This window comes from Crotalus tigris, unplaced genomic scaffold, assembly GCF_016545835.1.
Source record: "Crotalus tigris isolate CLP2741 ecotype Arizona unplaced genomic scaffold, ASM1654583v1 scf7180000019692.1526454, whole genome shotgun sequence".
In the NCBI taxonomy this organism is placed as follows: Eukaryota; Metazoa; Chordata; class Lepidosauria; order Squamata; family Viperidae; genus Crotalus; species Crotalus tigris.
In genome coordinates, this window is record NW_024097664.1 from 1,186,765 (window position 1) to 1,330,943 (window position 144,179).

The 144,179-nt window shown below is 45.4% G+C and overlaps 1 protein-coding gene across 2 annotated transcripts; it reads right to left on the bottom strand.

The window, feature by feature from the left end:
* Positions 1-57,180: 57,180 nt before the first annotated feature.
* Positions 57,181-117,572, bottom strand: OLFM1 (olfactomedin 1). Of its 2 annotated transcripts, none has more exons than XM_039364239.1 (6): positions 117,098-117,572; positions 83,779-83,928; positions 68,206-68,361; positions 64,169-64,388; positions 60,065-60,171; positions 57,181-58,789 (listed from the first exon to the last, which is right to left on the bottom strand). In XM_039364239.1, the coding sequence occupies exons 1-6, from the start codon at positions 117,161-117,163 to the stop codon at positions 58,115-58,117; spliced, it is 1,374 nt and encodes a 457-aa protein (XP_039220173.1). In that variant the 5' UTR covers positions 117,164-117,572; the 3' UTR covers positions 57,181-58,114. The 2 variants fall into 2 exon arrangements, with proteins under 2 accessions (XP_039220173.1, XP_039220172.1); XM_039364238.1 differs by lacking the exon at positions 117,098-117,572 and adding an exon at positions 91,252-91,895.
* Between the last annotated feature and the right edge of the window lie 26,607 nt (positions 117,573-144,179).

Here is a 144,179-nt window from a genome sequence, read left to right on the forward strand (position 1 = left end):
AGCATTTCTCTCCAATCTACTATATTCTTGACATCTGAACTAATCTTGGTTCACCTTGACACAGACTCTTGTTTTGTGGAGATATGAACACCTCTGCAAACAAAAGAATAATGTTTATATCTGCTTTAAACACTGCTTTTATGTTTTTATTTTTTTTGTCATTTTATTGTTGTGAACTGCCCAGAGTTGTGCCCTATCCTTTGAATGAATGACTGTCTGCTCCATCCAGAGTCATATTGAATTGCACAGCCGTACCAATTTAATACATTAAATAAAAATTAAAATAAGCAAGAAAATGGTAAGAGAACACCTGTCTGATCTTGATGAATATAAATCACCGGGACCTGATGGATTACATCCCAGAGTTCTGAAGGAGCTGGCAGATGTTAGAACCATTGTACTATATCTTTAAAAAATCCTGGTGCACTGGGAAACTACCAGAGGATTGGAAAAGAACTGATGTGGTTCCCATCTTAAAAAAAAAAAAGGGGGGGGGGAACAGACCCAGGAAACTACAGACCAGGAAACTGGGAAGATACTGGAAAAGATAATCAAAAAACAACTGTGAACATCTAGAAAGGAGTAAAGTAATAAGTAAAAGCATGGGTTTGTTAAAAACAGATCATGCCAAACCAATTTTATTTCATTCTTTGACAAAGTGACTAAATTAGTAGACCAGCGAAATGCTATGGATATAGTATACTTAGATTTCAGTAAGGCATTTGATAAATTAGATCACAACCTACTTCTTGGTGAGCTAAAAAAATGTGAGATAGACAACATCATCACCAGATGGATTGTAACTGGCTCACAAACCATACTCAATGAGGCATCCGTAATGGTACTACACCAGATGGAAGGAAATAAGCACGTACCCCACGTACCACAAGGCTCTGTCTTAAGCCCATTACTCTTCAATATCTTCATAAGTGACTCAGAGGAGGGAATAGAAAGGGAACTCATCAAATTTTCAGATGACATTAAGGTGGCAGGAATAGCCAACATCCCAGAAGACAAGTTCAGGATACAAAAAGATGTTAACAGAATTAAACAATGGGTCCTATCCAATAGCACAGTGTTTCCCAAACTTGACAATTTTAAGGCATGTGGACTTCAACTCCCAGAATTCCACAGCCAGCAACGCTGGCTGTGGAATTCTGGGAGTTGAAATCCACATGCCTTAAAATTGTCAAGTTTGGGAAACACTGCAATAGCATAATATTTAAAGTGGAGAAAAGCAAGGTTTTACACCTAGGCAGGAAAAACCAAAGTTACATATACAGATTAGGTGACACCTGGCTCAAAAAGAGTAACTGTGAGAGGGACCTTGGAGTCTTAGTGGACAATCACTTAAACACGAGCCAGCAGTGTGCAGCAGCAGCCAAAAAAGCTAATACAATCCTTGTTTGTGTAAACAGAGGCATAGAATCTCCAAAGCACCAGAAGGTAGGACAAGAAAAAAACGGATGGAAAGTAACCAAGGAGAGAAGCAACCTGGAATTAAGGAGAAACTTCCTAACAGCGAGGACAATTAACCAGGGGAACAGCTGGCCACCAGACGTTGTGGGTGCTTCATCCCTGGACGTTTTTAAAAAGAGACTGGACAGCCACTTGTCTGGAATGTATAAGGTCTCCTGCTTGAGCAGGGGGTTGGACTAGATCTCCAAGGTCGCATCTAGCTCTGTTCTGATTGATTGAAATTAATTACTTGTTATTTCTTTGGGCCATTCCTTGCAGCTATCTGTGAATTGGCATAGATTGTGCTGCTGCTTTGGGCGGGAGAGTGGACTAGAAGACCTCCAGGTCTTTACAGCCCTGTGATTGCTTACTGCTTGCTGCTCTGCCACAACAATGAGGAGGCAGGACTGTCTTTACTTATTGCAGGCCAAAGTAGAGAGAACAATTGGTTCAGTGTCCCCTCACTAAACAAGAGTTCCTTGCAGGAAAGCAGCCCCTTACTCACTGGTCAGTGAAGCATGCCCGAGCAGGACAAAGCAAGTTGAAATAGCTGAAGATGACTTGGAGCAGCTTCCTGTGTAGGACCATCACGAAGGTGTGACAGGCTGTTCCTCCAATGTTGGAGGGAAGAGAGGAAGCGCATGGCTCCATAGGCTGCCTTCCCCGTGGGTGCGGCTAGGAAGAGGACATGGGAAGGGGATTCCTGCAGGGACAGAGGAAGGCTATATTTTACCCTTTTGTTTATATGTGGTTCTCGATCCTGCTTTTCCACTCACAGACGGAAGGTGGAAGGATGGCTGGTGCAAGCTTCCCATTTCATCCTGAGAACAGGATGCTGCGTGTTCCATCTGTTGTGGAGCTTGTGAAGTGGGTATAACAGAACAACAGAACAACAGACTTGGAGGTCTTCTAGTCCAACCCCCTGCTCAGGCAGGAAACCCTATACCATTTCAGACAAATGGTTGTCCAGTCTCTTCTTAAAAACCTCCAGAATTGGAACACCCATGACTTCTGGAGGAAAGTTGTTCCGCTGATTAATTGTCCTCACTATCAGGAAGTTTCTCCTTAATTCCAGGTTGCTTCGCTCCTTGATGAGTTTCCATCCGTTGCTTCTTGTCCTGCCTTCAGGCGCTTTGGAGAATAGCTTGACTCTTCTTTGTAGCAACCCCTGAGATATCAGAACACTGCTAATATGTCACCCCTCGTCCTTCTCTTCGTTAAACCAGAGCCTCCTGGATAGATGAAGAGGAACTGGCTTCCTTCATAAATTAAGCAAATGAAGGCTTTAAGGTGGCCACGAGGGGGAGGGCAAGGGGGGGAGCCAACAGCCTGACTGAGCTGTGAAAAGTTCTCACTAGGCTGTGAGCTCTCATCACCACCAATTGGCACCTGCAGCCAAAGTGATTTTTACACTTGGATACATGCAAACTCTGCGTCAGGAGGGAAGAGAGGTAAGCAGCAGAGATGCCCGACCCTTGGGCCATCCAGGGCTTGGGCTCCCCACATAGGCATGGCCAGTAACCTGCCAGGCTAGACTCTGGCAGGGCCGCAAGGGTGGCCTCTGCTCACCCAGACGAGAAACAGAGAGCGGGGATCCCAGGGGGCAGGAGCACAAGGGCAAAAGCTGCAGAAAGGGCAGATTGCTGGGAAGACAACGAACTGTTGGTTCTTAATGCAAACTGATGATATAGAAAGGGCTGCCCATTCTCCGTTTGGCTCTATGAGTTCATGGTGACCTAACCCTAACCCTAAATGGAATTTTCCGCCAATGCGATTTCCCCATGTTTCCTGGTAAAATACATGGGAAAATCCCATTGGAGGAAAATTCCATTTAGGGTTAGAGTTAGGTCACAATGAATTCCTAGAGCAAAATGGACATCGCCAACAAATTGGGAGTGCTTGAGTATGGTTAGGAGGGCACTGACCAGGAAACATAGACAGGGCAGCCTAGAAAAGTCAGTGCCCTCCTAACCATACCCAAGCACTCCGAGTTTGTTGGCGATGTCCATTTTGCTCTAGGAGTTCATGGTGACGTAACCCTAACTCTAAGTGGAATTTTCCTCCAATGGGATTTTCCTATGTATTTTACCAGGAAACATGGATAGGGCAGCCTAGAAAAGTCAGTGCCCTCCTAACCATACCCAAGCACTCCGAGTTTGTTGGCGATGTCCATTTTGCTCTACGAGTTCATGGTGACCTAACTCTAACCCTAAATGGAATTTTCCTCCAATGGGATTTTCCCATGTATTTTACCAGGAAACATAAACAGGGCAGCCTAGAAAAGTCAGTGCCCTCCTAACCATACTTGAGCACTCCGAGTTTGTTGGCGATGTCCAACGAACTGCTGCTTCTTAATGCAAACTGATGATATAGAAAGGGCTGCCCAGGATTATGCAAAATGGAGGCTACCGCCACATTGGGAGGTGCTCTCTTGGGGAAGACAAGGGCAAAATCTTGTTGGCTGCTTACCCAAGTGATCAAATCATTCTCAGTGAGACAAGCAACTTCTCTCCCTTGAGGTACTCACCAAATAGAATAGAATAGAGCTGGAAGGGACCATGGAGGTCCTAGTCCAGCCACCTGCCCAAGCAGGAGAACTTATACCGTTTCGGACAGGTGACTGTCCAATCTCTTCTTAAAAACCTCCAGTGATGGAGCGCCCATGATTTCTGGAGGCAAGCTGTTCCACCGGTTAATTGTCCTCACTGTCAGGAAATCTAATTAGACAACTTAAAACAGATTGTAAGAGGTTCCCCTCTATTGCAATATATCTAACCAGCCTTCCTTGATGCTCCCACTTCTAATCCTGCCATTGGGACTGGGGAGATTTTCTGACATCCAGATTCTACCTCGACTAAAGTTCAACCTTGACTTACCACCATAATTGAGTCCAAAATTTCTGTTGCTAAGCGAGACCTTTGTTAAGGGAGTTTTGCCCCATTTTAGACCTTTCTTGCCACAGTTTAGTGAATTACTGCAGTTGTTAAATGAGTAACACGGTTGTTAAGTGAATTTGGTTTCTTCCCCATTGACTTTGCTTGTCAGAAGTTCACAAAAGGGGATCACGTGATTCCAGGACCCTGCAATCTGAATTATGATCACGTGACCACGGGGATGCTGCAATGGTTGTGTGAAAAACAATCATAAGTCACTTTTTTCAGGACCTGGGTCATGGAGCGAAACATGAAACTTAAATGCGTGTATTACAGTCATAAGACAAGACATGAGTTATAAAGCGGAACATGAGTTTTAAATACGTGTATTAGTTAGAAAAAGAACAAAAGGAAGTGAAAGATGTCAAAACCACAGGTTCATTTGTCGGTCGCACAGAAGGGCTAAAGTTTGAAGCTCTGCTACAGCTAACCGTATATGTCACTATGTCTCATCTGTAGCTAACCACAAGTACGTTACAGGAAATTTAGACAGAAGTTTAAGCAAGATATGTTAGCTACGGAAAGGTAACTTCAAACGGTCACTAAATGAATGATTGTAAGTTGAGGATTACCTGCTCTGACCTCTGCAGAAAGATTACACAATCCATTAGCTGTAGTCAGTGCCAATCTTAAGACAGGCTTATTTATTTATTTATGAGACGTATATACCGCTTTAAGTGCAAGCACTCTCTAAGCGGTGTACACCAGTAAGCAATGTATATATATATATTTACATTGCCCCCAACAATCTGGGTCCTCATTTACCTACCTCGGAAGGATGGAAGGCTGAGTCAACCTTGAGCCGGTGAGATTTGAACCGCTGACCTGCTGAACACAGTCAGCTAAAGTGGCCTGCAGTACTACACTCTAACTGCTGCGCCACCTCGGCTTAAGATACAGGAGGACCTGGACAGACTTGAACACTGGGCGTTATCTAACAAAATGAAATTCAATGGTGAAAAAAGTAAGATTCTACATTTAGGCAAGAAAAACCAAATGTGCAGGTTTAGTATAGGGGGTACCTTGCTCAATAGTAGTAACTGTGAGAGGGACCTCTGAGTCCTAGTGGACAATCACTTAAACATGAGCCACCCCTGTGCTGCAGCTGCCAAAAAGGCCAACACAGTGCTGGGCTGCATTAACAGAGGGATAGAATCAAGATCACGTGAAGTATTAATGTCCTTTTGGTAAGGCCACACTTGGAATACTGCATCCAGTTTTGGTCACCATGATGTAAAAAAGATGTTGAGACTCTGGAAAGAGTACAGAGAAGAGCAACAAAGATGATTAGGGGACTGGAGGCTAAAACCATTGTCCAACTAGCGAAGAGAATGGTTCACTTCTCTGTCATGACCGTGGCTCTCGTGGTCCGTGGACGCCATCTTAGAATCCCACTTCCCATGCCTTCTACCCCTCCCCCCTGTTTCTATGGCAAGTTGAGTAGCAATAGAAGTTAGCAGGCAGCTTAACTTTTCAACCTTGATACAAATGCATTTTCAGAAGTTTGCATAATATATGAAATTTGAAATAAACTCACTAGGCTGGTTTCAAACAACATGCAGAGTTACATGAAAACGAACCGAGATTAACCCTATCCAAGATAAGCATATTGGGTGAATTTGATTCCTAAGATTATAAGTGAGCTGGATAAGCTACGCTTTTTCCATCCCCCGTGCTACGGAGGGGGGCTGCCAACCTCTCTTAGAGGCCTGGGGCTGCCGTCCCAGGACAGGGACAGGATTGGCTTTGTGCTTTGGTTTTAAGGCAGTCGACCCTTCCCCTTCAAAAACCCTCGTCATTGCCATATCAACAAATCAATGTTAAAGAAACTATCTTAATGTTGAATTTAATAACAGCAGCAAGATTACTGGTGGGTCAATATTGGAAGAAGGATACTCTGCCTTCTTTAGAAGAATGGGTATTTAAGGTTTCTAATTTAGCAGAAATGGCTAAAATTTCTGCTTATTTAAGGACCATTCACAACAGAGATATTTTAATGTATGGAGAAGATGGATAGAATATGTTCAGAAGAAATATGGAACTACAAAGTTTCACTTATTCTATTGAGTAATGATTTTGTTTATAAACTTATGATGTCAAAGTTTGAAGAGAGTTAAGGGTTTTTATGATTTTGTTCATTGTATAATTAGTAAACTTAAATAGATTATGTTTAATATGTTTGCATAATCCTGTATTTTGCTCTGGGAAGTCAGGGGGGAGGAGGGTGGGGGTAGATGGGTTGAAGTTTAAGTAGTTCAGATAAAGTAGAAATAGTCTTATTGTATATAATATTAATGTTTTAATTTTGAGAGAGGAACTGCTCGGGCATTTCCCCTGGACCGCATCAAGAGGGAGGAGAAGAAGGTGAGAAGTAAGTAGGAAGGTTGAATTGAAGGAGGAGACGGGGTGAGTGAAGAAAAAGAAGGAAAGAAGTAAGTTGGTTTGAGGTGGGATGCGGTTTGGGGGGAAATGAGCGGGCAAGACCGAATGTGGCGTGTATCAATTTGTTTTATTTTTTATCTGAAGTATTTGTAAGATCGTTATGTATTGTAAAGTTGAAAATAAAATTTTTTACAAAAAAACAACAACAAACAAATCGATTGGGGGAAAGAAAATCTTGAGAACTGAGAACAGAAACTCCTTTCTTGGAACGAGAAGTGGCAAGGCAGATTTTGGCCCTGCTGAATCCTCCTTTTTTTTCCTTTTTGCTCCCGTTTCTTCCAGATATATATATATATCACACAGGAGAAATAAAATGGAATAATAAAATAGCAATTCTAAATTTGTACTATTCAAACCAGTGCTCAAAATACGGCAAGTGAGGAGCATCACAGATGCAATTTAAGCATCAATTAGTGATGAGGACTTCTTTTTCTAGTGTCAGCATTGCTGTTTCAGCTCTGCTGAAAGCCTGCTGAGGTAGCCTCTGCCCTCTTTTTCTCTGCCACTCCTTCCACGGCAACGTTAGCGTCGCTTTGGTCTCTATTTGTGGGTTGGGGTTTGTTTTTTTTTAGCAGTGCTCAGATGTGGTTGGCATAGCAACAGTCTCACTTCCTGAAGTAGATGTTTGGGAAGGATTTGATTTCCAGCATAAGAAGTCAGCTGGGCTCTTTTCCATGGGGCAGAACAAGCATGGCCGAGATGCTTCATCCATCGCTGGGGACTCATTTTGTGATCAGCAGATTCACCTTCTGTCCCAACAGCCACAGTGGTGGCCCACAGTCCTGTGAGTGCTCTGTCGCTGTGGACGCTCCATTACTGGAGGTTTGCAAGAAGAGGTGGACAGCCATTTATTTATTTATTTATTTATGAGACTTATATACCGCTTTAAGTGCAAGCACTCTCTAAGCGGTGTACACCAGTAAGCAATGTGTATATATATTTACATTGCCCCCAACAATCTGGGTCCTCATTTTACCTACCTCGGAAGGATGGAAGGCTGAGTCAACCTTGAGCCGGTGAGATTTGAACCGCTGACCTGCTGAACACAGTCAGCTAAAGTGGCCTGCAGTATTGCACTCTAACTGCTGCGCCACCTCGGCTCTTTTTGTCTGAAATGATGCAGGGTTTACTGCTGGAACAGGAAGTTAGACTAGAAGACCTCCAAGGTCCCTTCCAACTACATGTGTCAGGGTTCCGGCTAATGAAACACTTCAAAGAACTTCCAGGCATTGATTTTCCTAAAAGTCTTTTATTATGTTACAAAATGTCAGCACGGCATAACGAAGGGATGCTAAGATCTAAAATCCCCACCCACTGAGCAGTTATTTTGCTAGCATTTCCACTCCCTATTTTGCTGTCATGATTTATGTTCTCCAATTAGTGTGAAGGGCAAAGATTGCCTTCCTTTCTCTTTCGCAGGCTTCTCCCTCCTCCCTCCTTCTCCTCTGCATTAACTCTAAAAATACCAGACAGTTCTGCATATTTTGTCAAAGCAAGAATATACAATATCAGCAGCGTTGACAACATGTGACGTTACTAGCTTTCCTGGAGTTAATCATACAGGCAGATGGGCTATGAGTAGAGTACCCAGGGGTCTCACTTGGTTCAGCACAACATATTTCAACATGCAAAAGAAAATTATTTTGTTTTTTCCACACGTAACTGCTATTCAGCAAGACCTAAAGTTTTGCATACTGACAACATCTTCCTTTAGTGAGATAGAATATGAAATGGATATTTTCACAGGACAAAAGAATAGGTGAAATTTCTTTTCACGAGTTCTCTGTCACCTGTGACCGACAAAGTGGCCACTTAAAGCAAAAGGAACCAAAGACAAATCAGTGTTTGGTGGCATAGCTGCTATTTTGCCAGGCTGCTGGTGAACACGGGCCCAGTGGGACATCCTCTATAATCCAGTTGTTTTCAAGCTCCCTTTCTCAGCTTTTGGGCATTGCCCAGACCAAGCCTCTGAACTGCAGAAGAGAGGCAGATGAAGGGATGTAGTTATAGCTGGCACAAAGCTGCAGCAGGTGTGTGCCCAAAAGGAAGACTTATTGGAAGAATGACAGTAAATTGGAGCTGTTGCTGCTGTTGCTGCTACACTTTTGTGGATAAACCATTTGCTGGCAACTGGCAATGGAGTGGTTTTTAAGAGGGCTTGGCAGCAACTTCATAATAGCAAGATTTAGAAGCCTTTGTCTATGAAATAATAATGACTTGATGCAGAATGCTCAAAGTATGTTAACTCTTCTGTAACAGCTGGAACTATGTGGAGAATCAGAAGCAAATTACCTTGACTTTTGAGGTATTTGCACAGCTCTCATGTACAATACTCCTTTTTTGGTAGCTTGTTTTGATGGTCTGTAATTAGTCAGTCAGATAGCTGATAGGAAAGGAGTGTCTCTTTGCTTGTATTCTCTATGGATTTTGCTGATTGGTACAAGTAAAAAGGAGTCTATTTTACTCAAATATTCTCAGTTAATTCTCTTGTGTAATGTTGATGTTAAATATTTCCCTTAATTTTAGAATAATTGACTTCCAGGTGGAGAAATGGCAGACTAACATAGAACATAGAATCATAGGCTGGAAGAGTCTCTTTCTGTGTGTGTGTGGGTCTTCTAGTCCAACCTTCTGCCCATGGCAGGACACTTTATACCATGCTGGTCAAATGGTTGTCCAGTCTATTCTTGAAAATCTCCAGTGATGGAGCACCCACAACTGCAGCTGTTCCACTGGTTAATTGTTCTCATGGCCAGCAAATTTCTTTGGAGAATAAGTCAATACCTTCTTCTCTGGCTCAGCCCCTCAAACACTGGAAGACAGCTATCATGCCCCCCCCCAATCCTGTTCTTTGACAGACTAGGTATACCTGGTTCCTTCAACCATTCATCATAGAACCCTTTATCATCTTTGTTTCTCTTCTCTGCGTACTTTCTAGGTTCTTGACATCTTTTCTGTATCGTAGTGACCGGAACTGGGCAAAGTATTTCAAGTGTGCCCTTACTAGTGTGGTATAAAGTGGTATTATTATTTCTTGTTGTCTTGATGTTGATGCAACCTAAGAACTGCATTGGCTTTTTTGGCTTATACTTAAGTGAGGTCTAGTAGGACACCTAGATCTCTCTCACAGTTACTACTTTTGAGCTAGGTACTGCCTATTCTATATCTATGCATTTGCTCATGTCATGAAACTTTTATTTTATTTTCTTCTGTCTGAAACTTGGCTGAACAGTTGGAGTTCTAATGGACAATCATTTAAATATAAGCCAGCTATATGCTGCAACTGCCAAAAAAGTCAACACAATCAGAGGCTGCATTAACAGAGAGATAGAATCAAGATCACAAGAAGTGATTGTGGGAAGTCAGCCCCCCCCCCAGAGAAGGAAATATTAAAAGGGCAGAATATTATATTTCCTCAAAGGATCTTAAAGAGGCAGAAAAGCATGCCCAGTTTTTTTTCTTAATAGCCCCAAGTCTCCCTCCCTCAAGCAGAAACCAGCTCTGTAGAAATCCAGATGTAAATAATCCATTCAGGAAGGTTGGAGGCCTCCAGCTAGAAACTTAGGAAGACAAAGACACCTAAAATCTACATACCCCACCCAAACTCTAGGACAGGACATAATAGGATTAACCCACAGATGCCAAAGGGGCACAGTCAGATTCAGGTCAAAGTACATGACACAGGAAATGCAAAGCCTCAGACAGGAACAGGAAACAACCTCAAGAGCCCCAGAGAGTATAAAAACCCACTCCCTACATGTGCTCTCTCTCTCTCTCTTCTTCCAGAGCCATCTTTCTGTCTGGCTCTCCTCTTCAATAAACTGCAACCTTCTTTATAAAGCAGTTGCCATATTATTTATTCCCGGCTTGGATGGAGACTTTTCCTTCAACATGATACTACCACTTTATAATGCCTTGGTAAGGCCACACTTGGAATACTGCATCCAATTTTATAATTCTGAGAATCCTCTGGGGCAAAGCAGCTTCCAGACCATGGCAGTTCCCAATTTCTTTTACTATAATCATTTCCAGGAGGAAGGGAAAAATCCTATGTACGATTAAGTGTAAAAAATTACTTAAGAGCATCTGCCTGACTGGGTGTAATTCTAACATGATGACATGAGCTGGTACTTTGGGGATAATGAAATAAAAGAACGAAGAAGGAAGCAAGAAACAAGAAATAAGGGGAAAATAATTGAAAGTGGTAATTCAATTTAAAAGAATTATTTTCCTAATGATTCATGGGTACATTAATGATTTCAATTGAACAAAAGTGCCTTCGGACTCCCCTTTCTGTTTAAAGAGCTCATTGGGTGTTGGCAGGAAGAACCAAACACACAGGTGGAGAACAGGCGGCACCTGGCTCTAAGTAGCGCATAGGAGAGGGATCTGGGACTCCTTTTTGGAGGGTGGTCAGCAGCCCCCAAAGGTGGAGGGAGCACCCAAATGACAGAGCAGAGGAGGCACTGGGGACTCCTCCTTGGGCTCCACTATTTGCAGAAGCTGCAGTTCCTCATGTCCTTTATCGCACACAGCGGCTGGTTCACATAGACCAAGCCATTGTTTATGTAACCATGGAATATTGCGTATATCGCAAATGGTTGAGACAGCCTAACCTAGCCATAAACTGAGAGTTATGGAGCACAATGACTGGGTTCAGACAACATGCAACTACAAGCCAATAAACCACATAGTGATTTACCAGGATGGTTTTCCTTTCTTTCGGCAGCTCCTTGACTCTTGACTGGGCTATTTATCATGTCACCTGAGATTCCTTACTTAGGTTAGAGTTATGCAGAGGTATAGCTGTGGTAGCAAGGCCAACAAATAGATAGTAGACAAGTCATGTTCTCAGGGAGGAATTTATCCAGGGATCATATTGTGCTGCTGAATGGGGCAGCGAAGACATTCTGAAGACAAATGCCATTAAAGGAAAGAGAGTAGCCATTTACAAAACAGTCATTGAAAAGTGACACGGACGTTCTTGGCTTGATTAATTATTTAAACTAATAACATAATTAAAAAAATTAAATATTAATTTTTGCCAATATGATCGCCAACGTCCGATAACGGATATGGCACAAGAAGAAGAAGAAACATTAATTGATTGGTTGATTGATTATTGATTGATATGCAAGAAAAACCAAATGCACACATATAGAATAGGTGGTACTTGCTCCTCATTTTACCCACCTGGGAAAGATGGAAGGCTGAGTCAATCTTGAGCCGGTCAGAATTGAACTGTCAGCAGAAGTAGCCTGCACCTCTCTAACCACTGCACCACCAGTCCTAGGTTGCATCAACAGAGGAATAGTATCAAGATCATGTGAAATGTTAATACCCCTTTATGCTGCACTAGTGAGGCCACGCTTGGAATACTGTGTCTAATTCTAGTCACCAGGATTCAGAAAAGTTGCTGGGACCCTAGAAAAAGTGCAGAGAAGAGCAACAAAGATGATTAGGGGAGGCTAAACATGTAATGGATGGTTGAGGGAATTAGATATATCTAGTAGTCTAACAAATGACATGATAGCAGTATTCCAATATTTGAAGGGCTGCCACAAAGAAGAGGGAGTCAACCTATTCTCCAAAGCACCAGAGGGAAGGACAAGAAGCAACAGTAACAGTAATAATATGGTTCATTACACAATCAGTCAGATGTTCGACTGGATTTGGCATTTTTGTGTACCTATTGAGTCCTTACCAAGGACCTGGGATTGGAAGATGTGGATGTTTGATGGTATTACAGATATCGTCGCAGGATGGAAGCTGTTCCGAGTAAAGCTGCCTTTTGCAATTGATTGATGGTGAATTTGTCAGTGCCGATGGTGTTCAAGTGGTGCTCCAGTTGTTTTGGATTGCACCCAAGGCGCCTATTACTGTTGGGATTACCTTTGCTTGCTTCTGCCACAGTTGTTCTATTTCTATTTGCAGGTCTTTGTATTATGTGATCTTCTCCAGTTCTTTCTTTTCTATTCTGCTGTCTCCAGGTGCTGCCACATCCACTATCCAGACATTTTTGTCTTTCTTAACAGCAGTTGTTAAATCTGGGCTGTTCTGTGACATTTGAATTTTAAATAGCTTCTTTATTTTCTATTACTTTCTTGGTCCTTTGGTCCTATAAGTTCTAACTTGCAGGCAAGTGATATTTCTTGCAAAATAGTTGTTGTTACTTTGTCATGGTATTGTTTGTAGTCATTCTTGCAAGAGCTTACCAGATGGTCCACTGTTTCTTCAGCTTCTTTGCAGAGGTGGCATTTGTTGTCTGTTGCCATCTTCTCAATTTTGGCTTTGCCAAAAAAGGACTCTGCATTTTTATTCACCTATCAAGTCTTTCCAAAGGACCTGGAATAGGCAGATCTTCTTTCTTGATAAAGGTATTTACGCAGGATGTAAGCTGTTCCGACTAAAGCTGCCAAAAATAAAAATGCCAAATCAAGTCTAAACATGTGACCAACTAGGCAACCACCCCTAATAGTCATCCCCCAGTGAGGCATTACCTTGGTGTGGTTGTGGGGCTTATATACTGCCTGATTCTCTACAATTCTGAATAGTAGATATGCCCTTTCAAGGCATATCTTGGACTAGAAAGAAGGCCCATTAAAGTGAATGTTGAAATCCCTTTAAGCCAGCAAGTCTCCCACTGCAGAAAAGCATCAAATTGGAAAAAGAGACAAATAATCTTTCACCTGGCCTGGGGAAGGCAGTAAACCATGTATTTCCAGGATCAACTCCTTGTCTGTGGAATTAGTCCAAGGCATGGCTTGGACTTGAAACCAGGTCCATTAGTGTGAATGCCAAACTCCCTTTCAAGCACCCAGTGTCCCTGTAAGGCCTGCCTCAGCTAGTCCTCCCAAGAAAGCAGAACTCTTGAAACAGGCATTGTTTCAAAAAGAACTTTTATTGAGAGTCAGTGATAGCAGAAGAGCAAAGCAAAATCTAACGTTTCCCCACACGAAAGATTACATTAAGGCATCCCTTTCAAAACCCCACACCAATGGCCAAATGTCAATTTGATTTCATCCAGTCCTCAAGTGCGAAGTTGTTATGGGAACCGAGGTAATACACACAGATCCCAGGCACTGTTCTCAGGGTTTCATTTCCTCCCATCAGACAGATGACCCAGAGCCCATTCCTCTCCCGTTCACACACCAAGGTATCAAAGGGGTGAGGAACAAAGCAGAGGAAACACTGACCAACCTCCTCCCTCCCAACAGCATGGCCAAACAGTCTCCCCCCCTCCCAGCAAAATGGGAAAAAAAGAGAATAGAAAAGTTGAGGGTCTGACCATCCCACTCTCTAGACAGGCATTCAATTGGAAACAGGAGTCACATATTCACCTTTGCCCTGGCCTGGGGAAGCTGGAAAATCATGTGTTTTCAGGATCTGCTCCTGGTCTGTGGAGTTAATCAAAAGGATAGATTATATTTTAAAGTAGGTCCACTAAAGCAGAGGTCCCCAACCCCCGGTCCGTCAACTAGTACTGGGCCGTGGCATGCCAGCAACTGGTCCGCACAAACAAGCAAAGCCCCATTTGCGGGATGCAGGCAGCACACAAAACTACACCCCCTCCAGTCCGCAGAAAAACTCTCTCCACAGAACCAGCCCCTGGTGTCCAAAAGGTTGGTGACCTCTGCACTAAGTGAATGCCTGAATCCCTTTTTAGCTAGCAAGTGTCCTGCTCCAATCAGGGGTCAGATTGGAAAAGGAGTCATATACTTATCTTTTCCCTGGCCCAGGGAAGGCAGAAAACCACGTGTTTTCAGGATCCACTCCTTGTCTGCAGAGTCAGTCCAAGGCATAGCCTTGACTTGTCAGGAAGGTCCTTTTAGTGAATGCCAAAATGCCTTTCAGCCAGCAAGTGTCCCGTTCTAGACAAGCATCGAATTGGAAAAGAACTCACATGTGAATCTTTGTCCTGGCCTGGAGAAGCCAGAAAACCAGGATCCGTTCCTAGTCTGAAGAGTGACCAACTGCTTGGTTGGCAGGAGCTGGGGAGAGACCAGGAGTCACCCCGTTTTGTGGCCCTTGGCTCTCAAAACGTGGCCTCCAGGTTTCCAGATGACAAACCCAGCATCTTAATCACTGTGTTAGATTCCTGTCTTTGCTTTCTTTGATGCTCACTAGTAACTGCCATAACTGAGGGGGAGGGGGCATTTGGAAGGTATGAAAGAATGCTGTGGGAATTTGGGGAGCATGGACACTAATAGGAACCAGAGGTGTCAAACGAACCATTTTCCCGCCTTCAAGGATGCCATGGGAAAAGAATACACAGTGGCCTGAGGCACCAAGTTCCCAAAACATCGGAATAGAGCCTGATTGGACTACTGTCCCTGGGGGGAGGGTTTTGGACATTGGGGATTCCTTTAAATATACCGTATTTTCTGGCGTATAAGACAACTTTCTAAACCCTGAAAATCTTCTCAAAAGTCGGGGGTCGTCTTATACGCAGGAATATACGGGTAGCTGTTCTCTGAATTTAAAACCAATCTGCCCCCTAGTGGCCAGCCCTATTTTTTTTACAGAAATAAGCACTAACAGGACAAAGCTTTCTAGCAGCAAAGGAATGGAGCTCCTATTGTGCTCATCTATAAACAGAAATTCAACATTGTACTGTATTTTCTGGCGTATAAGATGACTTTCTAAACCCTGAAAATCTTCTCAAAAGTTGGGGGTCTTCTTATATGCCCAGTCGCCTTATACACCGGAATATACGGTATGCCTTTTGCGCTGTTTTCCTTCAAAACTTGCCTAGCTCACTCTGCACTCACCATCTCTAGTAAAAGTACCTTTTTCTCTAGCACCTATGGAGTCAAGGGTTGTTCTTTCCTAGGAAGTAAGTTGGGGCCAGTCTGACACACTAGCCACGGTTTTAATACTTGTGCGCTGCCCAGCACAAGTATTAAAATACGCCAATAATGTAATATCAAAGGCAAACAAGAAACAAGCCAACCGATGCAAAAGAAAACCAGTAAAGCATGCCATGCAGTGTAGCAGAAATCAGAATGCTGAACTTCCCCTAAAGGAGGTCCATTCTTCTAGGGCAGGGGTCTGCAACCTTGACAATGTTAAGACTTGTGGACTTGGCTAAGGAATTCTGGGAGCTGAAGTCCACAAGTCTTAAAGTTGTCAAGGTTGCAGACCCGTGTTCTAGGGCTTTGTGATCCACCCGCTCTGTCTTTTAAGTCCCTGATGGCAGACAAAAGGTAAATTCTTTTGTTTCTTTTTCCTGTATACCTGAATATTTTTTGATTGTTGTCTCATATTACATTATGCCACTTTCTTATGCTACTTTATAATAAAGACAAGTCCTCATGTGATCGTTGCTTCCAAATCCAAAAAACCCTGTGACCAGCCCTTCTGGGCTGGAGGTGTTAGCACATCTGCTTGAGATCAGCCACAGGTCATTCAGATACTGCCATGATATAACATGACACCATTTCTTTCATGGGTTGGGTTTACAAGAGTATCTAAGTTAGTTAGTGACTAAGTTAGTGACTGAGCAGCTGCAACATTGTTTGCTTTTTCTTCTTGTACTTTTCATTAGTTTATAATTTGCTGAACCACATGAACCAAGGATATGAATTATTAATTCAGCAAGGAGATGAAAGAAATCCATTTAAGCATTCTGGAGCCGGTGGGCTGTGGCTATGGAAAGAAGGCTTCATATGCGGATCAACCGGTGCAGTCTTGTGATCATGCTCATGTGATGCCGACTGCATGATCTTCCACGAAAGTAATCAACAAAAGTAAAGACACATAAATCAAGCTGCTCTCCTGAGAGCCAAAGAGAAGCTGGAAGATCCATCAAAGAGTTCAAAACTGCAAATATTACTATTCATGAAAAGTAGAAAGCCGTCTTCACTGACTCTTAATATGCTCCTTTGTAAATTGCTTTGAGATTTATGGCTGAGGAGGTAAAAGGCTAGGAGCTGTTATTACCCCTGGGTAAGATATAATTCAACACCAGCGGAACTGGCAGATGTAAGCACAGAGAAACTAAAATTAGTGGAGAATAAACAATGGCTTGTTTTAAATATGTGCCAATTAATATGCAAACTTTAAGCAGTGAGGTTTCAAGCAGCCTGAGGAGCTTTCATACAGAGACACCACTAGGAAGCAACCGACGACACAGCCTGAAATGGAGGGCAACCTGGGAAGAGACCACAAGAAACCTCCAGCCCAACCTCTGTGAGGTGCAGGAAAACTAATTACAATATCCATCTGAGAATCTACCACCTTTATGTTAGTATAAAGGTTTCCCCCAATATTTAAACTAAATCTAGATATGTATCTTTTCTAGTCCTATTTTCTGTAGTCATGGAAAAGAGTTCTTTCCTATAGCTTATGAAACAACAAACAATGGATGGAAACTGAACAAACAGAGAAGCAATCTAGAACTAAGGAGAAATTTCCTGACAGTTAGAACAATTAATCAGTGGAACGACTTGCCTCCAGAAGTTGTGGCTGTTCCAACACTGGAGGCTTTTAAGAAGAGATTGGACAACCACTTGTTTCAAATTGTATAGGGTAATGATGGTGAACCTTTTAGAGACCGTCCAATCCCCCCCCCGTCCCCCCTCCGTCGTGCTCACTGGGCCAACTTCACAGCCCACCACAGATCACCCAGGTAGCCCAGCAGTGCCATGGCGGCCATGCCCTCTGCCCGTGCCCCGCAGTATCATCTGCGCGCGACATGGCACAAGGGCGGACTCTTGTCCCCACTGCTCGGCTACTATGTCCTTGGCTGCGCTGCTTTGCGTGGGCCATGCCCGGGGGTGACTCTTCTCCACGGGGCTGCTGGTGAGGAGGGGGCCGTGGGAGGAGGTAGGGCTGGGGCGACGGTGTGTGTGCCCACAGAGAGGGCTCCAAGTGCCGCCTCTGGCATGTGTGCCATAGGTTTGCCACCACTGGCATAGGGTCTCCTGCTTGAGCAGGGGGGTGGACTAGATCACTAGAAGAGTCCCTTTCAACTCTTATTCTGTGTATACACTTTGGACCCAGCACAGAAAACTCTGATTTAAAACAAAGTGGTTGGAAACAGAAATAGGGGAAATTGTGATAACCCCACATAACTTACCTCAAGTGCTTGACACTGGAGAAAACAACAGCAAAACCTTCTTTTCAAAGCTGTAACTGATTGCATTTATTTTTAACTGTGTATTTTGGGACACTGAGCAGACGGATGAGGTAATAACATTAATTGGTGATTAAAATCACAAGTAAACAAGAAAGGCATGAAATATCAAAGCCACGTGTGAACTTGTCAAAGCACTGAGAAAATGAACTTCCAAAGAAATTTTGGACTTCTCACTGCAGGAGATCATTCTTTGTATCTGCTGCAAATGGAACTGGGACACCTGGGCCGGCAGCAGCCACTCCATGCTGACAGGCAGCTAAGAGACTCAGGCAGACACCACTTAGACAGCAAAGGGTGTAAACAGGGCCACCCAAAGACAAGCTGGAAGAGAGGCAACCAGACAAACGTAGAAGACAAAGTCCCCCATAAAAAGAAATATGGACGGAGTATAAATGTGATACAATAGCTGAGCCACATAATGAAAAGCAGTCACTCTTTCTTTCCATCTCCATTTTTACCTTATGTTCAAGGTGCTTAAACATTTCTATTTTCCTTGTCGGTATCATTGAACGAGCTTTATTGTTGGAGGTGGCAAAGTGGGGTCTACTGGTGTGTTTTCTGTTGCACACACTCCAATCGTTCTGAAAATTCCCTGGTCCTCCCACTTCCTGGTGGGATGCAAACATCACCCATGGAAATTTCACCAAAATTATTTTAAGCTTGGAAAGAAATGTCAGCAGCAAAATATTTTCCTGATAATTAGAGAAACAGGCAAAACCCCATAATTTTTTCACATAATTTATTAGCAATGTCTTATGACTCAGATATTACAACTCAGATATGGTATTTTGTGGGGTGTATATGCTATCCAGAGTCAAGTAGATTTGGATAATTATCCTAATCAAATGAATTTAATTTCAGGTATATAGTTCCATGAGTGCAAAAACATCCATCACAGTCTGAATCAGTAGATTCCAGTGCATCCGTTTTCTCTAGAAAAGCGTCCCCAACCACATGGCCCAACAATCACTAGTGGGCCATGAGGATACTGGGCCGCAGAAATAGCTACTGAGCACTTGTGTATGCGCATCATCACTTGCACAAGCAGCGGGTGAGCACATGCTCATGCAGTCCATTTATGTGAGCCGCAGGTGCGCGTGCACGCCGGTCACGCAAATGGAACTGCATGTGCGCACTTGCCAGCCACTCATGTGAAACCATCCCTTCCCCCCCCCACTGGTCCACGAAGCCCGAAACGTTGGGGAACTCTGCTCTAGAGGCTCCCCCCCATTGAGCTGCAGTGTTCTCCAACCATCCTTGACTAGCCTGAAAACGGTTTCAACAACCACCTTTTCTGCCTTCACTGCTAATGTGCTTCTTCAGTCCCTGGCATTGCTCCAAGGTAAAGAATGACTGCAGCAGGGAATGCTTGTATTGTGATTGTTGAGTGAATTGGTCACGTGGGCATCTGTGATGACTCCCCCCAAATATAAGGACCTACACCAGCTGATCCCTTAGGAAAGCAAAACTCTTGACTCCATTGAGGTTAATCAAAAGAACTTTTACTGAGAGAAAGTGGATGCAGAGAAGTCAGGTGGAATCTGAAGGTCCCACACAAAGCGCAAAGCAGTTGTTTTGTTTTCCCCACACCCAACCAGTCCATCAACAGCCAATGTGATGCCACAGGATTGTTTTGAGAATACTGAGGTGCTGGGTTGATAACAGGTCATTCTCAGGGCATGATGGCCTTGGAACCAGGCTGGAACTGGGAAGGAGTTTGCTTCATCTCTAAAGACAACCCCCTTCCTTAATTCCCAAGTGGTTACAGGAAAAGCAAAAGTATGCAAATAATGCCTGAAACCTTCCTTCCCCCCACAACCAAATGGCAGTACACCAGCATAGTGGACCTGACATGCTGCCCACCCCAAAAATGGCATTATTTCTGCAGAAGAAAACATAATAAACAGGGACAGAAAGAAAACATGAAATTAACAGAAACCTTATTTAGATTTTTCTGGGTATTGGTTATGAAAATGTTTTACAAGTCTGGGAGCCCTAACATGATGGTGATTGACCCACTCATTTTGAGCTTTGGGGAAATCCTTCCATGCTACCAAATATTGGAGTTCTCCCCTATGTCTGTGGGAATCTAAAATTTCACGAATTTCAAAATGCTGCTTCCCCTCTTCCATCATTGGCTCAGGAGATGATGGAAGGCTTGGTCTAAGGAGAGAAACAACTTCATGTTTTAACAGATTACAATGGACTACAGGGTGGACCTATGAAAGGATTTTGGCAATTCTAACTCCACAGTCACAGGGTTTATAATATGTTTGATGGGAAAGGGCCCTAGCTTTTTTGACTTTTCGACTTTTGCAGAGACTGTAGGTAACTCATGGACAGGTAGACAAGATTACCAATGTTGAATGGTTTGGGTTTTGTAGGCTTGAGCTTTATAAACCTCCCAGGCATCTCACAACAGTCCATGCATTTTGTAATTGGGAAACCCATTCTTTTAACAATGCCACCAGAGGGTCATTCAGGGGCAGTTCAGACATAGGAGTAACGTTCTGACCCACAGCCACCCTGAAAGGGGTGAATCCCATGCTACAGTGTACAGAATTGTTATAAGCCACTTCTGCAAAAGGTAACAGGTCAGTCCAATTATCCTGTTGATAACTATTTAAGCATCTGAGAAATTGTTCCAATACTGAGTTCACTCATTCACACACCCCCTTCATTTGAGGGTGGTGATTGGAACTGAGTCCCTGAAAGTCTTGCAAGTTAAGGAAGGCTCGCCAAAATGTGGAAGTGAATTGCACCCCTTTGTCCGAAAAGATGCATTGAAGTGACCCATGTAGTCGGTAAATATAATGTAAAAATAATTTGGCTAGCCTCTGTGCCAATGGGATTTTTGGACACGGGACAAAGCATACTTGCTTAGAAAACAAAAGTCATGACCTATATAACAGTGTTTCCTGAGCTTTCAGGGAGTTCCACAACAAACTCAATGGATATCTCTCTCCAGGGCGTTGACAATTCGGCCACGATTTGAAGGAGTCCTGGGGTTTTCCATTGTCTGTGTTTGGCTGAGGCACAGATAGCTTGCCACATAGCTCTCAATGTCCTTTTTGAGGGACAGTCACCAAAATTGTCTTTTTATCAGCTGTAAAGTCTTTACAAAACCAAAGTGTCCCACCACTTTGGAGTCATGGCTTTTTTCCAGAAGCTCATTTAATAACTGCAATGACATGACCAAAATCCTAACCTCAATTGTTGTAAATCAGTGACCAATTGTCATGGGCTGGAAACATATAAAAAGCATTGTGCCATGGTGGGTGTAAATGGGGAAAAGGCTTCATCTATTCCACTATCTTGCCCCAACTTCCAGGTCACTTCTATTCTGACAGAGTAGGACCATCGTGGATTGTCAACACTCCCCTTACCTGAATCAGACTGAGTGTCAGAATCCAATTATATTTCATCTCTAGTTATGAACTGTAGAAAACCCCATTTCTGCCTTCTATGGATTCTGTCATATGGTGAAGGGAAGGGGGTGAACAAAGGGCTTTATGGCCCTCACTTCCTTCTGTACACTTCAAAGAAACTGGATGTGTGTATCACCAAACGGACTAACCATAAGAATGGGGCTATTACCTTTCCTGTAGTTTTCTCTGAAGTCTCCATCCAGCTGGCAGTAAGGAAAAGGGGGTGGGAGTGTAATGCCTGAGACTGTCGCTGGAAGAAGGGGGTGATTGGGTGGGGCTACTGGGGAACCCCTTAAAACCTTGAATGGGAGAGCTTGGACCCCAAGTCCTGTCTAGAACACCTGCAACCATTTTCTCTTAATAAAGGATGCCTGTTGGAAGAACTATTCCAAGAGTTCTGTCTTCTTAAGATGCAAAGTGGGGGGGGGTCCTTACACTGAGCATCTTTCTGTCCCATCACTTTCTCTCTTTTTCTCTTGTCTTCCACAATGGCATTGCTATAGATTGCTGCTTTGGGCAATATTGCCCCAGTATCCTTTTCATTTTGCTTTGCAGTAAAATTATTTGTTAGTTCAATTTATTTGCTGTCCATGTCACAATGGGACTACTCTGAACAACTTACAACAGCAAAATGGAAAAAAATGTTTAAAAATGTAAGTACAACAATAGCAAAACATCGAAAGAATAGAAATAAACAATAAAAGTACAATAATACGAATTAAAAGATGGGGTGGAGAGGGAACAGGAAGCACAGGGGGGAGATTGGGTCAGTTAATTAGTCCAGTAGCCATGATCAGAGCACGGTGGCCCAGTGGTTCGAATGCAGCATTGCAGGCTAATTCTGCTGACTGCCGAATGCCAGCAGTTCACCAGTTCGATTCTCATGGGCTCAAAGTTGACTCAGCCTTCCATCATTCCGAGGTTGGTAAAACGAGGACCCAGATTGTTGGGGGCAATAGGCTGACTCTGTAAACCCCTTAGAGAAGGCTGTAATGCACTGTGAAGCAATATATAAGTCTATTGTTATTGCTATTCCCCTAATGGGTTCCCTAGTCAAGTGGCAGAGCCAGGTCTTCAGGTCCTTGTGGAAAGCTAGAAGGGTTGGGGCAAACCTCACTCTGGGTGGGGGGCAGGATGTTCCGGAGGGTCAGCGCTACAGCAGAGAATCTCTTCTGGATCCCACCAGCCAGAATTCCTTGACCGACAGGATTTGCAAGCAGGCTTTCTCTACTGACCCAAGTAGGGTGGGCTTGTCTTAGCTGGATGAGACTGTTCATCAAACAACCTGGACCCATGCCATGGAGGGCTTTAAAGGTCATAACCAATAACCTAACTGCTCCCACCAGCAAATCAGTGCAGCTCGCGAAGCAGTGGTGTAGAATGTATTCTGTATTCTATGTATTCTATGACTGCTTGTGCTGTAGCATTTAGTAATAGTTGAAGCTTCCAAATGCATTTCAAGGGTAATCTCATTACAATAATCCACACGAGGGATGACTAGAGCTTGAGTGACTGAGCGCAGAGAGTCCTGATCCAGGAAAGTCTGCAGCTGGTACTCAGACTGAAGATGTGCAAAGGCTCCCTTAGTCACAACTGCCAACTGCTCTTTGAGTAGGTGTCATGAGTCCAGGAGAACCCCTGGGTTGTGAACTGGGCCTGAATGGAGTATTACAGCCTCATCCAGAACTGAAGATGTCAAAGACCTGGATTTGGAAGCTCTAAAGCCACTTGGTTTAGCCAGGGCTCAATCATAGGCTGTTGTCCCCCATGCAGGACCTTACAGCCTAATCCTAACCCTAGCGACAGCATCACTCAGGTCACCAGATGTGGAGATGTAAAATTGTCTATCATCAGCTTATTATTGACATCTCAAGCCCTGGTGATGGATGATCTCACCCAGTGCTCCATATAGATGTTAAACAGGAATGGAGAGAATATCCCATAAGAAAGCAGCCAGGGGCTGGAGTTCTCCCTCCCTATCAACACTGATTGGGATAGGCCTTGGAGAAAGGAGCTAGCAATTAGTCACCACAGCAGGAGGGGGGCATATTACCTTGATAATATTTATTCAGCATAGGGCAGTGATGGCGAACGTTTTAGAGCCCAAGTGCCCCAAAACTGCCCACTGCTCCATCCTTGCTCGGCCCTGCCCACTGGGCCAACCACCACCTACAAGGCCTGCCACAGATCACCCAAGCTGCCCAGCAGAACCATGGTGGCCATGCCCTCCGCCCGTGCCCCGCAGCATCATCTGCGCATGACAGGGCGCAAGGACAGAGTCTTGTCCCCACTGCCCAGCTACCATGTCCTTGGCTGTGCTGCTTTGTGTGGGCCGCACCAGGGGGTGGCTCTCCTCTGGGGGGGGGCTGCTGGTGAGAAGGGGACCATGGAGGAGGTGGGGTTGGGGCAACAGCGCATGTGCCCACAGAGAGGGCTCTGAGTGCCACCTCTGGCGTGCGTGCCATAGGTTCGCCACTACTGGCATAGGGCTTTAGGGCAGGACAAAAGCCAATGGGTGGAAGTGTGGAAGAGGGAGATTCAACCCGCAAATGAGGAGGAATGCTCTGGCCATCAGAGCTATGAAGCAGTGGAGTCTCCTGGCATGGTGGGGGCTCCCTTATAGGAGGTTCTTGAGCAAAGGTTGGGCAGCTATTTGTGTGGGTTAGTCTGGGGACTTCTGTGCTGGGTGAGGGGGGTTGATTAGAAGAACGTACGAAATTCCTTCCAATCCTCTGATGGCGTCAAGTGCCGGAAATCAAGAGTCAAGACGGTTCAAATGAATACAGGTTTATTGCATGCTAACTCTTTCTAAAAGAATCTGAACTACTAATGGTCAAAGCAAATTAGCGGTAGATAAGAGTCAGTAGAATTCAAGGTGGGCTGGAGTTAGATCTCTTGCGGGCATGAAGGGACTGATGATGTGCTTGACCCCTCTCTCGGGCTCAGCCTGATCCTCTCCTACACATTGTCTGATCCAGTGATTCAGAAGGCAGCAGCTATCTCGGCAGACCCAACTCTCTGGATTTCAGGGCTTCCACAAACGACTGGTTTCTGGAAGAGATTCCAGACACCAGTGGAATGATAAAAATCCTTGAGAAAAGACAACTGCTGACACGGTCTTTTCTATGCTGACTACAATTATCAGCACTTTCTATAAATATTTTGGGTCAATGCTGGCTGGGTGTGCTGGGATTAAACTCTAGCCGGAAATGCCAAATATTTTATAACGGTCAGAACAACCACAAGCTGGAGTCTGTCGGTTCATGATGCAAGCTCCAGCCCTTTGTGTAAGCATGCACATCTATGAAGCATGTGCAACAGGGGTGGAGATTGCACTGGGATGGAGCGTTTGTCCTTTACTCCCCTGCTGCCTGCTATAGACCCCTGTATGGGCCACCTGAAATTCCTGAACCTCTTTCTCATGGTTCCTGACCAAGATATCGCTCACCATTGCTGCTTACAATTGGCAGTTTAGCATAATGAGTATAAACGATGGTCTGGTTAGAATGGTTAGAATGCAGCATTGCTGGCAAACTCTGCCCACAGCCTCAAGTTTGATCCTGATGGGGCTCAAGGTTGACTCAGCCTTCCCTCTTTCTCAGATTGTTGGGGGCAGCAAGCAGCCCCCACCCCACAGTCCTTCGGGGTGACGATCACTCATCCTCTCTTTTCCCAGATCCCAGGCATTCCATTGTTCCCCCCCTTTTCCCTCACTGCCGGCAAAAGGGAGACTTCAGAGAGAGAGAGAGTAGATGAAAGGCGATGGCCATATTGTTATGGTCAGTCCTCTTGATGAGAATCAACATCCAGTCACTTTGTAGTTTAAATGAAGTGACAGTCATAAAACCCCCTTGCTTCCTCATCCCCTTTCGTAGTATGACAGAATCCAGGGAGAGTAAGAAATGGTTTTTTTTCAGAGTAGATAGCTAGAAATGAAATATAATTGGATTCTGACAGCTCTGTTTGTGTGAGCAGCGTGCATGCGCACCCATTGCAAATGGAGCACACTGCATGCAGCCACCACATGCATGGAACCATCCCCTCTGCCAGTCCGCTAAGTCAGAAAAGTTGGGGACCACTACTGTAAAGCATTGTGGGGTGCTAGCCTACCCTTTGAGATGAGAAACACACCCATATCACACACACAAAAAAATCCCTATAAGGAGGACAATCATCTTCTCTTAGCTCAAAATACCTTGCAAGGTTGTTGTTCCAGGGATAAAATCAGGAGCGAGCTTTAAAACAATCATGCCCAGCTTAGGGATTAAGGATGTTCCTTGGAATTCTGTGCATGGAGACATAGTGTTGGCCCTGTGAGGTAGTCCAGAGAAGAAGCACAACCAGGAAAGTTGACTTTCTTTTAGCTGTAAAGTTACATTAACAGAATATTTGCAAAACTGAAAGTATTACTCTCCTGAAAATCAAGGAGGGTCCATTCTGAAGTGTTTCCCACATGCTCCCTCCTTGGGCCACTTGTCCAGTCTGCAGCTTCCCTTCCAAGGTCACTCCCAAGGTCACTCCCGCTGTCGAACATTCAGCTGTAGCTTTGTGGAGCATGAAGGTTCTATTTCGGATAATATTCATACATGGATTTGTTTTATAATCCTAGTGGCACCAATATGTAAGTAAGAAGGGGGGAAACTTTGCACATGCTAATTAAGGTAAATTAGATGCAGATTCCAAATAGCATTTTGCATGTCACAGGGAATATGCAAAGCAATATAATTTTGACCCTGAAAATGCAAACGCTAAATATAAGGTAGAATAAACAAGGCTATTGCTTAAGTATCCTGGGATACAAAGACTTCCTTGCTTTCTGTCTCCTCCTTGCCCCTGTCTTTGCATTAATTTCTGTTCCTTTTGTCATTAACACTTAATTTCCCCAAATTCATTGCTCCCTATTTCTCCTTGTCTAATTTACAGGACCTCTGTATTAGAATGTGGCTGTGCTCACGGGTATGCACAATGTATACAGATATTAATTCACTAATTACTTAGTATACAGGAATATATAAATAACACACCAAATATTAAGTGAATAAAGAAAGGAAAGTTATGAGGGGAGAGTTTTATGTCAACCAAGAGCTCATATTCCTGCCAGAGCAGTTTTCTGCTCTGCACAGAGTCATAAAAATATCCCAGCATCCACTCAAATTTATTCTTCTTTAGTGATTTTGAATCATCTCTTTTTTCTGCTCTGCCATGCTCAATACACCTTGAGGTCAGGTGTGCCTGTTGGGGACTGCTGGTTCCCCAACTCCGGGGAACCTCCATTCAACTGTGGGATGGTCAACCCACCCACCACTCAGAATGGCCACTCTCCAGAAGTCTCCAAGCCATCTTCCAAAATCTGGCCAAGACTTCATCACCCTTGAGGAAGGGGGAGGGGGGCTCTCTATTTTTTTTTATGGTGAAATATTCCCTATTTGCTAATTATTCCCCAATGTAAGGACCCACCCCACTTTGCATCTTAAGAAGACAAAACTCTTGGAATAGTTCTTCCAACAGGAATCCTTTATTAAGAGAAAATGGTTGCAGGCGTTCTAGACAGGACTTGGGGTCCAAGCTCTCCCATTCGAGGTTTTAAGGGGTTCCCCAGTAGCCCCACCCAATCACCCCCTTCTTCCAGCGACAGTCTCAGGCATTACCACTCCCACCCCCTTTTCCTTACTGCCGGCTGGATGGAGACTTCAGAGAGAACTACATGAAGGTAATAGCCCCATTCTTATGGTTAGTCCTTTTGGTGATATACACATCCAGTTCCTTTGAAGTGTACTGAAGGAGGTGAGGGCCATAAAGCCCCTTTGTTCACCCCCTTCCCTTCATCATATGACAGAATCCATAGAAGGCAGAAATGGGGTTTTCTATAGTTGATAACTAGAGATGAAATATAATTGGATTCTGACACCCTTGCTCACCTTTTTCCCCTTCACAAATAACTCTGGGGCAGCTGTTTTAAATCTCCCAGGCTTTTGGTGGGAGAGCAGAGGGGTTCTCCCCTACCTTTCCTGGCCAGCGTGCACAGAAATAGATTTGTGTCCACTTGCCCGGTATAAAACATCTGGCGGCCTAAAAAGTAGCCTGAGGTTTATTTGAAACAGCTGGACCGATTTCAAGGCTGCTTCCATTGAGGAGGATTCAGTTCCTTTTCTAATTCTGAATACCTCTTAAGCCTCAATGCTCTATAGCTGAGGAGAAATAAAGATCACAAAGAGAGGCTGCTTCAGGCAAGTCTGCACCAGCTATTCTGGCCAAAACAGCTCTAAAATACACGATAGGACCCTTGCCCATCCTTGCAGACCAGATCTGGCAAGGATCCTATGTTTAAAAAGGAGTGTGCTAAAAGCCTCAAGGTGATTTGATTGAATTGCTGAGTGAAACTGATGTTCCACGATAAACCGTTGATTCAATAACAGAGAAAGAGAGGGAAGGAATGTCCTGTTTTGAGGTTGATGAACGAGTGACTCTCTCTTCCTAGCCTGCTCTCTAATCTTATCAGCAAAGTGATAGGTTTGAATGTTCAAAAACATCCTCCACTTAATCCTTCATGAAGCTGCCTCCTCCTCCTCCTTCTCAGCCTAAAAACATATATTATGCTGGTAGTCATTAACATCTCTCTACCATTAATGGTATGGTATTATAGGAAGACAGCACCCCCCCCCCAGAGAAAGAAATATTTTGGGGAATATTAAAAAGGCAGAATATTATATTTCCCCAAAGGAATAATGGAGAAGATCTTAAAATGCAGAAACACCCCCCCAAGTCTCCCTGCCCCAGGCAGAAACCAGGTCTGTAGAAATGCGGATCTGATCATCCTTTCCAGTGCTTTTTTTGTTAAAAAAAAAAAAAGTGCCGGAACTCACACACATCATACAACCCGCCTTGCCTACCCTACAAGGTTCCATCCAAAAAAGATGCCAGAACTCCATTCTGGGTGTTCTATAACAAAAAAAGCCCTGATCATTTCAGAAAGATTAGAACCAGGAAGCTTAGAGCAGATGGGATTAGAAAGACAAAGATCCCTAGAACCAACACCTCACCCCAAAAATCCAACACAGGACTTAGCCATCAGCCACAGCCCCAGGGAAGCAGGACATGACCTTTAGGACATAATAGGATTAACCCACCACCATTAGAATACCAGAAAGGCACACTGAACCTCAGGTCAAAGTTCATGCCAGAGGAACAACTCCAAACACAAAAGCCCAAGAAGGTATAAAAACCCACCACTCCCTGCTCCATGTGGTCAGCTGCTCCAGAGCCACATGTCTTCTGGCTCTGCTATTCAATAAACGACAACCTTCTTTCTATAGCAGTCTCCATTTTGTTTATTCCTGGCTTGGACTGGATCCTGATAAAGATTTTTCTTTCAACAGTATGTTACCCCACTCAGAAATAGGGTAGGGGCATTTAATTTGCTTCTTCAGTGCCTTGGTGTGGAGGTTTTCTTCCTTTGCTGTCTAATGTTATCTGGGTCTTCAGGTATTTCCTGAGACAAGGTGGAGGTGGATCCTGTGACCAATCAGAAAGCCAGCACAAAGAGAAGCCATGCAAGGCCTCTGCCACCCAATATACTACCAAGGTCCAAGTGGGTGCTGCAGAGCATCTTGGGGGTTAGTTGGTGCTCTAGTCAAGGGGGACTGTCCATGCCACTAATTGAGTGAATATGCCTGCCATCCTCCCCAGATTGCCACCTTTGCCTTAGATCAGCATTCCTCAACTTTCCCGCTTTGTGAACTGGCTAAGCAGGAGAGGGGATGGTTCCACATGAGCGGTGGGCAAGTGCATACACATGCAGCTCTATTTGTGCAAGTAGCGGGCACGCACACATGCAGGTCACACAAATAGAGCTTTGTGCAGGCTTTCCTAACTGCTCAAGCAAGTGTAGCTGCACACACACACACACACACACAAACACTCACAGTTCCAAACAGGCCACAGCCCGGGGGTTCAGGACCCCTGCCTTATATCATAAGTGGAGCTTCCAAGGAAGCATGGAATGCACAAAACTGATATGGAAACACTGAATAGGATCTGTGGAGAGTGTAATTCCAAGCCCAATAAAAACTACCAGGGAGAATTGAAGCTGCAGCAGAAAAGCTTGCTGGATGCATTCTGTGTGAGAACAATCAAACCAAGGGCTAAGACCAAAATCTCTGCTACATGGGAGTGCTCGGCTTTTTCTCACAGGCATGTATAAAGTTGCTAACATTTATAAAGATCTGGAATGGGCCAGGAAGTCCAGATTATTTCTGACTGCACACCAAGCACCTTGATGGTCTCCAGCTCTTGGGAAACATCCTTGCCAAAATGCAGGAGCTGGATTGTTGAGAGGAAGGATAGTGTGTCCCTGATGGAGGGATATTGCAGCTCCCTTCTCAAGGCTGCCCTGAGAACTGGTGGGGAGCTGTGGTCTAGAAGACCTTGCGGGGGGCTTTGGGGGCAAGACGGTCAATTGGGTCCAACAGGGCTAGGCAAAGAGATGAACTGGGTTTGACCAACAGACAGATAAGAGAAAGGGCATAGACTTCATTTTGCTTGTTAGTTTTATTTTACTCAGCGCAAACAATAGCCAATTTTTAGGTTACACTTAATGAGTCCTTCCTTACCTTTTACTCCACGTGTAAGCATTCAGGTCTCATTTATTTGCATCAAAACTTTGATTAACCCTGTTTAGTGGTGCCAGTCAATTTAATTATTTCACAACCTGTAACTCCCTTTTAATTTCATTGCCACCCTGGGGGTGATTTTTCCTAAAATAGCCTTTGAGTTTTTTCCCAAGGCTGCCTTTGGTCCCTTTGTTATTTTTGCAGAATAAATAGCACATGAAACATCTTCTGCTAGTACTTAAGAGTTCCCCAGAGAAAGAGAACCTTGACTAAGATGTCAGAAGGGCAATTACAGGAAGTTTTATAAGGAGCTCCCTCCCATGTCTTCCATCCTATGTGGGAATCTCCCGTCCCCAGAATAAAAATATTCTACAGGATATTTAAAAAGGCAGGATAGAAAGGAGAAAAGGAGAAAAATCTTAGCAAAGGCAGAGAGAGGCAGAAACTCAGAGAGAACCTAGGAAAAATCCCATGGATGAAAATCCTAAAGAAGTGTGGGAAACTCTGAAAAATGCGATCATGAAAGCCCAGACCAGCACAATACCACTGAAAAAGGAAAACAAGAAATTCAAGAAGAAATCAGCATGGCTGCATAAAGATCTCGCTGCCAAACTGAAAAACAAAAAGGACAAATACAAAAAATGGAAAGAGGGGCACATAACTAAGGCTGATTATCAGCAGACAGCCTGAACATGCAAAGATGAAGTCAGGAAAGCAAAGGCTCAGAACGAACAAAGACTTGCAACAGCAATCAAGGATAATAAAAAAAAAGTTTATTCCAACATATTAACAACAAGAAAAAAGTCAAGAAACTGTAGGCCCACTAAAGAGAGAAGATGGCAAGGAAATAACAGGCAATAGAGAGAAAGCAACTCATACGTTGCATCAATCTTCATACAAAAAGAAACTATAGCCCAACACACACAAAAAAACCACTGCAAAGACATACTAGAAACAAAAATTAAAATAAGCAAGAAAATGGTAAGAGAACACCTATCTGACCTTGACGAATATAAATCACCGGGACCCGACAGATTACATCCCAGAGTTCTGAAAGAGCTGGCAGATGTTATCTCAGAACCTTTGCACCACATCTTTCATAAATCCTGAGCACCGGGGAAGTACCTGAGGATTGGAAAAGGACTGATGTTGTTCCCATCTTCAAGAATGGGGAAAAAAATGGACCCAGGAAACTACAGACCAATCAGTTTAATATCAATATCTAGGAAGATCCTAGAAAAGATCTGCGAACAACTAGAAGCAAACAAAATCATAACTAGTAGCCAGCACAGGTTTGTTAAAAACAGATCATGCCAAACCAATCTTATTTCATTCTTCGATAAAGTGACTAAGCTAGTAGACCAGTGAAATGCTTTGGATGTAGTATACTTAGATTTCAGTAAGGCATTCGACAAAGTAGACCACAACCTACTCCTTTGTAAGCTAGAAAAAGGTGGAATAGACAACATCACCACCAGATGGATCTGTAGCTGGCTGACAAACCGTACTCAATGAGTAGTCCTCAATAGCATTACATCCACATGGAGAGAGGTAAGCAGTGGGATACCACAAGGTTCTGTCTTAGGCCCAGTACTCTTCAATATCTTCATCAATGACTTAGATGAAGGAATTGAAGGGGAACTCATCAAATTTGCAGATGACACTAAACTGGCAGGAGTATCCAACACCCCAGAAGACAAACTCAGGATTGAAAAAGATCTTGTCAAACTTGAACAATGGGCCCTATCCAACAAAATAAGTTTCAATGTGGAGAAAAGCAAAGTTTTACATTTAGGCAGGAAAAATCAAAGGTACAAGTACAGATTGGGTGAGACCTGGCTTAAAAATAGTAACTGTGAGAGGGACCTTGGAGTCCTAATAGACAATCACTTAATCATCAGCCAGCAGTGTGAGGCAGCCAAAAAAGCTAATACAATCCTGGGTTGTATAAACAGAGGCATAGAATCAAAATCACGCGAATTACTAGTACCACTTTATAAAGTCCTAGTAAGACCACATCTGGAATACTGGAACCATATCAGAAAAAAGATGTTGAGAGTTTGGAAAAAATTCAGAGAAGAGCAATCAAGATGATCAAAGGCCTGGAGACTAAACATACGAAGAATGGCTGTGAAACTTGGGTTTAGCTAGTCTAAAGAAAAGAAGAAATAGGGGAGACATGAAAGCAGTATTCCAGTATCTGAGGGGCTGCCACAAAGGCTGAAGGGGTCATGTTGTTCACCACAGCATCAGAGGGAAAGACGAGAAACAATGATTGGAAACTGATCAAAGAGAGAAGCAACCTGGAATTAAGGAGAAACTTCCAAACAGTGAGGACAATTAACCAGTGGAACAGAAGTTGCCTTCAGAAATCGTGGACGCTCCATTACTGGAGATTTTAAAGAAGAGGCTAGATAATCACCTGTCTGAAATAGTATAGGTTCTCCTGCTTGAGCAGGGGGCTGGACTAGAAGACCTCTAAGGTCCCTTCCAACTCTATTCTATTCTTGAAAGCAGCCCCAAACTTCCTGCTATAGGAAAAGAACCTCAAGCAGAATCTTGAAGAGGCTAGTCTTTAGGTATGGATATTTTACATCCATTAAGAAAGCCGGGCCACACTATTCATGAACAAAGAACAGCCAGAAACCCTAAATAAGCAACATAGTACGCAAGGAGCCCAAACTGACAAGATTAGCTCAGACAAACAAAGACCTAAGATTTGTATTTCTCCTCTTGCCTGAAGAGCCAGCCACGACCCCTACATGACCTCCTGGGAATCTGTCAACAGCCATTAAAATATTAAAGGACATATTCTTATATCTCAATCACAAAGCCCCAAAGAATGCATAAAAACCCACCCACTCTCAGCCCCATTTTGTCAGCCTTCTCAGAAACATGCTGCTGTCACTGATGTTTCTGGCTACCAAATAAACAAGAGACCTTCTTTCCTGCAGCCTGCCTCTGTTTTATTTCAGCCTCTTTCACCTGGCTTGCAACCGGACCTGATTTTTCTTCCAACACCTAATATCATAGTCTCGTGGCTCATAAAAGGAAGAGCATAGCCAGACTGACTTCGTGTTATAGAGTTGTACAGTACAGTTCTAAAGACTTGGTGGACCACGTGCTTTGCTCAAAAATGTTTGTCTCAGTCCTTGCCTTGGTGTCAGACTGGCCATAGCCTGCTCCCTAGGAAAGGATGATCCTTGACTCCAAAAGTGTTAGAGAAAATGTAGTTTTGCTAGAGATGCTGAGTGCAGCATGAGCAAGGCAAGCCCTGAAGGAAAACTGCATGAAAATCATATATTGAAAGCCATCTCCAACGTCTAAAACCCTCCTCCCCTGTGAGAATAGTCCAATCGGCTTCTGCTCCAATGTTTTGGGTATCTCAGGCACTACTGTAGATTCCTTTCACAGGGCTGATGTCCTTGAAGGCAGGAAGATGGCTCGGTTTAGTACCTCTGGTTCCTGTCAGTGTCCATACTCCCCCAAATCCACACAGCATTGTTTCACATCTCCAGCACTCTTCCCCTCCCAAATGCCCCCTCCCCCTTGGTTATGGCAGTTGCTAGTGAGTTTCAAAGAAAGTAAAGACAGGCATCTGAGGTGCTCTTTGGGGACAGAATTGAAGAAAGAGGCATAGACCATCCTAATGTGGAATAATGAACAATCACTAGAATAATGATGTGTCTGCATAATTACTGGAATAGTGCTGTGTTAGTAGTATGTGACTAACCTAATGCGCATTACACTTGGATACAATGTATGTAGCAAACTCTCCATTGTATACCCATGAGAAACAAACCTAATGTATTACAATGTGTATTTCAATGTGTATTCCTTTGTTCCTGAGGAAAAAAAAGTATAAAACTGAAGTCTGAACCCGCCCTCGGGGTTCAGAATTGCTTTGTTGTTATTGCTTCTGAACCTGCGCAATAAATCTCTCTGCTAAAACCCTCTGGAATTTGTAAGAATCCTTTCGTTTTCCACAAGAATCCAGGTCAGCTTTGCCATCTTTGCTACGCTGTGCTAAGCTTTGCTAAGCTTGCTGGCATCCTGCCATAAACCAGGACTCTTTTTTTTTCTTTTTCCATTTCAAATCAAATTATCTCTTCTCAAAGTAAAAGAAAGTTAACAGGGAAAATGGCTGGAGAGTAGGAAAATAAATCCTTACAACCGAATAATTATCCTCCCATGGGAAGAGGCCACGAAGCCCGATTCCCAGCAAGAATCCTGTTTGGAAATTTTTCTTCATGATCATTTGAAATCTATCTTCCTTTAACTTACTCCCCTTATGAAAGAGAAGGTGTCATTCTTGTGTGTGGCTCCTTTTGGCTATTTGAAGAAGGATGGGAAGCTTGAGGCTTTGCAAAGACACTAGTTTGGCTTTGTGCAATATGCCAGACTGAGCTGTAACAGGGCTGGGAATAGGATCAGCTCTTGTCTTAGCATGTTTGGGTGGGTCTAATTTATATAAATCCAGGTTTAGTTTCAGCACTGCATCATTATGTTGTTATCTTATCATATGGGCTCTTGTGTTTTGTCCACTCATAATACCTTTAAGCAGTTATCAGGTGTGACTGGGTAGAAATGAGCAGATGGAGTCCTGATGTCTCTCGGTAAGCTAAAAGCGTTTATTCAGCTGAACAAATTTCTCCCTTAAATTGGAAGAACCCCAACAGAGTGTAAGACAGTAATATATAGATCCCTTACTTTTATCTAGTTGCATAAAAGGAAGCTAGCACACAACAGATGACGTTATATAAAAAATACTCATGTATGCGTTTTGTGGTATTGTTCACATGCTTAACCCACAGGCTTTGCTTAACCCAAAGCTCTTGTGGAACTCTCAACAGCCTTGAAGGCCTGCTGAGGCATGAACATTAGTTTGGCCCTCTCAACCTATGTACCTTTTAATCAATCATCAACAATACAGAAGCGGCAACAGGAATAGCGACTGAAATCCTCAGTTTTCCTCTGTCCAGGAATAGAGGTTCCTGCAGAAAGATTTGATTTACGCTGAGACTGTCGTCCAAGGCCCAGGGCGGTGGTGGCAGTGGAGGTGCACAAGGAAGCCAAACCTACTGCTGCTGGCTGTTCTAGAAGCAGAATCATCCTGTCAGGCAATTAAATCAGCTTTTATGGCTGCAGTCCCATAAAGCGGAAATCTAATGCCAGCCATATTTCTTCTTCAGCCTGCTCCCCCCCCCCCAACGTGACACAATTGCGCACACACAACAGAGGAAGCGGGGGACTGAGCTACAGAATGTCCTGCTGGAGACAGTGTTGAGGGCCAGGGAGGGTGGCTGCTGACAGAGAAGCTGGGGCTGGATTAGGGTGTAAAAGGAGATAGCCTATCAATATACGAAGAACGGCTAAAACATATGAAGAAATGAGGGCTGGCTTAGAAGACCTCCAAGGTTCTATTCTATTCTATTCTATTCTATTCTGTTCTATTCTGTTCTGTTCTGTTCCGTTCCGTTCCGTTCCGTTCCATTCCATTCCATTCTATTCCATTCCATTCCATTCCATTCCATTCCATTCCATTCCATTCCATAGATTCTATTCTATTCTATTCTATTCTATTCTATTCTATTCTATTCTATTCCATTCCATTCCATTCCATTCTAAACTCTATTCTATTCTATTCTATTCTATTCTATTCTATTCTATTCTATTCTATTCTATTCCATTCCATAGATTCTATTCTATTCTATTCTATTCTATTCTATTCTATTCTATTCTATTCTATTCTACTCTACTCTACTCTACTCTACTCTACTCTATTCTATTCTATTCTTTCTTATTCTATTCTATTCCATTCCATTCCATTCTAAACTCTATTCTATTCTATTCTATTCTATTCTATTCTATTCTATTCTATTCTATTCTGTTCTGTTCTGTTCTGTTCTGTTCTGTTCTGTTCTGTTCTGTTCCGTTCCGTTCCGTTCCGTTCCATTCCATTCTATTCCATTCCATTCCATTCCATTCCATAGATTCTATTCTATTCTATTCTATTCTATTCTATTCTATTCTATTCTATTCTATTCTATTCTATTCTATTCTATTCTATTCTATTCTATTCTATTCTATTCTATTCTATTCTATTCTATTCTATTCCATTCCTATAGATTCTATTCTATTCTATTCTATTCTATTCTATTCTATTCTATTCTATTCTATTCTATTCCATTCCATAGATTCTATTCTATTCTATTCTATTCTATTCTATTCTATTCTCTATTCTATTCTATTCTATTCTATTCTATTCTATTCTATTCTATTCTATTCTATTCTATTCTATTCTATTCTATTCCATTCCATTCCATTCTAAACTCTATTCTATTCTAAACTCTATTCTATTCTATTCTATTCTATTCTATTCTATTCTATTCTATTCTATTCTATTCTATTCTATTCTATTCTATTCTATTCTATTCTATTCTTGTGCCCATTTCAGTTGAGTGGGGCAAGTAAGGGGCCCTTCTTTGCATTTGGGAGGACTTGGAGGAGAGGAAGACAAATTGAATACCTTAATTTTCATCATTACTTAAGGCATTGAGGTGATTCCCTGAGCCCCTCCCCAAATAAGCCCTTTCCTGCGCCTCTTTTGGAGACTGTGAAAATGCCCACCCATGAACTGACTGGCTTCTCTAAGAACATCTGGCTTCCAGATTTACCGGTCAATAAAAATGGACCAGCAGGGAAAATGATGAATAATTAGTTCCAGGACCCTTTCAGCACTCCGCAGTGATCAATGGCCTGCCTGAAAAGTCTGTCCCATCATTAATAATGTAATTGTGTAATAAAATAGTTCAAAGGAAGAAAATGTCTCCCAATTCTAAATCAAGCCTGAATAGATTCCCTCAAGCACAAAAGACATCCGCATCTTTAAAGGCTTGGAAGACATCAATCAATAAGAATAGAGCTGGAAGGGATCTTGGAGGTCTTCTAGTCCAGCTTCCTGCTCTAGCAGGAGAACCTATACCATGTCACTCTCCAGAGTCTTCTTAAAACCCTCCAGTGATGGAGCCCCCACGATTTCTGGAGGCAAGCTGTTCTTCTGGTTAATTGTCCTCACTGTCAGGAAGTTTCTCCTTAATTCCAGGTTGCTTCTCTCTTTGATCAGTTTCTAACCATTGTTTCTCTTCCTTCCCTCTGGTGCTTTGGAGAATAACATGACCTCCCCCCTCTTTTTTGTGGCCGTCCCTCAAATACTGGAATACTGCTATCCTGTCTCCCCTATTTCTTCTTTTCTTTAGACTGGCCAAACCCAAGTCTTGCAGCCGTTCTCTGTATGTTTTAGTGTCCAGGCCTTGGATCATCTTAGTTGCTCCTCTTTGTACTTTTTCCAAACTCTCAACATCTTTTTTGTAATGTGGTGACCAAAACTGGATGCAGGTGTTTTGGGTGAGATGGTAGTCCAGTACAACTGGAGGGCCTTCTCCTGGAGAAAGGGAATCTATGCAGCATAACCAGCATTGGAAATGCCAAACCCAAAGTAGACTCCAAAATTTGAGCACCTGTCTTCTGGCTGCCCCAGGACTTGGATTTGAAATATCTTTTTTGGAAAGTTTAGCCTTGGCTGGGAAGTCTGGAGGGGAAAAAACATGGATACAAATGGCTCTGTTGAAGAGGAAGAAGTCAAAATGACTGCCAAATTGAAGGGGGAAAAAAATCAAACTTCTCTTTAAGATTCTTTTCAAGTATTTGGGAGTTTCAGGCAGAAACTACCAGTTACTTAATCTTGCTGCCTGCATAATTAAAATGGGGAGGGGGGGATTAGTTAATGTGGAGCTTCAGCTTAAAGGTTAGCAAATTAATTACTATATAGTGCTTAAGCCTTTTCTAATGTCCCATATGCTTCTTGTTTAGTTCAGGAAAAGATTTGTTAAATGATGTTCTAATTTTGCAAGCAGAAGACAGCAATGGGGAACATACTTACACTGCTCACCACATACTTGAAATTCTCAATGGCTGCCTTATTAATTAACTTTTCCCTGTAAACCTCTAACCAGATTGAAAACACCTTTTCAATCACTTTAAGAAGCACTTATCTGTTTCTTCTTCTTCTTCTTCTTCTTCTTCTTCTTCTTCTTCTTCTTCTTCTTCTTCTTCTTCTTCTTCTTCTTCTTCTTCTTCTTCTTCTTCTTCTCCTTCTCCTTCTTCTTCTTCATCATCATCATCATCATCATCATCATCATCATCATCATCATCATCAAGTTGGAAGGGAATTTGGGGATCATCTAGTCCAACCCCCTGCTCAGGCAGGAAACTCTATACCATTTCAGACAGGCTCAACTTTCCTTGCTACAAAGCTCTCTCAGGTTCACCATCAGGGTCCTTTTGGCACGCTTCCAAGACTCATCAATTCCCATTAAGAAATGTGAAGTCTGGCTCTGAGAACCAGGTCTTGGAGTGACACCCCTTTAAAAATACAGGATGGATAATGGATGTTTCCCTGGTGAGTTCCCACTTAATGGCAAACATTACCAGCTTTGTGATATGTGAAATAGATCAACAGCTTCTCTTGGGATCCTTGAATGAAGAGCAGAATAAAAATATAATAGACAAGGATATATTGAAGAATCCTGCAGGAGTGTGAAAGGTAGCTGAGCCATTTCTTTGCACAATTCTTGCCAGTAGGAAACAATGGAAATTCGGGATGAAGCAGCAAATAATTCTAGAGATACCACAAAGGAATAACCATAATTACATGTAAATCAATCAATTAATCAGAATAGAGCTGGAAGGAACCTTGGAGGTCTTCTAGTCCAGCCATCTGCTCAACCAGGAGGACCTATACCGTTTCAGACAAGTGGCTACCCAGTCTTTTCTTAAAAGCCTCCAATGATGAAGCACCCACAACTTCTGAAAGCAAGCTGTTCCCCTGGTTGATTGTCCTCACTGTTAGGACATTTGTCCTCAATTCCAGATTGTTTCTCTCCTTGATTAGTTTCCATCCATTGTTTCTTGTCTTGCCTTCTGGTGCTTTGGTGAATAAGTTGGCCCCCTCTTCTTGGTGGCAGCCCCTCAGATATTGGAACACTGCTATCGTGTCTCTCCTATTTCTTCTTTTCTTTAGACTAGTCAAACCCAAGTCCTGCAGCCGTTCTTCATATGTTTTAGTCTCCAGGCCTTGGATCATCCAAGTCAGTGTTTCTCAACCTTGACCATTTTAAGGCATGTGGACTTCAACTCCCAGAATTCCACAGCCAGCATTGCTGGCTGTGGAATTCTGGGAGTTGAAGTCCACATGCCTTAAAATGGTCAAGGTTGAGAAACACTGATCTTCTTAGTTGTTCTTCTTGGTACTTTTTCCAAAATCTCAACAACTTTTTTTTTAATGTGGTGACCAAAACTGTATGCAGTACTAAGGCTTTATAGAGGGAAACTAATACTTCACGTGATTTTGATTCTATTCTATCCCTTAATGAAGATCTATCATTGAGCACCGTAAAACATTTTTTGACATTCTGAGCTACCCAGATTCGTGTCACTGATCATCCATTTGAGGAACTGTCAAAAATCTTAGGTGAGCTGAAAAAGGAAAGCAAATAAATGAGGCTAACAAAAAAAGTATGAGGCAACAAGTATGATTTGTACTGCATGCCCACTTAAATTCCACATTCAATGGAAAGGGTATCCATGTTTTGTGGTGAGTGCAGCTTTGCTGGCTGAGGAATTCTGGGAGTTGAAGTCCACAAGTCTTAAAGTTGCCAAGGTTGAGAACCCCTGATGTTGGTTGATCTACTTCATGTCTGGCTTCATTGGCCCTTTCTTCACACACCTTGTTGGACTTTCTGCTTTGCTACCTAGAAGGTTTTTTCAATCCCTCACATCTCAGCTAATTTAATCTCTTCACCGTGAAATTTTGCTGAACCAAATAACAACTTTGCTGCAAATATTTTCACATTTTATCAATTATCCAGCTGGAATGCTAAAAACTATTCTGTGTCATCACTGAATCTTCTATGCTGAAACTATTTCAATATTCATTAGGTTGCTAATAATGGTTGGCCTGGATGGAAAGTTCAGTGAAAACATGTTAACCTTTTATAATAGAACACTGGAATAAAAGAGTTGTAAGGGACCTTGGAGGTGTTCTAGTCCAACCCCCATCTCAAGCAGGAGACCCTACCATTTCATCAGCGATCCAACCTATAATAAAGCCCACCCTCTTCCCATTTGCCTTGTGACTCCTAGTGGACTGGTAGTGCAGTTTTTGCCTTATGTTTTTATTGTATTGGTGAGCTGCCAAGAATTGAATAGGAAATGGAGTTGCTATGATGTATCTATTGTAAAGCCCTTCCTTCTCCTTATGGCAAAGGGTCCCACTTCAGCTGAAAAACAAAGCTTTTCACACACCTGTATCCACTAAACATTGAGTCTACTTTCACCGGACAGGGCCTTCTGAATAATAAGCTCACTCTTCTCATCACACATGTATCTTCCCACCTTTGTTACCTGGCTGTGAACATGGGTCCTGAGATCACCTGCAGAGGGAGTAAGTACAAAGCAGAGAGAAATCTGTCTGTTTGCGCATTTGATTATTGTCCTTTTCTGTCTTTTAGACACACACAGTAAGGCAAACAGAAAAGCCTTACTTTGCTTGGCTCATCAAGGAAAACTAAACGCATATGAAAATGGGTGTCAAATGGCAACTCTTCTTTCCCAGAAACACCCACTTTCATCTTCCATTTCCAGCGTGTTTACAGCTGCTCCTGCAGCTGATCTGGAGAACGGGATTTCTGAAAGTGGCTGGATCCCATGAATTTCTCATTTCCCATCTGTGCATGAATTCCAAAAGCAGAAATCCTTTTCAATATTTTATTAACTTCGCCACCCACTGAAATGCCCAAAGCGCCTGACGCTCTGCCTTTCTGCTCTAGAAAATGAACAGAGGCAGCCAACAGCTGGGCTCTGCTGCTTCTCTGAAGAGGCAGCCCCGGCAGACATTTAGGGCGCCAGCAGTGACTTGGGTGGCATGAAGTCAGTTCTGCCCCCCCCTCGCCCTGCCATCATTTCCAGGACAAAGTGACCAGAGACATCCGGTGCTTCATTCGTAGAAGTGTGCAGTGCCCCTAATAAAGCATATTCTGGTTTACTAAGGCAAAAAACGGAATCTTCAGAAGAAGCTGCACAGTAAATCTCATAGGGCAGTCTGTGTAGCTATTGTGTGATTCAGCCATTGGGTGCTCCAAGACTTCACAACAGTACTGTCTGGGCAGTGCTTGGAGATGGGGCTTCAACAAACAGCTCTTCTTCTGAAGAGGCAGAGCTGCAAAAGACCTCCAAAGGCATCTTCAGAATTCTAGAGCCAGAGGAAAAATAGCACTAGCGCTTAGACTTATATACCACTTCACAGTGCTTTACAGCCCTCTCTAAGCAATTTACAGAGTCAACATGTTTGCCCCCAACAATCTGGGTCCTCATTTTACCAACCTCGGAAGGATGGAAGGCTGAGTCAACCTTGAAATGGTCAGGATCGAACTCCTGACTGTGGGCAGAATTAGCCTGCAATACTGCATTCTAACCACTGTGCCATCAGGGTTCTTGACTGGCTATTATATATTAGGATGTTAGATAGCAATAGACTTATATACCGCTTCACAGTGCTTGACAGCCCTCTCTAAGTGGTTTACAGAGCCAGCCTATTGCCCTCGAACAATTTGGCTCCTCATTTTACTGACCTCGGAATGATGGAAGGCTGAGTCAACCTTGAGCCGGTGAGGATCGAACTGCTGGCAGTCGGCAGAATTAGTCTGCAATACTGCCTTCTAACCACTGTGCCACCGGGGCTCTTACCTTTCTCTAGTAGTCACAGCCAAGTTTGGAGGGCCTCTGGCTTCTCTCTTCTTCCTTCCTGGCTTTTGTTGAATCAAGTCTCGGCACCCAAAAAAACAGGGTTGCAAGCAACTGTTGAGGCCTTGCTACCATTCTCCTTTTCTCACAATACATTTGCAACCCTGGCAGAATGTTATTATAGCATTATAGAGTTGGAAAGGGCTTAAGAGACAGTCAAGTCCAACTCCCTGCCGGCACACATCCCTGCTAGATTACTCGTCTAAAGCCTGCGCTTGAAAACTTCTAGGGCAGAGGTGGGAACTATGGCCCCTTTATGACTTGTGGACTTCAACTCCCAGAATTCCTGAGCCAGTGACAGAATCCAATTATATTTCATCTCTAGTTATCTACTATGGAAAACCCCATTTCTGCTCTCTCTGGATTCTGTCATACTATGAAGGGGAAGGGGGATGAGCAGGGGGGTTTTATGGCCTGCACTTCCTTCATTAAAACTTCAAAGGGACTGAATGTGGATTCTCACCAAGAGGACTGACCATAACAATATGGCCATAACCTTCATCTATTCCTCTCTGAAGTCTCCTTTTTGCCAGCAGAAAGGGAAAAGGGGAGGGAACAATGCAGCACCTAGAGCAGTGGTTCTCAACCTTTCTAATGCCGTGACCCCATAATACAGTTCCCCATGTTGTGGTGACCCCCAACCACTTATACATCACCGGGTGCCAGGGGCATGGCCAAAGAAAAGGGAAAAAAAATGGCGGACAGCCATGTTTGGCAACCCCCGTGAAATGGTCGTTCGACCCCAAATGGGGTCCCGACCCACAGGTTGAGAACCACTGGCCTAGAGTCTGGGAAAAGAGAGGAGGAGGATCGTGGCCCAAAAGAACTGTAGGGTGGGGGGGCTGCTTGGGAACACTTAAAACATTGAAGGGTGGGAGAGAATTCCTCAGATCCTGTCTAGCACGTCTACAATCATTTTCTCTTAATAAAGATGCCTGTTGGAAAAGATATTCAAAGAGTTCTGTATTCTTAAGATGTAAAGTGAGGTGGGTCCTTGCAGCCAGCATGAATTCTGCTTGGGAATTCTGGGAGTTGAAGTCCAAAAGTCATAAAAAGGCCATAATTCCCCACCCCTGTTGGGAACTGTAGGGAAAGGGAAGAAACCACTCCATGATAACCCAGGACACCAATTCCACTGACTGACAGCTTGTCCTGTCCTGACTGACAGTCTTCCTGCTGTTTCAACGTTATTTTCAGCCTTGAAGTTTCATCCCATGAGGTCTAGTCTTACCCTCTGCAGCAAGTGACAGTAAGCCCGAAAGATCTGCAGTGTGATAGTCCTTCAGGTACCGTGTCTCCTTTCAATGTTCACTTCAGCAAACTAAACAGGAATTTTAACCATGTCTTGTAGGACTTGGTTTCACCAGCTTGGTAGTCCTGCTTTGGTCTTGCTAGGATAGGATAGGATAGGATAGGATAGGATAGGATAGGATAGGATAGGATAGGATAGGATAGGATAGAATAGAATAGAATAGAATAGAATAAAGAGATGGAATGGAATGGAATGGAATGAAGAGATGGAATGGAATGGAATGGAATAGAATATAGAATAGAATATAGAATAGAATAGAATAGAATGGAATGGAATGGAATGGAATGGAATGGAATGGAATGGAATAGAATGGAATGGAATGGAATGAAGAGATGGAATGGAATGGAATGGACTAGAATATAGAATAGAATAGAATAGAATAGAATAGAATAGAATAGAATAGAATAGAATAGAATAGAATAGAATGAAGAGATGGAATGGAATGGAATAGAATAGAATATAGAATAGAATAGAATAGAATAGAATAGAATAGAATAGAATAGAATAGAATAGAATAAAATAGAATAATGGAATGGAATGGAATAATGAAAGAATAGAATGGAATAGAATAGAATAGAATAGAATAGAATAGAATAGAATAGAATAGAATAGAATAGAATAGAATAGAATAGCCAGTCTTTTTTAATGTTTCCCCTCTCCTTCAAACTATTAGCCACCCCACCTAACACTTTATAGCCTGCAACCTTGATTAGCATTCCCTTGACACCTTTATCCATATCATTTATAAAAACATTTTATATGCTTATATTTCATTCGGTTCGTTTCCGCCCACAGTTCAAGCCGAATAATTTTGGAATCCCTCCCTGCCCCCTCCAGGTATTAGCCAAAGGTTGTCTGCAGATTTAGCAAGCGTTCCATGAACTCCTGGGAACACTGAACAGCACCAGGCCCCTGTGACCACCTCTCGAAGCAGACATGACACCAATTGTATCTACCCCAGAGAGTTTGATCATTCAGCCAACTGTGGATCCACCTTTTTGTTAACAAGGAGGCTGTGAGGATTCATTAGACGCCTTGCTGATGATGACATAGGCTATCCCCATGGCATTTCCTCCATCTTGTAACTCTCTCATAAGAGGAGATCAATTGAGTTCAGTACGATTTGCTCATCATAAACCCATGTGGTCTCAATTAATGTATTCTTATTTATTTATTTTGTAAATGTATAGACCACCTAGCTCAAGTACTGCTTTATAAAGCCTTAATGAGGCCACAACTGGAATACTGCATCCAGTTTTGGCCTCCACATTACAAAAAAGATGTTGAGACTTTGGGGGGGGGGAAAGTTCAGAGAAGAGCAACTAAGATGATTAAAGGCCTGGGGACTAAAACATATGAAGAATGGCTGCAGGATTTGGGTTTGGCTTAGTCTAGAGCAGCGGTTCTGAACCTGTGGGTCGCAACCCCATTTGGGGTCGAACGACCATTTCACGGGGGTCGCCAAACAACGCAGTCCGCCATTTTTTCCCCTTTTCCTTAGCTGTGCTACTCCCTTTTATTCTCTAGAGAAAAGAAGGACTAGGGGGACATGATAGCAATATTCCAGTATTTGAGGGGCTGCCACAAGGAGGAGGGGGTCAAATTGTTTCCCAAAGTACCAGAGGGCAAGACAAGAAACAACAGATGGAAACTAATTAAAGAGAAAAGCAACCTGGAATTAAAAGAAACTTCCTAACAGTGAGGACAATTAACCAGTGGAACAGCTTGCCACCAGAAATCATGGGCGCTCCAGCACTGAACGTTTTTAAGAAGAGACTGGACAGTCATTTGTCTGAAATGAAACAGGGTCTCCTGCTTGAGAAGGGGGCTGGACTAGAAGACCCCCCAAGGTCCCTTCCGGCTCTATTCTGCTTCTGATTCAGTACAGGGACTTTGACCATCCAGGACTGATGGGTACGGGTGCTTCCGGAGTTCTGCTTCGTCTCTCTTTGAAAATAATCTCGGAACCTGAGATATTATTGGGAAAGCAAAGAGAGATGCTTCCTGCCCTGCCCCATCCCTCCTTTGGCTGCTGCTGAAAGATGACGCTGGAGCAGAAGGGGGGAGGGGCTTTTGGATGCAACGAGGGTCAAAGGTCCGCATGGCTGCTGCATCGGCACCTGCTGCTTCCTTTTCTGGAATCCAACAACCGCCATCAGCTAGGAAAAAAATAAACAACTTTTCTTATATTGTGGAATGAGGAAACGGGTAACTGAGCTCTGTTATTAAATCTCAACAGGGACGTCTGCGGCAAAGCAAGACAGTACACGATCTGGGTCTGCCTGGCGAAGCCCTTCCCTTCCCCCTCCCTCCAGTCCAGAAAGGGACAGCAGCAGGTGCAGCCCCTCTCAGCTGCATCGTGGTGGGGTCTTGAGGGGAGCAGCACCTGGAATTGGGCCCCCAAAGACCCCTGGTGCTTGCCAGCCTCTGCAGGACTTCCCTTCCTGCCTTGTCGAAAGTCAAGACAGCTGTGAGCAACCACAGCTGAAATGGGGCAGAATGGAATTGATGCAGACCCGGGAGTGGGAGGGGGGGGGAAGAGAAGAGACGTCAATCTAGAAAATGAGGATCTTGTGTTAGATAAAAGCTTCAACAGTTTTCCCCAGAGAAGCCCTGGCTGTTGCCCTAATTCTCTCTTGCACATCAGCTACTTCTCCTAGCGAGATGTAAAAAATGCACAGATGTTTATCTGCGCCGTCCTTTCCTTTCAGACGGGGCTGGGCAACCGTCTCGGGGTAAAGATATAGCTGTAGGAAGAATTGCAAAAAGTGAAAACAACTGGGGCTTGTGATAAAGTCATTGATCTGGGATTAGGAAACGCTTCATTTTAGCCTCCCTGCTAGCCGCCCCCCCCCCAAAAACAGCCCAACGCTTCTGAATCTCTTCAGGATTTCCATCAACAGAACCTGTCAGAATCCAGTTATATTTCATTTCTATCTATCTTCTCTGATACAAAACCAATTTTACTCTCTCCTGGATCCTGTCATACTACTAAGGGGGAGGGGGCTATGCATGGGGTTTTTATTACTTTCACTTCCTCTATTCACTACAAAGTAACCTTTTGTTGATTCACTTCGGATCTGCTAACCATAACAATGTAGCCCTTTGCCTTTCATCCTATGCATCTCTGAACTTCTTTTTACCCACCAGCGAGAGAAAGGGTGGTGGTGGTGGGGGTGGGAAGATGCAGCATCTGGGATCTGAGTGAGGAGCTGTTGAATGATCATGCAAACAGAGCCGGATTTGATGTTATCTCTCCTGGATTTAACACCTAGAAATCTGCCAGTCTGAATCGCCCGGAAGAACTGCGGGGTGGCGGGCTGCTTAGGGACACTTTAAAACATCAAATTGTAAGGGAATCCCTCAGATCCTGTCTATCATGCCAGCTATCAGTTTCTTTTAATAAAAGTTCCTGTTGGAAGAGACTGTTTCCAAGAGAGCTGCTTTCTTAAGATATGGATTGAAGCGGGTCCTTACTGACTTTTACGCTTCATTTACTGAAGTCATCTCTCTTGAAATGGAAAATGTTAATCTTTCATTCTCCCGGTCTGCAATATGGTGTCTTTGTGGAATTATAAGGTTTCTCTTTCCCAAAGTTTTTAAGATTCCTCAACAATTTATTCTCCGATAGTAAACGCAAGTTAGTTCAGTACCGTATTCATCTTGGTCTTCTACTTAGTATCTTATAACCCAGGTGCTTTTCATGAATTTTGGCACTTTACCAGTATGAGTTTGAGTACATCCAACACGCACTTTCCTGGTGGCTTTTTAAGTACTCAAAGGCAACACCATGTCTCCACTCAACTGTCTTTTCTTTAGACCAAATATGTTTATTACTTTTAACCTTTTTTCATAGGAAATGCTTACATCCTCTCTCTTTATTTTCCTCAACAGCCTCCTTCTTGTACGTGGCCACCACAAGTGGACACAGAATTCCAGCCACGGTTTAACCCAGTGGTTCTCAACCTGTGGGTCGGGACCCCATTTGGGGTCGAATGACCATTTCACGGGGGTCGCCAAACAAGGCTGTCCGCCATTTCCCCCCCCTTTTCTTTGGCCACGTCCCTGGCACCTGGTGATGTATAAGTAGTTGTGGGGTCACCACAACATGGGGAACTGTATTATGGGGTCGCGGCATTAGAAAGCTTGAGAACCACTGGTTTAACCAGTGCTCTTATTGGAAGAAAAAACAGGTCCAGTTCCAAGCTGGAAATAAAAATGGAGGCTGCTTAGGAAAGAAGGTTCCAGTTTATTGATGAGCAGAACCAGCAACACCAAGCAGTTCTGGGACAGCTAACAAAATGGAGTTGGGATTGGGTGGGTTTTTCTACCTTCTTTGGGCTTTGAGATGGCAATTCCTGTGCAATGTACTTTGACCTCTGCTTGAGTGTGCCCTTTTGGTATTCTAATTATTGTGGCTGGGAAGTCCTGACCTGTCTTTGGAGCTGGGTGGGGGGATGTAAATTCTTAATCCCATCAACTGTGGGGGCTGAAGGCGTTTTGCTTACGAATACTGTGCCCCAGTCTTTCTGAATGGATTACCAAATCAAAGAGAGACTTTCTGCCTAAGATTTTTTCCTCCATTTCTCTTTCACGGAAATATTCTATCCTGCCCCAAATATTTCATTCTCTTGTGGGGGGGAGTGCTGACTCCTTACACTGTGTTGATTGGAAATGGCTGGTAGCATTTCCTGAAACCTGATGGGGGAGGGGAGTGAAAACTCCCAGCTCCCTGCACTAAAGAGTGAGAAAAAGAGTAGAATAGAATCGAGCTGGAAGGGACCTTGGAGGTCTTCTAGTCCAGCCCCCTGCTCAAGCAGGAGAAAGAATAGAGCTAGTTCATGGTAGGAGCCCCAACTGGTTCAGAAAACCTCCCAGCTAAAAGATAAGCCAAGAATGCGCTAAAACAGTGTTTCTCAACCTTGACAATTTTAAGGCATGTGGACTTCAGCTCCCAGAATTCCACAGCCAGCATTGCTGGCTGTGGAATTCTGGGAGTTGAAGTCCACATGCCTTAAAATGATCAAGGCTGAGAAACACTGCGCTAAAAGGAAATTGCACTTGCTCAGACACGAGTCTCAAGGTGGTAGGAGATGAAATAGCTTCGTGCCAGCCTGTCTGTCGACCTGCTTTTTCCTGATTACCTAAGAGAGCAATTTCATTTCAGAGCTGACATATGGCCTCAGATTCCACAAGCTGCTTTGCTTAGGCTTGGTTTCTTTCACTAAGCACCAGAGTCTGTTTCAAGGCAAGGGGGGGGGGGGGACAGCAGGAGTAAGGCTGGGAACAGAGAGGCAGAGAGAGGACAAGGGTCTCCCTGGACACCAGAGAGGACAGTACAGTTCAGCATGGGACCCTCGTCTCTGCCAGGTTGCACAAAGCTTTGCGTCTCTTTAGAGCTGCTTCAGGGCGCCCCTTTTAAAGCACCCACACTGATTCTGAGGCCTCTCTGCACATCGTCCAGAAGGATACCTGTACATGCTCAGAAACCCTTCTGGATACTGGCTGGGCTGGAGGAAAACAAAAGCAGGTGCAGAGGCCAAACACTTTTTGGTGGATGCAGAAATAGGGTGGTTGAATTCTCTGAATTTCTCTCGCAATTTCCCCAGGGCTCTGCAGCTGAGAAAATGCTAAGGTTACAACAAAAAAGCACAGAGGAAAAAAATAAAAGAGGGAGAAAGAACAAAACAGAATAACGCAGTTAGAAGGGACATTGGAGGTCTTCTAGTCCAGCCCCCTGCTCAAGCAGGAGACCCTATACCATTCCAGATAAGGGGCTGCCCAGTCTCTTCTTAAAAGCCTCCAGTAATGGAACACCAACAACTTCTGGTGGCAAGCTGTTCCACTGGTTAATTGTCCTCATTGCCAGGAAGTTTCTCCTTAATTCCAGATTGCGTCTCTCTTTGATTAGTTGCCATTCATTTTTTTTCTTTTTTTGCCTTCTGGTGCTTTGAAAAAGAGATTGACCCCCTCTTCTTTGTGGCAACTCCTCAAATACTGGAATACTGCTATTATGTCATCCCTTTTCTCTGGACTGGCCATTCCCAGATCTTGCAACCAATCTTCATGTTTTAATCTCCAGGTGTTCAATCATTCTAGTTGCTCTTAAAAAGTGACTTTCCTCTTGATCCAAGCAAGTATAACCTGTTTTAAGAAGTTATGACAAGTTATGAAGCCATCTCTTCATCCCATATTTCATATCTTTCCTTATAAACATATCTTTAAAATCTCATCATCTGTCCTAATCAACAGAAGTCCATTGACAGTTATCAGAAATAGCAATCTTTTATAAACTTGATCTAAAAACACACTTCAGTTCCTTCCTTTTACTATATATTCATATCTCCTCATTAAGCAATTCCCCCAAACTTCATCATTTAAATCTAATCAGTATATAACAACATAACAATTTTAACCTTAATCGGATAAATAAAAAAACATAAGTAATGAATTCTTTCTCATAAAAGAGTTTTTGTCAACACTGCTAACATCGGATGTTCTTGCTTTGACAACATATGGAGATGCAGCCATTTTCCTTTACTTTACGTTTTACTCTCAGAGGTAGAATTAGATGGGGGAGGGGAGGAGGAGGAATGTGCACAGGAGATTAGTTAGACATGAGAACCAAGGCTTTTTGAAATAAGAGATGGTAAGAAATGGCGGGTTGAAGAACTGGTGGGAAAGCCAGCATTTCAAACTAATTGGAGAATGTGATTTATGACTGTTAACTAGAGGAGGGAATTGTGCTTTGATACTATGTGCTCAGGGGAGGGGAATTCAGATTTTGGCTCGGCCTATGTACGTGCTGATGTTATGCTACTTGAATAAAGATTCTTTAAGGTAAACAATGCCTCAAAGTTCTTTCAAAGAGTTTCATCTGTCAGAACCATGATAGTTTTGTTTAGAGTTCATCATCTAATCCTGCTCAAAGAAAATCTATTAAAAATTATCCAAATAACAAGCCATCTCTTTTAACCTTGGACAAATAAACCAACTTTATATTTCTTCCCCTTACTCCCGACAGTCTTAAATTTTATTCCCTTCAAATAATATCCAAACAGTAATTTCTTTTTATTTTCTCTTTTTGTCTCTTCTTACAAAATCACAATCTTAACAAATCTCTTTTTAAATCCAATATACAATGTCATTCTTCTAGTCTATTATTTGTACTTTCTTTTTTGTGGGTTAGAACATCAGCTAATTTTATTTATATATTAAATATTTATTATTTTTCCATATTTTTCTTGTAGCTTGTATTTTTAAGTCTGTATTTTGGTCCTGTCTAGTAAAACTTGTTCCCCTTCCTTAGCCTGATATTATTGTCATTTTTTTTACTGTGGGCACAATGGTGCACATCAAAAATGAAAATTAGTTGCGTGCTCTCAAAGTGAACACATACATGATGCACACCTAAACATCCTATATATAACATATGTATAGACCCACACCCCTGTCAATATACAACTTATGTGCAGACCCATGTTATCTATCAATAATGACAGAACCCTTTAAAATGAATTTTAATTGTTTTGTTTTCTTCAGGTGTCCTCTAGTGTCCAGTCTTCAAAGTCTATTTTATCATATTGCTTTGCTTTCAAATGTAAAAAAAATGAATATTTTCTCATAGAAAGGATTTGTATTATCAATTTCCAAATTTTATTAAGTCTATCCATCTTAACATTTATAATTTTCTAAAATCAACAAATCATTCTTTTTCTGTTAATTAAAAAGATTGTTTTATAAATTGTTTAACAGATACTTAAAACCTCTTTCGTATTGGGTTGAAGGAAACTCACCCAGGGAATTCTATAAAAACTTATCTCTTTCAGAGATTCTCAATATTTAAAAAATAAAAGATTTAGTCATTTGATTTCATTTAGCCAAACTGGCAGAGGTGGCTAAATTAACTTAATTAGAGAAAAAACATTTATACTTGTGGTTGACTGAAAACCCTTTGTAACTGTTTACATAAAACAGAACAAAATACATTTACAGTTTGTGGTTTTGATGATTAGAAAAGAATTGGATAAGAGAAAAGAGTTGAGATTTTCTTTGTAATAATAGTAACTTCGTAACTTCTACAGATATTTGCTGCAAAAGAAGTCAGAAGCTTCTTTTTATTCTTTCTTTCAGCACTTTTGGTTTTTTTCCCTTTCTTTTTACTGCTTTTACTTTTTATTAATTTGTGTTAGTTTTTGTGCTCTTTGTAAACTTTTAATAAAAAAATATTTTTAAAAAGCAATAAAAGTTACTTCAAAGGAGATTAAGAAATGAGGATTAGCCAAACTTTGAGTTATTAAGGGCTACATTTGTCATGCACACCTACTTGAAAATCCAATATAGCTTTTGTTGTATTTCTTTTTAAAAAACCTCATGCTTATCAATGTGTGAAAAGAGATCTATGGCCAGAGGAGGAACTGGCGGGCTTGACTGCAAAGTTGCTGGACTTTTGGCCATCCTGTGTAACTCAAAGAGCACCCTTTGATTCTTCTGTGCAGGGTATTCCAACGTTTTTAAAGAGCTCCTATAGTCCTGAGTAATTTTAAGGGTCCTTTAATCTCACTTATTGAATGTTTCTGTCATACTTATTACAAAATTAGAATTGTGAACAGGGTCCACAAGGCTCATCTAGTCCAGCCCTCTACATTGTGTAGGGAAATTATGAAACCATAAATGGGTTATAAACAAACCCACAGTCTGTTTCACTGAATATTAACGCTATCAGTGGGAAACTTTTCGTAATACTTAAATGAAATCTAGATAGCTGCAACTGGCTATCTAGATTTCATTTAAATCTAAATTAAATTTAGATTTAAATTAAAGTCTTTCTGTGGCTGTGAAAGCCTGTTCTTGGCCATCCCCCTTATGGCTTTCTTGCATGTGTCCTAACCTGGCTATTATGTCTCCTGGTGATGTTCCCTAGTTTGGATAATGAAACATCTGCAAGAAAACATCTAAGCTCAGAGAGCACCAAGGACCCCTCATTTCAACCCTCAGCTACAAATATTCTCCTTTATTGTCTCCTTTCCATCTTCCTTTCTCCAGACTGAATATCCCAGATGCTTCAGCCTGTCCTTAGAGGGCATGACCTCCTGTCTCCCTATCATCACTGAGCCTTCTTCTAGATCAGGGGTCCCCAACCCCCAGTCCATGGACTGGTATTGGGCCACGGCATGCCAGCAACCGGACTGCACAAACAAGCAAAGCCCCATCCGTGGGATGCAGGCAGCACACAAAACCACGCGCCCTCCGGTCCGTGGAAAAACCTCTCCCCACGTATCTGGTCCCTGGTGCCCAAAAGGTTGTGGACCTCTGTTCTAGCTCTCTTCCCATCTGTCTACATACTTTTGGAAGCTTGGTGCCCAGAATCTGTCATGTGATCCAAAGAAACTCCGTGATGTTCAGGTCACATAATATGGCTTAGTTGAGACTTGCTTCCCGAGATGGCATCTTGGTGGTTATTGCCTCTGTTCCCTGCTTTATTTATTTATTTATTTATTTATTTATTTATTTATTTATTTATGAGACTTATATACCACTTTAAGTGCAAGCACTCTCTAAGCGGTGTACACCAGTAAGCAATGTATATATCTATTTACATTGCCCCCAACAATCTGGGTCCTCATTTTACCTACCCCAGAAGGATGGAAGGCTGAGTCAACCTTGAGCCGGTGAGATTTGAACCGCTGACCTGCTGAACACAGTCAGCTAAAGTGGCCTGCAGTGGTTGCTTTTATTAATTTTGATTCTTTTAATCAAAAATGGGAAAATTGACAAACTCTATGCCAAGGCTTTTCAACCGGTGGTACAGGTACCACCTGTGGTACATTGGCACTTGGTAGGTGGTATGTGACCATCCTAGAAAAGTGGTAATGGGGGAGGGAAATGAGCTGAACCCGGTGGCAGCACCGCACAACCCTGAGCGAGAGATGGCTGGAGCTGCAGGGCTGTCAGGGCTCAGCGGAAGCGCCAGGATCAGCACCAGGCTCCAACTGGAGCTCAGCACTGATCCTGCCACTTCTGCTGAGCCCAGAAGAAGCGCCGATCAGCTGGAATGTTGCAGCATCTCCAGGGTCTTGTGATTTACATTCAGATGCTTGGCAACTGATGCATATTTATTTATGACGGTCACAGTGTCCCAGGGTCATGTGAAGTGACCAAAACCTGCTGCAACCACCCAGCAGACGGGGGGAATAAAGACCAAACGCCCCCCACCCCATCCCACTGCCAACCCTCAACAGAAATGCTCACAACAATGAAAACCTCGGACAGAAGGAAGAGCGCCGCCAGGCGGGCAGGCAGGTGTCTTGCTCGGCTATGGCTTGGGGGGCACTTTTTTCAGTGCCATTGTAAAACTTCGAACAGTCACTAAGCGAACTGTTGTAAGTCGAGGACTACCTGTACTTCATCACCTTTTTCCTTTCATCAAGTTTTTGACACCTTGCTAAGCGACTGGTGGTACTCGGATATTGCCATATCCTAAAAGTGGTACAACGGGTGAAAAGGTTGAAAAGCCCTGATCTAAATCATTTTTGAAGAGTACTGGGTTTAAAATTTAGTCACTTTGTCAAAGAATACATATTGCTTGGCCTGATCTGTTTTTGACAAACCTGTGTTGGTTTCTGGTTATAACTTGGCTTGCTTCTAGGTCAGTGGTTCTCAACCTTTTTAATGCTGCGACCCTCCAACTGGTCATAAGTCGAGGACTACTCAACCTGTTGTAAGTCGAGGACTACTCAACTGGTGCAGCACCGTTTGCAGAATGGGACTCAGCAGGGCAGAGACAGCCTGAACAGCCAATAGAATTAGACTCTATTCAAGAGAGTCTATTGGTTTTCAAAAGCCAATGGAATAAAAGGGAGTAGCACAGCTAAGGAAAAGGGGGAAAAAATGGCGGACTGCGTTGTTTGGCGACCCCCGTGAAATGGTCGTTCAATCCCAAATGGGGTCCCGACCCACAGGTTGAGAACCACTGCCCTAGGTATTTGCAGATCTGTTGCTTGATTATCTTTTCCAGGATCTTCCCAAGTATTGATGTCAGGCTGATTAGTCTATAGTTTCTTGGATCTCTTTTTTTTTAATTTCCTTTTTTGAAGATGGGAACCCCATCGCTCTTTTCCAGTCCTCTGCTAGTCCCCTGGTGCTCCAGAATCTTTGAATGGTTCTGAGATCACATCTGCCAGTTCTTTCAGAACTCTGGGATGCAATCCACCAGGTCTCAGCAATCTGAACTTGTCTAGAGTGGACAGGTGTTCTCTTACCTTTTCTTGCCTCTTTTAATTTATATCCCCCAGTCTGTCTTTTACAGCTATGTTTTTGATAGGTTGGGCTGTATTATCTTTTTGTGTGAAGATAGATGCAAAGAACGAACTAAGCTTTCTATCTGCTTTCTGCCTACTGCCTGTTGCTTTCTTGTTATTGTTTCCTTGATTTTTTTCTTGGTTTTTTTATAGGTTGGAAAAAAAACTTTTTAAAATTATTTTTGTTGCAACTCTTACTTCATTCGGAGCCTTAGCTTTCCTGACTTCATCTTTGCAAGTCCGAGCTATTTTGCCTTAGTTATGTGTCCCTCTTTTTGTCCTTATCTTAGCAGAGATTTTTTTTAATTTTAAATTTTATCTTAGAAAACATTTTCTTGGAAGAGAATCTCTGTAGTTCAGGGTGGGATTGCAGAGAGGGTAAACAGGCTCACCATTGCCCTGACAGCTTCTTGTTGAGAGGAGGGGTGGGACATCTGGAGAAGAGCAGCTTCAGGGGTCAACTGTGGCCAGGACAGGAGCCAACTCCCTTTGAGATCTGGCTGTTCACGGACCTAATCTGGGCTCCTGCAGGTTCCCCAGTCTCAAAACTGTGCCATTTGAAGCTGCTTCGCCCACCCAGTGTTCATTTGAAGGAACCAGCGAGTATCATCAACTGGAAGCCATTAAGACTCTCTGCTGAAAGGCAGTGACATTGCTTGACCTTCTCAAGATGTTGAGAGTTTGGAAAAAATTCAGAGAAGAGCTACGAAGATGATCCAAGGCCTGGAGACTGACACATATGAAGAACAGCTGCAGGACTTGGGTTTGGCCAGTCTAAAAAAAAGAAGAAATAGGGGAGACATGATAGCCGTATTCCAGTATTTGAGGGGCTGCCACAAAAAAGAGGGGGGGGGGTTGTCATGTTATTCTCCAAAGCACCAGAGGGCAGGACAAGAAACAATGGTTGGAAACTGATCAAGGAGAAAAGCAACCTGGAATTAAGGAGAAACTTCCTGACAGTGAGGACAATTAACCAGTGGAACAGCTTACCACCAGAAATCGTGGGCGCTCCATCACTGGAGATCTTTAAGAAAAGACTAGACAATCACCTGTCCGAGATGGTGTAGGTTCTCCTGCTTGAGCAGGGGGCTGGATTAGATGACCTCCAGGGTCCCTTCCAGCTCTATTCTATTCTTAATGAATGTCATCACTGAGGGTTTTTCCTTCTGCTGCTAAACTCTTTCAAATGAGAAAAGGCAGCCTTTCATGTTAGCTATGATGTGGTTTGGCTTTGGGGCATGGTCTGAGGGTGATGACATGGTGGCCCTAAAATATGTATGTGTATATGTGCACACACGTGCACACACACAAAGCTGTGCAATGCAGTATTGCAAGCTAACTCACTGCCCACTGCCAGGAGTTCACTCACTGACCAGCTCAAGGTTGACGCAGCCTTCCATCCTTCCGAGGTCAGTAAAATGAGGATCCAAATTGTTGGGGGGGCAACATACTGACTTTACAGCTCAGAGAGGGCTGTAAAGCAGTGTGAAGCGGTATATAAGTCTAATTGCTAAGTGCTAGTGCTATTGTTATGCCAGCAACATCTTTTACCCACCTTGTTTTTTGAACTGTGGCAGTTGGATTAACAGAAACTATAAACAGTTTAAGCCAAAAAATGCTTAAGGGATCCATTGTCAGAACCCAGTTATTGGGTTGGGATGTGTTTCTTTATTCTGTCTTCCTGCGGGTTCTGCCATTTTCCTGGGGGAAGTGATGGGTGCTACAGTGTATCTTCTCCATTTTGCTATAGCTGCTACAATGTATCCTCTCCACTTTCCTCTACCTGCCTGCTCTTTGATCTATTTCCCTTGCTGCCAGCCTGGGGTGAGAATGGAATGTGTCTCCGGCCATCTGCCTTATCTCTAACTGTGGAAGAACAGGCCCAAAGACCAAGCAGCCTAATAACCTTGGACAACCTTGATAAGACCAAGTAGGCTAACAACCTTGGGAACGGAGTCTTATCAACCCCATTCCCACAGCGGGTGTTTGAACTGATCGGATGGACCATTGGGGTGGGGTTTGCCAGATGCTCCTTTAACCCATTAATTCATGCGGGAACCCCTCAGATCCTGCCTTCTATGCCTGCTGTCAACTCCTCCTAATAAAAGTTCCTTTTGGAATGAAGCTGTTCCGGGAGTTCTGCTTTCTTGGGAAGAGCGATTAAGGCAGAACCTTACATCCATTTAGTTACTCCTTTTTAAGAAAACTGTTGTCATTTACAACAAGCTTTGGCCTCCTGCCTGTGCACCAGGTGACCCCAAAACATCAGCAGCTGGGTTGGCCTTCCCCGAGTTGCTGCCCTGGCTGAAATGTTAGCAACAGGGCTGGGATTTCACAGCGGGCCTCATATCCCTTCAGGAAGACTTTTCACTTTTTTCAAGCTCAGATTAGACTGGAGTCTTCTTATCGCAGAGCAAATGATATTATTTATTATTTTGCAACAATTCAAAGGGCACTGCAATTTAAAAGAGGCAGTATAGAAAAGACGCAGTATATTCAGTCGTCTGCAATGCAAAACAAAAAAACAAAACAAAACATACAGATTGTGTCCATATAGTTTACACGTTATATACAGAGAAAGTTCAAATACTCATAGAATTCGGAGGAAAGTAAAAGCTGATCTATTTGTGAAATTTTTCTTGCTTCTGAACATCCTTCTATACATTAGTTGCTTATCTATGACATAAACACAGTACTTTTTTTAAGATATGAAACTTTCATTTATTAATTCAAATGACTTTGTTTGCATTTACAACATTCATTGCATAAACTTGGACATATAAAGTTTTCCACCTCTGGTTAATAACAGACATTTAGGGTACAAGTTATTGGTTGGATACATGTTCAAACAAATATTTGGGTACAACATCTTGTCAATGGTACATAAGTTTTTTCTTTTTGTATTTTATAGCTACTAAAGACACAATTCCATTAGCTACTTTGGGTCTCAGAACAGTTTGTCTAAAGGGGACATAAAGCACAGAAAGAAAGAGAGAGAGAGAGAGAGAGAGAGAGAGAGAGAGAGAGAGAGAGAGAGATGAGTTGCTAGCTGCAATGGGTAAATGATCTTTACACACAACCCTCTTTTCATTTAAAAAAAAAATCAAACTCTGCTAGCATGAATCAACTGTATGCTGTCAAACAACCCAGACATTCATTGACGCTCTCTGCGATGTAGGGAAGTGTCCATGCAACACACCAAGAAAACAAAGGCGAAAGAAAGAGAAGGGGAACAAGAAAACCAGGTAACCCCTAAAGAATGTCCAACAGTCATCGCCTTTCATTGTACTTTGTAACTACAGCTCTGCTATTGGAACATAAATGGGGGTGGGGACATCCACTCTGGCCCCACCCTGAAAAAGTGGCTGGAAAGTATTTTTCAAGTGCAGTTCCAGCTGCAAATGAGTAGCGTTTTTTCCCATGTTGTCGATAATAGTAGTTTGACATTTGAGAGGTAAGTTCTGGTCTTGCCGTTTTCACTAAGGTACAATCCTCTCTGTGTAGAGTTTGGCAACTGCTCCATTTGAAACTTCCCTTTCAATATTTTAAAATACGTGTCCCTGACACCTTCGGCTCTCTTGTTGCTGTGTGTGTGAAGCCTTCAGTCCCATCTCTGCGCCACAAAAAGGACTACAACTCGTCAGACCGGATGACGTGGAAAAGGGTGACGTTGTACAGGATCTGGTGGCCGTTGTTCCAGGCGTAGAGAGCTCTGTCCTTGGGGTTGTAGTCCAGCATAGAAATGTGTGAGTACTTGTTTAGGAACGGGATGTCTATGTACTCGTAAGTGGAGCTGTTGGTCTGGTAAGCATAGGTCACCTTGGTCCCTCCTGAGTAGCCATTGGTGACATACAAAGTGCCGCAGATCATGAACCCCTCTCCAGCACTGCGCTTGGGGTAGCTGGTGTTCCAGGTCTGGAGGCTCTGCAAGCTGTTGGGGTCCAGCTTGCTGATGACAATGTTCCCTGCATTTTGGTTGGTGGCATAGACGGCCCACAGCCCGTTCTCATCCACCATGAGGTCAATGTCCGAATGGCCACCCCAGGCGTAATGGTAGACGTTATTGTAGCCTGCGTAATCCAGACTGCGGGTTTTAAGGATGGTCTCCGTTTTCAAGTCGAATCTGATGATGATGTGGCTTTGGTATTTGTTGAAATAAATCGAGCCATTGTAGACCACTTGGCCAGTGCCAGACCAGGGGTGTGGAAGGCGGTGAGAGGTGAAGTTATCCGTGTTCATAAAGTCAGACATGGATTTGTATTCACGGACAAATCGGTTGTTGTGATAGCTGTCCATGTACCAGACCTGGGAAAGAGCAGCGGAACACAGAGAAGCAAAGAGCATTAAAACATGGACCCAGCTAGTGCTTCTGCTGTCAGAAGTCAGTAGCCTAGCTTTCTCTAATTGGGTGCCCTCCAATTGTGGGACTACAATTCCCATCTGCTTCAGTCACCATGTCCAACAGCATTGCATTCAACACACACAGATTGTAGCAATGAATAAATAGAGGTATCCCATACAGCAGTGGTTCTCAACCTTTCTAATGCCGTGACCCCATAATAGTTCCCCATGTTGTGGTGACCCCCAAGTGGGTGTGGCCACCAATAAGAGGGAGTAGGACAGCTAGGGAAAAGGGGGAAAAATGGCGGACAGCGTGGTTTGGCAACCCCCGTGAAATGGTCATTCGACCCCAAATGGGGTCCTGACCCACAGGTTGAGAACCACTGCCATACAGGGTTTTGAAAGACCATCTGAAACATGTCACATTATGTGGCAGCTTTAACACAGGTTGAGAACCACTGCCATACAGGGTTTTGAAAGACCATCTGAAACATGTCACATTATGTGGCAGCTTTAACAATGTCAACAAGCTCCATTTCTTTCAAAGTTACCCATACATTTCGGTGAAGCACACAGGTAAAGCTTTCCTGGTCCTTCAGACAGACACCCATGGAGATCCATTGTGGGATGGACCTCTGGTGTTCTGCACAATGGTTGGCTCTCTCTGTGGCTCTGCAAAACGGGCTATGGCTCCACAAAGCACCCACCGTCCTCCCGAATGAGCAGAGCTGTGCAGATTTCCCAGGAAAGGGATCCTTCCTCTCCATGAGGTGATTCTGTTACGCGTCAGCACTCACGGAGACAATTAAGTCTTCATCAGTGAGATGAAAGGGCTTGGGTAAAGAGCTTAACAAAGACTTGCTGGGTCCTGATGGCTTCACTTGGTCCTCTGTCTTTTGTCTGCTCCCTTCCTCTCCCACCCCTTGAGATGTGCCAGGAAAAGATAAACCAGAACTGGCTGGAGACAGGCAGAAAAATAAAGTCCCACCCTGGAGACAAGCGTTGTGGCTGCCAAGCCTATCGCCTGGACTGTGCCTCCAGCGAGGGACGAGATAAGGCAGGCCCCTCTGCCCGCTGGCCTGTCCTGCAAGCCAAGGTGGGCCAGCGTGAATGACCAAGAGAGCTGAGGATTCCCAGTGGAGTTGGGACAACGCATCTCCTCTTCTTGGGACAATGTTCTTGTCAAAACCCAACTGCCCTATTCACAGCACCAGAGGAGGGATAAGGAAGCAGTCTTACCTTGCTTTCACCCTCGGGAGCCAAGGGGTCCGTCATCCAGGAGCCGAAGCGTGAGCCAGAGGTCTTTACGGTGATGGGGTCGCTTATTGCAGTCAACTTCCCACACGCTGCAAGATAGTTGAACACAACAATAGTAAACAAGTCCTGCAATTCCCTCCCCACCCTAGCCTACCTTTCACCAGGGTCCGCATAATTCTGTGTCAAAATGTGCAATTTTTTTTTTTTTTTGTCCTGGGAAAGAGCTTCCGTTTTTTTTCTAAATCGTATTTACGATGCTTTCACATTTCTTTGGAGGGTAGTTTTGAGTTCAGAGCTTTATTCACTAGCCAGAGAAAGTGGCTGAGATACCAGAAGAAGTGGATATTTTTTGGGGGGGAAGGGAGATTGCAGGGTGCGTTGCAGGGTGTGTTGGCGGGGAGTTCTCGGTGTGCACAGAGGGCCCATTTAAAGAGAAAATAGTTGCATCCTCATGTAGGGAAGAAACAAAGCATAACAGCTGCTGCTCAGCATGGAATAGAGCCGAATCTATACAGAATAACAAGAGCTGGAAGGGACCTTGGAGGTCTTCTAGTCCTACCCCCTGCCCAAGCAGGAGACCCTATACAATTTGAGACAAGTGGCTGTACAGTCTCATCGCTCTGTCCAGTGATGGAGCCCCCACAACTTCTGAAGGCCAGATGTTCCACTGGTTGATTGCTCTCACCCTTAGGAAGTTTCTCCTTAATTCCAGGTTGCTTCTCTCCTTGAATAGTTTCCATCCGTTGCTCCTTGTCTTGCCCTCTGGTGTTTGGAGAATAGCTCTTCCTTATGGCGGCCCCTCAAATATTGGAACCAGGGTTGAAACATGCAAGTAGTCCTAGATTTACAACAGTTTGTTTAGTTCTCTGCCCATCTGTGGTTTTCTCGGCTGCCATTGTTTTCTGGTCAGAAAAAGGCTCTGGGGAGGAGTCCTTCTGGCTGCCTTCTTTGGGATTGAATAATTGCTTGGGAACCGAGGAGGCTGCAGGTGGCTGAAGAGGAGTGAGGTGCAACAAAAGACGAGACCTGCCTTTGGTGCCTCCTTCAAAACAGGTGCAAGCCCTCCACGCTCCATGAAAGAGATCCTTGCCAAAAGTGTATTCTTCACAAAAGATTATCATCACCAAATGCTAGAGATGGAAGAGTCATCTGGTCTGAGAGAAGACCACCCAGCATCTCTCATGAAAGTGAACTCCCCATTTCTCGAGAGCAAGTTCTTCACTTCAAACATAGGGAGAACTCATATAACTCAATGGAAACTACCAGCACTCAAGGAAATCACTCCTGCATGTCCCCTTAATCATGGGAGAGTGTTCCGTCTCAGCAGTCATGCAGAAAGAGTGATGCTTTGATACGCCTGTTTTGGGAGGTCCAGGAACATCACCCCATCCACAATAAGGAGCAGAAAGCTGAATTTATTAGTGTATTTGGTTTTAGACATTAGGATTTTGATAGCTGAATTCAGCTTTGCAGCAAATAAGGCTATCTAGGAAGCACTGCATCATATTTCTGAAGACTCAAGAAATATATAATGCCCAATACACAATGATATAGGCATCTGTCAGGCATCTAATTACAATTTGCGAAAAGCTACCACATCAAGAAGTGACCAATAGTTTTATGATCTCTGCTTTCTCCATCCTCCTATCTTATGTATTTTAGGAACTTCTCCTTCAATAAGTAGTAATTATATGTTCCTTGGATCTCAAATGAGTAGACAAAGGTCTACCATGGCTGTGGGATGTTTCTGTTTATCACCAAACTTGAGAAAAATTGGCTCCACCAATTATGGATTGCTGTTAGAACAACAGTCCAAGGAAGAATATTTTCAGTGGCGATAAGTAGGTGGACGCTGGCACATAATATAATAAGTTGCCAATCGTGGAGCAAAAGAGAAGGATTCTAAAAAGCCTGTGGACCGCTTTACGGAGTCTTGCACATTTCTTTCTTTTAGCCTGTGAGATGTAAAATTCATTGAGCGAGAACTCCTGTTTGAGCAAGGAGCTGGACTAGAAGACATCCAGGTCCCTTCGAACTATGATATGCTATGATTCTATGACTCGTTTCTGGGATATCCAGTCTTGAAAAGCGAGTGAAATGGCAGCCAATCCAGGGGTTGGGGTAAGAGATATATTCCCTTCTCTGGTGTTAGCAAGATCAATAAAATTTGTGGAATCCTGGTCTGATTTTTAACCTTATCTTTAACAAGCAAGCTATGCACTATTCAAACTCTTGTGTCTGTAACCTTTAAATAGATAAAAAAAAGGGGGGGGGACTTTTACCTCAAACAGGCTAATTTATAGAAGGTATCCAAAATCTGAGACCCGTGACTTATGTGGAATAGAAATTTGGCAAATATTATAAAACTCTATGAACTGTAAATGATTATAATTTTATTGTAAAGCATTTTACGACATAACACAGGATGTCATAAAATGCTTCCTATGGTCAGCTCCAGCTGTTTGTCTGTGCTATTAAGTTCAGCACAGGTGCTTTCAAGGCAGATGCATCTCTGAATTTTAGAAGAACTTTTCAAGTACTTTAGAAGCTCTCTCATTCTTGAAGACAACGAGAAATCTGCTAAGGAAATCTCTCTGAAACAATGGCCCAAGGAGTCAGGGGTCAGCTAGTGGACCACAACTATAAACAGCCTTTCATAGAGGCTCCCCATCTTCAAGAGAACACAGACAGGGAAAAGACCACCTGCCATCTCCTACCTACTTACCTGGCATAAACCTTCGCAATGCTTAAGGCTTAGTTCTGACTGAGCTTTGGTGGCTTTCTACCACTATAGGTGCTGTTTCCTGCTTTAGCCCACAGCCTCACTGATATCCGGCCATCCCTGACCATCCATCCCATGTAGGGGGTCCACAGGAGATCATTTAGCTCACTTGATTTCCAGCAAGAAAGCCTTTGTTCCTCCCCTGATCCGCTTAATGGAACATTTCCTGGACAGAGATATGGCTAGTCCTGGCACAGACCCTGCCCCGTAACTTGGACATGTTCCCAACTTTCCAAACGGATGCCTGGTTATTGGATCAGGGGCTTTCCGAGTGATGGAGTCTCAAGTCACCAGGTGATCCTGGCTCGGGGGAAGTGGGATCGTGGAACAGCCAAGGCCCTGAGGGAGACGGGCGGTTTGGAAATATGAAATATCAATAAATACAGTAAATCGATAAATAAATAGGTCTCCCAGTCAGGGTGGCTTCAGCAGAAAAAGAACCCTGATAGACTTCAGAGGGCCTTCTTGAGGTTGGCAGTCAGGCCCTGGTTTTAAGGATTGGCGTTTATGCTTGCAGCCATCATATTAAACTTATCTCTGCATTTTTTTTTCCCTGTCAGCCGTTTGAAATCTCATTTTTCTTTTTATTTGTTTAGTTGTTGGCTGAAGATTTACTGCTGACGGGGTTTGAGAACAGCAGGATATAAAACCAGCGCTAGTGACAGTATTTAGACTCTGAGACTTCGTGGATTTGGAATCTTGGCTTGTGACAGCTGGACCCTTTCAAGCCAGCTAAACTAGGATAGACGTGAGCTTGTACGGAGCCCAAGATCTGCTCAGGTGTTTCAAGAAATGTTCAGGAAAGTTTTTCCTACCCCGCTTTTGGTCAGCTGTTTCTCATCCCCCCCCTCCCTTCCCCATGCACATTCCAGATTGAAGAGTCCTGCCACAATGGTCATTCTGGAAAGCCCCGGAGGTTGGCCTGGGGTGGCAAAATGGCCCTGAATCCTCCATCCATCCATCCATCCATCCATCCATCCATCCATCCATCCATCCATCCATCCTCTTTGAGGTGGGCGTATCAAGCCTGCCCTGCCCAAGTGCCTCCCCTGACCTCTCCCATACCGGGACTCAAGCCGAGAGCCACAAGGGCACCTTCCTCTGACCCTGGGGGGGCACTTGCAGTGGGACCCTCTGCCCGGGGCTGAACTCTGCTGTGTCAGGGAAACAACTGAGTTCGGGGGGGGGGTGAGGAAGGAGAGGGGGCGGTTCCTGCCTCTCTGGCCAGCCTGGGTGTCCGGTGGGAGCAGAACCGCCCGGAGGGTGAGGACGCCCTGCCTCTCAGGGGGCGATGCGTCTCCTACCTAATTTCTGCATGCATGCCCGCAGCCTCTCTTCAAGATTTGACACTCTGCTCTGAAGCTCTTCGTAGTCAAAGGCGCCAATTTCCTCCTGGAGTTCGTTTAGAACCGACGTCAGGTTCTGCACCTCCTCCTTAAACTGCAAAACCAATTTGGCGTCGGCTTTGTACTCCTCCAAGACTGGGATCAAGGGCCTAAGCTCTTCCATTTTCGCTTTTATCGCCTGCAAGGTTAAAATAAGCTTGGTTTCAGTGCTCTGTGCGCAAATTCCCACCCCCCCTCCCGCCCTTCTCTCTCTCTCTCCCTGCACTGGGCCGGCGATGCTCCGCTCGGGGTGCGCCACAAAGACCGCCATGATTAGTATTATTAATGCTTGTGTGGAGCGTGGGAACTCAAATGGGAGAAATATAAAGATATATATATGCATATATTAAACAGTCTGCAAAACACCATCTTATTTGGGAAAAAAGGCCTTTATTTTTTTCTGTTTTTAGAATGCAACATCTTAAGGTTACATGCTTCGGTCACATACACAAATTCTTTTTTTTTTCTTTTCCATAAAAGAATGATGATGATCAGGATGAGGAGGATGATAATAATAATAATAATAATAAGCAACGCATTGACAAGGAAGTTCCAAAACTAGTGATGAAATGTTATTTCTACAAATTCCATGCAAAAGACAAGCTTTCAGCTGTGTGGTTCTGGTAAGGGTGGAAATTGGAAAGAAAAATAAACAAGGATCAAAGAACTAGAAAAGAAAGAAAGAAAGACCAACTCAAAGGGTGGTGGGGAAAGCTCTCTGCCCTCTCTCTGTGTGTGTTTTTCATGGTTACATGTGGGGGGGATGAACAGCTTCTTCAGCCAGTGCGACATTGTAAAAATTTCTTTTAAGTTAGCCCTGCAAGCAAGAAGACGAAACACTCAAGTCGCAGAGGCTTATTTGGAAGTCAACACAGTTCGCATCCCAGCCGTGGCCCTGCTGACGCCCTCCCCAGAGACCTCCTCTCCGTGGCTGGTGCACCACTAAGCACCACCTCACGGGTGGGGGGGATCCTAGGAGCTTCTGGCCAGCTCCCCCCTCTCTCCCAGCTGCCTCCCTCGACACCTGCCACCTTGCCCTTTGCCCAAGCCCTCCCCAGCCCCCCCATTGCCAGGAGGCCCTCTGCCCTTGCTGACCGCATGGTGGCCCTGCAATGGAAAGGAGGGGAAGCCCCCGTCCTCAAGCAAGCTGGCACAGCTCCAGACCCCCCAGGGGGGGGAGCCCACATTCTGTGCTCAAGGCTGCCAGGGGAAGCTCCTGGCTCTCTGATTCGGGCCAGGCACCGCGGGAGTTCACCTCTTTTGTAGGCAGCGAGCCCTACTGGAAAGTTTGCCTGCAGGTCTCATTTTTTCTAAAGAGGAAGGCATCCCCCCTCCCCGTTGAGTAACTATTAGGGTCCCCCCTGTGAGACACAAAGGATTCTGGGAGAGGGGGCAATAGGAGGGCGGGTCTATGGTAGCCAAGAGCCCTGTTTCAACTAGCAAATCACTAAACGGCAGAAGCTTCAGCAGACATCCGAGCAGCTCTCGCTTGGGGAAAGGGGCAGAAATCCTTTAATGGTGTTGGGCCTTGTGAGCTTGGCATGCAAACGTTAAGGGACGTGTTCTGGGAAAACCTTTTGCTATTCCTTGGATTCTTCACTTCATTTGCAGTCTCTCTCTCTCTCTCTCTCCTTCCCTTCCTTTCCCTTCCTTTCCTTTCCTTTCCTTTCCTTTCCTTTCCTTTCCTTTCCCTTCCTTTCCCTTCCTTCTCCAGCCCATTGAAGGCCTCCGAAAGGAAGATGGCATCCCACTCCAAGCCACAGTCATTGCCAAGGACTTCTCTGCTGTGGAGAGAGTCATAGAGCACGGAGCTGGAAAGGACCTCGTATGCATGATGAAGCTATCATCAACCTGGTTTCTCTGCCTCGAAACAATTTCCGAAGGATCCCGGAAGGCATCCTCCCCCACGTCTACTTAATTTGGTTTGCAACGCCAGCCAATAAATAAAGGGTGTCCTGCCTTCTCCACGAGGCCCCTCACTCGGCTGAGAATGTGCAGGACAAAAGGTTCCCTTTGGGCCCACGGAAGCCCCCTTTAGGGGATTTTTCTCTAGAGCAGTGATTCTCAACCTTTCTAATGCCGTGACCCCATAATACAGTTCCCCATGTTGTGGTGACCCCCAAGTGGGTGTGGCCACCCATAAGAGGGAGTAGGACAGCTAGGGAAAAGGGAAAAAAATGGCGGACAGCATGGTTTGGCGACCCCCGTGAAATGGTCATTCGACCCCAAATGGGGTCCCGACCCACAAGTTGAGAACCACTGCTCTACAGCCTTCCCACCAACCCATCTCTGCACTGAGGTCAAGGACAGGTTGGGGCTGAAGCCTGAAAACAGTTCCAGACAGGGTGGGCGCCTCTTGACTGGACGGATTGAAAGGCACCAGAGCCTGGCCCGCCCTCGCTCCGGGATGCCTGAACTTGGGGCTCTGCTTTCATTCAATTCCATGGGGGTGGGCTCCGAGTGCCACTGGAAGACCATTTTGACGAGAGGCTCAGACTGTCCCGGCACCAGGCAAAAAACTCATTTAAAAAAAAAACCAGGGGCAATACATTCACACCGCGCATTCATTCGTAGAGGCAACGGCTCAAAAAGGCCCTGGGTCAGTGGAAGTGGCTAGTTGGAGGCTCACTGCCATCTGTGGGGGAATCTTCCCATTGGGCTTCCTACCCTGAGCTGGGGGTGGGCTAGACGTCTCAAAGAGGCCCTTCCAGCTTGAGGCTTCCAGGTACAATATGAAACTCCCAGTTAGATTTCAAAACTGACAAGGATGTCTTTCATTCATTGCATCAGTTTTACTCAGCACAACACCTTATGGACCTTAGCAAGTTCCAGAGAAAGTTGTGTGCTTTTGTGTGTAGGGAGGATTAAGATCTATTGAATGGGAACCAGCCCAGTGGAGAGATGAAAGCTTTTGAGGGGGAAAAAAATTTTTGGGAGATAAAAAAATAAGGTTATTGGGTAAATGACTATGGAGATTCTCAATCGTCGTAATTGTCTCCAAGATGCTTTTTCCAAAAGGCAACTGGAGCTTCTTGGGTTTTTTTTCCTTTTCTCTTCTTGGAGGAGAAGTGAAACGTTTTCAAATCAAGGAAGTCCACTTGCCTTTTGGAAAAAGCACCTTTCAGACTGAGTTTCTGGGTCTTTTTTCCCGTGGTGTCAACTGCTTCACCCCTCCTGCTCCTGTGGCTTTAATAGCAGCCAAAGGAGTGGAGATTTTAGTAGGAAAAATAGATTTAAAATGCTAATAAAAAGAAAAAGTTGCAGCCCAACAATCCGACACTAGGATTTTAAAAGCCTTTAAGTTCATCCCAAGTTTAGGGCTTCCAGGATGCTTTAAGCCAGTGGTTCTCAACCCGTGGGTTGGGACCCCATTTGGGGTCGAACGACCATTTCACGGGGTCGCCAAACAACGCAGTCCGCCATTTTTTTCCCCTTTTCCTTAGCTGTGCTACTCCCTTTTCTTCTATTGGCTTTTGAAAGCCAACAAAATAGACTCTCTTGAATAGAGTCTAATTCTATTGGCTTTCAAAAGCCAATAGGAATTGTCCAGGCTGTCTCTGCCCTGCTGAGCCGGCCAAAAGCCCCATTCTGCAAATGGTGCTGCACCAGTTGAGTAGTCCTCGACTTACGACCGGTTGAGTAGTCCTCGACTTACGACCGGTTGGGGGTCGCGGCATTAAAAAGGTTGAGAACCACTGCTTTAAGCAAAGGAAATGGAGCTTCCTGGAAACTCTGAGTGGCTGCAGTGGAAATCGAAGCGGCACACAGTCCTTTCCATTCTGCCTCTGGGCTGAGCTTCAGGCACCATTGTTGTGAGCAAGGGCAGTCCTGCAACGGGAGGGGGACCCAACCTTTGGGGAAACGGTGCCTAAGAGACCCCTCAGCCTTCTCCCCTCTGGAAAAAATTCTGCCAAGAAAGCACGTCTTCCCCTCCCGAGCCCAAGTGGTCTACTTACCTTAAACTGTCTGGCCAGGTGTTGCTTGTGACTCTCTTCCACTTGCTTGAACTTGGATTCCAGGCCTCTCATTTGATTTTCCATCTTCTCAACGTACTGAAGATCCCGTTGAGTTCGCCTGTCCAAAACCTCTATTGACTGGGACATGTTCTGCACCTGTGGGGCAATCGGGTGCCAGGGAGGGGGGAAACCCAGAGAGAAGACATCATAAAGGGGAGATTAACAAACTCTCTTTGCCATGATCAAGAGACGGAAGACCAGAAATAACAAATACAAGTTACAGCTACCGAGATTTCATTTAAACTTAAGGAAGAATGTACTGAAAATAACCATTGTCCAGTAGTAGAACTGCCTACCTAGGAAGGTTGTGGATTCTCCAACTCTGGAAGTTTTTATGAAATTGGACAGTCACCTCTTGGTAATGGCTTAACTGATTTTCCTGAACGGATTCTACAGTTCTATGGTAAGAGGACATGTACGACGCAGCGGGGACAAAATGGCTCAAATCTTCCATGACAAGACAGGGAAAAATAGCAACCAGGTGTGTAGTTCAGTAAACTCAAAGGCTGCAGTTCTGCCCACCTTGGACAGAGGTTGTAAGCCACGTGATACTTTTGCTAACTCCTGAGTAGAAATACAGTGAAGTCTTCCCTTGGACAGAAGGACAAATGTTGATTAAATGACAAATGAGATTCCGTGCATGACATTGCTGGGTAAAGTCTCTCACTGCTTGAAATCGAAGTGACGTCTGTTACAACAGGTCAGCCAACAGAGCTGAAATTGAGGGTTTACTCTATGCAGGTGTAGATGTACTACTGTCAACGCAGCCAAAGAAAGCAAGGCGGTCAGATGGAGGTAAGGCTCTTGTGGTAACAGTTATTTTATTTTATTATTATAAAATTTGTGTGTGTTTGTATAATCAAATAACGTTACGATTTATAGGTGGGATGCTGGAATTTATTCATTCGTTATTGATTTGGGTTATAAGCTATCTAAACCAGAAGTATCTTTAGGGCGGCATTTTATAAAACGTAAAAACATATTACGTAAACTACACCGAAAATAAACCAGTAATGAACAAGAAAAGAACAAGACTCCACTCCAGGGGAATGTAAGTGGAATTGAACAAGACTCTGCTTTCAGCTTCTACATCGTCCTGGAGAAAGGTCTGCTGGAAAAGCCAAGTTTAAAAGCTTTCTAGAAAGACAACAGAGCAGGAATTTGCTACTCGAAAGAGTAGCAACATATCTGTCAGAATCCAATTATATTTCACCTCTAGTTATCAATTATAGAAAACCCCACTTCTGCCTTCTCTGGATTCTGTCATACTAGGAAGGGAAGGGGGTGAATAAAGGGGCTTTATGGCCCTCACTTCCTTCGGTACACTTCAAAGAGACTGAATGTGGATAGCACCAAAAGGACTAACCATAACAATGGGGCTATTACCTTTCATGTAGTTCTCTCTGAAGTCTCCCTCCAGCCGGCAGTAAGGAAAAGGGGATGGGAGTGTAATGCCTGAGACTGTCGCTGGAAGAAGGGGGTGATTGGGTGGGGCTACTGGGGAACCCCTTAAAACCTCGAATGGGAGAGCTTGGACCCCAAGTCCTGTCTAGAACGCCTGCAACCATTTTCTCTTAATAAAGGATGCCTGTTGGAAGAACTATTCCAAGAGTTCTGTCTTCTTAAGATGCAAAGTGGGGTGGGTCCTTACAACATCTCTCAGATCACATAGGGTGACACAGTTTAATTGATGGCCTTGAAATAAGCCAACACGCAAGAGCTTAGAGAATCTAGGATCAACTGGGTAAGCCTAAACCATCTCTCAGGTTGCTGACTATTGTTGGCATGTGTATGTTTTGCTGCCAACATGCCAGTTCACACACACACACACCCCTCTATCAACTGCTTCATTTGCAGCAATTGGCAAGAAGAAAAGCAGGCTGCTTTAGCCAGGCTCTTCCCTCGATTGCTGCAGAATACTCATCAAAGGAGGAGGTGTGCTGGTATGTGAGCCACGTGTGGAAGACTCAGCAAAGATAAAAAGCCCAGGAAGAGAAGTGCCCATCCAAGGGGGTAACTATCCTGGGGGTCCCCCTTCCTGCTTGCCCAATTTCTGGCCAGCCATAAGCAGCAGCAGCAGCAGCTATGAAAGGATGGCTGGTATGTGCTCAGAAAAGCAAAGAGGTCCGTTTGCATCTATCCAGGACAGCGGTTCTCCACCTGTGGGTCGGGACCCCATTTGGGGTCGAACGACCATTTCACGGGGGTCGCCAAACAACGCAGTCTGCCATTTTTCCCCCCTTTTCCTTAGCTGTACTCCTCCCTTTTATTCTATTGGCTTTTGAAAGCCCATAGAATAGACTCTCTTGAATAGAGTCTAATTCTATTGGCTTTCAAAAGCCAATAGGAATTGTCCAGGCTGTCTCTGCCCTGCTGAACCCGCCAAAAGTCTCATTCTGCAAACGGGGCTGCACCAGTTGAGTAGTCCTTGACTTGCGACCGGTTGAGTAGTCCTCGACTTACGACCGGTTGGGGGTCGCGGCATTAAAAAGGTTGAGAACCACTGATCCAGGATTTCCCAGCCAGGGAACCAGGAGAGGGTTCCTTAAAGCAAAACAGGCACCTGGGAGTAGTTTTACTCTTCCTGACTTAGATGACCAAGTTTGCAAATGGCCCTACATCAGTGTTTCCCAAACTTGACAATTTTAAGGCATGTGGACTTCAACTCCCAGAATTCCACGTGGAATTCTGGGAGTTGAAGTCCTCATGCCTTAAAATTGTCAAGTTTGGGAAACACTGCCCTACATTAACAGGGATAAGATCCACTTTAGAGGCCAGTAGGAAAGTTTGAAATGAGATGGATGGATGGATGGATGGATGGATGGAAGGAAGGAAGGAAGGAAGGAAGGAAGGAAGGAAGGAAGGAAGGAAGGAAGGAAGGAAGGAAGGAAGGAAGGTTCAAAATGGTCTTGACAAGCTGGAACAGGCAGACACCAACAAGAAGAATTTCTGCTAGCACAAGCTTAGGATGGGAAGAAGCCACACTAAGTAGCAGCCTTGGATCACTAGCAAAACATGCCAGCCTCCCTCTGTATGAAACTCCTGGGGGGAGGGAGGTCACCCTTTGGGGTGCAGAATCTTCTTTATGCTGGTGACACCCAGCTTTATATCCCCCCCCCAAGTTGCACAGGAGAAGCAACCCCTGTCTTAAGCTGTGTCTGGAGACTGGCTGGCTTGGAGGGGGCTGAACAGACTTTGGGAGTCCTTTTCGACTTGCAGCTTCTGTTTGAAGAGTAGGGGGCAGCTGCAACCAGGAGGGCCTTTGCACAGGGTTCATCTTGGGGTGCCACTGGTTTTAGACAGCCACTCATGACCTGGTCCCTTCACCTTTGCGTTACTGCAATGTGCTCTCCATGGGACTGCCCTTGAAGACCATCCAGAAGCTACGGCTGGTTCAAATCCACCTGTTTAATGCTTTTAACTATTTTTATGTTTTCTCTAGTTATGAATGTTGCAACTGGCTTTGGGTAGCCGATACATTTAAATAGATAAATAAAAAATGATAATGGGGTGTTAAAAAGAAAAGCAAATGCAATCCTCAGCTGAAGCAGTTATCAAAATCAAGAAAGATCTATATTCGATATTGGTCAGATCACACCTAGAATATTGTGTCCAGTTCTACATTTTGGCAAATTGGAGCATGTCCAGGGAAAAGCAATGATGAAGAGGGGGCTGGAACAAAAAACTGAAGACGAATGATTGGATGTATTGGATACATTCAGTCTGGAGAGAAGAACATTGCCATGAGACAAGTGTCCAGGGATGGTCATGCAGAAGATGCGGCAGGATTGTTCAGAAGCATATTGGAATGGTTTGGGTTGGATACAAGGAGTCCATCCTAAGGATGAAAGCTGTTCCACAATGCTCCCAGGGAGAGGTTGGGTTTAAGCAGAGGCTGGATGGCCACCTGTCAGGGGGTGCCCTAGTGTGGGGGTTCCTGCGCAGGGCAGGGGCTGGACTAGATAAACTGCAAAGTCCTCCCAAGCCTTACAGGCTATGACTCAAAACTGGAGCTGTGTCATTACGCAAACTACCAAGTTCATTCCAGGAGGTAATTAGTGTGAGGATGTGTGTGAAGATGCGAATCCTGGAGCCGGGAGAAGCAGCCGGGGACAGCAGCAGAAAGGTCATCTACCTGAACTTCTTCCCAGTGGCAAGATGGATAATATTTCAACTATACTAATTATTGATAAATTTGCATCCAGGTCTGCGCATCAGAACATTTAAATCTCTGCAGATCTGTGCCTATGGCTGCCCTTTGTGATGTATTACAAACTTCAGGAGCGCTAAAACATGGCTAAGCTCTGCCCTCTTTTCCCTGTTGCTAAATGTACAGCAGCAAACAATCCCCGAAGGCAAACCTCGATTTGCAGAACATCTTCCAAGGCAGAGTTTGTCTCAAGCACAATTTGCCACGCAGGTAGTCCTCACTTAATGACCGGCAACACCGTCATTAAGCAAAGCAGTTGTTAAGCAAACATCACGGGACTGCCCTGCTTAGCAACAGTAGTTCTGACTGTGGCTGTTAAGCGAATCACCACAATCATTAAATGAGACATGATGTAATCATGATAGCAACAGCACCTAGTCTTATATGCCGCTGCACCCGGTGCTTTACAGCCCCTCTCTAAGCAGTGTACAGAGTCAGCCTGTGGCCCCCAACAATCTGGGTCCTCATTTTCCCAACCGTGGAAGGACGGAAGGCTGAGTCAACCGGGAGCTGGTGGCTTCTTTGGCCAGCTTCTCTATTCGCCTGTTGGAAGCTGGATGGGAAGGTTGCAAATGGATGGTTGTCAACGCATAACGGTTGCCAAGTGCCCAATTTGTGATCACGTGACTACAGGGGCACTGCAAGAATTGTAAAGAGCGAGGACTGGTCCCAATTCACTTCTTTAGCACAGTCATAACTCTGCACAGTCGCTACATGGTCATTAAAGAAGAACTACCTGTAAAGGTTCCACAGTCCCAAGACTGCACGCAGAATCTTGGCCTGGGCTGAAAATTAAGCCTGCATGAATGCTTGGTTGCTCGAAGTGATGGCTCAGCACATAAGGCAAAACTCTGGGCTTTCTTAATGCAGCGAGGTTTGGCCTGCCCACTGCAAGGGGTGAAAATGCTCCTCCCAAGAAACGGTGGCTGATGCCTTTAAAAACAACAAGCCCTTCCTCCCTCCCTCCCTCCTTTCCTTCCTCCCTCCTTCCTTTCCTCCCTCCCTCTCTCCTTCCTTTCCTTTCTTCGTTCTTCCTTTCCTTCCTTCGTTCTTCCTTTCCTTTCATTCCTTCCTTCTTCCTTTCCTCCCTCTTTCCTTTCTTTTCCTTCCCTCCTTCCTCTCATCCCTTCCCTCTCCCTCCCTCCTTCCTTTTCCTTCCTTCCTCCCTCCCTCCCTCCTTCCCTCCTTTCCTAACTTCCTTCTCCCTTTTCTTTCTTCTTCCTTCCTTCCTTTTCCCTCCTTCTTTCTTTCCTTCCTCTCCTCCCTTCCTTCTCCCTCCTTCCTTTCTTCTTCCTTTCCTCCCTCCCTCCCTCCTTCCTTTCCTAACTTTTCTCCCTCCTTCCTCTCCTTCCTCCCTCCCTCCTTTCTCCCTCCCCTTCCTTCCTTCCTTCCTTCCTTTTCCTTCCTTCCCTTCCTCCCTCTCTTCCTTCCTTCCTTTTCCTTCCTCCCTCTCTTCCTTCCTTCCTTTTCCTTCCTTCCCTTCCTCCCTCTCTTCTTCCCTTCCTTCCTTCCTTCCTTCCTTCCTTCCTTCCTTCCTTCCCTTCCTCCCTCTCTTCTTCCCTTCCTTCCTTCCTTCCTTCCTTCCTTCCTTTTCCTTCCTTCCCTTCCTCCCTCTCTTCCTTCCTTCCTTTTCCTTCCTCCCTCTCTTCCTTCCTTCCTTTTCCTTCCTTCCCTTCCTCCCTCTCTTCTTCCCTTCCTTCCTTCCTTCCTTCCTTCCTTCCTTCCTTCCTTCCCTTCCTCCCTCTCTTCTTCCCTTCCTTCCTTCCTTCCTTCCTTCCTTTTCCTTCCTTCCCTTCCTCCCTCTCTTCTTCCCTTCCTTCCTTCTTTCCTTTTCCTTCCTTCCTTCCTTCCTTCCTTTCCTTCTTCCCTCCCTCCCTCCTCCCTCTCCCGCCCTGGAAAGCATTTGTGGTTATAAAGGCCGTGACATGCCTTCTAATGCTGCACTGGCAATCTGAGGCCATTTCCAGACAAATGATTGATGGTCTCTCCAGCCCCCCTGGAGCCAGAGGAAGCCTGCCTTCGTTCCTGATCTACTCATGGCTCTGGCGCAGGAAGCCGAAAGACAGCCTCGCTCACTAGTGCGAATGAATACTCAGGTGGTCCTCGCTTAAGGGCCCTAATTGGACAGGAATTTCTGTCAGTAAGCGATGGGACATTAGTGGTAACATCACACGACCACGCCACGGAGCCATGGCAGTTTCAGTACGGGCAGTCCTCGGCTTACCACAATTGATCCCAAGCTTTCTGTTGTTAAGTGAGACATTTGTTACGTGAATTGGCCCCATTTTACACCCTTTCTTGCCACAGTTGTTAAGTAAATCACTGCAGTTGCTAAGTCAGTAACCCGGTTATTAAGTGAATCTGCTTACTTGTCAGAAGATGGCTAGACAATCCCCTATCTGAGATGGTCTAGGACAGGGGTAGGCAACCTTGGCTTTTATGACTCGTGGACTTCAACTCCCAGAATCCCTGAGCCAGCATGGCTCAGCTTGGAAACTCTCCTTTTCCCCTCAGCATGGCTGGCTCAGGAATTCTGGGAGTTAGTCCACAAGTCATAAAAGAGCTAAGGTTGCCTACCCCTGATCTAAATTCATCAAATCATGCTCTAGATCAGGGGTGGGGAATCTTGGCTCTTTCTTGACACGTGGACTTCAACTCCCAGAATTCCTGAGCCAGCATGGGGGAACTATGGCCCCTTCATGACTTACGGACTTCAACTCCCAGAATTCCTGAGCCAGCATGGAGGAACTATGACCCTTCATGACTTACGGACTTCAACTCCCAGAATTCCCGAGCCAGCATGGCTCAGCTTGGAAACCTCTCCCTTTCCCCTCAGCATGGCTGGCTCAGGAATTCTGGGAGTTGAAGTCCACGAGACATAAAAGAGCCTACCCCTGGTCTAGGTTCTCCTGCTTGAGCAAGGGGCTGGACTAGAAGATCTCCAAGGTCCCTTCCAGCTCTATTCTGTTCTATTCTAAGCCCGATGCTTAACTAAGGGGTCCTCTCAGACTCAAGGCCACTGCTTGAGGTGGAAGCCTGATCTAAACCGTTTATCAAGATGTTGAGGAGTACTGGTCCTAAAACAGAATCTGGGGGTACCCCATGCTTCCCTCCATACAGAGGTAGTTCCATTGAGGACTACCCATTGAGTGCAGTTGGTCAGCCAGTTAAGAATCCTTCTGGTGGACTTCCGGTGGTCAAAGCGGTGGAGATGGCGGCTACTTTGTAGCCGTCCTCCTGAGAAGGTGTCAGATCCGCGGAGCACAGCGTTTATCAGCTGGCCCGCGGCTCGCAATCCCCTTCCCGGGCGAAGGGAAGGGGTAGAGATCGCATGAATAGAGGTAGAACCTCTTAACTCTCCCTGGATTTTTATTTTTAGGGGGGTAGAAAGAGGGTTCCCTCGGAGTTCATTGCCTTCTCCGCCTCTCAGCTGTCTTTGTTTCTTCGGAAACAAAGCGAGACGCCGCTACCATCTCCGTACTTAAAGAAACCGTGAGTAATCTTAAACCGGACAGAACTGTTTAAAGGATTTTATTTATAGTTTAGCTTTATTTTATTTTTTTTAGTTTATTTAGTTTATTTAGTATCTGCTGATTTTTTTTTTTATTTTTTTGAGCTTTCTCTTTTTTTTTTGGGCGGAAAAGTGAGAGTGAAAGTAAAATGGCGTTTTGAAAGTTTTTTTTCCTTTAAAAGACGGATCGGCTGAATTGTTGTTTAATATTGCTTTTTTTTTACTTTTTTTACTTTTTTATTCTTGGGGACTTTTAGATTGATCTTATCTTATTCTATTTTATCTTATTTTTAATTTTTTTTTTTGGATCATTTATTTTTATTGGTATTTTTAAGAAGAAAGGAAGATAAATTAAAATGGCTTCAAAACGACAACCAGCTACTGCAGCTTCTAAAGTAACTTCTTCTCCTGCTACTTCTACTGTGCAACAACAACTTAAAATAATACCCTCAGTGCAGCAACCTAAATCTACTCCACCTTCACCTCCCCCATCTGGCACATCAGCACAAGACATTAAAGAAATAATGGTAAGTGCTGTCTCACAGTTTAGGGAGGAAATGAAACAACTTTTGGATCAGAATAAATCTGAAACTAAGGAGGAAATGAAGAAAGAGATGAAGGAGCTTTTAGAACAGAATAATGCTATTTTGAGGGATGATATACTTTTAGCTCTATCTGGAATGGCCTCAGTGGTTGTGAAGCTGGACTCCAGAGTAGAGGAAATTGAAGAAACAGTTGAACTTTTGGATTATAAATTTCAAGATATGGAGAAAAAAGTGGAGACTTCACAAGATGATATTCTTATGTTCCAGTATAGACAGATGGAATATGCTTTGAGAATAAGGGGTCTGAAAGAAGATAAAACTCAAGATTTGATGGAAATGGTGATTAATGACTTGGCTGTTATTTTGAATATTGATAAAGAAGAGTTACGTGGGGATGTGGAAAGAATTTATAGAGTTAATTCTTGGATTGCAAAACAGAGGAATTTGCCTAGAGATGTGGTGATATATTTTGCTAAGAAGTCTCTGCGAAATCAGATTCTACAAATTTTTTATAATAAAAGATTTCAGATTGCTGCCCAAGATATTATTATTTTAAAGGAAATTCCACCTAAAATTTTAAGAAGCAGAAAAGATTTTGCTTTTTTAGTAAATGAACTTAAAGCAAGACAAATGCCATTTAGATGGGAGATTCCGATGGGCATTGTTTTGAGCCATGCGGGGACACGTTATAGACTTAATACAGTTGCTAAAGCTAAGGAATTTTATAAAACGGTCCTGGGAGCAGGCTCTCCTTTGCCCATGATGCATAAAGTCTTGAGTGACAAAGAGATGGAACAGAAATCTGAAGGTACAGGGATGATGACTGCTGGACAGGTGGTATGGATGTCTCAACCAGAGGTTAAAGAACAGAGAATGACCCGTGCAGCACATAAACGTAAAGAAAAAGAACAACAGAAAAAAGAAAAAGAAAAAGAAATTGAAGAATCTACTCAGCAAATTGCTTCAGTGCCGGTGGGAGGAGCAAGACCCAAAAGCTCTGCTACATATTCATCAGCAGCAGAATTTGAGCGGATCTTCTCCAGGCTGAAGGCCAAGGGAGATGGCAAAGCTCCTGTCCTGGAATGTTAATGGATTAAACATTCCTCAAAAGAGAAAAAAAATTTACCACTATTTGAAACAACATAACAATGATATTATTTGCTTGCAAGAAACTCATATTACAGCTAAAGATCAAAAATATTTAAATAATCCTCGCTTGGGATCTCATTTTGTATCTCCCGCCCCTGGGAAGAAAGGGGGTGTGGTAATCTATGTTAAACAGAATTTATCTGCTACCTTGTTAGAATCAGATCCTTATGGAAGATATGTTATGCTTGAACTTGGTTTATATGGCAAGAAAATTCTTATTGTGGGGTTGTATGCACCAAACCAGCAACAGGAGCAATTTTATAGGTTACTACATCAGAAAATAACTTTGTTGGACTATAGATCTGTGATTTTAATGGGAGACTGGAATGGTGTCTTAGATATACAAATGGACAAAAAAGGCTCTTCTACCTTTTTTAAACAGGCTAAATTACCTAAAGCCTTTTTTGACATGAAAGAAGATTGGGAATTGAGAGACTATTGGCGTGAACGTAATCAAGAAGAAAAGGATTTTACGTTTTTCTCAGATAGACACCAATCTTTCTCAAGAATTGATTTCTTTTTGATCACAACAGATTTATACAACAGGGTGAAGAATGTAAAAATTTTTCCTAGGACATTGTCCGATCATAGTCCAGTTTGGATGGAACTGTTTGTAGAGAAGGAAGATAGGAGATCCTGGAGGGTGAATGAGAATTTATTTAAACAAGAAAAAAATGTTCATAAATTAAAGGAATGTTTAAAGGAATATTTTACTTTAAATATGAACAAGGGAACATCAATGTCAATGGTCTGGGATGCAAGTAAAGCTTTTATGCGTGGTATTTTGATAAAAATGAATAATTTGCATAGACAGAAACAGATTCAGAAACGGAAAGACTTGGAAGAGGAGATTAAATTAAAAGAGAAACTTTTAATTTCAAATCCCTTAGATGAAAAGATTAAAGGAGCTTTAAAATTGTTAAAAACACAATTTAACATGCTGATGGCTGATCAAGCTGCAACTAATTTGCTATTTATGAAACAAAATACATTTTGTAATGCTAATAAACCAGGGAGATGGTTGGCTTATCAGTTAAGAAAAAAACAGAAACAGAGGAATATAGATAAAATAAATTATAATGGTAAATTGGTTTATCAGAAAGAATTGATTAAGAAATCTTTTTTAGAATACTATCAAAAATTATATAAGGGTACCAATATTCAAATTACAGATATAAATAATTATTTAGGCAAAGTCAACTTTCCTAAATTAACAGAAGATCAGGAAAAAAAGATTAACGGTTTAATTACTAAGGAAGAAATTGTTACAGCTATTAAACAATTGAAATTGGGCAAAGCGCCGGGTACGGATGGGTTGACATCTATTTATTATAAAGCTTTAGTAGAAGAGATGATCCAACCGTTGTGTGAACTGTTTAATAATTTATTACAGGGGTTAGAGATCCCTCCATCCTGGCGTAATGCATTTATATCATTGATTCCAAAAGATAGTCAAGATCTTACTTTGCCTAAAAATTATAGGCCTATATCTCTTTTAAATGTGGATTATAAAATTTTTGCAAAAATTTTAGCTAACAGGCTTATGGGGATCTTGCAGCAGTTTATACATAGGGATCAATCGGGTTTTATAACTGGAAGGTATATGAAGAATAACGTTAGACAAATTATTAATTTATTAGAGTATTTAGAAAAGAATAACCAAGTCTCTGCAGGCTTGATATTTTTGGATGCTGAAAAAGCCTTTGATCAAGTGAATTGGCAGTTTATGCTGTGTTTAATCAAGGAGATGAATTTTGGACAAAATATATTACAAGTATTATCCAATATATATCAAAAACAGACTGCTCAAATTATTGTAAATGGGGGTTTGTCAGAGGCTTTTGTAATAGAAAAAGGAACAAGACAGGGATGCCCGTTGTCTCCGTTATTGTTTGTTTTAACACTGGAAATTTTGTTGATTAAAATTCGGGAGTCTCAAGAAATAAAAGGAATAGAAATTAATAAAAAAGAATATAAATTAAGAGCCTTTGCAGATGACTTGGTTGTTACTTTGTCTCAACCTGTTTCTTCGGTGGTGAAATTATTACAATTGATTCAACAATATGGACGTGTTTCTGGCTTTAAAATTAATAATAATAAGACCAAAATATTAGCTAAAAACATGACTAATGGTGATAAACAGGCTCTAGTTAACTTAACAGACTTTGAAATTGTTGATAAGGTAAAATATTTGGGGGTTACATTATCTGCTTCTAATGTAAAATTGTATAAAAATAATTATGAAAAGCTGTGGATGGAGGTACAGAAGGATTTAAAAAACTGGAATAATTTACAGTTATCCCTTATGGGCAGAATTGCAGTTATTAAAATGAATGTCCTGCCAAAGTTTATTTTTTTGTTCCAAATGTTACCTATCTTAAAGAACGAACGTAATTTAGATGAATGGCAAAAAGGTATTAATAAATTTGTTTGGGCAGGGAAAAAACCAAGGGTGAAACTTAAAATAATGCAAGATTTTCGTGAGAGAGGTGGACTCAAGGTACCAAATATGAAATTGTATTATGATGCTGTAGTATTGACATTGATTAGCGATTGGGTGAATTTAACAAATACAGAAATACTTCATTTGGAAGGCTGGGACCTATTTTTTGGATGGCATGCCTATTTAATATTTAATAAAAAAGTGGATTGGGTTTTTAAGTCTCATATTATAAGAAACTCTTTGCTAAGAGTGTGGAGAAAGTATTATAAAAGTGACTTCAAAATACCATTATGGGCTATACCTCGGCATGCCATAGAAGGTATAAGGAAAGGGGTAAATATGGACAAGGTCTCTTACGTACAGTTATTAAGATGGGATGGCCAAGACTGGCAGTTAAAATCTTTGGAAGAATTAACACATGAAAACTTAACTTATTCATGGTTCCAATATAGACAAATAGTGGATAGATGGAAGATGGATTGTAAAATGGGCTGGCTTAGAGAAGATGGAATTTTTTTAAAACAAGTAAGAGATCAAAGGCCAACCCATATTAAGAGAGTTTATGGGGTTTTAGTGGAATTAGATTCAGAACTTGAACTAGTTAAAGATTGTATGATTAAATGGGCACAGAATATTGGTGAAACGATTTCAATGGATACTTGGGAACTTATTTGGATAAGAAATGTTAAATTCACACAAGCGCAAAATTTAAGAGAGAATTTTTATAAGATGTTTTATAGATGGCACCTTGACCCAAAGAAAATGTCCATTATGTACCCTAATCTACAGCCGAAATGCTGGAGATGTGGATATTTGGATGCTACCTATTACCATATTTGGTGGACGTGTAAGCATATAAAAGCTTTTTGGATTAAGATATGGTGGAATATTCAAAGAATTTTTAAAAGAAGGGTAAAATTTACTCCGCAATTATTTTTACTAGGTATTGTTATTGACTGTGATGCTAAGGAGGTTATATTGATGTTAAATTTGATTACAGCCGCTAGGTTGTTAATAGGACAATATTGGAAGAAGGAATCTTTGCCTACTTTACAAGAATGGTTTCATAAAGTTTCGTATTTGGCAGAAATGGCAAAGATTTCGGCTTTCTTAAAGGAGCAATCTCAAGAAAAATTTTTTGCGGTATGGGAAAAATGGATAAATTTTATACAACATAATTTGGATATGGAAAAATATTATTTAGCCTTTTTATAATTTGTAATGATTGTTTTTTCTTTCTTTCTTTCTTCTTTTTCTTTTTTATATATATACATTTTTAATGTATTATTATTCATATAATTTTTTTTTTTTTTATATATATATATGCTTTATTTTTCGTCTACTTTCTTCTTTCTTCTTTCTCTCTCTCTCTTCTCTTTTTATTTTTTTTTTTTCTTTTTTAGTATATATTATTCATTTTAAAGTTTATGTTATGTATATTATTTTATATATATTATTACTGTGATTTTTATTATTATTATTAATTATTTTATAAATTGCAAATGTTATTTTTAAAATATTTGTTAAATAATCCTATATTCAGTTCTGGGAAGTCGGGGGGGGGGGTGGGGTGGTTGGGGAGGGGGGGGTGGATTTTTATTTGTAAAACTTTTGAAAAATTTCAATAAAAAAAAAAAAAAAAAAAAAAAGAATCCTTCTGGTGGTGATGTTGCCTATCCTACATTTTTCCATCTTACCAAGAAGCAGGCTGTGGTCTACTCTGTCAAATGCCTTACAGTAGTCTAAGTATACTATGTCCACAGCATTTCACTGGTCCATGTCAAACTCACCGTGTCAAAGAATGCAGTAAGGAAGAGCTGCCCTGATTATCAATCCCTGGAACTTCAGTAACTTTCTGAACAAAGAACAAGGCAATTTATAACTCTGATGTATCAGTGCAGATCCTTCTTGCACTCTGTTCAGGAAGGTTTAGAAAGGCTGAGAAAGGCCTGGTTTAGCCACAGCTACAAAACACATCAAGAAAACAGAGCTGTGATATCCATTCCGCTTACAGAATATTGGCAACAGAAGAAAGACGCTATCATGTCCAGCACAAGGAATGGCACCCCCTTTAAACCAGGATTTCTCAACTTTGGCCCCTTGAAGATGTATGGAATGCTTGCCAGGGAGTTTTGAGAGTTGAGATCTACCCATCTTCAAGTGTCCAAGATTGAGTAGAACCGCCTTGAACAGTTCACGGTCCAGCAACCAAGATTTGAAGCTTTGCTACTGGAAAACATCTAAGGTGTTAAATTGCTTTACGCGTTATGATTGGGGGTGGGGAGAAGTCTATCACCATATTCATCAAAACCTGGCAGATCATATCCCAAATGCCAAGGATAATGATATGTTCAGTTGCCAGAATCTAATTAATTTGGGGAATGGAGGTGGAGAGATGATATTTCATAAAACTCTGCGCAATGGAAGCAATTAAACACTGAATTCCTTGATCTCGAATATTATCCTTCTGATCTCTGTGGACTGGAGGCTATTAAAAACAGATCACATGGATATAAAAAATATACTCAGGAATCCACAAATCATCCTTTTCTGTTACGGTTTGGTGATATCAAACCCATCCTTTTCAAGTCAGTTGAGTAAAACAAAGAGCGTAGCCTTGCATTTTAATGTTGCTGCTCACGTGTCTTTTTTTTTGGAAGCTGGTGCTTTGAACAAGTTCAAGCATTAAATTAATGAAGAGCAAAGTGGTTTGGGTCAATTGAAGGTTTAATACTTTCCTCTCTTAGAAGATTTATTTAGGACAATAGACTGGCTTTGATCTTTTCAGTTTTAATTAGCCAATATAGATTCAAGTCTCTTGAACATCAAATATATTTTCCCCGGTTCTCATCACGATAACGAGGGACACAGATTAATTGAAACCAACCAATATACCCTTTTTGTGGGCCCTCATGTATAAAAAAGAAAGGTAAATCTTTACCTTTACTATTATTCCCTGACTATTCAGGAATTTTAAAGTTAGCACACTTCATCACTGGGTTCCCAATTGCAAATTTGGAAACAACAATAGCTGTCCATGTGAGACACACAATTGCATGGGTAGCTGGCAGCTCCAAGCCCAAACAAGAGGCACTGATTTTTCTCTAAAAGAGTCAAATTCCAAATATGGAAGGAAAAAATTCAAAATATTATTTTCCTAAAATGTTGTAACTAAAATTTAAGTGGCGAAAGGAGATATAACACAGAGGCCTTTGAATAATACTCTGTTATAAAGAAGAGGTTGCCCATAAAATGTACACTCTTCAGCCCCCCCTGACTCCCCACAAGCGGTCTGTCTCAAATTCTGCAGCCTAGCAAATAAGTCCACTAAATTTAGTAGCAATGAAAAAATTTGATTTAAACGTTTGACACCTTAAATTTACTCTACCGGTAAATCAACTGAAGTCATCATTGATCATCAGAATCCTGAGATACATTAAAACTTCTAGCACTTTATTTCACGCCCTCAACTCTGGGCATGAGTTCAAATGCTGTTATGACAGTTTAAACGCCCCCCCCCGCCCCCCTTCTCTAGACGAACCTCACCTGATTCATATTCATTTTGCAACTCAGCTTGGCAATTGCAGTTTGCATTTCTACAAGTCGAAGGCGCAGCTATACCTGCCCTCCGGAGCCACCAGACCCATTTATTTACCTTTTCCAACAGCTGTCGTAGCTGCTTTGTCCTGGCATCCCGCGAGCACATCGTCTGCTGAGGCGCCACCACTGTGCATATGCATCGTCCTTCACTGTCCTGAGCAGAACTGTACACCTGCCAGCCTTCCTCAGGATTGGTGGGCAACACCTGGTTTGACACACGAGAGAGGGCCCATAAGGCTGGTCTCAGGGGGCAAAGAACTAGAACGCTTAGCAAACGGAGAGGGGCAAGGGAAGCAGAAGGAAGACGGCATTCCGAAACAAACTGCTAGCAGTTTTAACGAAGTGCTTCATGTAATCAATAATCAGTAATACTCTCATTTTACATACATCTCGGGAAAACCCACCCTGCAAGGCAGGCCAAGGTAGCATGCTGCAATTAGGGCACCTGAGTGAATCTGCTCGAAAATCAAGGCTGTCCCAATTTACAATTCAGAGTCTCAGCTCCACTGCACCATTCGTTCAGGCTGAGCTCCCCCCACAGGCTTTGCTCTGGCTCAGTGCAAGGGAAGGGAAGGGAAGGGAAAGGAAGGAGCAGCTGGGACCCAAGCAGCTCCCTTGGAGCAGAAGAGCCCATCCCTTGGTGGGAAGCCTCGTCTGGCCCCGGGACAGCCAGTCTTGCTTCCTTTCCCGCACCATAAAGCCTTGCAAGTCACATCACAAAGAGCCATTTGGGCAACCAAGCGCTGTGGTGGCCACAGAACTGCCAGTTGGAAGTGCCGTTTACCTACTGCTTGGGGTTCTCTTCTCGGCGTCTCCCGACATGTCTGAGTTCACAGTCCCAGGTCTCCATACGTGACAAAGACATGGGAGGACTTGCAAGCGACATCCTAGCGGCAACTCTGAAAGCAAAAGGGCTCCTGCCTCTGTGCTCCCCTTGGAAGGCTTAACCCACTTTATTCTCTCCCTCCTGCCTGTGTGGAAGATATGCTGGAGAGGGAAGCAGGGGTATTGCTCACCTGGTCCCCTACAATCCCCAAGGGGCTGTAGAATATAAACTCTCTCTTTGCAAGGAGCAAAGCCCATTGCAGCCACCGTGTGAATTCACCCTTGCTTGTCTGAGACAAGTTGATTTCCTACAACGGCAGCAAGGAAGATGGCTCAGCCCTGCTCCTCCCCACAAACAGACCTTGCTGGCCAGCAGAACCCGACAAGGGCAAAGCTGACCCAGCTCCTGGCTAACCGGTGGAGAGAAGTCAATACGAGATTCTACTCAGCCGTGGAGGCAGGAGGCCTCTGTCCTTTGAAGACCCCCTTCAGAGAATCAGGCAATGCCGACCCCCCCTCTCTAACATGGCCATAAAACAGCTTAGACTGCAGTGTTTCTCAACCTTGACCATTTTAAGGCATGTGGACTTCAACTCCCAGAATTCCACAGCCAGCAATGCTGGCTGTGGAATTCTGGGAGTTGAAGTCCACATGCCTTAAAATGGTCAAGGTTGAGAAACACTGGCTTAGAGGCTGCTCAGATTTTCCAAGCACTTTGTGTTCTGAAGAATGGCTGCAGGGTCTATTTTTGCTAGCCACATAAATAATTAACTGCCTTAAAAGCCTCTTTATCGCTAGTCTGTTCCCAGGAAGAGGAGGAGGAGGAAGAGGAGGAGGAGGAAGAGAAGCACAAAAGAAAAAATTTCCTTTGGCTGACATGCTGAGAGGTTTCAGGGGTGAGGTCTCCAACCGCAGCCCTTGGGAGACGTCTACCCGGGTCAGGCAATGTCTTCCGAAGCCCCCAGAGGACACAGATAGTGAGGGGTTCCCACCATTTCCAGGGGTCTTCCTCAGACAAAGTGTTATCAAAAGGAGAACTGGTTCCAGGAGAAGCCATCTTGGTGATGTCCAAGAATCCATGCTGCTTCAGTTTCTTCCATTAGAGGATTTTTAAAAATCAAAGAAAGAAAGAAAGAAAGAAAGAAAGAAAGAAAGAAAGAAAGAAAGAAAGAAAGAAAGAAAGGAAGAAAGAAAGGAAGGAAGGAAAAAGAGGGAGGGAGGTAAGGAAGGAAGAGAAAGAAAGGAAGGAAGGAAGGAAGGAAGGAAGGAAGGAAGGAAGGAAGGAAGGAAAAAGAGGGAGGGAGGGAGGGAAGGAAGAGAAAGAAAGAAAGAAAGAAAGGAAGGAAGGAAGGAAGGAAGGAAGGAAGGAAGGAAGGAAGGAAGGAAGAGGGAGGGTGGGAAGGAAGGAAGACAAAGAAAGAAAGAAAGAAAGAAAGAAAGAAAGAAAGGAAGAGGGAGGGAGGGAGAGAAGGAAGGAAGACAAAGAAAGAAAGGAAGGAAGGAAGGAAGGAAGGAAGGAAGGAAGGAAGGAAGGAAGAGGGAGGGAGGGAAGGAAGACAAAGAAAGAAAGAAAGAAAGGAAGGAAGGAAGGAAGGAAGAGAAAGAAAGGAAGGAAGGAAAGAAGGAAGGAAGGAAGGAAGGAAAAAGAGGGAGGGAGGGAGGGAAGGAAGGAAGACAAAGAAAGAAAGAAAGAAAGGAAGGAAGGGAGGAAGGGAGGGAGGAAGAGGGAGGGAGGGAGGGAGGGAGGGAGGGAGGGAAGGAAGGACATGGTCCCAACTGGGTCCAATCCATGTGTCAATCCTGGCTGGGTCAGAAACACATTGCTGCAAGAGGAATGGGCTGACGAGCGCCTGCTGACAACCCCACAGCTCTTTCTTGCTCAGCAAGAACTCAGAGACCTCCCCCCCTTCTGCTGATAACGTCCTGCTCGGTGGCAGAGCTAAGAGGGCAATAAATCAACCCAATTGGCGTATCTGCTTAATTGGCTCTCTGGCTCCCCAGCAGAAGGCAGTAAATTTTGCCTTCTGCCCCGACCTTGTTCAGCCACTCCGACTGGATTGGGAGGAAGGTCTTTTGACCCGGCCAAGGGACCTATTTGCTTGCCACTATCCTTTCGGCCACCTGCCTCACCAGGCCGCTGGTGAGGATAAAGCCGGCTAACTCCGTGATGTGGTTTAACCTATTCTGAACTCGCTAAGTTTCCAAACGCAAAGCAGTATCTGAACTGAACACTGACCGTACTGGGTCCCATCCAAGGCCTCGGTCTGGCCAAAAGGCTGCCAATGCTGTGGCTGCTGTTTTGATCTGCTCCAGCTCAGAAAACGCCCTGCTCCTTCTGCTGCTGGGCAGACTGGAACAGACCGAGCCAGGTGGGCCAGGATGGGGATGGAGAATGGGAAAGTGGTGGCGGAGATCCTCCATCTCTTCTCCGGAGGGGACCCTTGTCCAGAAGGATCTAAGCAGAACTGACAAAAGGAGGGAAGGGCAAGTGGAGAGAAGCAACGGGGTGGTTGGGGAGACTGGCTGGCACCAGGAAGTTTAAGTCTTCAGGATGAGACCAATTTATTTATTTATTTATTTATGAGACTTATATACCGCTTTAAGTGCAAGGACTCTCTAAGCGGCGTACACCAGTAAGCAATGTATATATATATATATTTACATTGCCCCCAACAATCTGGGTCCTCATTTTACCTACCCCAGAAGGATGGAAGGGCTGAGTCAACTTTGAGCCGGTGAGATTTGAACCGCTGACCTGCTGAACACAGTCAGCTAAAGTGGCCTGCAGGACTGCACTCTCACTGCTGCGCCACCTCGGCTCAATGAATCTTGAAAGGGTTGTCAGAGGGACATGGTCATCTCCGAGAAATCATGGAGGGTCAGAATAGTGCCAGAGAGTGGAGGATGGTCAATTTTGGTCTCATCTTCAAAATGGTGGAAAAGAGAACCTGGGCAATCACTAACCAGCCAGCATTGCAACCAACATCAGGCAAAATTTTGGAAAAGATTATTAAATAGGGGTTTTTCCCCCCAAGCACTTGGAAAAGAATGCGCTGCTTGGTAAGAGGCAACGTGGATTCCTTAGGAACAAAACTTTCCAAGCTCCACCTGATCTCCTTTTTTGAAAGGCTGACCTCCACTGACCGACGGAGGGTGCCTTGTCTTCAGCAATGCAAGTGACGAAGTGGCCCGGAGGGTCCGAGGAGAGGGCAAAATGTGGGCCAGGGGGCTGGGATCATCAGATGGGCAGAGCTGGCTGCACAGTTGTACCCAGCTGAGTGTCAGAGGTATCCAGGGAGAGAGGAAGGGCGGAGGGGGAACGGAGGGCCCTTCGGTACATTTATATTTATACATGACTTGGGAAAATGCTCAGGAAACATGATAGTCAAGTTCAGCAAGGGATACAGCTACCTGGGAGGATTCAGAAGGATCTTGATAAGTTGGAATGTTGGGCAAAAAAAATCCCGCTTGGGGAAGCATTTCACTAAGGGCAGCCGGTAAGGAAGAACAAAGGCCAGTGGTAGGAGGAGGATTCAAGATGGGGGTGGGGGCTTCTCTCTGCTGGAGGGGCACCACTTCTCAGGAAGACCTGGGAGGCAGTGGGTGGACTGGATAATGTCCTCCCATGCTATGGTTCTATGAAACTCCCAAATAGATGCAGTCGTGAGATTTTTAGGGACAGACGCTGCTGCTGTCGGAGCACATGATAGGAGCATGCTTTTTCTTTCAAACACTCAGCCAATTATGAAAAACACCCACACAGTGTTTATGTGGGGGCTGCAGACCTCCATCTGTGCCTCCAAATGTCCAATGCACAAGCAGCAGCTTCCCACATTTCTCCCCCCCCCCCGATCTAATTGCTGGGAGGGGGGCCGCTCAGTAGCAGCTGGGGCAAACCTGGGGCTCACAGGTTTGGGCAAAATGAGGAACAAGGTGAAGCGTCCCCTTTGCAGAGGGCTCTTTACTCCGCAGCAATCAATGAGTACCTCAGAACTTTCCCCCCTTGAGCTGTTACGTAAAACAACTATTTCCTGCTATCGACGCTGCGGGAGAGGAATGGGGCGTGCGGATCTCCCTCTTCTTCATTTGGGAAGGAGCCACGCAGGCCACCTCATGGTTCAGCCGAATAAAGGGCCGAATGGCTTCCCTTCCCATAGCCGTTTGCTTTGCAAGGCCTTTGGGGCAGGGAAAGCCACCTGCCAGCTCTTGGCATGCTGCTGGGCACCCACCTTGCCAAGTCTACCTGTGCCCCTGCTGCCCACGGGGGTCCTCTTGGAACAGTGTTACACACAGAGGAACTGGCAGGCCTTCCAAGGGGGACCATTCACACCACACACAGACACCCAATCCACTTTGGATCATAAACAGCATTCAAGGAAAGTGGGAAGGGAAGGGAAGGGAAGGGAAGGGAAGAGAAGAGAAGAGAAGAGAAGGTCCAGGAACTAGATATGTAGGAATATCTCCTTCTTAGTCCAGTTTTATGCTGAATTTGCAGAAGGAAGGGAAGGGAAGGGAAGGGAAGGGAAGGGAAGAGAAGAGAAGAGAAGAGAAGAGAAGAGAAGAGAAGAGAAGAGAAGAGGCAATCGCCCAACCTCTTTTAAGTCCCACCAATTCCTTGATAGCCAGTTTGGTGTGGTGGTGAAGGCCCCAGGCTAGAGACCAGGAGCTGGTGAGTTCCTTGTCCCACCAAGCTGACCTTGTGCCAGTCACCGTCTCAACCCTAGGAAGCAGGCAATGGCAAACCACTTCCAGAAAACCTTTCCAAGAAAATGGCAGGGACTAGTCCCGTCAGTTGCCAGGAGTCTCACACACACAATTGGGGGGTGGAGAGCTTCCGCCATCAAAGAGTGCAGAGCTACAGCCACATCTATGCTCAGGATTCAGCAAGGAAGCAATCGGTCAGCGCTTTCTTTCATGTCCTTGCAGGACCTCAAGAGTCTAACATCCAAATAGTCCAGAAAGCCAGGGCCTTCCGTTGATGAGCGTGGCTCCAAGGCATAGGACTGGTCAGGGGTCATCGGTGAAGGCAAGAAGAAGGGGAGAGGATTCAGCCACAGGCAACCACACCCCTCCTGATCTCCTGGCCGGGCTCACCTGCCGTTGCCCTCAGCTCCAGGGACACAGCCCAGCCCAGGAGGCCAAAGTCTTCAAAACCAACTTCTGCAGACGCCCTCAGTGCTCAGTGGGGTCCTCCTTTGGCACCCCCTCATTCTTTATGTCCACCCAAAGCCTCTCTCTTTCCCACTTGCCTAAAGATGCCAACAGCTTATCTGGTCAAACTGACTTTGGTCTTCTTCCTTGGGCAGGAGAGTGTGCGTGGGGGTGGGGGGGGTGAGGCAAAGCGAAGCCTTGAATGTAAACTGTTATATATATATATATATATATATATATATATATATATATATATATATATATATATATATATATATATTTTTTTCTGAGGTTTTCGCGGGTATTTGTATATAGGTCTTTGGTTGTTCGGGTTTTCTCCCGCGTAAAATTGGAAGTGTCTTGGCAACGTTTCGACGAAGTCACATTCGTCATCTTCAGGCTGGTGTTTTTAGCTTCTTGCTTTGAGCAGCAATGTGTGGTTGAAGATGATGAATGTGACTTCGTCGAAACGTTGCCAAGACACTTCCAATTTTACGCGGGAGAAAACCCGAACAACCAAAGACCTAATATATATATATATATATATATATATATATATATATATATATATATATTCTAAATCAGCCAGTAGACATTTGTAAGGAGGGAAGCCCGCCTGAATCTCAACCCCATAATTTGTAGCTGAAGAGGGGAAAGACACCTCCACCCAAACCAGCCCCCTCTTCCTCTGAAATCCTCTAAAGAGCCCCTGGAGGAATTAGATGAGCAAGACCCACTTAAGCCAGTGATGGAAACCACGGACGGACCTTGCCCTGGGTGGACGGGACTGGGCAGAAACCTGGAAGAAAAGAAGGGGGCTGTGTCCCCCCCCCCTCGGACTCTCTAGATTTATCCGACATCTTCTGTGAAAAATCCCTTCCGTTTTTTGTGCGGTGAGCCCCCTCCCCATTTTTTGGTTTAATGCACAGTAAAGTCTTTGATGGGGGGGGGGGGGCTTTGATTCATACTCTTTGCAAAACTGGCCTCAGGATGGGCAGACACACACACGCGCACATACACACACACATATATCCCAGAGACCGATTTGCACACACACACACACACACACACACCGCCCATCTACACCTCACCCCCCCTCCTCGTCTCTGCCCCCCCCCTTAGGTTCACCTGGGCTTCCTTTCCCGCCCGCGGGCCTCTCCTTGGAGGCCGAAGCGGCCACGGGGGCGTCTCCTCCTCCTGCCCCCTCGTCCTTTCCGGGGGCGCATGGGGGGCGCCCCAGACTTTTCTCCATCAGCTCCTGCGGAGCTTTTTTCCCACGACCCGTTTCCCCCGCTTGGAGAGAGCTCACCGCTCAATCCGGAGGGGGGCCGGCAGAATAGGCGGCCGGGGCTTCGGGGACGCGACCCGTCGGGCCGCCCGGCTGCACTCAAACTTGGCGGGCGGGCGGGTGGCCCGGCCCCGCTTTCCTCCCCGCGTCCCCATCCCCGGCGTCCCCCCGGTGCCGCCCTCGCCCGTCCTGGGGGCTGCGGCTGCGCCGGGCGGCCCCTGCCGGATGGCTGCGGCGGGCCGGCCGCGACGGCGCGTGACTCACGCCGGTGCTGCGGTCCAAGGTGCCCGCCGAGGCGGCGCTCAGCTTGGTGGTGTTGAGCCCCACGAGCGAGGGCAGCGTCTGCGACATCCAGTTGGTGATCATGGCCATCGTGCTCAGCACCACGCCGATCTTCAGCAGCGGCACCGACATGGTCCCGGCAGGGCGCGCCCGCCCCTTCCTCGCACCCGCCGCCGCTGGGGCGCTCCGCCCGCCGCCGCCGCCGCCGCCTTCATTCCCAGCCGGGCTGCCTGCGCCCCGCGGGGCCAGACGCTGCGCCCCGCCGGTCGGCCGGAGCGCCGCCCCGCCGTGGCCGCTGCATGGCCGCCTGAGCGCTGCCCGCTCGCCTCCCCGCCGCCGCCGCCCTGCAGCTCCCGCGGCCGGCAACGTCTGCGCCGAGCCGAACGGGCGATCTGGCAGCCGGCGGCTCCGCGCCGACTCTCCGCCGACCCGCCGGCAGCGCGCGCGGGACTGAGAGGCGGAGCCCAGCCGGGGTGGCCAGCCAGATGCGCGGCTGCTGATGTCAGGCCTGGCGGAGCCCCCGCCGCCGCCGCCGCCGCCGCCTCCTTGCTGCCCTCTGGCGGCCCAGGCGGGGAGGGGCCGGCGCCAGCCCGAGAGCCCCAGCCCCGGCCTGCAAGGACCCCCGTCGGCCGCCTCAGGCCTGGCCCCGGCCCTCTCCGAGCGCCGCTCTGCCCGACGGCGCCCCCCCCCGCTTCTCCTGGAGCCAACTCCGGGCCCGGCCGCGATAGGCCCCGCCAGAAGCCGAAGCGCTCGGTCCGGACTCTGCTCTCGGTGCCTTTGTGCCTGTGGCCCCTGGGCAGCCCCTCTTGCCCCTCCACAAGCTGGCCTTCGGAGAGTCAAAGGGGGGGGGGTCTCCTGCCTGGGAAAAGGCCCAGCGCCAGGGCCGGTTGCCCTGCGAAGCCTCCAGCTGCTGACGGCAGGTTGGAGGCCTGCAGTGGAGGAGCATTGTCCATGGCAGTGGTTCTCAACCTTTCTAATGCCGCGACCCCATAAATACAGTTCCCCATGTTGTGGTGACCCCCCAACCACTTATACATCACCGGGTGCCAGGGGCGTGGCCAAAGAAAAGGGGGAAAAATGGCGGACAGCCTTGTTTGGCGACCCCCGTGAAATGGTCGTTCGACCCCAAATGGGGTCCCGACCCACAGGTTGAGAACCACTGGTCTATGGGGTCGCGATGGGTCGGACACGACTTCGCAATTAACAACAACAACAAAGTGGAGGAGCAGCTGTGGCTGAGATAGCCACACAGCGGTTTGCCCGAGGTGCCATGGTTATTCATGACTGATGTTCCTCCTCTGACACCCACAAAATGAATGGCGACCCTTTGATCTGCCAGGCTCAATCTGGGGTCCCCTTGATGTGCGGAGGCCGGGAGACTCTGCACGTCAAGGAAACCATCACTGGGGCTCTGACAGGTGAATGGGGAGGAAACTTCCCTCCCTGTTATCCCAAGAATCAAAGAAACAAACCGCAAACCACCCACAAGAGTGGGGACGGATTCGTGTCAACATCAATGACAACAAAACCTGAACATCTCAAGTTTGACTACTGAGTTACTCCAAATGCAGCGGTTGTCAAGGGCAAAAACCTCCCTTTGGTTCTTCCAAAAGAACTACGCATTGTAGAGGATTGGTCACAGAAAAGCTTCTTCCCATCCTTACAAATCCAGTTCAGATGGTCTTGGCCAGGGGTAGGCAACCTTGGCTCTTTTATGACTCGTGGACTTCAATTCCCAGAATTCCTGAGCCAGCACGGCTCAGCTTGGAAACCTTTCCCTTTCCCCTCAGCATGGCTGGCTCAGGAATTCTGGGAGTTGAAGCCCACCAGTCATAAAAGAGCCAAGGTTGCCTACCCCTGATCATGGCAGACGTTCACCCTTGTGCTTCATGGGAAAGGTCCGGTGAGTGGACTCACACAGGTTTGCTTTTAAACTTGACGATGCTTTTCGTGGCTTGGTGATTCTGGGCAACTGCTTTGGTTCAAGGTGTTTTGCAGACCAGCAACAAAATTCCGAAACCAAGATAAGCTTGTTTGGTGAAGGCATCTTAAGAGTCTCCTTGCAGACCAGCTGCTCTAAGGCAGGGGCTCACCTGGTGCTTCTTCAGGAAGGATGGGTGGGCTTTGGTGCCCTCTCCCAGCCGACACTGGCACAGCAGGCCCCCAGCTGGGAGGAGGGCACAGTCACCCTGCCTTGGCAGTCAAGCTGGGGAAGGGGAGGAAAAACAAGCCCCCCAAGAGGACTGGGCAGGCAGGAGGTTTAGCTGGACGTCAGGGAGTCCAAGTTCTTGGCCAAGGAAACAGGCTGCGACAGGAAGTGAGGAGTCCGTTACTTGGAGCAGAGATGGTGTCCTGGATTGTGCACTGAGCAGTGGGTGGGAGAACATAACCTCTGCGGCCGTTTCAAGAATGGATGGAGAATGAAATCCTGGCACTCTTTGGGACACGAAATCCTATTTGTCTGCCCGGGAGGTGGCAGAGCAGAGATTCCCAGCTTCTCTGGCTATGAATCCACGGGGGACGGTGGGAGCCCTTTGTGGGCATCCTCCCAACTCCCCCGGCTCCTTTTGTGGGATCAATCTCAGAAAAAGAACCGGGAGGCCCCTGCAAGTGCTATCCAGAAACAGCTAGAGGTTGGCTGGGTCTCTGTGTGGAGAAGTCTCCTCTTCAATCTCTCATTCACTGAATCTGGTCAGGGAGAAGACAGCTGTGTGCATTCATGGGGAAAGCTGTTTGACCAGGAGGTTGTTTTTGCAGACTTTGACCCAGAAAAGGGATCCGTTCAATAACCAGGTTAAATGTAGGGTACAAACTCAGCTGGGCTACCAGTAGGCTTGCCTCTTTGGACCCTGTCCACTTGGTTGGGGGAGATCTCCTTGACCACCAACCTCTTCTCCTGGGTCTCTGAGAAAGATCCCTCCATTTGTTCAGGATCTGCTCCTTTCGTTTCTGTTTCGTTAAGTATGTGTTGGCTGGGTTCACCCCTCCAACTAATTTGGGACAGGGAAACATCATTGGTATGTGCATATAGCACACTGTATCCAACAGTCTTAAGGTAATGGTTGCATTCACACAAACTGCTCAGATCAGGTCTGAGTTCCCACAACAGGAGAACCACAAAATACCCATTCCATTCGAGTCCTGCCTAACGCATGGTGTGACCTTGCACATCTGTCCGAGAGATGTGTTTTCTCACATTCGTCTGCGGATTGAAATCGGGGGGACCTGGGAGGTAAGAAGATGGCCCCCAACATTCCAGGTATTGGAATAATCTTTTTTTTTTAATTCAAAACCTGCAGCTGGATTTACACGTGGGGTGACTGCCAGAAAAACTAGGGATTTTCAAAGACACAGAAGTCAAATAGGACACAAGTGACTATACCTTTCCAGCCACCAAATGGGTTAAAATACCAAAAAGAAATAAATTGAGGCAGCCACCTCATCCCTTAGATGAGCTCTTGGAGTCTGCTTTGTTGATTTAATTAGGAAACAATGCAGTTATTCTCCGTTTTAGCTCATCTGTTGACTTATACCTTGCTTTTCCTCCAGGGGCTCCAGATGTGCAACCTTTTGTGAAGGCTGCCTTCTGTTCTGATTCCTCAACAACCATCTTGTGAGGTGGGTTGAGCAGAGAGACTATGGCAGGCCTGAAGCCCCAGGGAGGGAGGACTTGAACCCTCGTCCCAATTCCTTCCCTTCCCTACTGACCCCCTCTTCTAACACACCTCCTGCCCCACCTGGAGCAGGGCTGGAAGGAAGCTTGCGAGGGCTCATCCGGCCCCAGTTGTGAACAGCTGCCAGCTGTAGTCTTGTGGAAAAAGTAAAAGAACTTTAAAAAAAATAAAGGACTTTTACGAATTCCAAGGGTGAAACAGAGAGGTTTATTTTTGCGCAAAGGTTCAGAAGTGATTAACAATCAACAAATTTCTGAACCAGGGGGAGGGTCCAAACTACAATCTTTATAGCTCTTTCTTTCTAAGGAACAAAGGGAGTATTCATGGAATCTTACATTGTATATGGAACCTACATTGTATAATTTTCAGTTAGTTTCTCAATCAATAGAAGGTTTCAGTTTTATACAACGTTTCTCAATATGCATTAGGTCATTACAGCTATTGCTAACAGCTTTCTTCCAGGAATTATGCAGACACATCATTTTGCTTTTAGTGATTTCTTTCATTATCATCATTATTATTATGCTTATTTATTTTTATTCTATCTTATTCTATTTCTTTCCATTTTAGTAGGAAGCAGAGGAGTGCCTGACTGGGTCAAAGGGCGCCTTGGCAATTGGATTCTGGCTCCCTGGTCCAGGACTGGCCCAGAATGAAAAGGGGGAGGCAGGGGGCCAATTGGATTAGGGGCGGGGGGGGGGCTCCCTTGGCTTCTGCTCAGAATGTGAGGCAGTTTGGCAGACTCCAGCCCTCCTGGGGCCTCTTGGAAAACCTCACCACCACCCCACCGGGCAGAGCGGCCTTTTCTCGTGGTATTTGTCCTGGCTTTGTGTGGACCACACTTTCTGGAGGCAGCTGGCCTTGAATCGCCGATGGTTCCAGCCACAGGCAGTTGCATCCGTGTGTGGGCTGCACACTGATGGCCGCAGAGGAAAGCAGAGCTGGTGGGCAAGTCTCTCTCTTTTTCGGGAAATGACAATTTATTTTAAATGAGAACAGGTGGCTCTCTGCTAGGCATTTGAAGTGCCATTAGAATATGTCTGCTTTAGTCTAATTTGCAAACACGGAGTCAGCAGGCAGCCTGTCCCCCTTTCTCACTGTTCCTTGTTCTGTTTTTCTGTTTCCCCATCAGGGAATTGATCTGGGAGATCAATTGGACCTGCAGCTTTGGACTCCTTTGGGGGACAGAAGGGATCCTCCCCTCTGAGGTGGCAAGACTCTGGCTTCAAGGGTAGGTTTAGGGCATCCCTGACTCTCCCCCCGCCCTTCCCTTCCCCACTCTTATTCTCCTCTCCATTCTTTGTCTTCTTCTTTCCTTTTTTGGTATGGGCACAAACTGTCCCCAAAACAACAATAGGCTTAGACTTATATACCACTTCACAGTGCTTTACTCTAAGCAGCTTACAGAGTCAGCATGTTGCCAACAATCTGGGTCTTCATTTTACTGACTTCGGAAGGATGGAAGGCTGAATCAACCTTGAGCTGGTGAGAATCGAACTGCTAACGGTCGGCAGAATTAGCCTGCAATGCTGCATTCTACCCACTGCGCCACCATGGCTCTTCAAAATAGCTATTCCCACATGGCTGTTTTAACCAAAAGGGGCATTATGCTTCTCTGAGAATTAACTAGCTGACCTCACTTGTTCTTTCTTTGTGGGGGAGAGGCATCTACTCCCATCATCCAGCAGTTTGGCCATCAATGTCTATAGCAGTGGTTCTCAACCTTTTTAATGCCGCAACCCCCAACCGGTCGTAAGTCGAGGACTACTCAACTGGTCGTAAGTCGAGGACTACTCAACTGGTGCAGCACCATTTGCAGAATGGGACTTTGGGCGGGCTCAGCAAGGCAGAGACAGCCTGGACAATTCCTATTGGCTTTTGAAAGCCAATAGAATTAGACTCTATTCAAGAGAGTCTATTCTATTGGCTTTCAAAAGCCAATAGAATAAAAGGGAGTAGCACAGCTAAGGAAAAGGGGGAAAAATGGCGGACTGCGTTGTTTGGCGACCCCCGTGAAATGGTCGTTCGACCCCAAATGGGATCCCGACCCACAGGTTGAGAACCACTGGTCTATAGTATTGCCAAGTGATCAAAAAAGACGCGGAGGGTGAGATGTCAGTGGACCCCGTGACAAGGTTGTAGGTCAGCATTTCTCAACCCCAGGAACTCAAAGATGAGTGGCTTTCAACTGTGGCTGGGGAATTCTGGGAGTTGAAGTTCACACACTTAAAAGGTATTGAAGCTGAGCTACTCCATTCTGGGTCATTCCTGATACGGATGAACTTTCACCAGTGCCCTCAATCTTTGCTCAGGTGAGACTCTCCTTCACATGAAGTACAAGTTTTTCTCTGTAATTCTGAGCTTCAGGAGTCACTTCGATTCTGGTAGAAATGGCACTCTGGGTGTCTCCTGCTTTTCAAAGGGCAGAGAAGCCCTGGAATTGTGTCAGCCTCAGAAGAAGGATGGACAGAAGTGAGGAAGGCAAAACATGGGGCTACCCTTGAAGAGCGTTCGGAGGCTGCAGTTGGTTCAGAATGCAGCCGCGAGAGCGATTGTGGGTGCACCAAAGTACACCCACGTGTCACCTATCCTCCGTGAGCTGCACTGGCTTCCTGTGGGTCTCCGGACACAATTCAAGGTGTTGGTTGTCACCTTTAAAGCCCTTCGTGGCTTAGGACCAGGTTACTTACAGGACCGCATACTGCCGCATAGTTCCCAGAGACCGGTGAGGTCCCACAGATTGGACCTCCTTCAGGTCCCGTCGGCCAGACAATGTCGGCTGGCGGGCCCTCGGGGAAGGGCCTTTTCTGTGGTGGCTCCGACGTGGTGGAATCAACTTCCCCCCGAGATTCGAACTACTCCCACCTTGCCGGCCTTCAAGAAAGCTATTAAAACTCTCCTGTTCTGGCAGGCCTGGGGTTGATGTCCCCGGGGGGGGGGGGAGCGGGATTCGATTGGGACATGCTGGGTGAATGTATTCATTTTTAATTGTTATACTTGTTTTAATTTTGTACGCCACCCTGAGTCCCTAGGGATTGGGCGGCATATAAATTTTACTAATAAATAAATAAAATACAACATTTGCCGTTCTTCCAGCTTAATGTTTTTCTAAAAAATATATGGAGAAATCTCTTCTCTTGTATTCAGAGGAGGTGAGGATTTTCAGCTCCTGAAAGAGCCAGAGGTGGAGGGAACTGGATTTCTCATTCTAACATTTGCACAATTTTCCTCTCCTGAAGGTGAAATTAATTTATGCTATGCCATGGTTGCAACCTAGCTGCTACCTTCCTTAGTGCCTGCTAGGCCACCTGTCTTACCTGATGTTAATTAATAAATAAATAAATTTAACGCGCACAAATTAATTTAATTTAAAAAATAAATTGACGGCTGGCATTGAAAACAAAATGCCACCATGTGGTATGCTTTTCACATCCAGGAATGCTGCTTGCCTAACCCCCATCCCCATCCCCGGCTCCAGAGCAGGGAGGGACTGCAGAACAGGCCCAGATTGGGAAGAGAGGAACTGCAGGGACCAATTGCCAGAGGGTGACCTGTTATCCACCCAGCACCTCAGTGTTCTCATCTCTACAGCATCACATTGGCTGCTGGTGGTCTGGTTGAGGAAGTTGGGTTTGGGGAAAACGAAAGAACTGCTTTGCACTTTGAGCAGGACCTTCAGATTCTGCCTGATTTTTTTGTACCCACTATCTCTCAATAAAAGTTCTTTTGATTAACTGTAATAGAGTCAAGAGTTTTGCTTTCCTGGGGGACCAGCTGGGGCAGGTCCTTACAAGCGGTATATAAGTCTAGGTTCTACTGCTATTAATGAAAAGAAGAACCAGAGGTGACACTGATCCGATATCTAAGGAGGTGCCACAAAGAAGAGAGAGTCAACCTTTTCTCCAAGGCAGGACAAGACACAACGGATGGAAACTAATCAAGGAGAGAAGCAACCTAGAACTAAGGAGAAACTTCCTAACAGTGAGAACAATTCATCAGTGGAACGCCTTCCCTCCAGAAGTTGTGCATACTCCATCACTGGAGGTTTTTAAGAAGAGACTGGACAGCCACCTGTCTGAAATGGTATAGGGTTTCTTGTCTGAAATGGTATAGAGGATGGACTAGAAGACAACAGCTTTGCTTTCCTGAGGGACCAGCTAGGGTGGATCTTTACCTTAGGTAGAATCTACAAAATTGGTCAGCCTGGAGAGGCCCCTAGCCCTAATGTGGGGACCATGCAAACGATATCAACTGAAGGCAGTGACCAGAGGAAGCTGAGTGGTGGTGGGAAGCCTCCACCAGAGCTCCCGTTGGGTTGGACCTCTCCGAGTGGATGGAGGAGGTCACCAGCCTGGGAGACTCATCCAGGCCACATGATCCATTGGCGTCAGCAAGAAAGATGACTGGGAAGGGAGAACCACCCGGGGCAGTTGAGGCAGCTGACAATGCGGATGGCAACCAGAGCTGGAAGAGCTCCAGGACGAGGAAGAAGAAGGAAGGCAGGGGGGCTGACCACACTGATCTCCTCATGCGCTTTATGATGGATGCTTTCCAGACCTTCAAGGAACACAAATCCCAAGCCAGGACGATTGTTGACAAGATTCGCCAAACCCAAGAGGAGGAGATGGTGGAAGAGCATTGCCACTAGACACCACAGCAGGAGTTTCAGCAACCCCAGCCAGTGGTGCCGTGGCTGTGGGAGCAGCACAGAGGCGACCCTTCAGGATCAACACTTTGGGGGGGGGGCCGACACAGTAAAACCAAGCGGTGCAAAATCCCTCCCTCAGGTGTGAAGTTTGATGGAGATACCTAACAGATACCTTACATGCAAGAATATGGGCCAGAGATCCCCACATCAGCTCAGGGGCTAGCCAAGTTATTTTTCATCATATTTATTGATTACATGGGGCACTTTAACGCATCGTTTCAGACAGGGGGTTGCAATTAGCTCTATATTTCGGCAGGCATTCCTAAACTTGCTTGGGACTGATCAGGGGCTTTTTCCAGTCATCACCTCAAAAAGAATGGAGGTTGCGAATGTGTGAACTCAGATGCTTTATTATCAACAAGATGATTGGACTTGTTGCCTTTTGCAGAAGTATCTTACAACAATTCTATACGTAGTAGCACCAGATTCATCTCTTTCAGGGTGGCCACTGGTCAGAACTTTATTTCTATGCCTGAACTGCCTCTGAACGACCCTCCAGTGGTGTGATTAAAAGAATGGGCCTCCCAATTGTGAAATACATGGCCTGTTGTGAGAAAAGCCCTTGCAGGTGCCCGGGAAGCTAACAAAGTTCAAGCCGACAAGAAACGCACGGAACCCATTCATAATTGGTGATCATGTCTACCTCTCCACGTGTTACCTACAATCTCTGCAACCATTGAAAAAGTTTGTGGGGCCTTTTCCCATTAAGCGTATCATCAACCCTGTGACTGTCGAGTTAGAATTGCCAAAATTCCTGCGTAGGGTCCGCCCTGTGTTCCATTTTAGTCTGTTAAAACCTGAGGTTGTTTCTTCTATTAGACCAGTGTTTCTCAACCTTGACAATTTTAAGACATGTGGACTTCAACTCCCAGAATTCCACAGCCAGCATTGCTGGCTGTGGAATTCTGGGAGTTGAAGTCCACGTGTCTTAAAATTGTCAAGGTTGAGAAACACTGTATTAGACCAAGCCTTCCACCACCTCCTGCACCACTGATGGTTGAGGGGGAGCACCACTTTGAAATTCATGAGATTTTAGATTCCCGCAGGCAGAGGGGAGAACTCCAATATTTAATCACGTGGAAGGATTTCCCCAAAGCTGAGAAGAAGTGGGTGAATCACCATCACCTGAGGGCTCCCAGGCTTGTAAAAGGTTTTCATAACCAATATCCAGAGAAACCTGAATAAAGTTTCTGTTAATTTCATATTTTCTTTCTCTCCCTGTTTATTATGTTTCCTTCTGCAGGACCAACATTCTTTCAGGGGGCAGCATGTCAGGTCCACCATGCAGGTGTCCTGCCATTCATGGGGGGGGGGGAGGTTTCTGGCATTCTGTGCATCTTTCACTTTTGCTGTAACTGCTTGGGAATTAGGGAGGGGGATTGTCTTTGGAGACGAAACAGGCTCCTTCCCAAACGGTTCCAGCCTGGTTCCAAGGCCATCGTGCGCTGAGAGTGACCTGTTATCTACCTAGCACCTCAGTGTTCTCACAATGTCTCTGTGGCATCATATTGGCTGCCCGTGGTCTAATCGGGGGAGCTGGGTTTGGGGAAAACAAAAGAACTGCTTTGCGCTTTGAGTAGGACCTTCAGATTCTGCCTGATTTTTCTGTACCCACTATCTCTCAATAAAAGTTCTTTTGATTAACTGTAATAGAGTCAAGAGTTTTGCTTTCCTGAGGGACCAGCTGGGGCAGGTCCTGACAAGTGGTATATAAGTCTAGGTTCTACTGCTATTAATGAAAAGAAGAACCAGTGGTTCTGATATCTAAGGAGGTGCCACAAAGAAGAGGGAGTCAACCTTTTCTCCAAGGCAGGATAAGAAGCAACGGATGGAAACTAATCAAGGAGAGAAGCAACCTAGAACTAAGGAGAAATTTCCTAATAGTAAGAACAATCAAAAAGTTGTGCATACTCCATCACTGGAGATTTTTAAGAAGAGATTGGACAACCATCTGTCTGAAATGGTATAGGGCAGTGGTGGCGAATCTATGGCACGGGTGCCAGAGGCGGCTCTTGGAGCCCTCTCTGTGGGCACACGTGCCGTTGCCCCAGCCTCGCCTCCCCCCATGACCCCCTCCTCACCAGCAGCCCCCCTGGAGGAGAGTCGCCCCCGAGCAGGGCCCACACGGAGCAGCACAGCCAAGGACATGGCAGCCAGGCAGCGTAGACAAGACTCTGCCCTCACGCCTCAATGCACACAGTTGATGCTGCGGGGCACGGGCAGAGGGCGTTGCCGCTGTGGCGCTGCTGGGCTGCCTGGGTGATCTGCGGTGGGACCTGAAGGCAGTGAGGGCCCTGTGGGCAGGCAGGGTGGGGTGGGGCAGGGACGGGCAGGGGGTGGAGCAGGGGCGGGGCCAGTTTTGGGGCACTTGGTCTCTAAAAGGTTCCACATCACTGGTATAGGGTTTCCTCCCTAAGCAGGGGGATGGACTAGAACAGGGCTTTTCAACCAGTGGTATGGGTACCACCTGTGTTACATTGGCACCTGGCAGATGGTATGCGACCATCCTAGAAAAGTGATAGCGGGGGAGGGGAATGAGCTGAACCGGTAGCAGCACCGCACAAGCCTGAGTGAGAGATGGCTGGAGCTGCAGGGCTGTCAGGGCTCAGCGGAAGCGCCAGGATCAGTGCCAGGCTCCACCTGGAGCTTGGCGCTGATCCTGATGCTTCTGCTGAGCCCTGAAGAAGCACCAATCAGCTGGAAAGCAGCACTGATCCTGGTACTTCTGCTGAGCCCAGAAGAAGCGCCAATCAGCTGGAATGTTGCAGCCTCTCCAGGGTCTTGTGATTGACATTCAGATGCTTGGCAACTGATTCATATTAATGATGGTCACAGTGTCCCAGGGTCATGTGAAGTGACCAAAACCTGCTGCAACCATCCAGCAGACGTGGGTAAGGCTCTGGCAGCAAACAGATCCTGCAACCTATTGGATCTAGGAACAGCCAGATGGTGGAAGAGCCTGGAAAGGCCACACTCCATGGCTCTCATGTTTGAACGGGATGCTGCCCATGTCTTTTGTATGGAAAGGGACCCCAAGGAAACTTTACATCCTTGACTCAGAATGGGAGGGGAGGCTCCCCCCCCCATCTTAGATCGTCCCCTTTGGCCACCCAGGCACTTCTCTTTCTTGTTGGGTCAGATGCCAGATAGCCTCCCATTCCTTTGCACAAGGATGCTAAGCTTGATGACAGAGAGAGAACTCCTGCAAACAATGGTCCAAGGCTGGAAATTAACCCCCCCCACACACACCGTATTCTTTTTCATGCTGAAAACTGATGCTGGTGAAATGCTACATGGTTATCAGGTGATGCAGATGGGTCTGGCTCCGGACCAAGAATGGCCCCTTTGCCCCCCCCCCTCAGCACCCCCCTGCTCCCCAAGGCAGCTAGAAAGCCCAGAGAGAATTGGGGGAGGCAGGTGAGATCTGGGAGCCCTAGCAAGAGGTCAGGGAAGCTGCCCTCAAGAGACGCAAGGGCCATGCAAAGCAATCGGTCCGCACCGGCCACTGCCGGGGGGGGGGGTCTTCTGAGCCTCTGGAGTTCCCACTTCAAGGAGAAGACAAGGAGTCCCTCTTCCCTTTCCTCTGAGCCCCAAAGACCTGAGCTGGCTTTCCAGCTGCTCTTGCATCGCATCTCTGAGTAGCTGCAGCCGGAAGAGGCAGGAGGTGGCCCCGGGAATTGCAGCTGCTGTTAGGAGGGCTCCCTTGCACACCCAGCCGTGGCCAAGACACTCAGCGCTTGCCAGCTTATAAACTAGAACTGCACAAGACCTTAGGCTGGGGTGAAACGGTTTGGAGCGGTGTGGGAAGCCAAGTATTGCGGCCAGAGCTTGCATGAATTGAAACTGTGGCTCGGATCAAAGATGGGGTGTAAATGTGAGCAGCAGCTTAGCATTTCTGTGAATCAAACTGCGCCCTCTTTATAATTTCTTCGTAACAGGCTTTACCCCGGACTTCCTTTGAGTACGAAGAACTGTTCGCGTTGCATAATTCAGAGTTATTTGACCAGGGCACGGGGTGGTGGTGGTGGTGTCTTCAACCCTTTTATTTGGGAAGTGTGGGGGGGGGGGGAGAGGGAGGAAATTTCTAAGGAAGGACCCATCGGGGCCAAAGAGCCTGTTTGCAACTTTGAAGGGGCACCAGCACTACGGCTGGTCCCAAATACTGATAGCCAGGAAGGTCTCCACTCCCATCACACGACATCTCGATTATTGGGGGGCACTTAGGGGATAGGATGCAAACATCCACCCCTTTTATTTGAAGATGATTGCTTGGCTTGGTTTTCATAAGAATATTGCCAGTTTAGCAGATTGCTTCCAAAATTAAGTAAAGAGTTTTAAAGTAATCATTGCGAGTTTGGTGTAGCATTTAAGACACTAAGAACCAGGAGGCCGTGAGTTCTAGTCCCGCCTTAGGCATGAAAGCCAGCTGGGTGACATCGCTTCAGGCCAACCTACCGCTCAGGGTTGTTGTTATGGGGGGAAATAGGAAGGTGTGTTGGATATGTTCCCTGCATTGAATTATTTGTAAAAATAATAATAATAAAAGTGGGATAAATTAGGTATGTACAATTGACTTGTGTTTTGCAAAAAAATAAAGGCAGAATAAATTAAACAAATTTAATTATTTTTAAAAACCATGCTAGCAAAAAAAGGAACTCGCACTCTGGTGCATTTAGACTTGCTTTGATGGGAGACCAACAGCAATATTTCATAGATGAGATTGGAAAGTTGAACCAACATCCATGCAGGAGAATTTCAGTCAGTCAATCAATCAATCAATCAATCAATCAATCAATCAGAATAGAGCTGGAAGGGACCTTGGATGTCTTCTAGTCCAGCTCCCCGCTGGACTGTCCTGACTGTCCAGTCTCTTCTTAAAAACTTCCAGTGATGGAGCGCCCACGATTTCTGGTGGCAAGCTATTCCACTGGTTAATTGTCCTCCAGGTTGCTTCTCTCTGGTCAGTTTCCAACCATTGTTTCTTGTCCTGCCCTCTGGTGCTTTGGAGAATAGGTTGACCCCCCCTTATCTTTGTGGCAGCCCCTCAAATACTGAAATACTGCTATCATGTCTCCCCTAGTCCTTCTTTTCTAGCCAGACCCAATTCCTGCGGCTGTTCTTCATGGGTTTTTGTCTCCAGGCCTTTAATCATCTTAGTTGCTCTTCTTTGCACTTTTCCCCAAAGTCACAAGATCTTTTTTGTAATGTGGTGACCAAAACTGGATGTAGTATTCCAGGTGTGGCCTTACTAAGGATTTATAAAGTGGTACTAGTTTGGGGTTAGTGCAGTGGTTCTCAACCTTTCTAATGCCATGACCCCATAATACAGTTCCCCATGTTGTGGTGACCCCCAAGTGGGTGTGGCCACCAATAAGAGGGAGTAGGACAGCTAGGGAAAAGGGAAAAAAATGATGGATAGCGTGGTTTGGCGACCCCCGTGAAATGATCGTTTGACCCCAAATGGGGTCCCGACCCACAGGTTGAGAACCACTGGGTTAGTGGGTTCCTTAAGGCTGCCTGATCCTGTCCATCTCTATTCCAAATAAGCTCCACAAAGGAAATCCTGTTTCCTTTTTGTTTTTAAACATCCATTCTAATCTGTTTTGTTGTGGGGCCCAATTTTGTAGAATCATAAGAAAGTAATTAATTTGAAAAAACATAAAATGATCTCTTTTCCTTCTCTTCCTGATGTACTATTAAACAGGTTACGCTGGTTTTAAAATCTCTTTGTTTCTAGCAATGATATTCCGGCCAAGAGCCTCCAACAATCAATTAGTTTTCCATTTTGAGCACTTTGCATTCCTGGTAAGACCTTTTTAAACAAATGTGTGGCTTCTGTTTGTTTGTTTTTTAATTACAATGCATTTGCGGCTCCAAATTATTCTAGAAGAAAACAAAGGAGGTTTTTTTTAATAAGTCAACCAGAACTGGATCCCTAAATATTTGGATGACATGAATTGAAACGTTTGTGTGGTGGTACCCTATATTTATTGTAGGATGCTGAGCTGTATTAATTAATTTATTTGTCAGACACATCTGGACACCCGTCTACCAAAGGCACTGTGTTCATTTTAAATGAATTTAATTGGACTACCAAGGTTTTCAGGGCAAGTGGGATACTTGAATCTGCATGGAGGTGACGTTTGCTCCTGCCAGGAACCCCTTTATGTAGGTGCAGCTTTTCCTGGGCTCCTATTCCCAACTTCGCCTGTTGGAATCTAAGATCAGTTTAAGGTCCTTCCAATACGTGCTTGAGGCACATTCAGGAAAGCTCAGAATTTACACGTGGGCCTTCAGACCCGGAGGTCAGCACAACCCCAGTATCAGAACCACGAAAATCAACAGAATGCAAGTGAGGAGTGACAAATGTGTGTCCTTCTGCTGTGAAGGACTCTCTTAAGAGTAGCTCCAACCCAAACAGCCTTGGTGAAAGAGGAATTTAGCAAAAGTCTAGGCAGGAAAAGCCTGTCTGGCAAACTTTGATTGCGGTGAAGCCTGAATTAAAGCAGACGGGGTTCCATCGCACAAAAGAAAAACCTCAGGGATTTTTGTCGAGATGAAGAAGTTGTTCCTGGAGAAATTGTGACGAGATGGTTTGCCTCCAGATGTTGTGGGTGCTCCATCACTGGAGGTTTGTATGAAGAGATTGGACAGTCACTTGTCTGGAATGCAATAAGGCAGGGGTGTCAAACTCAATTTCATTGAGGGCCGCATCAGCATTGCGGTTGCCCTTGGGGGGGGGCGGGGTGTGTGTGGCCAGGGTGGGTGTGGCCAGCTCTACATCGTTCGCGTCAAGGGTGCCTGTGGGGGCCTGGGCAGGAGTGGGACAGATCTGAGGGTCTCTGGCAGAAGGGGGTGGGACCAGGGCAAGTGCCAAGGCATGGTCCACTGGAGGAGCCTCACTGCCTGCTGAAACCCCTCTGCTGGAGCCCATCAAGCCAGATATGTGAAGTAGGTGAGGGCCATTTGCTGGCCACTTCCAGGTGATGGTGCATTTCTTCATTCCTCACAAAGGGTGACACCTCCCCAGCATGCACCCAGGGGATGGGGCCGACACGGCAGGGGCTGGTTCCTCGCTGTTTCCAGATGGCCTTGTGGAGCTAAGACTGAATGTGTTTCAGCATAGATGTCCACCACAAAATTGTACATTGCCTCCCGGCCGGCTTGGGCCAGGGCCAAGGCAGCGGGGGCCGTTCCCTCACTGTTTCCAGGATGGCTTCGCGGGCCACATGAAACCACTTTGCGGGCCACATCCAGCCCCCGGGCCTTGTGTTTGACATGTCTGCAATAAGGTCTCCAGCCTTGAGAAAGGGGTTGGACTAGATGACCTACAAGGTCCCCTCCAACTCTGTTATTCTGTATTCTTCTGTAAAAGTGTCTATGAGTCCAGATGATGGTGGAATGAATGTCCATCATCCTGGGACAAAAGAGCATCCCCTTTCAAAGCCAACCATTACGTGTCTTTTACTTGTTTGATGAACCCATATTTCCACCGAACGCTGCTGAAATTCCCAGGGTTTTAGCCAGAAAAGCCTTGGTGGAAGAGGCTGGGATCTCCTTGGCCCAAGGGTTCTGTTTCTCAGCTTAGTGCTAACTTCCACGTGTGCTTCAAAGACAGAAACACTTGGAAAGAGAAGAAAGAGTATTTCTACAAAACTGAAATAAATACACATTAGCAGAATACGGAGAATATGGTGAGAAACAAAAACAATAGAAGCCACAGAATATTGGTGGATAGCCAACAAATTGCAAGGAACCAGCCAGTTGAAGAAGATATCATGTGGCTAGACCTTTGGATAAATCATTCTTAAGAAAGCAGATTGTAAGAGCACATTTGTTCCATATGCATTCTTGGGAAATCTGTGGGATGCAGACATCCTGATAAAAACCAGTTCCGTTGAAATTAAACTACCTTAAACAGTCGATGCATCATAGGAAGCCAGCTGAAATATTCCAAGGAAAACCTGATCTGTTAAATCCATCCAAACCATGGTCCTAGATAGCCAGTAGGGTGCAGTGGTTAAAGCAGTGGTTCTCAACCTTTTTAATGCCGCGACCCCCAACCGGTCGTAAGTCGAGGACTACTCAACCGGTCGTAAGTCGAGGACTACTCAACTGATGCAGCACCGTTTGCAGAATAGGACTTTTGGCGGGCTCAGCAGGGCAGAGACAGCCTGGACAATTCCTATTGGCTTTGGAAAGCCAATAGAATTAGACTCTATTCCAGAGAGTCTATTCTGTTAGCTTTCAAAAGCCAATAGAATAAAAGGGAGTAGCACAGCTAAGGAAAAGGGGGGGGAAATGGCGGACTGCATTGTTCGGCGACCTCCGTGAAATGGTCGTTCGACCCCAAATGGGGTCCTGACCCACAGGTTGAGAACCACTGGGTTAAAGGCACCTAACTAGGAACCAAGTAGCTGGGAGATCTGAGTTCTAGTCCTGCCTTGGGCATGAAACTAGCGAGTAGTTTGGGCTAGTTTGTCTCTCCCACTCTAATAAGAGAGTCAAAGAGGAGACAAGAACAGGTTGGCATCCTGGGTGAAGACATCAGGGTAGAGACCAGGGGAACCTAAGTTCTAATTCTGCCTCGGGCATGAAGCCAGCTGAGTGACCTTGGGGCTGAGTGTCCTTGCTCTCAGCCCCAAGAAGGAGCAATGGAAACCCCTCCTGAAAAACCTTGCCAAGAAGACTGCAGGGGCTTATGCAGGCAGTCTCTAAGAATCACACACAACTGAGTGGAAGAAAGGGGGGTGAGGACAAAGCTTGACACGTTTGCCCCCTCCCATGGAGACCACCTCTCTCTGGGCCTCTCTCCCACTTCCTTCTTAGAGTTTCCATCCATGCCCCCAATTTAGGTAACAAACCCTCTAGGGACTGGGATCATATTTATTTTTTCTGTCTGGTTTTAGTCTGATCACAGGTGCACGTTGCTCCTAGAAATAAAGAAAAAAAGGAGAAAAGCTCTACCTGAAGACCCCTTCAGCTCTAGCCTGGGAGCCCAGCGCTGGAGGGGTGGGGGCCTTTTTGCCTTGCAGCCATCCTTGAGTCAGCAGAAAAGATACCAGCCTGACATTTGCTGACTGCCTGACCTTCCCCCAAAGGTCAGGGTTAGCAGAGATGTCCATCTTGAGGCCTCAAGTGAAGCCCCCCCCCCCAGTCAGATGAGCTGCCTGGGGACTCTGGGGCAGCCTCACCCTCCCCATCCCAGAGACTGATTTTGTGTAAAAATGGCCCAAGAAGCCCCTGATGGTTCCCAAAGGGAAGATGCCATATGAATCTAACAAATAAAATTAAGGCCTGGTTATTTCACTTGGCTTATATTATTTCAGATTCCTTTAATGAATTATGAAGCTGGTTGGAGGCTCTAAAGCAGGGGTAGGCAACCTTGGCTCTTTTATGACGCGTGGACTTCAACTCCCAGAATTCCTGAGCCAGCATGGGGGAACTATGGCTCCTTCATGACTTATGGACTTCAACTCCCAGAATTCCTGAGCCAGCGTGGCTCAGCTTGGAAATCTCTCCCTTTCCCCTCAGCGTGGCTGGCTCAGGAATTCTGGGAGTTGAAGTCCACCAGTCATAAAAGAGCCAAGGTTGCCTACCCCTGCTCTAAACAAACCAGGGGAAGGCAACGGAAGCTGCTCTCCTCTCCCCCCCAAACCCAGCCATGTAAAGACTGGTGGGAATATCAGACACCAACAATATGCTGGTAATGACAAAAAGGATGGAGGAAGAGGAGGAGGAGATAAACGCATGATAGATCACAGGGGAGGCAACTTTCTGCCTACAGTCCTTCAGTCTGGACAGGCAACCCTGGAGTTGATGGAGTTGGTGGAGTGATTCTGTCCCCACCATTTCATGAGGAATGGCCAACATCCTCACCTACGCCTTTCTCATGATTTGCACGGCCACTGGACTTCACCCCTCCTTCCCCACGGCTGTTTTGAAGATTCCCAGTCTGGGATGGACTGGCAATTCCTTTGAGACGCTGTCTTAGGCTCTCCCCCTCGTCACCTTCCCTTTTTAATAAGGGAGGGGGCTGCCTCCATATTTAATATCAGAGAGACCGGAACACTCCATAATATCGGCCCTTAATGCAAGGCAAGAATTGACATGCAAAGCCTGTCTCTGAAGCTGTCCCAAGAAAAGGCAAACTTCAATGCAATATCCCAGTGAAACTTCTGTTGTTCGCTGGGAGCACCCAAGGTTAGCGCTGGAGAGGCTAATTTGGCCTGGGGTTGGAATTTGTCTCAGCAACCAGACAGAAAATGTGATGGAGCTGTGTCGGGGGAAGGAGATGTGCCAGATGGGGAGGACGCAGGAGGAGTGGAGCCCCTGCAGAGTTTCAGAAAACCACATTGGGAAAAATGATGCTCCCTTCCCACTGCATGGGAAAAGTTGTAAGCTGCCCAGAGTCAAGTTGTTAGGGAGATGGATGGCATAAAATCCTAATAAATAAATAAATATTCGTGCAGCAATCAGACAGTGGTTGGTCAGCAAGCTGAGAGCATCGAGGGAAAGGAAATGAAGCCTGGATCTGGACAACTTCAGCTGAAGTCCACTTCTTCCCCAGCCTCAGGACAAGAACAGCTGGCAAGTTGGGTTCTGCAGTAGCTCACCCTGTGGATGAGTGCAGAAGGAGGCCAAGGTTTTTGTATTTGTACCAGACATGAAGTTGTTGACTTCAGAGTTAGATGACCATTTGATTTTCAGGGGATTGTTCTAAGGTGAAAGAGCATTGCAGCCATCTTTTTTCCCCTCTTAATAATAATAATAATCAGAATAGAGCTGGAAGGGACCTTGGAGGTCTTCTAGTCCAGCCCCCTGCTCAAACAAGAGACCGATACCATTTCAGACAAGTGGATGTATAGTCTCTTCTTAAACATTTTTAAAATCTCCAGTGATAGAGCGTCCATGATTTCTGAAGGCAATTCTGTTCCACTGGTTAATTAAATTAATTAAGTTTCTCCTTAATTCCAGATTGCTTCCCTTAAAATAGAATAGAATAGAAAAGAAGAGAAGAGAAGAGAAGAGAGCTGGAAGGGACCTTGGAGGTCTTCTAGTCCAGCCCCCTGCTCAAGCAGGAGAACCTATACCATTTCAGACAAGTGACTGTCCAGTCTCTTCTTAAAAACCTCCAATGATGGAGCACCCACAACTTCTGAAGGCAACTTCTGTTCCTCTGGTTAATTGTCCTCACTGTTAGGAAGTTTCTCCTTAATTCCTGATTGCTTCTCTCTTTGGTCAGTTTTCATCCATTGTTTCTTGTCCTGCCTTCGGGTGCTTTGGAGAATTGACCCCCCCTTGTGGTAGCCCGTCAAATACTGGAATACTGCTATCATGTCCCCCCCTAGTCCCTCTTATCCAACATTATTAACATAATACCCAATAACATAGCCCCAATGCTTGTAAAGCTATGAATACTGGGAAAATAGCCTAATTTGAATGCTATTGATAGGAGCATTTTCTGACACAAACCTCACATAATCAGTTTAAGCTTTCAGGCTGCCACTCCATAGTAAGTCATGAGACTAAATTAAAATCTCAGGCAGAGTTGTTCCACTCATGACTAATTTTTCTAATCCTGCTTTCCCCAAATTCCTCTGGAGGTGTCGAATGACAGCTTCAAAGAATTGGAGGTTTCATGATTCCCAGCCGGCATGCCCCTTGGGGTTGAGGAATACTGTGGCTGGAAGTTTTTGGAGCAATCAGGCTGTGGAAGGCTTGCCTGATCGTGTCTCAGACGCCAGAACCCAGAAGGTGTTTAAAGCCAGCTCAAAGAAATCCAGCCTTTAGGGCTCAGATCAACACGGGTGACATTCCGGAGAAAGGTTGTGGCTGTGTATCCCTGCATTGTTTGACCTGGTGCAGTCACCCCAGTTGTGGGATCTCGGGGAATTCACCCCCCCCCCGAGCAAGGGCTGGGCTTTGCTGCTGACGAGTAGCATCTTCAGTAACAGTTTTGGTCACCACGATGTAAAAAAGATGTTGAGACTCTAGAAAGAGTACAGAGAAGAGCAACAAAGATGATTAGGGGACTGGAGGCTAAAACATATGAGGAACAGTTGCTGGAATTGGGGATGTCCAGTTTAATGAAGAGAAGGACGAGGGGGGACACGATAGCAGTCTTCCAGTATCTCAAGGGCTGCCCCTAAGAAGAGGGAGTCAAGCTATTCTCCAAAGCGCCTGAAGGCAAAATAAGAAGCAACGGATTGAAACTCATCAAGGAGAGAAGCAACCTAGAACTAAGGAGAAACTTCCTGACAGTGAGAACAATTAACCAGTGGAACAGCCTGCCTCCAGAAGCAGTAAATGCTCCAACACTGGAAGTTTTTAAGAAGAGACTGGGCAGCCATTTGTCCGAAATGGTTTAGGGTTTCCTGCCGAGCAGGGGGTTGGACTAGATGACCTCCAAGGTCCCTTCCAACTTTACTACTATTACTATTACTAACATCCCACAAACATCCAAAACCTGAGGATAGACAGAATTCCACAGAACCCGGAATGCAAATGTGCCACAATTTTTCACCATTCCAATCTCAGACCAATCTTTTCACCTTTGGAGGCTTCTGCTCAGGGACCTGCCAACAATTTATATTTCAACAGCCCTGCAAACCATGCCGGGCTTAACTGCGAGCAAAAGAGGGAAGCAAGTAATTAGGAGGGGGGGGGTCATCCTAGAAAATGTCCAACATTCCTTCTAACCCTAAACTTCTATTTGTTCATTACCCACCTTCCTGTTGCAACTGTACAGACCGCTCCCAAGGTAGTGTATAGTTTAAAATAAAGAAATCAGTGTAAGACTTAAAAAGCAATAAAAAATACAATTGCTGACATTCAAAATCCAGAATAAAGAGACGCATTTCATAGACGCTATAATGGGAGAGACGCAAGCCACACAGGGTTAGTATCAGCTTTAGCACGTGCTGTATGTTTGGATCACGGGATCTTTTAAAGGAGCTCTGGAAGCAGATCTGAAGACCCAGAGAAATGCCCAAGGAATAAATGGTCCCTGAGATTGATAGAGACAAGAGTTCTAAACATCTTCAACTGATCTCACAAAGGAATTGGAATCAGCGCCAATCTCTCAGGATGGGCCTTCTGCAGTCCCAGTAACCACCCCTGGTTAGATGTCAAGATGCCAACTGGAGCTTTGGAATCCTTCCAAGAGCCACTCCAGTCACAGCTCCTTTCCTCTGTTGACAAAAGCACATTTTCTTCCTTTTGCTGTCTCCCAGCATTCTCCGTTCTTCCCTCAACCCATCCTGGGGTTGCAAAGGATAAGATCTTGCTTGTGGGGCAACGCTGATTCCTTAGCACCTGCGTGTCTTCCAGCTTTGGCCTGGGCCTTTTAGTCTGCTGCACAGTTGTTTACATCCCTCTTTCTGCCTTCACTATAAATCTGGGAATGGGTCTCCCTCTGGGAAGGGTACAGCTTTGGACTGTAGCTTCAGTCTGCCATTTGGGGCACCCATTTTAAATCTCTGTGCATTTGGGCTTTGCCCACTGGCTACTGAATACTCGGTGATAGGAACAAAGATGTGCATGAGTGCGCACTGATGTTGCAAGTGTCCTGACTGGAAAGCAGGCCCAGTCCAGGGAAAATGGTAATTCAAAGCAATGGATCGTTCCTAATTGCAGATAGAAGTAGGAGAAATAAAATAAGAATCTAAAGATCAACATGACCCCTCTTGGATTGTCTCTCCAAGTCAAGATGGGTATGTCTAATTTAACGAAGAGAAGGACAAGGGGGGACATGATAGCAGTGTTCCAATATCTCAGGGGCTGCCATAAAGAAGAGGGAGTCAAGCTATTTTCCAAAGCACCTGAAGACAGGACAAGAAGAAGCAATGGGTGGAAACTAATCAAGGAGAGAAGCAACCTAGAACTACGGAGAAACTTCCTGACAGTGAGAACAATTAATCAGTGGAACAGCCTGCCTCCAGAAGCAGTAAATGCTCCAACACTGGAAGTTTTTAAGAAGAGACTGGACAGCCATTTGTCCGAAATGGTGTAGAGTTTCCTGCCTGAGCAGGGGGTTGGACTAGATGACCTCCAAGGTCCCTTCCAACTTTACTACTATTACTAAGATAATCTAATAAACAGCCCTTTCAAGGAACAGAAAAGTGCACCAGGCCAGCCAACTCCTAACCCCAGAGAGGAGGGTCCAAGCCGCACAGCTCAAAGCATCAAAACCAAGTCAGGGGCATCAGGGACCCCTCTGCCCTCTCCTGTTCCACCACCACCAGTTGGGGTCTCCACAGATGAATGATCAGAGCAGGCTGAATATCTGAAGCAAGGACTCCAGATTTCGCAAGCATCCAACCCCTGGGTTATTACTGAATTAAGCAGACTCAACCAGCCATGGGAATGGTGAAGATGATGGATCCTCAGGGTGAGGGGAAGAGGGGATTGGAGCTTCTTAAGCACTTAAGCACTTTTTGTTGCTGTCAGAATCCAATTATATTTCATCTCTAGTTATCAAATATAGAAAACCCCAATTCTGCCTTCTCTGGATTCTGCCATAAGAGGGAGAGAAGGGGGAGAACAAAGGGGCTTTATGGCCCTCACTTCCTTCAGTACACTTCTAAGGAACTGAATGTGTGTGTTGCAAAAGAACTAACCATAAGAATGGGGCCATTTCCTTTCATGTAGTTTCTTTGAAGTCTCCATCCAGCCGGGCAGTAATGAAAAGGGGGTGGAAGTGTAATGCCTGAGACTGTCGCTGAAAGAGGGGGTGATTGGGTAGGGCTACTGGGGAACCCCTTAAAACCTTGAATGGGAGAGCTTGGACCCCAAGTCCTGTCTAGAACGCCTGCAACCATTTTTTCTTAATAAAGGATGCCTGTTGGAAGAATTATTCCAAGAGTTCTGTCTTCTTAAGATGCAAAGTGCTTACAGTTGCTCAGATTCAGGACTGTAGAAAGCTGCATTTTGCCTATGGGGGTCCTGGATGGGGCAGGGTCTTTCCCACCACCTGTCAAAGGGGAGCCAGAGAGGGGTTTCTTACATGCAATGCAGCTGGTTGACCTTTGAACTTCCTCCAGCCCCCCCCCCCCCGTCTTCCCATGTGTCTTCACCAACTGCTATCTGCAGAACAAAGCTTGACAATGGATGCCAAGAGCAGAAAGAGCAGAAAAGCACACCCAGCCTTGGTGCTGCCTCCCTCCCTCCCTGTCCATCAAGCCCATTTATTCTTTCAGCCTCTTCAAAATCGTGGTTTTGTTATTTGAGGCATGTAGCAGTTACAGAAGCAACATTCTGGCTACAAGGGAAACGTTGGCTGGATTCAGATGTTGATGATTAGCCTAAAAATCTGAGGAATTTCAAAGGAAGCAAAAAAACTGACAACCCCACCCCACATCATTTTGACTGAGGATAAAGTCTTCCTGGAGGACATGGGATCGCCTCGTTCTCGGAAAAAATAAAGGCGCGTGCATGTGGGGAAAACTCCAGATTGTCTATTGCAGATGGTCAACTTCCTAGAAACTTTGACATGTTCACAAACTGGCTTTTAAAAGAAAGAAAGGGAAACTCAACTGCCTCCCAGTTTTGTTCCAGAAAGGGAGCAAAGCAAAGGCGCACATGTGCAAAACCCATTTGCCCCCCTGCTATTTTCAGTTACGGTCGCATCATTACTCCAGAAGATGAATCCCGAGCCATAAAAATCCCCAATTGCAGTTATGCCTCAACCAGTAACTCTCAAAAGATGATCTAGACAAGAGCACACTCTTCCCCACAGTGCAAAGGGATGTCATGGTCTACCGTACAAGGCTGTCATGAAGATTCTTGAAAGCTTGTGGCTGTTTTATTCGGTGCTTCCCCTGACTTGGAAAATCTCTCAACACTAAAACCCAGATTTTAAAGGCCCCCCCAATGGGACTGCCTCCCCTGCTCTTCCTCACAGCACCCTGGGACTTGGGGGCGAGCTCAGCTTCGCTCAGACTCTTGTGCAGAAGACGCAGCATCGGCTGCATCCAGGGAGCGAGAGGTTTGTCAAACAACTGCAGTGGTTGTGTTGCTACCATCCTCTGCCACGGTATCTCCCCAGCCTGACTGGGGCTTCTCACCTCCACAACAGCCAAGCATTCGCTCCCCTCTCCTCATCCCACTGGGCACATTCTGGGAGTGAGGGTCTCTGTCTTAACACGCCACCCCACCCATCACGGTCGCTCTTTCCAACTCTCTTTATTGTGTGTCCAGCAGAAAAGCGGAGCTGAACAAAACCACTCCCGTGCCCTTGAGGAAAACATATACTGGGGAGGGGGATGCAGGTGCTGCCACGGTCAGGCAGGAAAGTGGTGATTTAAAGTGTGTGTGTGGGGGGGGGGACACTGCTGGCAATGTGAGGGTCCCTGGAACGATCTCCCTCATCAAGGAGACCTTCTCCAGCCTGGGAGGGGAGGGGAGGGGGTGGGACGCTAAGAGGCACCCCAAAGTTGCAGGGCAAGCAGGAGAAAGCCCTGTCCATCTCACCTGGGCTTTGTCCACTTCTGGCCCATGCGCAGTTCTGGGCAGAGAGTAATAGCTGCTCTCCCTCTCTCCTTGTGTGGTGCACACACACACACACACACACACACACACACACACACACACACACAACAATGGTTTCAGTCAGCTACCAGGCTTCACCTGTCCTCCCAATTTGTCAAAAATAGCAAAACAAAGGCAAGTGCCCCCTCCCCCTTTCTCCGCCCTCCCCTCCCCCCCCTATTTAGCAGCCCCTCCCCCCCTTCCAAGAGGGCTCCCGGCGGGGCTTCTTCTTCAGGGCAACCAGGAAAGAAAGAAAGAAAAAAGACAAGGAAAGAAGGCAGACCGAGGGGTCGTCCCCTGCAACGCCGGGCTGGTCGTCTCCGCGAGGCCACTTGGGGCTTCCAGGCAGAGCCAGGAGGATGAAGCCCCCACCTCCTCCCCCCCCCACGCCGGGGCAAGGAGAAGGCAGACCGGCCTCCGCAGTGAAGCACTGGAGGGTGGGCTGTGGGCAAGCCGGAGAAGGTCCGCAAAGACAACCCGCCTTGGAGGCTCTGCCCTCCTTGCCGGCTTCCTTCCTCCAGGGAGGGGAACCCTCGCCCGGCGAAGCCTTCCAAGAGGGGGGGGGGCGGCGGGGAGGCCCAGCGGGACCCGGGAGGGAGGGAGGGCCGGGGGCTCTCCGGGAAGACCCCTGGGCAACCCGGCGACCCCGCCACGCTTCCTTGGCGTAGGCCAGGCGGGGGCTCGGCGGGCGGGGAGGTTGCAGCCTGCCTGGGCGGAGGGGGCGCCCCGTCCTCCCCTCCCCTGCCCCGACCTGGCCGGCCACCCTTCCCGAGCCCCAGCCAGCTGCTCGAGCGGGGAAACGGGCGGACGGCCGTTCAGCACCTCGGACAGCGCCCGCCCGCTCCGGCCGTCCGGCTGGCTGGGCGGGCGGGACCCCAACTTTCCCGACCTGGGGCGGGCAGGGGGGGGCACCTACCTGGCTGAGCTCGGTGCCCATCAGCAGCAGGACCAGCAGGCTGAGCAGCTTGCGGGCGGGCGGCATGGCTTCGGCGGGCGGCTCCAGCCACGGGCATGGGCGGCCGCGTCCTCCGCTTCAGGCGACTCGGCGCGCCGGGTCCGCGCTCCCGACTCCCTTCGCAGCCCCGCCGAGGAGGCGCTGGCGCGGGCGGGCTCTGGGGCGGCGGCGGGCGGTCGGGCAGGCGGTTTAGCAGCCCGAGGCGGGACGGCTGCAGGCAGGGGGCATCCTCCCCCGACCCGGCTCCTCTGCGTCGCCCACCCGCCCTGCCGGTGGCTCCCAGGCCGGGGAGACGCGGGCGGGAAGCAGCGCCCAGCCGAGCCCGGAAGGGCGGTCTCTGCTCCGCCGCTGCCAAAAGTTTGCCTGGAAAAGCAGGTGGAGGAGAAGGAGGAGGACGAGGGGCCGGGGGATCGGGCGCAGGAGGCAGGCAGGGAGGGAGGGGAGGGGAGGGGCGGGCAGGCGGGCGCCGCGAGAGCAGGGCCGGGAGCGGATGTGACATCAGGCGGGGGGGGGGACATTTGACCAAAGCGAGGGAAAATGAAGCAGGCTCGGCAGGGGCCGGCGCCCTCTCCCCCCCCCCCCAAGGAAGCCACCGGGCAGCCCCAGCGCCCCAGCCGCCCCCTGCCCACACGCCTCTCCGGAGGCTGCCTCTGATCCCTCCGAGGTGAGGCCGCTCCGCCTGGCCGGCAAACGCCTCTGGCAGCGCCCCCCTCCCGGTGCTTCTCCGGCTCTCGTCGCCCCTTGAAAGTTGAGATGAGCTGGACTCGGGGTAGTTGCTCCTCGAGGTGGGGGCAGAAAACCTGGGCTGGCTTTGGCCCCCGGGACTCGCTGCAAGGTGGGTTCTAATCAGAGCAGAGGGTGGTCCAGATATCTCTGGATTTGAACTTGAAACCGGTTCAAGTCCGTGGGCGTCTGCTCAAAAATTCTTGTGCTAGGAGCCCACAACCTGTTCTAGTAATGTGGAATAATGAACAATCGCTAGAATAATGATGTGTCTGCATAATTACTGGAATACTGCTGTGTTAGTAGTATGTGACTAACCTAATGCACATTGCACTCGGATACAATGTATGTAGCAAACTCTCCATTGTATACCCGTGAGAAACGAACCTAATGTATTACAATGTGTATTTCAATGTGTATTCCTTTGTTCCTGAAAAAAAAGGAAAGTATAAAACTGAAGTCTGAACCCGCCCTCGGGGTTCAGAATTGCTTGTTGTTATTGCTTCTGAACCTGCGCAATAAATCTCTCTGCTAAAACCCTCTGGAATTTGTAAGAGTCCTTTCGTTTGCCGCAAAACTAGAAACTGTCTGGGTGGAGAGGCGGAAACCAGGGGTGATTGCTCAGTACAATTTTGTCTGTGTTATGCTGAATACCCACCCTCAAAAAATAAAATTAAAAAATTAAAAATCCAGATGGAGAAAAGGTCAGCCCAGGAGCATCCTTGAAAAACTGAGCCTTGCGGTTCGTGGGTAATGATCCCGTTTGATCCTTTGGATGGTTTCCTTCCCCAGCGGGCTGGGGAAGCCTTGAGAAAAGGCCCAGATCCTTCAGCGGGTGCAGGGCCCCAGTGGGATCCAGTGGCTTTGTGGGGTGAATTCAAAATGATTTTTTTTTTTTTTACATTTGCACCAAGAAACTCATCTATAGTCCTTATTGAATAACATGAAAGAATGTCTTGGAATTTCTTTTGAAGGAGAAAAGAGTTGGGGAGGATTGTTTTTAGGGTGTCTTGCAGTTGTTTAATCTCAAGACAGCCAAAGAATGTGTGTGCATATTCTCCTTCCTTGATTCCCCAAATCCCATCCATCTCCCAGAAGGAAAGGCCTGCAGATCTTCTTCTCCTAAAACTACTCAAAAATTTTCTGTTTTGCCCAGAAATTTGCTATTTGGGTTCTTGAAAAGGCCGTTCTGAACAGCCCTTCCTTTGGGGCAGATATTTTGCATATTGCAAATTATAATAGGGGTGGTGTAACACCACACAGCTGGTCCTTTTGAAGGTGAGGTCCATCTGCTTGAGAGAGCACTGAGACCAACCAATTTCAATGAATGTAGATTGATGCACCTTAAATCCTAAATCCAGGTTAACTAAACTATTATTGCATCCACTTTATCCTAGGATATAGACCATGAAACATGCTAAAGTTCATGACACGTGCCAAAGCATTGGCTGGGTTCCCATAATATGCCAGCCCCATTTTAGCCTAGTTTAGTGTTACCTGAAGCCAGTTATTTTGTCACAATAGTAACTCTGTGTTTCTATCATAAATAAGCAATTGTTTGCTAATTTTTTCTCTGGTTGGACACTTTCAAACAGTCTAAAATGATAGGCTTTGCAATGTAAGCTAACATAGACCAATGTTTGCCATTTCCTTGTTGAGTGCCCATCATCATTCTGAATGGAGAAAGACTTCTGTAATCTGTAAGTGAAGGAAATAAAAGTTATTTTTTTATAAAATTGTAGAAAAATAATTGTAGAAACGTAATGCCAATATATGAAACTGTCTCTTTAGTACAGATGTAACACTGTGACACAAATGTAGCAATGCACTGCCAAATGTGTGAGAAGGTTTGTTCAATGTTTACTGCCTAATATTCCTCCAGACACAGGAACTTACACTTTGAGTAGAAATCACTATCGAAGAGGGGGGATTTTGACCCAAAGTGAGAATTACAAATAAACAAAGTACAACTTCAGAGTACATCCATAAAGATGAAAGAGCTGCTTAGATGTGACATGCATTGTAGGGGTTATAAAATGCAGATCTTGAAACCATCCCAGTGTGCTCCTGGAATCCAATCCATAGGGAAGGATCCAGGGGGCCGCGTTTGCAAACGCTCCTCTCTTCTTTTCTCTTTTCTTCTGTTTCTGTTATTCTCCAATAAACCTTTGTTTTGTTAACCAGACTTGTCTTGGTATTGTGAGTATCAGAATTTGGGGTTTTTACATCTCACATAAGGAACAGAGAAATGTTTCCAGAAGGCTAGGAAAGGAGCAAGAAACAAATCAACATTTGCTTGTCTTCAAAATCTGAGATATTTCTTCTAAAGATGGGGATACTTTCTTGAGCTATCATTGTGAAGCCTGACTAACTCTTCCTAGTTCACCTTTAGAGTCCCATAAGGATCTGTTTTAAACCCGCCAGTCAGTTTCTGACCCTTATGAAGTCTTGGGGTCTTCAGGTTCTCCACCCCGGCTTTTGGCGGAGGGAGACAACTTTATTCCGACTGGTTATATCTGGCCTCATTTGCATCTGAGAAAGAGCTCTGGACTTTCTGCCTGCTCCCTCCCCCCCTCCCTTCTTTGCAGGGCTCTGCCACTTCCAGGCATCTCCACCCAGCTGGGTTTCCCATCAGGTCTGGGAGTCACCAGCTGTGCTTAGCTGGGGGTCCCCAACAGCTGGCTCACAGGTATACCCAAGGTTGCCTCCCGCCCTTCCCTCTGCACTCTTCATGAGGCTGGACTTCAATTCCCATCATCCCCATCTGTATCCCACCCAGACCTTGAGAGAAACCACACCAAATCTTCAGGATCGTCACATCCTTGCGCCACTATCCCTAACCTATAATGGTCAAAGCATTCGTAACTATGTTATTGATATGCTGTTCTTTCTTGGAGAGAAGTAGAAATAAAGAATTAAAAAGGCAGGAATGTCTTGCCCACCAAAAAGGTGACCTACAATCAGCCAGGGCTGAGCTTGCAAACCATGTTAAATGACTTGGTGGGGCTTGGGAATTAGGAGGATGTGAGGAAGAGGACAGGAGAGAAAAACAGAGAAGTTAAGAACCATATTTATGTTCTACTCGTGAACTTCCCCACTGGGGCATTTGACTGGCTGCTTAGAAGCAGAAAGATGGACGATCAGACTTCTGACATTTTCCAGAAGGGAGTGTGTGTGTGTGTGTGTGTGAGAGAGAGAGAGAGAGAGAGAGAGAAAGAGAGAGAGAGAGAATGAGAGAGAGGGGGAGAGACAGACTTTTATTATGTGTCCCCTCCTTCCATGCACAGTGCTGGCCTGTTCCAGGCGCCCACCTGGGGCCTTCTTCCTGGGATGTGGAGATGGGGGAAAGTTGCTTCTCCTCCCCCCAGGCAGCTTTCGGCAGCCTCCTTGCTCCTTTAAGAACGGCCTCCTCTTCCCCCCAAGCAGTTGCCACAGTAACAGCGCCAACATCGTTCCCAGAAACAAGGGAGAGAGAGAGAGTAAAGCAAGCGGGTGTCCTTCAGAGAAACTCATGCAGGATGCCACTGAGATGGTGTTAATATTGCCTGTGGGTGACATATGTCAAAGAGATTGCATTTTCTTTTGGAAGGAAACCATCTCTGTGATTCACAAGGACAAGTAAGTGTGAGTGTGTGCACGTGTTCACACATGCATGTACACCCCAGAATGCCCAATACTGCAATTGCTTCTCATGGCTGGCCACCTCGGTTCTGCCTGTCTGATCAGTGGATTCCAAGCTGCTTTCCCAAACAGGCTTGGGTCCACTGCCCTCTCAGTTGACCTGGGAGCAATTAGCAGTGGGTCAGCAGCCCCTCTGCTCGTCACAGGCAGAGCCTGACTCCGGGGGCAATTTGTTCCCCGACTGGGACTGTGCCAAAGCAAGGCATGGCTGCCCCGTCACTCAGGTCTCGCACGTGAGCTGTGATGGGTAGGTGTGGGGTAAGAAGACCCGGCAAGGAAGGAGACTTCATGGTTGCCAAAAGAGAACAGCCGATAGAGTGGCCAATCCAGTCCCATCTGCGGCTTCGGGCACTGTAGAACAGTGGTTCTCAACCTGTGGGTCAGGACCCCATTTGGGGTCGGACGACCATTTCACGGGGGTCGCCAAACAAGGCTGTCCGCCATTTTTTTCCCCTTTTCTTTGGCCACGCCCCTGGCACCCGGTGATGTATAAGTGGTTGGGGGTCACCACAACATGGGGAACTGTATTATGGGGTCGTGGCATTAGAAAGGTTGAGAACCACTGCTGTAGAGGCTGTTCTGAGGTTCGAAGGAGGGCAAAGAGGAGGAGGAGGAGGGGAACTGGAAAGTCCATCCGTGAAGAGAGACTGAAGGGAACCCCCAGCCTCAAGAAGAGGAGACTGAATGGGGAGTTGAGGTGCCTACAGAAGGAAGTCCTCCCTTGTGTGCAAGTGCAGGAGCTCTCTGCTCTTTGCGGAAGGAAAGCCTTTTGGCAGCCATGAAGTCTCCTTCCCACCCCACCCCACCCCTACCCAATGATTTAGGGTCTCCTGCTTGAGCAGGGGGTTGGACTAGAAAACCTCCAGGGTCCCTTCTGATTCTGTTATACTGACCCAGATTGACGTGCTTCAGTCAGAGGAAAGCGGATTCCAACTGAATGTTAGAAAAGAGAGAGTGGAACCAGGGACTGGGGAGAGGGGGTGTCAGGGCTCCCCTTCATTCAAGCAGGGGCCAGACAGTCGTCTGTCTGGAAGGGTTGACCACCCCTGCAAGGAGTCGGCCTTCCTGGGCACACAGCCTCTTTTCATCTCAAAGAGTTTTAGGTAACTGCAGCCAGCTTCCCATCTGCCACGACCGACACATGCAATGAGGTGGACCTCGTCTTTCCGAAGCCCTTTGCGCTGCCCCCTTTGGGCTGCCTCCTTTGGGCTGCCCCCTTTGGGCTGGGCTTTGCTTTGAGGCCTCAACATCAGTTTGCTAGTTCCAGCCTGGTGAAGGAGCAGAATGGGAATAAACAAGGGCGAAGAAAGCAGTATTTCTATTTTGCTTCTCAAATCCGAATTGCAGCGTTCCATGTTTGAAGTAGGAATAGAAATAAGTTGAACTTGGAACGCGGAAGGGGGAATGGAGCATTTTTATCTGGCATTTCTTGCAAGAACCAAGTCTGCCAGGGCCTTGTGTGGCGTAGGTGCAGAATGGAGGGTTTGAATTGGATCCAGAGGAGTCAAAACAGTCACAATGGCTGCTTTAAAATGCATCACACGCCACTCACAAGCATTCAGGAAACTGACTCCAGGAGTTTCTCCAATAAGTGTTGATTTAGAGCCATCGGCCAATTGAGTTCAAAGGCTTCTTAGGCAAAATGCAGCTAACTGAGAAATCAACAGAAGATGCTGGTTGAGGAGGCTGATCAGACAGAACCACACGAAGAAATCTTCCTTAATTTAAAATCCTGGTTTTATCTTAATACTTTCCTTACCACCTGGGATGAATTTTGCTAAATTAACTCTTATAGGAGGAGGAAATTTTAATCAAGATTCTTCAGTTATTTTATCTGACAATTTCTTTTGTGCTTTACTTCAAGGGAATATATGCCACAAGGTTATTTAGAAATATTGATGGAGAGCATTTCTTTCCAACCAAGAAGGTAAATGCAAAACATTGTCAAAACAGGGTTTTTTTTACTCTTCTTTTGTGTGTCTGTTCTCTGAATAAATATCCAAGAGGTAACCATGCAGTGCTCCTGGGTCCTTCCAAACAATGGAAGATTGATTGGGCAGCTGTAAATTAAAGATTTCCACCATTTTAAAAAGGAAAATGGCAGAAGGAGCCATGTTTCTTGGCATTCAGCTGGCATTTCATCCTATATCCGGGGGTGTTGGCTTTCTTTAACTAGCAACCACATTTGCCCCCCCCCTTTTATCCAGCATCTGCTGCTTTGTAATTCAGAAATGTAATAAATGAGTCAATTCAAATGTCATTTGCTTTAGTACAAGTACTTTTCTATAAAATAAAAAGCAGCTCAAAATTCAAATCAGCTGCTTGTCCTCAAAAATGTTGAGCTGTAAACAAAAACAAAAAACTATGGTTTGAAATGTCTCCCATGTTCTCAAAGTACGAATCAAGGCTTGTTTCCTTCCCATCGGATTCTCCCTCTGCACACCCAGCCTTCTCCTGCTCTCCAGCTTCCTCTCAAGGTAGCAATGTTGCCATCTGCCTCTTCTGCTGCCCACAAAGGGGCCTTTCAGCCTCGCTTTTAGGGTCTGACCTTGAAGAAAAAGCTGTATTTCAGTGTTTCTCATTTTCTCTTAATAAAGGATGCCTGTTGGAAGAACTATTCCAAGAGTTCTGTCTTCTTAAGATGCAAAGAGTCATCATTACAGAGTCATCATTTATAGGAGTCCGCAGAGGTGAGCTGATCCGATCTCTTCCCAAGGAAGCATCCCTGACAGATGCCCGTCCAATCTCTGAAGGTCTCCAGTGAAGGAGAGCTCATTATCTAGTCAGTTTCAATGACTGACAGCTCCTACAGTCCTGATGTTTACACTGTTTAGCCTGATCCACCCATCTGCTGATGACATTCATCTCTCGCTTGCCTTCAGTGCCACCTGTGGTTTCTTGTAGTTTCATCCCTTGATTCTGCTCCTCCAGAAAAACCCACTCTCTGGGACAACCCTGCAGATATGGGGAGCTTGCTACTCCCTCTCCCCCCCCCCATGTCAAGGTCCCTTCACCGGAGGAGGAGGACCAGCTGCAGGAGACCCTCACAGGGGCAGATGGTTTGCCCCTTGGAGACCTCAGCTCTTGACTGGGTTTTATGCTTTGATGACCAAGCTCATGCAAATGTCGTTGGGTTCCAGAGTCACAAGGCTGCAAAGCAAAAGCAGACGGATTCTAAGAGAACAGGGTTGACTCATAGAATCATTCGGCTGGAAAGGACCTTGGAGGTATCATAGAATAACAGAACAACAGAAGTGAGCTAGAAGTGACCTTGGAGTTCTTCTTGTCTTGAGACCTTATATCAGTGTTTCACAACCTTGACCATTTTAAGGCATGTGGACTTCAACTCCCAGAATTCCACAGCCAGGTCAGAGAAGCATCAGAGGCTTCTGAGAAACAGCTTCCTGCTGTGCCTCAGTGATTCCCTTCCTGTAGACCAGGGGTGTCAAACTCGCAACGTCACGTGACGGGTTCCGATGTATCATGATTTTTTCCCCATTGTCGGCAATGGGGTGGGCGCACTTTCGCCCTGATGCATTTGGCCCATGGGCCGGCACTTTGACCCCCCCCTGCTTAGACCAAGAGGGGCAGATAACATTCATCCTTTGAAATTTGAGTATGAGGTTGGAAAGAGAGCATCAGCTCTCCAGCCACGCAGGGCGAGGGGGTGCCCAGCATGGCTCAACTTTGTGTTGATCAAAAACTTTTGGAGGATGTGAAGCCCTCTTCCAGCACCCCTCCCGGTCAGCCCACTCCTCTTTCCTGAACAGCATTGATCATCCAGAGGGTTTGGGTCTTGTGACAAACAGCAGAACGAAATGGTGACAGCAACTGTCATGTGTTGTTCCTCTGCTGGGAAAGAGGAGTCCGAGGCGTGTGAGTGGGCAATTGCACAGCCACCCTCCATGCAAGCTGTTCTCCAAGGCCTCATTTTATCCGCATTCGTGTAGGAAGCGGCTGTTGCCGCTTAGAATGGAGCCATCTGTGCACTCGGTTCATGCAATGATGCCGTCAGGATATTTAGTCCATTTTAAAGCTAGATGCACAAAATGTTTCCCAGAATTAATTCTGGGTTTAGGGGATGTTCCCAGCACAGGCTCAGGGGCTCCTGCTTTGACAGGAATCCCAGTGTCCAAGGGGGGCATTCTTCGGACCTTGGAATACATGAATGTCAAAAGTTAGTTTTTGTTAAGTTCTGGGTTCTATGAAAGTTCCAATCTAGGCAATTAAAGTTCCTTTCTTCAAGTGGGAGCCATACAGGGGTTCCTTCTCTCATGAGAAGGTGTATTTGTCTATATCAGTGGTTCTCAACCTTTTTAGTGCCGCGACCCCCAACCGGTCATAAGTCGAGGACTACTCAACCGGTTGTAAGTCGAGGACTACTCAACTGGTGCAGCACCGTTTGCAGAATGGGGCTTTTGGCGGGCTCAGCAGGGCAGAGACAGCCTGGACAATTCCTATTGGCTTTTGAAAGCCAATAGAATTAGACTCTATTCAAGAGAGTCTATTCTATTGGCTTTCAAAAGCCAATAGAATAAAAGGGAGTAGCACAGCTAAGGAAAAGGGGGAAAAAATGGCGGACTGCGTTGTTTGGCAACCCCCGTGAAATGGTCATTTGACCCCAAATGGGGTCCCGACCCACAAGTTGAGAACCACTGGTCTATATGTACGTACAGTGTGTATCTATGTTCTGGGGCTAATGCTGCTGCAGTTTTATCTGCTGCCTTTCAGCTGCTGCAGGCAGCCTTCATACATGTGGCCTTTTTTGGGGGGGAGGGTTTGCATAGGGAAAGCCCTTTTGAGGTTAAGTGTCAAGGATTTTTAAAAATGAATATAATTAACATGGGTGAATCCGTTTCAGCTTCTCCTATGTTCCAATTTTGAAAATCCCATTTTGTTTCCATCCCATTTGTGAAAAAAGTCCAATTTTTTCTTCAGATTTTCTTGACAAAAATAAACTGAATTGCTCTGAGTTCATCACCCAGGTTTTTTTTTTTTTTTTTTTGCATTTCTATCTCCAAAGATCAGAAATGAGGAGGGGATAAGCCACCTGGGAAAGCCAAGGGAAATCATCAAAACAATTAAAAAACAAAAATTAGAATATTTCGGACAGGTGATGCGACACCCAGAAAAATACAGCATACTCCGTTTAATCCTGCAGGGAAAGATGGAAGGCAAATGAGGTCCAGGCAGAAGAAGAACATCGTGGCTTCAAAATCTCAGGGACTGGTTTGGACAAAACTCAGCAGCATTTTTTCGTGCGGCTGCTGATAAAAACAGGATCACCAGCATGATCGCCAACGTCCGATAATGGATCCGGCACAAGAAGAAGATCTCCAAATGATTTTGAAAATACAGTAGGTCAATCCCCTCTTCTTTGTGGCAGCTCCTCACGTAATAGAAGGCAACTATCATGTCACCCCTCATCCTTCTCTTTGTTAAGGCTATACATATTGTAGCTAATGCTCCCAACCTTTCATCATGGTTTAACCTCCAGACCCCTAACCATCTTCGTTGCTCTTCTCTGCATTCAGTGTTGGACCCTCTTTTCATTCTGTCCTACTTTAATCTGGTTCTCCATACTTCTCAAATGGCATTTCCCTGTTTCCCCCCCTCCATATAAAGCTTTTCCCCCCAGCAGGCAGGAATCCCATCAGGTTACAAATGAGTTCCCACAGCCTCAAGCCTTCCAAGCCCCCCTAGCCTTGGGATCGGGTGCGTTGAGCTTCATCAACTGTCCTGGATCCTGTCCTGGATCAGATCCTCAACCCAGAGTTGTATGGATACGATTCCCACAATGGGCTCTAATCCTGTAGGCTGGACTCACCTTTATTCGTGGTGCAGTACTGGAGCTTGAGTAAACGTCTCATTTCGCTGCTTTTTATCTGGGACTTTGGCAAATCGCTCCAGCTTTGCCACTGGGGGGGGGGGGCTTCTCCTTTCCAAGGCTTGTTGTCTCTGGGGCAGAACTATGGGGAGGCCTGACAAATGGGGTTTCTCCAATGGTCTTTCATAGGAGCTGTGATGTCCATCTGCCTTATCATCTGCTTGTTGGAAAACTGGGGTGGTCTGTTCCCAGAAGGCCCCAAAGAGGAAAGAGCGAGCGGAGCCAGGGTCTCGGAGTCTGTGAGGGGTCCGAATCAGGGACTGGATGGGATGAAACCACCTGCTGCCTCAGTCAATGGCAGCTTCATATTTCTTTCCTGAGAGCCATCAAGATTTAAAGGTCATAACCAGGTGATTATTCATTCTCTGCACTCCCACCCAGTTATGAGGAGTCTCCTTGTCCAGATTCCTGCTTTGGCTGAGTACCCGTTCTTCATTTGCAGTGGATAGAGGGATGGTGTCAGAATCCAATTATATTTCATCTCTAGTTATCAACTATAGAAAACCCCTTTTTTGCCTTCCCTGGATTCTGTCATACGGTGAAGGGAAGGGGGTGAACAAAGGGGCTTTATGGCCCTCACTTCCTTCAGTACACTTGAAAGAAACTGGATGTGTGTATCACCAAAAGGACTAACCATAACAATGGGGCTATTACCTTTCATGTCGTTCTCTCTGAAGTCTCCCTCCAGCCAGCAGCAAGGAAAAGGGGGTGGGAGTGTAATGCCTGAGACTGTCGCTGGAATAAGGGAGTGATTGGGTGGGGCTACCGGGGAACCCCTTAAAACCTTGAATGGGAGAGCTTGGACCCCAGGTCCTGTCTATAACGGCTGCAACCATTTTCTCTTAATAAAGGATGCCTGTTGGAAGAATTATTCCAAGAGTTCTGTCTTCTTAAGATGCAAAGTGGGGTGGGTCCTTACAGATGGCCTTGAGGGGTAGGAGAAACAGCGGAAAGAGGGCTGGGTCTGGCATCCAAATGTACCCTGAGAAAAGACCCTCCCTCATTCTCACAAAGATAAAGGGGAGGGAGGAGTGCATCCAGACTCACGGGCTTCTGTTATGATACACAATAAAAGCAACACAGGTAGATCTCAGGTTATGACGGCAATGGGCCCCAGGAAAGTGTGATGTTGTGTGATCGCATCACTTAATGGGACCACCAATCACAGCAGTTCTATTACCATTGTAACCCCAGGACTGTGCAGGTTATAAAATGGGGTGAGGCAGAAGTCCCAGACAACGGTGCAGGGCGAGTGGCACGGGCAATTGCCAGGAAGTGCAGTGGACTGGCAGGGGGGAAAGGGCCACAGGTGGGCACTGGGAAGCGTGGGCAGGTTGATGGGCATGCGTGTGTGGGTGTGGATGTGCTTGCGCTGGGGTCAGCATCTGGAAGCCCTGGAATCTCATACTCCGTAGTGGGGCAGAAGTGACTTAGGGAATGACCTGCAACCTCCCCTGCTGGTTTCCCCACTGGCTTTTTTTGTGGGAAGCTGGCAGGGAAGATCACCATGGGAATCCTATGACTGAAGGAGTGCTGCAACAGTTGCAGCTTTGCGGACTGGTCACAAGTCCCTCTTGTTCAGCAACATCCTAATTTTGAATGCTTGCTGTAAGTAAGGACGATCTGTATTGGCCTGAAAACTTTGGTTTCCTAGTCTGTTCTTACCCTGAAGGGCTGACACTATTTTCACAGACTGGAATTTTGCCAACTGGTCATATTGGTCTTCTCTAAGGGGGACTGTAAGGACCCACCCCACTTTGCATCTTAAGAAGACAGAACTTTGGAGTAGTTCTTCCAACAGGCATCCTTTATTAAGAGAAAATGGTTGCAGGCGTTCTAGACAGGACTTGGGGTCCAAGCTCTCCCATTCAAGGTTTTAAAGGGTCCCCCAGTAGCCCCACCCAATCACCCCCCTCTTCCAGCGACAGTCTCAGGCATTACACTCTCACCCCCTTTTCTTTACTCCTGGCTGGAGGGAGACTTCAGAGAGAACTACATGAAAGGTAATAGCCCCATTCTTATGGTTAGTCCTTTTGGCGATACACACATCCAGTTCCTTTGAAGGGTACCAAAGGAAGTGAGGGCCATAAAGCCCCTTTGTTCACCCCCTTCCCTTCACCGTATGGCAGAATCCAGGGAAGGCAGAAATGGGGTTTTCTATAGTTGATAATTAGAGATGAAATATAATTGGATTCTGACAGGGACATTGAAACTAGAAGTCTCTCAGGCAGGAATTCAAGGATGTAGTTCTTGACAACAGTTTTACTACAGGCACTAAAAGAGCCATTCATGAAGAAAGCCAGCATTTGCAGAGTGCGTAATGCCGGCTGTGGGACAGCAGATATAATATTCTATGCTGACATTTTTCTCCCACTCACAGGACTTGCTTTATTATGGAAGGTGTGTTGAGCATTTGTAACCAATCAGGCTAGTCCCAATTTTTGGTTTTGGACCCTTTTCTCCTTCTCGTTTCTCCCATCTCGTACTAGAGCTATCAGTTGTGGACTAAAATGCTACCCACGCCAATCACTTCCATCTCGGTTGCTGAGAAAGGGGCAGTTTAAAAGGTCAAGCAGTCCAGGCCCAGTGAAGACCTTCAGGGACATCTAGAATTCCAAGCACAAAAACCAACAAGGAGCCCAGAGAGAGACGTGACTTGGGGGTGTGCTTGTAGCTTTTATGAAGCAAGCACCCGGCTGCCAACCATCACAAACAGTCTTGTTCAACCCTGATTTGGTTACTGGATTAATTCAAAGCAATTACATTAATTAATTAGGTTAATATTACCCCATTAATATAAATTAATATTAATACTCCTTATTAATCTATTAATTAACAATTAAATCAAAGAGGCTTAATTCATTAATCCATTAAAAGGGGCTGTCACAGGGAGGAAGGGGTCTCTTATTCTCCAAAGCACCTGAGGGCGCGAAAAGAAGCAACGGATGGAAACTACCCAAGAGGAGATCCAGCCTAGAATTAAGTAGAAATTTCCTGACAGTGAGAAAAGTTAATCAGTGGAATGGTTTGCCTTCAGAAGTTGTGGGTGCTCCATCCCTGGAGATTTTTAAGATTGGACAGCCATTTGTCTGAAATGATATAAGGCAGTGTTTCTCAACCTTGACCATTTTAAAGCATGTGGACTTCAACTCCCAGAATTCCACAGCCAGCATTGCTGGCTGTGGAATTCTGGGAGTTGAAGTCCACATGCCTTAAAATGGTCAAGGTTGAGAAACACTGATATAAGGTCTCAAGACAAGAAGAACTCCAAGGTCACTTCTAGCTCACTTCTGTTGTTCTGTTATTCTATGATACCTCCAAGGTCCTTTCCAGCCCTATGATTCTATGAGTCAACCCTGTTCTCTTAGAATCCGTCTGCTTTTGCTTTGCAGCCTTTTGACTCCGGAACCCAACAACATTTGCATGAGCTTGGTCATCAAAGCACAGAACCCAGTCAAGAGCTGAGGTCTCCAAGGGGCAAACCATCTGCCCCTGTGAGGCTCTCCTGCAGCTGATCCTCCTTTTCCGGTGAAGGGACCTTGACATCGGGGGGGGAGGGGAGAGGGAGTAGCAAGCTCCCCATATCTGCAGGGTTGTCCCAGAGAGTGGGTTTTTCTGGAGGAGCAGAATCAAGGGATGAAACTACAAGAAACCACAGGTGGCACTGAAGGCGAGCGAGAGATGAATGTCATCAGCAGATGGGTGGATCAGGCTAAACAGTGTAAACATCAGGACTGTAGGAGCTGTCAGTCATTGAAACTGACTAGGTAATGAGCTTCACTGGAGACCTTCAGAGATTGGACGGGCATCTGTCAGAGATGCTGCCTTGGGAAGAGATCGGATCAGCTCACCTCTGCGGACTCCTATAAATGATGACTCTGTAATGATGACTCTTTGCATCTTAAGAAGACAGAACTCTTGGAATAATTCTTCCAACAGGCATCCTTTATTAAGAGAAAATGGTTGCAGGCGTTCTAGACAGGACTTGGGGTTCAAACTCTCCCATTTAAGGTTTTAAGGGGTTCCCCAGTAGCCCCACCCAATCAACCCCCTCTTCCAGTGACAGTTTCAGGCATTACACTCCCACCCCCTTTTCCTTACTGCCGGCTGGATGGAGACTTCAGAGAGAACTACATGAAAGGTAATAGCCCCATTGTTATGGTTAGTCCTTTTGGTGATACACACATCCAGTTCCTTTGAAGTGTACTGAAGGAAGTGAGGGCCATAAAGCCCCCTTGTTCACCCCCTTCCCTTCATCGTATGACAGAATCCATAGAAGGCAGAAATGGGGTTTTCTATAATTGATAACTAGAGATGAAATATAATTGGATTCTGACACCCTCTCCCTGATTTTGTTCACTCCCAGCTACACAACTGATAATGGGCAGCATTCAATGCAAAGTAACATTACTCCCATGCCCCCTACCCCCCAAAATAAACAATCTAGATAGGGACCATGTTTATAATCAGAGGTGGATACAACTAGTGTTGTGCAACCTTCTTCAGATTTATGGGCCAAGAGCTCAGCTGAAAAATGTTTTCCTCTATGGAGGAAGTTGCAGCCTTGGCAGTAAAGGAGCCTCAGGACAGCAAAGGCTGCTAGGGAGATCCCTCTGGACTGGAAAGAAGGGAGAGCTATGGGGGGAGGGGGGAACCAATGTCTGAGATAGGAAGGTGCAAAGATGCTCCTGTCCACTCCTGTGGGAGATCAAGTGGGAGATCAAACAGATCCCTGATGAACCTGTCAGACAACTTTGTCTCCCAAAAGGTAGAGGAGGCAACTAGACGGTCAGCTATATTGGAATTAATTCTTACTAACAGAGATGAAATGACAGAGCGGGTGAAGTGGAATTCAACATAATGCAGGCACAAGCAATAGAATAAAGACAAACTAGTATCTTCGATTTTCAGAGAGACTTTCACCTAAGACAGAGTTTAGGAAAGATTCCGTGGATGGAACTTCTAAAGGGGAAAACAACTCAAGAGGCTTGAGAAACTCTGAAAAATGAGATTATAAAAGCCCAATCCACCACAATACCACAGAAAAAAAGAGAAACAAGAGACCCCAGACTAAGCCAACATGGCTGCATAAAGAACTCTCTGATAAACTGGTTGGTTGAGAGAAGCCAGGTAGCCTTCAAGAAGCTAAGAAAAAAGGGGGGGAATCTGCACCCAAACTCACCACTGACTTATCTATTAGTGATACACTCAAGCAGCTGCATTTAGGAGCTTTTGAAGCCTCCGTGTATCTTCCTTACGGAGTGGTTGGGTTTTGGCATTCTTCCTTTCCTTTTTTTCCTTTCAAAACTGAGCAGTGAAAAATAACCCTTCCTTCATTAGTGAAACACTCTGGTTCCTGCTTGCCTTTTTCAAATGTACATACGAGAAGTTTTCAGTCTTAAATCCCTCTTCTTCAAACATCAATAAGTCTCGATATGTCATCCATTCACATTCTGAAGTCATCTCTGTTCTATGTAGTGCTTCGTGAGTTGATAGCTAAAGTGGCACTTTATCAGCTAATCTTCTTTTATATTTCCACCCTACAGGAGCAATCGATTGCCTAATAGCATGAATCTTAAAAGCAGGGTTAATTTTTACTTTGTCATGCCACAGACAGGCATTGCCACCCAGACAACAAGCATCATAATATAATCTAAGATATGGCAAACCTAGACCTCCTCTATCTTTAGAATCTTGTAGCAGCTTATATTTAATTCTTGGTTTTTTTTATTTAGACATATCTTTCTGCCACTGTTGGCAAGTAGAAATTCTAAGCAATATCGGTATAGTCTGAAATAGAAATAACATTCTAGGTAGTACATTCATGTTAATGACAAATCTCATTTTTGCCATCCATTTAAATCAAATTTTATCTCTTTCCATATTTTAATGTAATTATTTTTGAAAAGCTTAGAATTTTAATTGCTTCTATTATTTCAAAACTTTTTATTGGACTGTTCAAAATTTGCTTGTAGTTTTCCAATAATTTAGGAAGATTTTTAGTTGTTATATACTCTTCCAAAAAAGTCTTTGAATGTTTTGTTATTCACATAAGTCTTATTCCGCTCTTGAACCTTGATTATCTTCTTTCCTGTCTGTTTTCTTAGTTTGTATGCCAACCATCTCCCTGGTTTATTTGCATATTCAAAAAAGTGTTGTTTTGTATATTTAAGTTTCTTTTCAATATCTGAAATGGTCAACAAAGAAATTTGTTGTTGCAATAATTTTGGTTGATTAAGTAAGTTAGGATCTTCTGGTGGGTTCTGGAATTCCCTCTCCTTCAATTTAATTTCTTGTAGTACATTTTGGATTTTTTCATCCATCTTCCTCTTAATATATTGTATTGTATAAAATGTCCTCATATCACAGCCTTACAAGCCTCCCAAACTGTTGTCCAATTGGTTCCCTTACCTAAGTTATTATTAAAATAGTCTTGAAGTACCTGCTTACATTCTTTAACAATCTGGGGTTTCTGCAAAACAGGCTCATTTAATCTCCATTTAAAAGACTGAGGACCAAATTTAAGATGCAAAGACTTATGGATGATGGCCAGAAAAAGTGTTTTGAAGAATAATGGCTACAGTTGCTTTGTGAAGCAGATTTTTTTGTAATCCAAATCTTATCAATTCTAGAAAAGGATTTGTGTCTCTCTGGAAAGGTCATCTTTTGTTAGTCCATTTTTTACAGCTCCAAACATCGATCGAACCTAAAGTATCAGTCTTTATCACTTTAGACAATAGACTGAAGATTCAGAAGGAGCTTGACAGACTTGAACACTGAGCCCTATCCAACCAAATTCAACTCAGTGGTGAGAAAAACTTTTACACTTAGGCAAGGAAAACCAAATGCACAGGTATAGAATGGGTGGTATCTGGCTCAATAGTTGTGACTGTGAAAGGGATCTAGGTGTCCTACTGGACCACCACTTAAGTATGAACCAGTACAAGCCAGCCATGTGCTGCAGCTACTAAAAAAGCCAATTCAGTCCTAGGCTGCTTCAGCAGAGAGATAATATCTAGGGTCACATGAAGTGTTAGTACCACTTTATACTGCTTTGGTAAGACCACACTAGAATACTGCATCCAGTTCTGGTCACCATGATACTGTGGAAGACGAAAATATAGCCCATTAATTCATTGGTCTAAGTAACTTAAAGAAGACCCCACAAAGAAGACTTGAACCAAAGTCTCTAACTAGGATGGTTTCATAATATGAAAGAACTATTTGTAATTTGCTGAGCCGTTGCAATTTGCGTAATATAATTTTGCAAAGTAGATAGTTTTACAAGTATATTTGGAACAAGGACATTGGAACGGTGAGAAATGGGGAACTGAAAGTAGTTGATGGGTGCGAGTTCAGATGCACATGGGTATGAGGAAAGTTATGGTCAGCAGTGTAAGATTGCTGACCATCTGCCTACGATCTTAGGATGGGAAAGAGTATAAAAAGTTGTGACTGGACCTGATTGATTTGCCATTGGCCTGTAGCTGTCCTTGCTGGACCTGCTATGTCACTGGACCTCATTGCAATGAGTTGTTAAGGTAAGTGGTGTTATGATGTTTGTTATGTTCCAAATTATTAGTAAATAAATCTCTGAATCTTAAAGTAAGAATTATTGTCTTGTGTTGCTGTCTCTTGTCTCTTTCATTGGGTTTTTCCACAACAATACAAAAAAGATGTTGAGACTCTAGAAAGAGAAGAGGAACAAGATGATTTGTTGATGGCTGAAGACTAAAAAATACAGTTAACAGGATCCAATCTGGGTCGGACACCAGGACCAGAACTGTTGTTTTTCAGGCTTTTGGGCTTGACTAGAGCCCATCTTCAGGGAACTTCCCTAAAGGTGAGCTCCAGCACGAGTCTAAAAGTTCGGAAGACAAAGCCTCTAGTCCTGGTGACTGACCCAGATTGGATCCTGCAACATTATCCTGGGACACCTTCATGGACGAACTGTACAATTCCTGCTGTCTTAGGAAAGCTCAAAATATTCTTAAAAACTCATCTCATCCCGGATAGTCTTTTTTTGAACTATTAACTATTAACTATTACTGGCAGATGGTACAGGATAATTAAAACAAAGACAAATAGGCTGAAAAATAGTTTTTATCCCAGAGCTGTAACCTTATTAAATAGCACGTGATCAAAATTCCGGCACTTGGCAACTGATCCATATTTATGATGGCTGCAGTGTCCCGGGGTCACATGATCCCCTTTTGTGACCTTCCGATAAGCAAAGTCAATAGGAAAACCAGATTCTCTTAACAATCGTGTTACTATCATCACAACTGCAGGCAATTCACTTAACAACTGTGGCAAGGAAAGTCATAAAATGGGGCAAAACTCACTTAACAAATGTCCCTCTTAGCAACAGAAATTTTGGGCTCATTTGTACTCATAAGCTGAGGACTGCCTGCATTCGTAAGCAAAAGACTAGGGAGCATATTCTAGAATCCTTGAGTGTTAAAGAAAGGAGCCTGGACAAATTTTAACATGTTTTAAACAACATATTTTTAAAAACCTTTCTCTTTTGTTTGATTTCTTGCTTTCTGAGGCATCTCATCTGCCTTAAATGTAGGTATAATAATAGTAATAATAATAATAATAATAATAATAGTAAAGTTGGAAGGGACCTTGGAGGTCATCTAGTCCAACCCCCTGCTCGGGCAGGAAACCCTACACCATTTCGGACAAATGGCTGTCCAGTCTCTTCTTAAAAACTTCCAGTGTTGGAGCATTTACTGCTTCTGGAGGCAAGCTGTTCCACTGATTAATTGTTCTCACTGTCAGGAAGTTTCTCCTTAGTTCTAGGTTGCTTCTCTCCTTGATTAGTTTCCACCCGTTGCTTCTTGTCCTGCCTTCAGGTGCTTTGGAAAATAGCTTAATTCCCTCTTCTTTATGGCAGCCCCTGAGATATTGGAATACTGCTATCATGTCCCCCCTTGTCCTTCTCTTCGTTAAACTAGACATACCCAATTCTAGCAACCGTTCCTTATATGTTTTAGCCTCCAGTCCCCTAATCATCTTTGTTGCTCTTCTCTGTACTCTTTCTAGAGTCTCAACATCTTTTTTACATCGTGGTGACCAAAACTGGATGCAGTATTCCAAGTGTGGCCTTACCAAGGCATTAAAGTGGTATTAATACTTCACGTGATCTTGATTCTATCCCTCTGTTAATGCAGCCTAGCACTGTGTTGGCCTTTTTGGCAGCTGCAGCATACTGCTGGCTCATATTTAAGTGATTGTCTACTAGGACTCCGAGGTCCCTCTCACAGTTACTACTATTGAGCATGGTGCCACCTATGCTGTACTTGTGCATTGGTTTTTCTTGCCTAAATGTAGAACCTTGCTTTTTTCACCATTGAATTTCATTTTGTTAGTTAGTGCCCAGTGTTCAAGTCTGTCCAGATCCTTCTGTATCTGAAGCCTGTCTTCTGGAGTGTTGGCTATTCCTGCCAGCTTGGTGTCGTCTGCAAATTTGATGAGTTCCCCATCTATCCCTTCATCCAAATCGTTGATGAAGATGTTGAAGAGTACTGGGCTCAGAACAGAGCCCTGGGGCACCCCACTACACACTTCCCTCCATATAGATGCAGTTCCATTGAGGACCACTCGCTGAGTACGGCCGGTCAGCCAGCTACGGATCCATCTGGTGGTGTTCTGTCTACCCCACATTTTTCTATCTTGTCAAGTAGTAGGTTGTGATCTACTTTATCAAATGCCTTACTGAAGTCCAAGTAAATTATGTCCACAGCATTCCTCTGATCCACTAATTTTGTCACTTGGTCAAAGAATGCAATAAGATTTGTCTGGCATGATCTATTTTTGACAAACCCATGTTGGCTTTTAGTAATGACTTTGTTTGCCTCTAGGTGTTCGTTGATTCGTTGTTTGATTATCTTTTCCAGGATCTTCCCAGGTATTGAGGTCAGGCTGATAGGTCTGTAATTTCCTGGATCCATTTTTTTTTCCTTTTTTGAGGATGGGAACTACATCAGCTTTTTTCCAGTCCTCTGGTAGTTCCCCTGTGTTCCAGGATCTTTTAAAAATATAGTTCAGTGGCTCCGATATCACATCTGCCAGTTCCTTGAGAACTCTGGGGTGTAATCCATCTGGTCCTGGCGATTTGAACTCATCTAGGCTGGACAGGTGCTCCCTAACCATTTTCTTGCCTATCTTAACTTGTGTTTCTGTTTTGTTTTTTTATGGCACTATTTTTGATAGGTTGGTCTGTTTTTTCCCTTTGTGTAAAGACAGATGCAAAACACGAGTTAAATAGTTCTGCTTTCTCCCTGTTGCTTGTCACCTTCTTGCCACTTCCACCCACTAATGGACCAATCGTTTCCTTCACTTTTTTCTTGTTTTTTACATGTTGAAAGAAGCTTTTTTTGTTATTTTTGACTTTGGTCGCAAGCCTTAGTTCATTTTGAGCCTTGGCTTTCTTCACTTCATCTTTGCAGGCTCGGGCTATTTGCTGATATTCTGACTTAGTTATGTTCCCCTCTTTCCACTTTCTATACTTGTCCTTTTTATCTTTCAATTTGTCAGAGAGTTCTTTATGCAGCCATGCTGGTTTCTTTTGAGAGCTGTTGTTTTTCCTCTTTGTTGATATTGTGCTAGACTGTGCTTTTATTATCTCATTTTTCAAAATTTCCCAAGCTTCTTGAGTTGTTTTCCCCTTGAGGATTCTCATCCATGGAATCCTTCCCAAGCCCTCTCTAAGTTTATTGAAATTAGTCTCTTGAAGTCCAAGACTCTAGTTTGACTGTGTTCTATTGCTTGTGCTTCTATAATGTTGAATTCTAATATTGCATGATCACTTCCTCCCAGGGTTCCTATGGCTTCAACACCGTCTATCATTTCATCTCTGTTAGTGAGAATTAGATCCAAGATGGCTAATCCCCTAGTTCCCTTCTCTACTTTTTGGGAGACAAAGTTGTCTGCTAGGTTTGCCAGGAACCTGTTTGATCTTCCACTTGGTGCGGAGTTTGTCTCCCAGTTGATGTCAGGGTAGTTAAAGTCCCCCATTACTATTGTGATGTGCTTCCTTAGTTAGCTGACTAGTAAAAAGTTCATCTATTTCCTCTGTTTGTTTGGGTGGCCTGTAGTATACACCTATGGCAATGTCATTTCCCCCCCCCTTTTATATTGACCCAAATGCATTCAAAACATAGCCTGTTTCTGTACCCTTATTAAACACTTTTCTGCTTTGCTTGAATTGTTTGGGGATTCCTGTTTTCGGATGGGCAAAGAAACCCCCTTTGCAAAGGTAAACGACTATCTCCCAAATCCTGGGATAAAGTTTTTATCACTTCCAAACAAACTCTGATGCACGAGTCTCTAGGCCAGGGGTCCTCAATCTTGGCAACTTTAAGACTTGTGGACTTCAACTCCCAAAATTCCTCAGCCAGCAAAGCTGCTCTAGGCAACAGCAGCCACCTTCCTGACACCACCCAGCTAGAGCAGAGCTCACCAACCTTTGTCGACTGGCGGATTGGAGGAAAAGGGAGGGGGAAGCATTTTACACATGTGTGTGCACGCATGTGCACACAGGGCTGTGAGCATGTGCATGCTGCAAAGGGGGCGGGGCTAGCACCCACGTGATACTAGCCGTGACCCGCTCTTGCATGGTGCAGCGCAGTGGTGGCCTGTTTTTGTGCCCTGTGGCGTGGCGGCGCCCGATTTTTGTGCCCTGCAGCAACAGCGCTAGTGCAAGTGAGGGTGTGTGTGCGCACTGGCCAGTCTGTCCCGTGGCCCGGTGGCCAGCAGGCCACAGCCCACTACTGGGCCACGGCCCACAGGTTGGGGACCCCTGAGCTAGAGGGTGAGGCTCCCATCAGCTCCCAGAAGCTCAGAAAAGCCTCCATTAAATTTGCTTTCTTGAGACGTCATTACTTTTGCACATTAAAGTCTCCTGCAGGCTCAGAGATGAAAGAGTGCAATCCAATCTCACAGGCCAGCGGGAGAAGCAGACGGCCAATAATCCGGTTACTGCCTTTCCTTAAAGGCCTATCCTGGAGGGAAGCTGAGCTGAGGGCAGGGAATAATGCTCGGAGTCTATTTGAGAACCCCAGCAAACAAGCCCCACGGGCCCCGTAATCAAGGGGGGACATCCCCCTCCAGATGCCAAACCCCGTTTCTGCAAGGGAGGCTAACTGGATCCCTGGAGCAGAAATTCTTCTGCCAGGCAAGTCGAGATCCAACCCAAGTTTAAAAAAACACCTTCTTTCCCTTTTGAAAGCCGTTTCCAACAGTCCTGCCAGAGCAGCTCGCTGCTTTTTTTTAACATCCTTTGTCCCAGTTCCCAGGACCACAGATAGTCCACACGATGCCCCAAATTGATTTGGACAATTTGGCAATTTTCCATTCTTGGCATGTGCATTTGATAGGCTGTATTGGTGCAAATCAAGTCAAATCAATTGCAAGTTCAGAGATTCGGCCTGAATCAAGTGAGGCCTCTGACTGGCACGTGCCCAATTCAAAAGCTGGCGCTAGGCTAAAGGCTTGGCATTTTTTCACACAGAGGGGGTTAGTTCCTCATTTATAATTTTCTGTGGGAGCCTGAGCCATGACTTTCTTATTGTTTTCCTTATTTTTTTTTTCTTTGAAAACATTTCACTTTAAATCAGTGGTTCTCAACCTGTGGGTCGGGACCCCATTTGGGGTCGAACAACCATTTCACGGGGGTCGCCAAACAAGGCAGTCCGCCATTTTTTCCCCCCTTTTCCTTAGCTGTGCTACTCCCTTTTATTTTATTGGCTTTTGAAAGCCAATAGAAGAGACTCTCTTGAATAGAGTCTAATTCTGTTGGCTTTCAAAAGCCAATAGGAATTGTCCAGGCTGTCTCTGCCCTACTGAGCCCGCCAAAAGTCCCATTCTGCATACGGTGCTGCACCAGTTGAGTAGTCCTCGACTTACAACCGGTTGAGTAGTCCTCGACTTATGACCGGTTGGGAGTCGCGGCATTAAAAAGGTTGAGAACCACTGCTTTAAATGTCTTCAAAGAAAAAAACCAAGGAAGTCCAATTGCCTTTTAGGGGAAAAAAAGCACCTTTGGGACAACCATGACCTGGATGACTGAGAATCTCCAGAGACACTCATATAATAATGTACACTTTCTTGAAAAATAATGTAGCCAAATGTACTCTGTTAGGAAAGAATGTTTGCAAAAATGGTATAGGCACACAAAATCCCCTCTCCCTAAGCTGTATTCCACTTGGAGGAATATATTTATGTAAGTATATTATACATGTAAATATATTATACATTTATATGTATATAAATGGGTATGTATGTACTCAGCTTGTTTTAGAGCTTTAATGAACCAGATTTCATAGATTTGTCAACACGAGAAGCTAGGAAAACTGAGCCTAATGTAATCATATAAAAATGAGAAATGCAGAAAAATGCGGAAATTTATATCTACCTGTTGCGAGATACACCATAAATGTACATGTTGTAATTTTCCATTTTTGCTTAAGGAATAGGCTTGCAGAGGCACTTAGCTAAGGTACTTTTAGGAAAGGAGATGTAGTAAGCTGGAGGAGCAAAGAAGGACTATATACACTGACTCAAAGCATACTTTTAGAATAGTGCACACTATTGTAAAATAGCAGTTTATGAATGACGTATTATTCAATTTATATAAGGTTTATTCTTTAATCAAACTATCTAAAGTTAGTATTTTAAAATATAACTATGAACCAAAGAACAGTCATGTTTAACCAAGCATGAACTCTGTTACATACATAGCATAGTCAATGAAGCAGAAGTAGATGTTTTTCTGGAACTCCCTAGCTTTCTCCACGATCCAGCGTATGTTGGCAATTTGATCTCTAGTTCCTCTGCCTCTTCGAAATCCTGCCTGTACTTCTGGTAGTTCTCGATCCACATACTGCTGGAGTCTAGCTTGTAGGATTTTAAGCATAACTTTACTTGCATGTGAAATGAGTGCAATGGTGCGATAGTTTGAACATTCTTTGGCATTGCCTTTCTTTGGAATTGGAATGTAAACTGACCTTTTCCAATCCTGTGGCCACTGTTGAGTTTTCCAAATTTGCTGGCAAATTGAGTGTAGCACTTTTACTGCATCGTCTTTTAAGATTTTGAATAGCTCATCTGGAATACTGTCACCTCCACTAGCTTTGTTGTTGCTCAGATTTTCTAAGGCCCATTTCACTTCACATTCTAGGATGTCTGGTTCAAGGTCAGTGACCACCCCATCGTGGTTATCTGGGACGTTAAGCTTGTTCTTGTATAGTTCTTCTGTGTAATTTTGCCACCTCTTCTTAATCTCTTCTGCCTCTATTAGGTCCCTGCCATTTTGGTCCTTTATCATGCCCATCTTTGCATGAAACGTTCCATTCATATCTCCAATTTTCTTGAAGAGATCTCTGGTCCTCCCTGTTTTATTGTTTTCTTCTATTTCTTTGCACTCTTCATTTAAGAGGGTATTCTTATCCCTTCTAGCTATTCTCTGGAATTCTGCATTCAATTGGGGGTATCTTTCTCTTTCTCCCTTGCCTTTCACTTCCCTTCTTTCCTCAGCTATTTGCAAAGCTTCCTTAGACAGCCATTTTGCTTTCTTGCATTTCTTTTTCTTTGGGATGGTTTTAGTTGCTACCTCTTGTACAATGTTGCGAACCTCTGTCCATAGCTCTTCAGGCACTCTATCAGATTTAATTCCTTAAATCTATTTATCATCTCTACTATATATTCATCAGGGATATGATTTAGTTCATACCTGAGTGGCCTAGTGTTTTTCCCTGCTTTCTTTAATTTAAGCCTAAATTTTGCAACGAGAAGCTCATGATCTGAGCCAGTCAGCTCCTTGTCTTGTTTTTACTGACTGTATAGGGCAGAGGAACTAAAGAGCCTCTTGATGCGGGTGAAGAAGGAGAGTGCAAAAGTAGGCTTGAAACTCAACATTAAGAAAACCAAAATCATGGCATCTGGTCCTCTCAATTCCTGGCAAATAGATGGGGAAGAAATGGAGGTAGTGACAGATTTTATTTTTCTGGGCTCCAAGGTCACCTCAGATGGGGACTGCAGCCAAGAAATTAAAAGACGCTTGCTCCTGGGCAGGAAAGCTATGGCAAATCTAGACAGCGTACTAAAAAGCAGAGACATCACCCTGCCAACAAAAGTGCGTACAGTCCAGGCCATGGTTTTCCCAGTTGCAATGTATGGCTGTGAAAGTTGGACCATAAGAAAGGCTGAGCAACAAAGAATTGAGGCCTTTGAACTCTGGTGCTGGAGAAGACTCCTGTGAGTCCCTTGGACTGCAAGGCGTTCAAACAGGTCAGTCCTAGAAGAGATCAACCCCGACTGCTCTTTAGAAGGCCAGATCCTGAAGTTGAAACTCAAATACTTTGGCCACCTAATGAGGACTCACTGGAGAAGGGCCTAATGCTGGGAAAGATTGAGGGCAATAGAAGAATGGGACGACAGAGAATGAGATGGCTGGATGGAGTCACTGAAGCAGTAGGCGTGAACTTAAATGGATTCCAGAAGATGGTAGAGGACAGGAAGACCTGGAGGAACATTGTCCATGGGGTCGTGATGGATCGGACATGACTTCGCAATTAACAACAACAACATAGAGCAGTGATGGCGAACCTTTTAGAGACCGAGTAACCAAATTGCAACCCAAAATCCACTTATATATCACTGGGTGCCGGGTGGGCATGGCCTGCTGGGTGGGTGTGGCTATAGTAGTCATGGCAGAAGGGTGGGTGTGGCCAGGGTGGCCGTGGCCAGGTCGATGTTGCTCCTGGAGAGAGAAGCCTGTGGGAGCTGGGCAGAGTTGGGGGAGATCCAGGGGGTCTCTGGTGGGTGGGGTGGTGGGCAGGAGGCTCGTCCTGCGGGGTGAGGCGAGGCAAGGTGAAGCAGGGCGGGGGTGCCATTGTCACAGGGCAAGGTGAGGCAGGGGCCGGGGCGGCTGCTGCCTGACACCATCAGCCCCCGCACACAGAGGTCAGCAAGCGCATGGGTGCTGGGATGCATCTGGCCACGTGGGACCTCGGCAAGTTATCAGGCGGCTGGTTGAAGAGGATGGTTGCCATCTCCGGGGCATGGCACATGTGCCCACAGAGAGGGCTCTGAGTGCCGCCTCTGGCACATGTACCGTAGGTTCACCACCACTGGTATAGAGCTTCTCCATCTTTGGCTGCAGAGCATATGGTCAATCTGATTTCTGTGTTGACCGTCTGGTGATGTCCATGTGTAGAACCGGGTCTTGGGTTGTTGGAAAAGAATGTTTGCCATGACCATCGTATTCCCTTGACAAAATTCTATCAGCCTGTGCCCTGCTTCATTTTGTACTCCAAGGCCAAACTTGCCTGTTATTCTGGTTATCTTTTGGCTTCCTACTTTAGCATTCCAATCACCCATGATGATAAGGACATCATTTTTGGGTGTTGGTTCTATAAGGTGCTGTAGGGCTTCCTAGAACCAGTCAATTTCATCCTCTTCAGCACCTGTGGTTGGGGCATAGATTTGGATTATTGTGATATTGAATGGTTTGCCTTGGATTCGAACTGAGATCATTCTATCATTTTGGGGATTGTATCCCAGTATTGCTTTTCCTACTCTTTTATTGGCTATGAAGGCTACTCCATTTCTTCTGAGGGATTATTGCCCCCAGTAGTATACCTGATGGTCCTCTGAATTAAATTCACCCATTCCTGTCCATTTTAGTTCGCTAATTCCTAAGATGTTGATGTTCAGTCTTGTCATCTCTTGTTTGACCACATC

Coding starts and splice junctions, on each gene's coding strand:
- OLFM1 (XM_039364238.1), bottom strand. CDS start 91,401: ATGTCGGTGCCGCTGCTGAAGATCGGCGTGGTGCTGAGCACGATGGCC. Junction 83,929..91,251: donor CCTTGGACCGCAGCACCGGC/GTGAGTCACGCG, acceptor GTGTCAAACCAG/GTGTTGCCCACCAATCCTGA. Junction 68,362..83,778: donor TACGACAGCTGTTGGAAAAG/GTAAATAAATGG, acceptor ATTGCCCCACAG/GTGCAGAACATGTCCCAGTC.